Source organism: Urocitellus parryii, chromosome Y (assembly GCF_045843805.1).
Source record: "Urocitellus parryii isolate mUroPar1 chromosome Y, mUroPar1.hap1, whole genome shotgun sequence".
NCBI classification, from domain to species: Eukaryota; Metazoa; Chordata; class Mammalia; order Rodentia; family Sciuridae; genus Urocitellus; species Urocitellus parryii.
The window spans coordinates 37,266,912-37,411,090 of record NC_135548.1 but is presented as its reverse complement, the minus strand read 5'-3'; the positions used below and the strand labels follow the sequence as shown (position 1 = coordinate 37,411,090).

Sequence of the window (144,179 nt, the reverse complement as noted above, 5' to 3'; positions counted from 1 at the left end):
TCATTATTTTATTATTTTGTAAGTAATAAAATATAACTTCATGTTGGATGATATATTCAAGCCATGAATATATCATCCAACATTGTTCTTCCCAAAATATTAGCCCAATTTCTGCGCGTGCTCACTTACTGTTCAGGAATTTTACTAATTGTTTGAAGGTTCTAGAGGACCTGTTAGACTCCTAATGGACAAACCATACAACATACTCCAGAGAACGGACGAGTGCCATAAGAAGAAAATAAGGTCAGCCTACAGCAATGGGCAGCTGCCTACCCTCGGCTGGGAGGAGCCCTGGCCATGGCACCAGGGCTGCTGGGCAGCAGAAGCCTCCACAGCCCTGCAGGGAGCCTGGAGCACAGCTCTGCCTAACCATGCTCAGCCCTGGACAGATGCACATGAGTTCCCATCACAGGCTCGAGTGTGACAGTCCCAGGTGCATGCCTGTCATGCCAGCCACCAGGGAGGCTGAGGCAAGAGGAACGTTTGAGGTCAGCCTTGGCAACTTAGACCCCGAGGCAAAGGGGAAATACTTTTACAGGGGTCTCTGAGGGTGTAGCTCAGGTAGGTCACTTGCCTCACAGGCTCAAGGCCCTGGGTTCAATCCCCAGAACCCACCTACACACAAAAAGTGAACTTGGAATATTGTTTAAAATGATGGGTCAGGTACACACAAGGACTTCAATATGACCTCTCAGAGGAGCTCAATTTGAGATCAGACTGAACAAAAGACCACCTGGACCATTGACTCAGTGTCTGAAACCCTCTGTGAGCATGGGAAGCACTGCTGGCAAGACACCAGAGGGCCAAAGCACTTGTGCCCCCTGCAGGGGTGTCTCTTGTCTACCGCCAAAGACTGTTCCCCTCCTGGGGCAGCTGAGAGCAAGCTGGGCCTTGGAGCAAGGACTAGTGCTTTAGATATAGACTATGCAAGCAAGGGACAATGTCTTTAATAAAACTAAAATTAAAAAGTCACATTGAAAAAATTTTAAAAAGAAGAAAATAAGGTCAAGTAGAGGAAGCCCATTTTCACAGGAAAAAATCCCCCAGTGAAAAGCATCAGAATAGATACCAAGAAAAATACCAACAAAAACAGTGTGCTCCCACTATGTATCTACTCAACCTGCAAAAGTTAGAAAGCTAGATAATACAATCCTGGCCACAGGTAGAGCTATGCAGAAGAGCCACCTGGCAGTGCTTAGTCAAAGAAGTAAACATGCACACTTTGACCTAGAAATTCCACCTGTGTGTAAACCAGGCGGTGCTTAAGCAGTTTCACAAGGGGACATGCACAGGGAAATTTATCCTCAGGTTCTTATAGAGTTGTCTGTGCTTACAGGGAGTTGATGGTTGTCAAGATGCCCACAGCTGCGAAAGTCAAAAGCTAAAAAAATAATAGATGCCAACCTGGATATATTAATAATCCCGTATCTATGATCACCTTCATAAGGTAGCTTCCCAACTTCTGTGTGGAAGTGTGTTTCTCCTTGGCCCTTACACTGTTGTGGAGACCACTAGGAGTTCAGCTTTGTGCAGGATCATCTGACCTGGACTTTTGGCAAGACCTGTACAGCCCTCACACATGCTCAGATGCTACAGGACTTTTCAGACCAGTCCAGACAACAGTAGGCATCCATTCATTGTCTGCACTCTACAGATTCCTAGATGCACGACATTCATTACCATCAAATGCAGAATTTTCATCAAAAACTAATATATATATATATATCATTCCAATCTGAATCAAGAAAATCGGAAATATCCCCAAATCCAAAGAGTGGATCCCCATTGTGATGCTACAAGTTGAAAATTCCACAGCTGACCTCATGGGATGGTTCACAGTCAAAAGACAGCTGCATGAAAAATATTACATGACCTTCCTGCTATGTGAAAAGTGGCATGTGAAGTACACATGCATGTCTTCCTCAGACATGGGTTCATTTGCAAGACACCTTGTGCAATTGAAAATACTCCAAAAGGGGAGAAATCAGAACCATGTCTCCAAAGTATTTCAGCAGAGACCAACTCCATCTGTCTATCTATCTCTCAGTGAGTGTGTGTGCTCTTGTGTGTGTTTGTGTGTCTTTGTTTGTGTTTGTACCATCATAGCTGATACTTCATTGCCCCCATTGGAAAACTGACTCAGATAATGCCATCTGCCAAACTCCTAAAAACCAAAGTTCTTGCTGATAGAATGAAACATTCCTTCCTGTTGGTTTGGATGTGTCCTTTAGGAATCACTGCTACATTTAGTATACTCAAATCATCACAGTAGATCAGGTAACAAAAACATATATATTTTAAAATAATAATAATATATTAATGGAAACAACAAATACAGGATAGAGTAACAACTGTGTTACTAAACAAGGTCAAGGACAATGGCAAACTATAGATTCAAACTTTGAAGAAAATAGTAATCAATGTAAATATTCCTGGGCTGCCTCAGCCCCGCCCAGGCACACAGCAACAGAATGGTTTTGCAAGCATCCTCAGGAGGGCAGGAGCCTTCTTTGCAGGACGAGAGGGAGGTTGAGGCTCGATCCACCCATCATTCTTTTGGGAGAGGCTCCTTTTCCTCAGCACAAAGTTGGATTTTTTGTGAGGATTCTTGGCATCAAATACGTTGGCCTCTGCTGGAATCCTCAGCTCTGGGGAGAGAGGGGTGTACAAAAAGAAGGTGGCACTCAGGAGGTGCTCCCTAGGACACGCCAACATCTGAGAGCCTGTGCCAGAAAAGGCCAGAGCCACACACCTGAGAGCTCTCCAATTCAGCAAAAATACCAACAAAGACAGCCTCCACAGTCCTCCCTGAGGAAGAACTAGGCAGAGCACTTCAACAGACCTAATGTCTGTTCCTACCGAAGGCTTTGGACTCCAGAATATCTCAGGTCCTCTTGCATCTGCCAAAGCACACCACTAGGGTTTGCATCTGAAATCTCCCACAAAAGGCTCCTGTGCCGAAGATTCAGTCCCCACATGAGCCATCTTCATAGGTGGGTTTGGAGGGAAGCATTGGATGGTGAGTGCTCTGATGTCAACATGAAATTCTCATTCAAGATGAATACACTACTGGGGGGTGGGAGGGACTGGAAGAAAGGTTGAGCATGGTTGGAGTAAGACCTAAACAGGGTTGTGCCCTGGGCAACAGTACCTTGTTCCTGTTGGCTCCACTGAATCCTCATTCTCCAAGGAGAGGTCCTCCCTCTCCATCTTTCTCTCTCTCCCTCTCTGCCAGCCTCGTTCTCTCTCTCCCAGTCTATGCCTTTGTGGCAAGGGCTGAGGAGCTCTCCACTGCCACACACTAGAGCTTTATGGACAGCCTCAGTGCACAACCAAAGAGAAAGCTATGAAACCCAGAGAAAAAAGGCCTAGGATTCCTCCTCTGAGTTATTTTCCTCAAGTATGGCCACAGTGAGGACAGGCTGACCAGCACGGATACCACGTTAGAGCCATGCTTCTGCGTTGGTGGAGCCCGCCTCCATGTGAACCAGGCTTCTGAGAATGGAGGCCACATTCCAAATACTGCCCTACTGGGAACAATGGTTCCAAAGACCAGCAAAGGGACTGCTTCCCTCCAACATGGTGTATGGCCCAGTGGTGCCATGACCCCGAGTGGGGGAATACAACAGCCGCTTCTCCTTCCTCTGAACATGTGTTTCCTGTCGCCCTCCTCTAACCTAGAGCCTGTTCTCCATCCCTTCTGGGTTGGATGTCGAGATATCTGCTATGAATTTCTTAGGCTACCAAGGCCCCAGACAGACTTCCTCTTCCATAGACTCTACTAACCTAACAGTAGGTTAAGATAGGAGACAAGTGATCCTAGAACTCATAGGGATGGTGGTCTTCAGGGTACATAGGCTGGGATAATGGCTGCTGTGGTGTTTGGCTCACAAAAACCAACCAACCAACCAACGAAAAAGCGCTGGCATTATTATCAGATGAGCTCTGTGGCTACGTGCTCAGGAAGCCCTCATCTGACTTTAGTTAGGGATCACAACCTGGCTATTGTGATCACTCCTTGCCTAGTGGACTCAGGTGCGTAAGACCATGGAATTTATGCAAAAACAGATGATTCAGGCTGTCTCCCAGGCTGTGTTTTCTTCCCAATTTCATCCTGTTACTGCTTGCTAGAATCCTGGCAATGCTCTGCCCAGGCAGTGGTTTTTTGGTCACACAGAAGGCTTTCAATAGTACTGCTTCAGTCCACAAAATGCCAGTTCCCTCTTTAGCCCATGCATTCCCATGTTCCTTTGAAACCACTCCTATCCCAGACCATGAAAACATACTGCTCCTGGAGAGAGGCTTTCCTCCTCACTCCTCAAAGATGTCAGCTTTGGATGCCTGTTCATGTCCAGGGGAGGGCACCTGGTGGGGAGCCGCAATATCCACCGGGGTATACCATTGGACCTCAAGACCTTCCACCAGCAGAAGTGCAGTTGGCTTTGTGCACGAACCCAACACACCTGTTGGAGTGTTCTTGGGGGTCAGAGACTACTCTTTGTTGCTAAGAGTTGACCTGAGTCCACATCCTGACCCTTGCTCTCTGCTATCTGATTGTCTCACTTACTCTGACGGCGAGAGATGATTTGGCCCAGCTCATAATCCTCTGGATTCTCCTCAGTAAGGAAGTGTAGGTCGAGGGCGCTGCGGATGACGACAGGAGCCCTATCGTGGCAGGTCACCTGGAGCAGCATGGGAGACAGGCCTTCAGGAAATGGGCCTTGAAGTGACTACTCAAGGACAGTGGGCAGGGGCATTCTGGAGGCACCTCCACTCTAAATACAAGGGCAACATCCATGACCCTACTACCCGAGGCTGACCTCCTGCTCATCGTGTGGGCTCTTCCCACAGGCTACTAGCCCAATCCTTGTACATAGGACTTCCTGGGCCTGCCATTGCTCTTTGTGGAGCTGCACTCCTCTCGGAGTGAAAGGACCCCACTACCTGCATACAGATGCAATCTCATCCCACAAGTTGGGAGGAATGGGACAATAGCCTCCAAGATCCCAGGTCTGCCCGAGGATGCAGGCGGCATTGGGAATGGCCTAGGCACAAAACCTAGAGGCTTTGGTCTGGATTGCCAGGGCCAAAAACAGACCCAGGAACATGACCACACACAGGAGAGCTGAAAGATAGCCACGAGAGCTCCTGGCCTCCAGAGGCTCAGTGCTGGCTGGGATGTAGGAGGGCACCTCATCCGGCAAGGGTGGTCATTGGGTTACCTGGACATTTAGTGTGCTTGCTCCACATCCATATCGACTCTGCAGAGAGACTCTCTCAGCTCCTTGTTCAAGGAACATGGAGAACCTCACACTGCTGTCCTCCTCCATAGACGTCAGCATCCCATACAAGGGAACCTGCAACCTACTTCCTGTCCTATTCTCATCTGTCACCCATACCTGTCCCTGCCCTTCTGGACTGCATGCTGCCACCTGACACACAGACTCCCTCAGACATGGCAGTGGACAAGCTGCTGCACTCGCTCATCTCAGCTCCAGCCCTTCACACTGACCTCTCCCTTCTTGATTCCCATCTATCCTCCTGATCATCCAGAAGCTCCAAATTCAAGAGGGCATGAGTAGTCCATGGTTTTTGGACCAGTGTCTGCTCCCCACCCAGGTGTAAGCACCACGGGACACCCCTGCTCCCAGGCTTACCAGAACACTCTTGGCCATCTCTGGACTTTGTGTTTCTAAGTGGACACGAATTAAGCAGGTGTCTCCCACCTGCTTGTGGGAAAGCGGCCTGGAGGACTTGCAGGTTGATTCTGAGAACTGTGGGGGATGGAACATCAGCAAACCCAGAAACAGAAAGCCACCCCAGACTGTCAGTTGGCTCTATGGGCTTCCAGCAAATATGTCCAGGTGCTGAGGCTTCTTATTTCCTCAGGTCGGAGTGGAATGGCAGCACATGCACAGCTTGAATAAGGTAGGTGTTTACCTCCTTTCCCTTGACCTGGGGGCGTTTCCTCACGATGAAAGATTGTATTCCCAGATTCATGGACAGACACACGAGTGAGTGGTCAGAGACCTTGATTTCTGCAATGCGAAGTGGAGAGAATTGTTAGGTGGCACTCAAGGATTATACCACAAAACACCCACAACCCCTGAGAGTCTCCGCCAGGCCCATCACACTTTGGTATTTTGGGGCCAAGGCCCACTTTCTCTTGGCTGTCAGTTATCCTGAGCCCACTGTGGATCATGTCTCCCCACTGTCTGATTGTCCTACTTACTCTCATCCTCAGACATCATATACAGCAGCTCAAAGTTGTCCACATCCTCATGCTGCAACGAATTTTGGTCCAAGGCCCTGCGGATGAGGCTTGTCACCGTCTCCTGAAAGGTCACCTGGATCAGGGTGGGACAAATGTCATCAGAGAATGGCTTTTAGAAGAGCTACCCAGAAGACTGTGGTCAAACATTCAGGAGAAATCTCAGCTACATATACAAGGGCACAATCTTGTTATCCTGCTACCTGAGTGTGTCCTCCATATACCACCTGGGTTCTTGCAATGTGCTACTAGAACAATCCTGGTACAAATATCTGCCTGTACCTGCCATCTCCCCTCCCCCTGGGGAGCCACATTCCACTCATGTCAAAGGACCAAACTGCCTATGCACAGACACACTCTCATCTCACTGAGATGAGAGCAATGGGCCAGGGATCTGCGCACCAAGTGTGATCTGGGATGCAGGCTGCCTTTGTGGGTGGAAGAGGCAGATGCACTGAAAATTTGGGTCCTGACTGCCACGACACAAAACAGACTCAGATACAAGAGTGTGCACTTGAGTGCTTCATGATAGCTTTGAGAGGCCCTGGCCTCTGGAAGCTCGGTGCGGGTCTGGTTGTAATGATGTACTTGACTCAGCACTGGCAGTCACTGAACATGTCTCCTCTGCAGCTGGACACCTGCAGCATTAGCGTGTCTACTGCACATCCATAGAAATTCTGCCAAGAACCCCTTTAGCTCCGTATTTACATACATGCAAAGCCTAACATTCCGAAGCTTTGGCATGACCCCCCAGGTGATCCCGACCCCAAATTCCTACACCTAGTCATGCTAAGGAGGTTCTCTTCCCTGCCACCAGGAACACATCCCCTCCTACACATGTGACAAGTCACTGCCACCTCCTCTGCTCCAACTTCACTCATTGAGAATACCAAGTTCTAGGCACTGCAGCCTGCACCCTGGACATATCTCTGCCTTCATCTGTCCACAGCACTTCCGTCTGCACTTCTGGCCTGCAAAACCCACAATACACAGGCCCACTCACCACTGAAGCTGGGCATGCTGATGCTCTCCCTCCTCAGGTCAAGCCCTTAAGACGGACCTCTCTCTTCTTTATTTCCCACCATAGCCCTGGGGTTGGCTGTGTCTCCTGCCTTCCACTGTGTGGACACCCAGGAGGCAGCCCTGCTGTCGGGCTTACCGGGATGCTCTTTGTCTCCCTCAGGCTCTGTCCCTCTAGGAGGACGTGAACAACGCGGCTGTCTTCCACCTGCTCGCTGGAGTGAAGCAGTGAGGAGCTGCTACTCACAGCTGCTGGGGTCCTGGATGCCACTGCCACAGAAGGTTCCAAGAACTGTGGGGGATGACAACATCAGCAAAGCCCAGCAACTGCACCCCAGCCAGCCTGGCAGTTGGCTCTGTGGGCATTCTACAACATCCATCCAGAACCTGAGGTTCTTGTCCCCTTGGAGGATGTGGAGTGGCACCAGGAGTAAAGACTGAAGAAGGTGGCTGTTTTGGGAACAAGAGATCCAGCACCTGCTGGGTGGGGATGAAATCCCAGGAGATTAACCCCATGTTGCTGCTGAAATGTAGGTTCCTCCCACAAATGACAGGCAGGAGCTCATTCCTAAGCTGGTCCTGCCTGTAAGGTTCAAGGCTCTGAACCCTGAAGGGCTCCTCCGTGTTCTGATCATTTTCACCCTGGGTTGGGACCAAGAATGGTGGGTTCAAAATGGAAATGGTGACAAACAGAAAAATGACTTGTGCCAATACACTAGAGTCAAAGCACAATGGGACAGTTCCCATCAGTACAAACACACACACACATACACACACACACACACACACACACACACACACACACAGAGTCAGAATAGGAGTCCTGGGCCATTCATCAGGGATCAGACTAGAGGGCCTGCTGGGCTCACCTGCCCTGTGCTACTCACTGTTACTCTTGAGCTCCTCTGCGACAATCGCCAGAGGCTCTGGCGTCTAAGATGAAGCCTCACCCAGTGTATCCACAAAAGGGCTAGTTGGCCCCCCTGAGATTCCTGGGAGCCTGAGGCTCGGCATTGTCTGCAACCACAGGAGAACATCCTTCTCCCTCCAGTGGCTCCAACCAAGTGAGCTCGGATGGCTTGGTCAGTGAAGTGGGTGCCTGGATACCAGGGTTCCATGTTCTGTTTGATCCATTGTCAAGGCAATGATGTCATTTCCTGTGCCCATACCTGAGCCTCTTTTCACATAAGACCACTTTCAACAGCCCTATGGGCTGCCGATTTCTCCTCCATGCCTACCCATCTCAGGTGCGCAGGTGTTCACCAACAACTACCCAAACATCCCCACCAGCATCTGCCCTGCTTGGTGCCACTAGAGTTCCAGCTTGGAGCCTTCAAAAATGCATTCACAACCAGTCCTTCCCTCTCAGCAGCTTTTGGACCCTGGTCCCATCATTGTGCAACTCATGGTGTGCCCAGTCTTTTCTGGAAAGTAGGGTAGCATCTAATCTCTAGGGTTTATTGTGTCTATTGGCCCATAACACCCTCTGTTCTCTCTGAAACCAGAGATGGGACTCACAGGTGGCTAAAGCACAAATGTAGAGATGGGATAATCACAAGAAAGGGAGAGACAAAGAATGCACCCTAACTCAATCAGGCCTGTGTCCCACACAGGGACATGGCCAATGTCCGTCCCATCGTGGCTGCAGTTCCCTCTCTACACCATGGCAAGTTGGAGGGGACTGAGATGCAGAGGCTGCTCCCCTCTGCCATACAACTTCCCAAGGCTTCTCCTAAGATTTCAAAAGGGCCAAGTGTGTCTAGTGTTGGGGTCTCACAGAGACTCCGAGGTACCACAGCATCCTGCTGCCCAGAACCGGTTCACCCCTCACCTCAAGGGGGCTCAGCCTCTGGATTCATGGGAATTGAAGTGGGTACAGGTGATGGGATATCACCTCCAAGACTGAGTTATGCCAAGTCCATGACCCCTGTCTGCATCCCTGTCTCCAGCACCACTCCCCCCTCTCTCTTTCCTCCTCAGAGCAAACAAATCCATTTAGCAAGTGTGTCCTGTGATAAAGACATGACGGTCACCCATCCTCTCATTACAAAAACACTGAGGCTCAGCCAACATGGATCCTACAGGGAACACAGGCATAAACTCAGACTCCGATCCTCCCAGCCGAGCCTCAGTGGAGCCTGGACTCCCAGCCTCCTGAGTCAAGGAAACAGAGGTTCCTAGCCGAGCCACCTTGGATGCAGCCGCACACAAACTGAACTCATCAATGCCCCTTGCTCTCAGTTGTGAGTAAGAGGGGAAGTGGTGTTTCACAACCCTGGACATCAAGTGCAGTCTCCAGGCTTTGGGGTGTGCCCTGGCCTCTGTCTATCTGCCCAGGCTCTCCAACCCACACTGGCCTCTTACCCAACCTCCTCCTAGGGCCAAACTCAATCCTGCCTCTCAATTTCTGCTGCCTTCCCCAACACACTGCTCCCCAAAATGAGCAGGGCTGGCTCTCGGTTATCATGCTGGTGCCAGCAGCAATGCCACCCCACTGACATAATTCTGAGTCCCAACCTAGGCACTCCAGCTGTCTTTGCCACACCTGGCCTGTTTGGGCTCTGGCTCTTGCTCTTTTCTTTCATGTGCATGTGTTTTGAGGTTTTGAGTTTCTCCCACTGCAGAACTGCAGCTGTGGCAGGGTAGAGCTCATGAGGGTGACATTCTGAGCCACATCCAATCCCATCAGGACTGTTCACTGGGGTGACTGCTGGAACACAGTGATGAGTGAACACATGGGAGGTGGTTGGACCCACCTTGCCTCTGAGTGGCTTCCTTTCAGGACAGGAATGTAGGCATGGGAGCCCCTGGCGTGGGATGCTTTGCACAAGGCGTGACCATGGGCTCTCTTTCCTGGCAAAAATGGCTCCACTCAGCATGGAGAGCACTGTCATTCCTGGTGGCTAACAACAGCCCTGGACCCCAGAAAGGAACCCACACTCAAGATTAACGTCTGAGTGTGCGTGTCCTCGAGGAAATGAGGTCTCCTGATCCCAGGTGCAAAGGGGTAAGTCCTCTAACTCCAGGGGCCATGAAGGGACATCTGAGTTTCCCTTGTCCTTCTTTCCCTCTCTAACTAACCACAGTTAGGACCCTGGCCTCATTCCCCAGTGAGGATCATTAGGCTCCATAAAGGACAGTCTCTAAGATGCTCAGTGGACCAACACCCTCTGCACAACCCATAACCCTATTCACCCAAGAGGCAAGAGGATTTCTATTCAGGAAAACCAGGAAAGGGAGAGCCTTTCTCAAGGACACAAGGACATTAGTGAGTGAGGGAGTGATTAATGGATGGAGAACTATTTCCAACACCAACTTCCAGGAGCATATATGGCCCCCTGGAGAATTCTGCAGTGTGTTGGTGATTAAGGAGAACGTGTGAATTCAGGGGTCACTAGGTCCTCTCAGCCATAAGGAGGGAAACTGCCATAAAGGAACTAGGACAAGGGTGCAAGGAATGCTCACTGGTGGGAGATCGGAAGGAAGGAAAGTGTACTCATTAGAAAAGTGTCGCCTGAAAATTCTTAGCCAGCCAAAAGCCGTGCGAACTTGTGTGGGAAAAGAGTCTTTGCACAGTGATGAAGCTAAGAGCTCACATGATGGAACACAGCATCAACTGGGACCAAATCCAATATCTGATATTCTTGTAGGAAGAGGAGAGTCTGGACCCAGATACCAGGGAGACTGGGGGATACCGGATATGTGAGGTTGGAGCCAGGGCGGGATGCCCATATGGGAACCACAGATCGTGGGCAGCAATAGGAGAGTGGGCAAGGGCTGGGAGAGTTGGGGAGACAGTCCCCTTGAAACCTGGGAGGGGTTATGGCACTGGGACAGCCCAACACCTACTGTGTTGAGCCTCTGGAGCTCAACGGAAGACACTTCCTCTGTTGTCGGCCACCCAGTTAACAGAGTTTGGTTGCAGCAGCCTAGCACCCAGCTGAAGGTCTGAGCATGTTGGCCATGCAGGTTGGATCTGGACCACAGACACCCTCATCAGAGATTGTAGGGTCTCAGCCCTGAGGCAAGACAGGCACTAAGTCAGGCCAGGTGGGGAAACGGATAGGCACACACTCTGGGGGCTGGTGCCTGTGTTACTGGGAGCACTTCTGATCGCAATTCCCTGATCTGCTGCCAACACAGGCTACAGAGGAGCGTACAGAAACACAGACCACGGATCTGCCCCACTCAGTGGGCCCAGGCCAACACCACACCCAGCAGCCTCGTGCCATACCCAATGAGTCTCGAAGCGGCCCCCTCTTCCCATCCTGAGAGCTCTTCCCTTCCTCATGTGCCAATAGCTCCCTACTGTCACTGGCAATATCTACTCTGTGAGATGTCAACATCCGTGGGTACTGTTCTCTCATCCCAGGACAGTGTGGTCCCACACACCCTGGTGAAATGGGCCACCTGGAGGCTGGACCTGGAGGTTGTTGAGGCTGAATGGCAGCGGTGGTCCTCTGGCACTTAATATTATTTAAGTTAAAAAAAAAAAAACAAAAACAAAAACAAAAAACGGGTCTTGGTGCTCAAAAATGTTTGATTTGCATATTCTCATCCCCTAACCCCAATATTTTCATTATTTCCTCACATATGAAGTCTTACTAGCATAAAGGTAATTTCGTATTAAACAAAGTGGATTGAAATAACATTGGTAAAAATAATCAATCACCATACTTTCAATTTTTGTTCTGCTTTCCTATTAGAAACCACTTGGATACAAGAGAACAGAGGACAGACTCATGGAAATACTTGAAATGACAAGAAGCTCCCACTCAAGCTCAGCATTCAGTCCTGGACAGGGTAAGACCAGGCCACTTTGACATCTGTGCCAAAGAGTCTACCAGACAGAATCTTCTGACTGATCCCTGACTGAGCCATAGGAACTGGCTAGAAAAGCCTTCACATCCTCAATACATTCTTCACGTCTGAATACTTGACAACCATTGATATCCATCTCTCGTTAACTTGCTCCCCAGCCAACCATTCTTCAACAAATTCAAAGGAGTAACTCATGCAAGCACACAGAAAGGGGTGTTCACTACACACATCCATGTGCAAAAAAGACAACTGGTATTTCTTGTTTGGGCTATTTCAAATGAAATCCCTTCTGCATGACCTCCACAAACCAAAGGAAAATATTTGTGAAATTCCCACGTAGAAGACAAGATACACTTGCCAAGGAGGCAGTGGCAAGAATTTTGACACTCCAAATGTAGAGTGTGTGTTTAGGAAGCAGTCACAGTTTCCATGAGAGAGTCCCATGAAATCAATTAGGAAGATCCATGCTCTAGCCCTACCATGCAAGTGATGTGACTTGAAAGAGTCACTTAGTCTTAGTAACCATCATCACTAACAACTAAGTCAATGAATAAAGGTCCTCAGGTGCCAAGCTACAAAATGTGGGATGAGCATGGATGAGGATGGGTGGGAGAAGTCTCCAACTCTAACACAATTAGGGAAGGATGTGCTGACCTCAAGTGGCTGGGGGGCTGGGATCCTGCCACAGAGGGGGATTCCAAACCTCACATCCCCTGACCCAGGCCAGAAGACCAGGTAGAGTCCAAGGACCCTGGGGTGGCCCAATGGCAATAAAGGTCAAAAGGAACTAGGGATCTGCCTGGTCCCTCAATCCCCTACTCTGAGCAGGGCTGCATGACGAGGCCAGAGGCCATCCACAGCAATCTGCCTTTACAGGAAAACAGGGACTGCAGGCTGCCTCTGGCTCACTGAATCAGGGTGGTGTTTTCATAAAGCAAGACCACTTCCTCACATTTGACCAGCAGCTCATGTGTTGACAGCACAATGACTGACTTGACTCAGGCCCTGATGAATGAAATAGAAAATTCATAGCAAACCTATCTTTAGCTCTTCCACATCATCAGGGGCTCTGATTCAGTTCCGTCCAGAAAGGTGTCTGAAATGATTTCTAAACATGCTGGGGACTCACCTCTGTGTGGAACTTTTCAGGAAAAAGGGGATCAAATCTCATGAAGCATCTCTTCTCTCTTCTAGCCCATGGGCAATGCAAGGAACCTGCATGATACCAGAGGCTCACTTCTCTCTTCTCATGTCTTCTGGAAAGGATTCGTTAATGCTTCCTGCAAGGTGAAGCAGAAGCCTGCATCCCCAGCTGCACAGAAGTGTTTTAGGGCAGTGTCTCCCTTAAAACCCAAAAATAAAAAAACAGGTCATTCAACAGGCACATGGATTCGAGTACATGTTCAATGATCCCTCCTCCCTGGAGCCTTCCACATGCCCATCTTCCACATTCACAGAGCAATGCTTGGCCATTCTCAAGACCAGGAGACCATGATGCTCCTCACCAGGAAGTCAATAAGGAACATGAAGAGAGCAGCATGGATTGCAGAAGGTGGCACATCAAGGATCTTCAGCTCTGCTGCTAGAACACAAGAGCTTAACTTCAGTATTGACTTTTTGCCAACTACCAAGTACGATAGCAGTGTCAAGCCCAATATGCAGATATGCAAGTAGTAGGTGACACCCCGCATCCATTCACAAAAGTGGGCAACATCTGCATCAGAACAAGGAAGTATCTTACCCTTACTCATAAAAATCATCAGAAACAAAATAAAATGGATGCAAGACTTCTCATTTCACTATTAGGTAGCTGTTGGAATTCCCTATTAAATAATACCTCCTCCAAAATAAAAAGTATCTCAGACATGTGTCAACTATTCAATGGATGACATTTTAAAAACTATGGACTTTACTTAATATTTATGTATGCTATATCCCTGCCTAAGGCTCTATGAGAAAGGAGCACATAGAATTGGATCTTTGAAAATCTCACATTTGCTGATAAATATTACTGCTGATCTCAGGCATGGCGAAGTGAAAAGTGGGACTTTGGATATTCCAAGAATGCTATGTTGTGGGATTGGTGTCCCTGATTCATACATAGCATATGGTTTCTATGAAATCCAGTGAGGGAGCAGGAGTAACGAAGCTGATTGCACAGATGACCTCAGGGAATACTGACAGATAGGCCAAATGAAAAATATGCTCCAGCTAACCATTGGTATTTGGGCTTCTGATCCCAGTCCTGTTTTTAAAAAAGGTGCAGACAGGCAGTGTTCATTAAAAACTGTCTACCATGTAAAAGTGGGTAATTTAAATGGCATCTAGTTACACATCTGATAGAATGGTCTGGCAACATATGAATTTCATTCTAACAACAACAACAACAACAAAACATAGAAAATGAGACATAAAGATAAAACCTTGTCTTCACCAGGATGCCTAAAAATAGGTTTTATTTGGCTCATGCAAATAAATATCTTTCAATAGAATTTCTGATTTCTTAATGAATCCATTCAACTTCATACTGCACAGATCACAAGGTTTTCTTTACAGAATATTCTCTTCTTCTTCTTAAAGCCTCACATAGAAAATGTCTCACAGGACATAGGAGGGGAATGACCCAAAGGATGAGAGAATGGCTGGAACCGTTCTCAAATGTGCCCATGTAGCCTAAAGTTTGAAGGCATCTAATTGTACTCTAAAACAATTATGAACCTATTCGATCCATTATTAATAAATATCACCACTTTACCACTTGAACCAAATCACAGAAAATTGGAAACAGATGATCATTGGCTTTGATACCTTTACTTCTGTTTCATTACTCAGAGTCGATCAACTCTATACTTCAAGTGACACAGATTTATTACAGAATGCCTAAGATCCTAAGGATCTACTTTAGCTCAGCCCATGGTATTGCTTCATTATTTTATTATTTTGTAAGTAATAAAATATAACTTCATGTTGGATGATATATTCAAGCCATGAATGTATCATCCAACATTGTTCTTCCCAAAATATTAGCCCAATTTCTGTGCGCGCTCACTTACTGTTCAGGAATTTTACTAATTGTTTGAAGGTTCTAGAGGACCTGTTAGACTCCTAATGGACAAACCATACAACATACTCCAGAGAACGGACGAGTGCCATAAGAAGAAAATAAGGTCAGCCTACAGCAATGGGCAGCTGCCTGCCCTCGGCTGGGAGGAGCCCTGGCCATGGCACCAGGGCTGCTGGGCAGCAGAAGCCTCCACAGCCCTGCAGGGAGCCTGGAGCACAGCTCTGCCTAACCATGCTCAGCCCTGGACAGATGCACATGAGTTCCCATCACAGGCTCGAGTGTGACAGTCCCAGGTGCATGCCTGTCATGCCAGCCACCAGGGAGGCTGAGGCAAGAGGAACGTTTGAGGTCAGCCTTGGCAACTTAGACCCCGAGGCAAAGGGGAAATACTTTTACAGGGGTCTCTGAGGGTGTAGCTCAGGTAGGTCACTTGCCTCACAGGCTCAAGGCCCTGGGTTCAATCCCCAGAACCCACGTACACACAAAAAGTGAACTTGGAATATTGTTTAAAATGATGGGTCAGGTACACACAAGGACTTCAATATGACCTCTCAGAGGAGCTCAATTTGAGATCAGACTGAACAAAAGACCACCTGGACCATTGACTCAGTGTCTGAAACCCTCTGTGAGCATGGGAAGCACTGCTGGCAAGACACCAGAGGGCCAAAGCACTTGTGCCCCCTGCAGGGGTGTCTCTTGTCTACCGCCAAAGACTGTTCCCCTCCTGGGGCAGCTGAGAGCAAGCTGGGCCTTGGAGCAAGGACTAGTGCTTTAGATATAGACTATGCAAGCAAGGGGCAATGTCTTTAATAAAACTAAAATTAAAAAGTCACATTGAAAAAATTTTAAAAAGAAGAAAATAAGGTCAAGTAGAGGAAGCCCATTTTCACAGGAAAAAATCCCCCAGTGAAAAGCATCAGAATAGATACCAAGAAAAATACCAACAAAAACAGTGTGCTCCCACTATGTATCTACTCAACATGCAAAAGTTAGAAAGCTAGATAATACAATCCTGGCCACAGGTAGAGCTATGCAGAAGAGCCACCTGGCAGTGCTTAGTCAAAGAAGTAAACATGCACACTTTGACCTAGAAATTCCACCTGTGTGTAAACCAGGCGGTGCTTAAGCAGTTTCACAAGGGGACATGCACAGGGAAATTTATCCTCAGGTTCTTATAGAGTTGTCTGTGCTTACAGGGAGTTGATGGTTGTCAAGATGCCCACAGCTGCGAAAGTCAAAAGCTAAAAAAATAATAGATGCCAACCTGGATATATTAATAATCCCGTATCTATGATCACCTTCATAAGGTAGCTTCCCAACTTCTGTGTGGAAGTGAGTTTCTCCTTGGCCCTTACACTGTTGTGGAGACCACTAGGAGTTCAGCTTTGTGCAGGATCATCTGACCTGGACTTTTGGCAAGACCTGTACAGCCCTCACACATGCTCAGATGCTACAGGACTTTTCAGACCAGTCCAGACAACAGTAGGCATCCATTCATTGTCTGCACTCTACAGATTCCTAGATGCACGACATTCATTACCATCAAATGCAGAATTTTCATCAAAAACTAATATATATATCATTCCAATCTGAATCAAGAAAATCGGAAATATCCCCAAATCCAAAGAGTGGATCCCCATTGTGATGCTACAAGTTGAAAATTCCACAGCTGACCTCATGGGATGGTTCACAGTCAAAAGACAGCTGCATGAAAAATATTGCATGACCTTGCTGCTATTTGAAAAGTGGCATGTGAAGTACACATGCATGTCTTCTTCAGACATGGGTTCATTTGCAAGACACCTTGTGCAATTGAAAATACTCCAAAAGGGGAGAAATCAGAACCATGTCTCCAAAGTATTTCAGCAGAGACCAACTCCATCTGTCTATCTATCTCTCAGTGAGTGTGTGTGCTCTTGTGTGTGTTTGTGTGTCTTTGTTTGTGTTTGTACCATCACAGCTGATACTTCATTGCCCCCATTGGAAAACTGACTCAGATAATGCCATCTGCCAAACTCCTAAAAACCAAAGTTCTTTCTGATAGAATGAAACATTCCTTCCTGTTGGTTTGGATGTGTCCTTTAGGAATCACTGCTACATTTAGTATACTCAAATCATCACAGTAGATCAGGTAACAAAAACATATATATTTTAAAATAATAATAATATATTAATGGAAACAACAAATACAGGATAGAGTAACAACTGTGTTACTAAACAAGGTCAAGGACAATGGCAAACTATAGATTCAAACTTTGAAGAAAATAGTAATCAATGTAAATATTCCTGGGCTGCCTCAGCCCCGCCCAGGCACACAGCAACAGAATGGTTTTGCAAGCATCCTCAGGAGGGCAGGAGCCTTCTTTGCAGGACGAGAGAGAGGTTGAGGCTCGATCCACCCATCATTCTTTTGGGAGAGGCTCCTTTTCCTCAGCACAAAGTTGGATTTTTTGTGAGGATTCTTGGCATAAAATACGTTGGCCTCTGCTGGAATCCTCAGCTCTGGGGAGAGAGGGGTGTACAAAAAGAAGGTGGCACTCAGGAGGTGCTCCCTAGGACACGCCAACATCTGAGAGCCTGTGCCAGAAAAGGCCAGAGCCACACACCTGAGAGCTCTCCAATTCAGCACCAATACCAACAAAGACAGCCTCCACAGTCCTCCCTGAGGAAGAACTAGGCAGAGCACTTCAACAGACCTAATGTCTGTTCCTACCGAAGGCTTTGGACTCCAGAATATCTCAGGTCCTCTTGCATCTGCCAAAGCACACCACTAGGGTTTGCATCTGAAATCTCCCACAAAAGGCTCCTGTGCCGAAGATTCAGTCCCCACATGAGCCATCTTCATAGGTGGGTTTGGAGGGAAGCATTGGATGGTGAGTGCTCTGATGTCAACATGAAATTCTCATTCAAGATGAATACACTACTGGGGGGTGGGAGGGACTGGAAGAAAGGTTGAGCATGGTTGGAGTAAGACCTAAACAGGGTTGTGCCCTGGGCAACAGTACCTTGTTCCTGTTGGCTCCACTGAATCCTCATTCTCCAAGGAGAGGTCCTCCCTCTCCATCTTTCTCTCTCTCCCTCTCTGCCAGCCTCGTTCTCTCTCTCCCAGTCTATGCCTTTGTGGCAAGGGCTGAGGAGCTCTCCACTGCCACACACTAGAGCTTTATGGACAGCCTCAGTGCACAACCAAAGAGAAAGCTATGAAACCCAGAGAAAAAAGGCCTAGGATTCCTCCTCTGAGTTATTTTCCTCAAGTATGGCCACAGTGAGGACAGGCTGACCAGCACGGATACCACGTTAGAGCCATGCTTCTGCGTTGGTGGAGCCCGCCTCCATGTGAACCAGGCTTCTGAGAATGGAGGCCACATTCCAAATACTGCCCTACTGGGAACAATGGTTCCAAAGACCAGCAAAGGGACTGCTTCCCTCCAACATGGTGTATGGCCCAGTGGTGCCATGACCCCGAGTGGGGGAATACAACAGCCGCTTCTCCTTCCTCTGAACATGTGTTTCCTGTCGCCCTCCTCTAACCTAGAGCCTGTTCTCCATCCCTTCTGGGTTGGATGTGGAGATCTCTGCTATGAATTTCTTAGGCTACCAAGGCCCCAGACAGACTTCCTCTTCCATAGACTCTACTAACCTAACAGTAGGTTAAGATAGGAGACAAGTGATCCTAGAACTCATAGGGATGGTGGTCTTCAGGGTACATAGGCTGGGATAATGGCTGCTGTGGTGTTTGGCTCACAAAAACCAACCAACCAACCAACGAAAAAGCGCTGGCATTATTATCAGATGAGCTCTGTGGCTACGTGCTCAGGAAGCCCTCATCTGACTTTAGTTAGGGATCACAACCTGGCTATTGTGATCACTCCTTGCCTAGTGGACTCAGGTGCGTAAGACCATGGAATTTATGCAAAAACAGATGATTCAGGCTGTCTCCCAGGCTGTGTTTTCTTCCCAATTTCATCCTGTTACTGCTTGCTAGAATCCTGGCAATGCTCTGCCCAGGCAGTGGTTTTTTGGTCACACAGAAGGCTTTCAATAGTACTGCTTCAGTCCACAAAATGCCAGTTCCCTCTTTAGCCCATGCATTCCCATGTTCCTTTGAAACCACTCCTATCCCAGACCATGAAAACATACTGCTCCTGGAGAGAGGCTTTCCTCCTCACTCCTCAAAGATGTCAGCTTTGGATGCCTGTTCATGTCCAGGGGAGGGCACCTGGTGGGGAGCCGCAATATCCACCGGGGTATACCATTGGACCTCAAGACCTTCCACCAGCAGAAGTGCAGTTGGCTTTGTGCACGAACCCAACACACCTGTTGGAGTGTTCTTGGGGGTCAGAGACTACTCTTTGTTGCTAAGAGTTGACCTGAGTCCACATCCTGACCCTTGCTCTCTGCTATCTGATTGTCTCACTTACTCTGACGGCGAGAGATGATTTGGCCCAGCTCATAATCCTCTGGATTCTCCTCAGTAAGGAAGTGTAGGTCGAGGGCGCTGCGGATGACGACAGGAGCCCTATCGTGGCAGGTCACCTGGAGCAGCATGGGAGACAGGCCTTCAGGAAATGGGCCTTGAAGTGACTACTCAAGGACAGTGGGCAGGGGCATTCTGGAGGCACCTCCACTCTAAATACAAGGGCAACATCCATGACCCTACTACCCGAGGCTGACCTCCTGCTCATCGTGTGGGCTCTTCCCACAGGCTACTAGCCCAATCCTTGTACATAGGACTTCCTGGGCCTGCCATTGCTCTTTGTGGAGCTGCACTCCTCTCGGAGTGAAAGGACCCCACTACCTGCATACAGATGCAATCTCATCCCACAAGTTGGGAGGAATGGGACAATAGCCTCCAAGATCCCAGGTCTGCCCGAGGATGCAGGTGGCATTGGGAATGGCCTAGGCACAAAACCTAGAGGCTTTGGTCTGGATTGCCAGGGCCAAAAACAGACCCAGGAACATGACCACACACAGGAGAGCTGAAAGATAGCCACGAGAGCTCCTGGCCTCCAGAGGCTCAGTGCTGGCTGGGATGTAGGAGGGCACCTCATCCGGCAAGGGTGGTCATTGGGTTACCTGGACATTTAGTGTGCTTGCTCCACATCCATATCGACTCTGCAGAGAGACTCTCTCAGCTCCTTGTTCAAGGAACATGGAGAACCTCACACTGCTGTCCTCCTCCATAGACGTCAGCATCCCATACAAGGGAACCTGCAACCTACTTCCTGTCCTATTCTCATCTGTCACCCATACCTGTCCCTGCCCTTCTGGACTGCATGCTGCCACCTGACACACAGACTCCCTCAGACATGGCAGTGGACAAGCTGCTGCACTCGCTCATCTCAGCTCCAGCCCTTCACACTGACCTCTCCCTTCTTGATTCCCATCTATCCTCCTGATCATCCAGAAGCTCCAAATTCAAGAGGGCATGAGTAGTCCATGGTATTGGACCAGTGTCTGCTCCCCACCCAGGTGTAAGCACCACGGGACACCCCTGCTCCCAGGCTTACCAGAACACTCTTGGCCATCTCTGGACTTTGTGTTTCTAAGTGGACACGAATTAAGCAGGTGTCTCCCACCTGCTTGTGGGAAAGCGGCCTGGAGGACTTGCAGGTTGATTCTGAGAACTGTGGGGGATGGAACATCAGCAAACCCAGAAACAGAAAGCCACCCCAGACTGTCAGTTGGCTCTATGGGCTTCCAGCAAATATGTCCAGGTGCTGAGGCTTCTTATTTCCTCAGGTCGGAGTGGAATGGCAGCACATGCACAGCTTGAATAAGGTAGGTGTTTACCTCCTTTCCCTTGACCTGGGGGCGTTTCCTCACGATGAAAGATTGTATTTCCAGATTCATGGACAGACACACGAGTGAGTGGTCAGAGACCTTGATTTCTGCAGAGCGAAGTGGAGAGAATTGTTAGGTGGCACTCAAGGATTATACCACAAAACACCCACAACTACTGAGAGTCTCCGCCAGGCCCATCACACTTTGGTATTTTGGGGCCCAGGCCCTCTTTCTCTTGGCTGTCAGTTATCCTGAGCCCACTGTGGATCATGTCTCCCCACTGTCTGATTGTCCTACTTACTCTCATCCTCAGACATCATATACAGCAGCTCAAAGTTGTCCACATCCTCATGCTGCAACGAATTTTGGTCCAAGGCCCTGCGGATGAGGCTTGTCACCGTCTCCTGAAAGGTCACCTGGATCAGGGTGGGACAAATGTCATCAGAGAATGGCTTTTAGAAGAGCTACCCAGAAGACTGTGGTCAAACATTCAGGAGAAATCTCAGCTACATATACAAGGGCACAATCTTGTTATCCTGCTACCTGAGTGTGTCCTCCATATACCACCTGGGTTCTTGCAATGTGCTACTAGAACAATCCTGGTACAAATATCTGCCTGTACCTGCCATCTCCCCTCCCCCTGGGGAGCCACATTCCACGTATGTCAAAGGACCAAACTGCCTATGCACAGACACACTCTCATCTCACTGAGATGAGAGCAATGGGCCAGGGATCTGCGCACCAAGTGTGATCTGGGATGCAGGCTGCCTTTGTGGGTGGAAGAGGCAGATGCACTGAAAACTTGGGTCCTGACTGCCACGACACAAAACAGACTCAGATACAAGAGTGTGCACTTGAGTGCTTCATGATAGCTTTGAGAGGCCCTGGCCTCTGGAAGCTCGGTGCGGGTCTGGTTGTAATGATGTACTTGACTCAGCACTGGCAGTCACTGAACATGTCTCCTCTGCAGCTGGACACCTGCAGCATTAGCGTGTCTACTGCACATCCATAGAAATTCTGCCAAGAACCCCTTTAGCTCCGTATTTACATACATGCAAAGCCTAACATTCCGAAGCTTTGGCATGACCCCCCAGGTGATCCCGACCCCAAATTCCTACACCTAGTCATGCTAAGGAGGTTCTCTTCCCTGCCACCAGGAACACATCCCCTCCTACACATGTGACAAGTCACTGCCACCTCCTCTGCTCCAACTTCACTCATTGAGAATACCAAGTTCTAGGCACTGCAGCCTGCACCCTGGACATATCTCTGCCTTCATCTGTCCACAGCACTTCCGTCTGCACTTCTGGCCTGCAAAACCCACAATACACAGGCCCACTCACCACTGAAGCTGGGCATGCTGATGCTCTCCCTCCTCAGGTCAAGCCCTTAAGACGGACCTCTCTCTTCTTTATTTCCCACCATAGCCTGGGGTTGGCTGTGTCTCCTGCCTTCCACTGTGTGGACACCCAGGAGGCAGCCCTGCTGTCGGGCTTACCGGGATGAGCTTTGTCTCCCTCAGGCTCTGTCCCTCTAGGAGGACGTGAACAACGCGGCTGTCTTCCACCTGCTCGCTGGAGTGAAGCAGTGAGGAGCTGCTACTCACAGCTGCTGGGGTCCTGGATGCCACTGCCACAGAAGGTTCCAAGAACTGTGGGGGATGACAACATCAGCAAAGCCCAGCAACTGCACCCCACCCAGCCTGGCAGTTGGCTCTGTGGGCATTCTACAACATCCATCCAGAACCTGAGGTTCTTGTCCCCTTGGAGGATGTGGAGTGGCACCAGGAGTAAAGACTGAAGAAGGTGGCTGTTTTGGGAACAAGAGATCCAGCACCTGCTGGGTGGGGATGAAATCCCAGGAGATTAACCGCATGTTGCCGCTGAAATGTAGGTTCCTCCCACAAATGACAGGCAGGAGCTCATTCCTAAGCTGGTCCTGCCTGTAAGGTTCAAGGCTCTGAACCCTGAAGGGCTCCTCCGTGTTCTGATCATTTTCACCCTGGGTTGGGACCAAGAATGGTGGGTTCAAAATGGAAATGGTGACAAACAGAAAAATGACTTGTGCCAATACACTAGAGTCAAAGCACAATGGGACAGTTCCCATCAGTACAAACACACACACACACACACACACACACACACACACACAGAGTCAGAATAGGAGTCCTGGGCCATTCATCAGGGATCAGACTAGAGGGCCTGCTGGGCTCACCTGCCCTGTGCTACTCACTGTTACTCTTGAGCTCCTCTGCGACAATCGCCAGAGGCTCTGGCGTCTAAGATGAAGCCTCACCCAGTGTATCCACAAAAGGGCTAGTTGGCCCCCCTGAGATTCCTGGGAGCCTGAGGCTCGGCATTGTCTGCAACCACAGGAGAACATCCTTCTCCCTCCAGTGGCTCCAACCAAGTGAGCTCGGATGGCTTGGTCAGTGAAGTGGGTGCCTGGATACCAGGGTTCCATGTTCTGTTTGATCCATTGTCAAGGCAATGATGTCATTTCCTGTGCCCATACCTGAGCCTCTTTTCACATAAGACCACTTTCAACAGCCCTATGGGCTGCCGATTTCTCCTCCATGCCTACCCATCTCAGGTGCGCAGGTGTTCACCAACAACTACCCAAACATCCCCACCAGCATCTGCCCTGCTTGGTGCCACTAGAGTTCCAGCTTGGAGCCTTCAAAAATGCATTCACAACCAGTCCTTCCCTCTCAGCAGCTTTTGGACCCTGGTCCCATCATTGTGCAACTCATGGTGTGCCCAGTCTTTTCTGGAAAGTAGGGTAGCATCTAATCTCTAGGGTTTATTGTGTCTATTGGCCCATAACACCCTCTGTTCTCTCTGAAACCAGAGATGGGACTCACAGGTGGCTAAAGCACAAATGTAGAGATGGGATAATCACAAGAAAGGGAGAGACAAAGAATGCACCCTAACTCAATCAGGCCTGTGTCCCACACAGGGACATGGCCAATGTCCGTCCCATCGTGGCTGCAGTTCCCTCTCTACACCATGGCAAGTTGGAGGGGACTGAGATGCAGAGGCTGCTCCCCTCTGCCATACAACTTCCCAAGGCTTCTCCTAAGATTTCAAAAGGGCCAAGTGTGTCTAGTGTTGGGGTCTCACAGAGACTCCGAGGTACCACAGCATCCTGCTGCCCAGAACCGGTTCACCCCTCACCTCAAGGGGGCTCAGCCTCTGGATTCATGGGAATTGAAGTGGGTACAGGTGATGGGATATCACCTCCAAGACTGAGTTATGCCAAGTCCATGACCCCTGTCTGCATCCCTGTCTCCAGCACCACTCCCCCCTCTCTCTTTCCTCCTCAGAGCAAACAAATCCATTTAGCAAGTGTGTCCTGTGATAAAGACATGACGGTCACCCATCCTCTCATTACAAAAACACTGAGGCTCAGCCAACATGGATCCTACAGGGAACACAGGCATAAACTCAGACTCCGATCCTCCCAGCCGAGCCTCAGTGGAGCCTGGACTCCCAGCCTCCTGAGTCAAGGAAACAGAGGTTCCTAGCCGAGCCACCTTGGATGCAGCCGCACACAAACTGAACTCATCAATGCCCCTTGCTCTCAGTTGTGAGTAAGAGGGGAAGTGGTGTTTCACAACCCTGGACATCAAGTGCAGTCTCCAGGCTTTGGGGTGTGCCCTGGCCTCTGTCTATCTGCCCAGGCTCTCCAACCCACACTGGCCTCTTACCCAACCTCCTCCTAGGGCCAAACTCAATCCTGCCTCTCAATTTCTGCTGCCTTCCCCAACACACTGCTCCCCAAAATGAGCAGGGCTGGCTCTCGGTTATCATGCTGGTGCCAGCAGCAATGCCACCCCACTGACATAATTCTGAGTCCCAACCTAGGCACTCCAGCTGTCTTTGCCACACCTGGCCTGTTTGGGCTCTGGCTCTTGCTCTTTTCTTTCATGTGCATGTGTTTTGAGGTTTTGAGTTTCTCCCACTGCAGAACTGCAGCTGTGGCAGGGTAGAGCTCATGAGGGTGACATTCTGAGCCACATCCAATCCCATCAGGACTGTTCACTGGGGTGACTGCTGGAACACAGTGATGAGTGAACACATGGGAGGTGGTTGGACCCACCTTGCCTCTGAGTGGCTTCTTTTCAGGACAGGAATGTAGGCATGGGAGCCCCTGGCGTGGGATGCTTTGCACAAGGCGTGACCATGGGCTCTCTTTCCTGGCAAAAATGGCTCCACTCAGCATGGAGAGCACTGTCATTCCTGGTGGCTAACAACAGCCCTGGACCCCAGAAAGGAACCCACACTCAAGATTAACGTCTGAGTGTGCGTGTCCTCGAGGAAATGAGGTCTCCTGATCCCAGGTGCAAAGGGGTAAGTCCTCTAACTCCAGGGGCCATGAAGGGACATCTGAGTTTCCCTTGTCCTTCTTTCCCTCTCTAACTAACCACAGTTAGGACCCTGGCCTCATTCCCCAGTGAGGATCATTAGGCTCCATAAAGGACAGTCTCTAAGATGCTCAGTGGACCAACACCCTCTGCACAACCCATAACCCTATTCACCCAAGAGGCAAGAGGATTTCTATTCAGGAAAACCAGGAAAGGGAGAGCCTTTCTCAAGGACACAAGGACATTAGTGAGTGAGGGAGTGATTAATGGATGGAGAACTATTTCCAACACCAACTTCCAGGAGCATATATGGCCCCCTGGAGAATTCTGCAGTGTGTTGGTGATTAAGGAGAACGTGTGAATTCAGGGGTCACTAGGTCCTCTCAGCCATAAGGAGGGAAACTGCCATAAAGGAACTAGGACAAGGGTGCGAGGAATGCTCACTGGTGGGAGATCGGAAGGAAGGAAAGTGTACTCATTAGAAAAGTGTCGCCTGAAAATTCTTAGCCAGCCAAAAGTCGTGCGAACTTGTGTGGGAAAAGAGTCTTTGCACAGTGATGAAGCTAAGAGCTCACATGATGGAACACAGCATCAACTGGGACCAAATCCAATATCTGATATTCTTGTAGGAAGAGGAGAGTCTGGACCCAGATACCAGGGAGACTGGGGGATACCGGATATGTGAGGTTGGAGCCAGGGCGGGATGCCCATATGGGAACCACAGATCGTGGGCAGCAATAGGAGAGTGGGCAAGGGCTGGGAGAGTTGGGGAGACAGTCCCCTTGAAACCTGGGAGGGGTTATGGCACTGGGACAGCCCAACACCTACTGTGTTGAGCCTCTGGAGCTCAACGGAAGACACTTCCTCTGTTGTCGGCCACCCAGTTAACAGAGTTTGGTTGCAGCAGCCTAGGACCCAGCTGAAGGTCTGAGCATGTTGGTCATGCAGGTTGGATCTGGACCACAGACTCCCTCATCAGAGATTGTAGGGTCTCAGCCCTGAGGCAAGACAGGCACTAAGTCAGGCCAGGTGGGGAAACGGATAGGCACACACTCTGGGGGCTGGTGCCTGTGTTACTGGGAGCACTTCTGATCGCAATTCCCTGATCTGCTGCCAACACAGACTACAGAGGAGGGCACAGAAACACAGACCACGGATCTGCCCCACTCAGTGGGCCCAGGCCAACACCACACCCAGCAGCCTCGTGCCATACCCAATGAGTCTCGAAGCGGCCCCCTCTTCCCATCCTGAGAGCTCTTCCCTTCCTCATGTGCCAATAGCTCCCTACTGTCACTGGCAATATCTACTCTGTGAGATGTCAACATCCGTGGGTACTGTTCTCTCATCCCAGGACAGTGTGGTCCCACACACCCTGGTGAAATGGGCCACCTGGAGGCTGGACCTGGAGGTTGTTGAGGCTGAATGGCAGCGGTGGTCCTCTGGCACTTAAAATTATTTAAGTTAAAAAAAAACAAAAACAAAAACAAAAAACGGGTCTTGGTGCTCAAAAATGTTTGATTTGCATATTCTCATCCCCTAACCCCAATATTTTCATTATTTCCTCACATATGAAATCTTACTAGCATAAAGGTAATTTCGTATTAAACAAAGTGGATTGAAATAACATTGGTAAAAATAATCAATCACCATACTTTCAATTTTTGTTCTGCTTTCCTATTAGAAACCACTTGGATACAAGAGAACAGAGGACAGACTCATGGAAATGCTTGAAATGACAAGAAGCTCCCACTCCAGCTCAGCATTCAGTCCTGGACAGGGTAAGACCAGGCCACTTTGACATCTGTGCCAAAGAGTCTACCAGACAGAATCCTCTGACTGATCCCTGACTGAGCCATAGGAACTGGCTAGAAAAGCCTTCACATCCTCAATACATTCTTCACGTCAGAATACTTGACAACCATTGATATCCATCTCTCGTTAACTTGCTCCCCAGCCAACCATTCTTCAACAAATTCAAAGGAGTAACTCATGCAAGCACACAGAAAGGGGTGTTCACTACACACATCCATGTGCAAAAAAGACAACTGGTATTTCTTGTTTGGGCTATTTCAAATGAAATCCCTTCTGCATGACCTCCACAAACCAAAGGAAAATATTTGTGAAATTCCCACGTAGAAGACAAGATACACTTGCCAAGGAGGCAGTGGCAAGAATTTTGACACTCCAAATGTAGAGTGTGTGTTTAGGAAGCAGTCACAGTTTCCATGAGAGAGTCCCATGAAATCAATTAGGAAGATCCATGCTCTAGCCCTACCATGCAAGTGATGTGACTTGAAAGAGTCACTTAGTCTTAGTAACCATCATCACTAACAACTAAGTCAATGAATAAAGGTCCTCAGGTGCCAAGCTACAAAATGTGGGATGAGCATGGATGAGGATGGGTGGGAGAAGTCTCCAACTCTAACACAATTAGGGAAGGATGTGCTGACCTCAAGTGGCTGGGGGGCTGGGATCCTGCCACAGAGGGGGATTCCAAACCTCACATCCCCTGACCCAGGCCAGAAGACCAGGTAGAGTCCAAGGACCCTGGGGTGGCCCAATGGCAATAAAGGTCAAAAGGAACTAGGGATCTGCCTGGTCCCTCAATCCCCTACTCTGAGCAGGGCTGCATGACGAGGCCAGAGGCCATCCACAGCAATCTGCCTTTACAGGAAAACAGGGACTGCAGGCTGCCTCTGGCTCACTGAATCAGGGTGGTGTTTTCATAAAGCAAGACCACTTCCTCACATTTGACCAGCAGCTCATGTGTTGACAGCACAATGACTGACTTGACTCAGGCCCTGATGAATGAAATAGAAAATTCATAGCAAACCCATCTTTAGCTCTTCCACATCATCAGGGGCTCTGATTCAATTCCGTCCAGAAAGGTGTCTGAAATGATTTCTAAACATGCTGGGGACTCAACTCTGTGTGGAACTTTTCAGGAAAAAGGGGATCAAATCTCATGAAGCAACTCTTCTCTCTTCTAGCCCATGGGCAATGCAAGGAACCTGCATGATACCAGAGGCTCACTTCTCTCTTCTCATGTCTTCTGGAAAGGATTCGTTAATGCTTCCTGCAAGGTGAAGCAGAAGCCTGCATCCCCAGCTGCACAGAAGTGTTTTAGGGCAGTGTCTCCCTTAAAACCCAAAAATAAAAAAACAGGTCATTCAACAGGCACATGGATTCGAGTACATGTTCAATGATCCCTCCTCCCTGGAGCCTTCCACATGCCCATCTTCCACATTCACAGAGCAATGCTTGGCCATTCTCAAGACCAGGAGACCATGATGCTCCTCACCAGGAAGTCAATAAGGAACATGAAGAGAGCAGCATGGATTGCAGAAGGTGGCACATCAAGGATCTTCAGCTCTGCTGCTAGAACACAAGAGCTTAACTTCAGTATTGACTTTTTGCCAACTACCAAGTACGATAGCAGTGTCAAGCCCAATATGCAGATATGCAAGTAGTAGGTGACACCCCGCATCCATTCACAAAAGTGGGCAACATCTGCATCAGAACAAGGAAGTATCTTACCCTTACTCATAAAAATCATCAGAAACAAAATAAAATGGATGCAAGACTTCTCATTTCACTATTAGGTAGCTGTTGGAATTCCCTATTAAATAATACCTCCTCCAAAATAAAAAGTATCTCAGACATGTGTCAACTATTCAATGGATGACATTTTAAAAACTATGGACTTTACTTAATATTTATGTATGCTATATCCCTGCCTAAGGCTCTATGAGAAAGGAGCACATAGTATTGGATCTTTGAAAATCTCACATTTGCTGATAAATATTACTGCTGATCTCAGGCATGGCGAAGTGAAAAGTGGGACTTTGGATATTCCAAGAATGCTATGTTGTGGGATTGGTGTCCCTGATTCATACATAGCATATGGTTTCTATGAAATCCAGTGAGGGAGCAGGAGTAACGAAGCTGATTGCACAGATGACCTCAGGGAATACTGACAGATAGGCCAAATGAAAAATATGCTCCAGCTAACCATTGGTATTTGGGCTTCTGATCCCAGTCCTGTTTTTAAAAAAGGTGCAGACAGGCAGTGTTCATTAAAAACTGTCTACCATGTAAAAGTGGGTAATTTAAATGGCATCTAGTTACACATCTGATAGAATGGTCTGGCAACATATGAATTTCATTCTAACAACAACAACAACAACAAAACATAGACAATGAGACATAAAGATAAAACCTTGTCTTCACCAGGATGCCTAAAAATAGGTTTTATTTGGCTCATGCAAATAAATATCTTTCAATAGAATTTCTGATTTCTGAATGAATCCATTCAACTTCATACTGCACAGATCACAAGGTTTTCTTTACAGAATATTCTCTTCTTCTTCTTAAAGCCTCACATAGAAAATGTCTCACAGGACATAGGAGGGGAATGACCCAAAGGATGAGAGAATGGCTGGAACCGTTCTCAAATGTGCCCATGTAGCCTAAAGTTTGAAGGCATCTAATTGTACTCTAAAACAATTATGAACCTATTCGATCCATTATTAATAAATATCACCACTTTACCACTTGAACCAAATCACAGAAAATTGGAAACAGATGATCATTGGCTTTGATACCTTTACTTCTGTTTCATTACTCAGAGTCGATCAACTCTATACTTCAAGTGACACAGATTTATTACAGAATGCCTAAGATCCTAAGGATCTATTTTAGCTCAGCCCATGGTATTGCTTCATTATTTTATTATTTTGTAAGTAATAAAATATAACTTCATGTTGGATGATATATTCAAGCCATGAATATATCATCCAACATTGTTCTTCCCAAAATATTAGCCCAATTTCTGCGCGCGCTCACTTACTGTTCAGGAATTTTACTAATTGTTTGAAGGTTCTAGAGGACCTGTTAGACTCCTAATGGACAAACCATACAACATACTCCAGAGAACGGACGAGTGCCATAAGAAGAAAATAAGGTCAGCCTACAGCAATGGGCAGCTGCCTGCCCTCGGCTGGGAGGAGCCCTGGCCATGGCACCAGGGCTGCTGGGCAGCAGAAGCCTCCACAGCCCTGCAGGGAGCCTGGAGCACAGCTCTGCCTAACCATGCTCAGCCCTGGACAGATGCACATGAGTTCCCATCACAGGCTCGAGTGTGACAGTCCCAGGTGCATGCCTGTCATGCCAGCCACCAGGGAGGCTGAGGCAAGAGGAACGTTTGAGGTCAGCCTTGGCAACTTAGACCCCGAGGCAAAGGGGAAATACTTTTACAGGGGTCTCTGAGGGTGTAGCTCAGGTAGGTCACTTGCCTCACAGGCTCAAGGCCCTGGGTTCAATCCCCAGAACCCACCTACACACAAAAAGTGAACTTGGAATATTGTTTAAAATGATGGGTCAGGTACACACAAGGACTTCAATATGACCTCTCAGAGGAGCTCAATTTGAGATCAGACTGAACAAAAGACCACCTGGACCATTGACTCAGTGTCTGAAACCCTCTGTGAGCATGGGAAGCACTGCTGGCAAGACACCAGAGGGCCAAAGCACTTGTGCCCCCTGCAGGGGCGTCTCTTGTCTACCGCCAAAGACTGTTCCCCTCCTGGGGCAGCTGAGAGCAAGCTGGGCCTTGGAGCAAGGACTAGTGCTTTAGATATAGACTATGCAAGCAAGGGGCAATGTCTTTAATAAAACTAAAATTAAAGTCACATTGAAAAAATTTTAAAAAGAAGAAAATAAGGTCAAGTAGAGGAAGCCCATTTTCACAGGAAAAAATCCCCCAGTGAAAAGCATCAGAATAGATACCAAGAAAAATACCAACAAAAACAGTGTGCTCCCACTATGTATCTACTCAACATGCAAAAGTTAGAAAGCTAGATAATACAATCCTGGCCACAGGTAGAGCTATGCAGAAGAGCCACCTGGCAGTGCTTAGTCAAAGAAGTAAACATGCACACTTTGACCTAGAAATTCCACCTGTGTGTAAGCCAGGCGGTGCTAAAGCAGTTTCACAAGGGGACATGCACAGGGAAATTTATCCTCAGGTTCTTATAGAGTTGTCTGTGCTTACAGGGAGTTGATGGTTGTCAAGATGCCCACAGCTGCGAAAGTCAAAAGCTAAAAAAATAATAGATGCCAACCTGGATATATTAATAATCCCGTATCTATGATCACCTTCATAAGGTAGCTTCCCAACTTCTGTGTGGAAGTGTGTTTCTCCTTGGCCCTTACACTGTTGTGGAGACCACTAGGAGTTCAGCTTTGTGCAGGATCATCTGACCTGGACTTTTGGCAAGACCTGTACAGCCCTCACACATGCTCAGATGCTACAGGACTTTTCAGACCAGTCCAGACAACAGTAGGCATCCATTCATTGTCTGCACTCTACAGATTCCTAGATGCACGACATTCATTACCATCAAATGCAGAATTTTCATCAAAAACTAATATATATGTATCATTCCAATCTGAATCAAGAAAATCGGAAATATCCCCAAATCCAAAGAGTGGATCCCCATTGTGATGCTACAAGTTGAAAATTCCACAGCTGACCTCATGGGATGGTTCACAGTCAAAAGAAAGCTGCATGAAAAATATTACATGACCTTCCTGCTATGTGAAAAGTGGCATGTGAAGTACACACGCATGTCTTCCTCAGACATGGGTTCATTTGCAAGACACCTTGTGCAATTGAAAATACTCCAAAAGGGGAGAAATCAGAACCATGTCTCCAAAGTATTTCAGCAGAGACCAACTCCATCTGTCTATCTATCTCTCAGTGAGTGTGTGTGCTCTTGTGTGTGTTTGTGTGTCTTTGTTTGTGTTTGTACCATCACAGCTGATACTTCATTGCCCCCATTGGAAAACTGACTCAGATAATGCCATCTGCCAAACTCCTAAAAACCAAAGTTCTTGCTGATAGAATGAAACATTCCTTCCTGTTGGTTTGGATGTGTCCTTTAGGAATCACTGCTACATTTAGTATACTCAAATCATCACAGTAGATCAGGTAACAAAAACATATATATTTTAAAATAATAATAATATATTAATGGAAACAACAAATACAGGATAGAGTAACAACTGTGTTACTAAACAAGGTCAAGGACAATGGCAAACTATAGATTCAAACTTTGAAGAAAATAGTAATCAATGTAAATATTCCTGGGCTGCCTCAGCCCCGCCCAGGCACACAGCAACAGAATGGTTTTGCAAGCATCCTCAGGAGGGCAGGAGCCTTCTTTGCAGGACGAGAGGGAGGTTGAGGCTGGATTCACCCATCATTCTTTTGGGAGAGGCTCCTTTTCCTCAGCACAAAGTTGGATTTTTTGTGAGGATTCTTGGCATAAAATACGTTGGCCTCTGCTGGAATCCTCAGCTCTGGGGAGAGAGGGGTGTACAAAAAGAAGGTGGCACTCAGGAGGTGCTCCCTAGGACACGCCAACATCTGAGAGCCTGTGCCAGAAAAGGCCAGAGCCACACACCTGAGAGCTCTCCAATTCAGCACCAATACCAACAAAGACAGCCTCCACAGTCCTCCCTGAGGAAGAACTAGGCAGAGCACTTCAACAGACCTAATGTCTGTTCCTACCGAAGGCTTTGGACTCCAGAATATCTCAGGTCCTCTTGCATCTGCCAAAGCACACCACTAGGGTTTGCATCTGAAATCTCCCACAAAAGGCTCCTGTGCCGAAGATTCAGTCCCCACATGAGCCATCTTCATAGGTGGGTTTGGAGGGAAGCATTGGATGGTGAGTGCTCTGATGTCAACATGAAATTCTCATTCAAGATGAATACACTACTGGGGGGTGGGAGGGACTGGAAGAAAGGTTGAGCATGGTTGGAGTAAGACCTAAACAGGGTTGTGCCCTGGGCAACAGTACCTTGTTCCTGTTGGCTCCACTGAATCCTCATTCTCCAAGGAGAGGTCCTCCCTCTCCATCTTTCTCTCTCTCCCTCTCTGCCAGCCTCGTTCTCTCTCTCCCAGTCTATGCCTTTGTGGCAAGGGCTGAGGAGCTCTCCACTGCCACACACTAGAGCTTTATGGACAGCCTCAGTGCACAACCAAAGAGAAAGCTATGAAACCCAGAGAAAAAAGGCCTAGGATTCCTCCTCTGAGTTATTTTCCTCAAGTATGGCCACAGTGAGGACAGGCTGACCAGCGCGGATACCACGTTAGAGCCATGCTTCTGCGTTGGTGGAGCCCGCCTCCATGTGAACCAGGCTTCTGAGAATGGAGGCCACATTCCAAATACTGCCCTACTGAGAAGAATGGTTCCAAAGACCAGCAAAGGGACTGCTTCCCTCCAACATGGTGTATGGCCCAGTGGTGCCATGACCCCGAGTGGGGGAATACAACAGCCGCTTCTCCTTCCTCTGAACATGTGTTTCCTGTCGCCCTCCTCTAACCTAGAGCCTGTTCTCCATCCCTTCTGGGTTGGATGTGGAGATCTCTGCTATGAATTTCTTAGGCTACCAAGGCCCCAGACAGACTTCCTCTTCCATAGACTCTACTAACCTAACAGTAGGTTAAGATAGGAGACAAGTGATCCTAGAACTCATAGGGATGGTGGTCTTCAGGGTACATAGGCTGGGATAATGGCTGCTGTGGTGTTTGGCTCACAAAAACCAACCAACCAACCAACCAACGAAAAAGCGCTGGCATTATTATCAGATGAGCTCTGTGGCTACGTGCTCAGGAAGCCCTCATCTGACTTTAGTTAGGGATCACAACCTGGCTATTGTGATCACTCCTTGCCTAGTGGACTCAGGTGCGTAAGACCATGGAATTTATGCAAAAACAGATGATTCAGGCTGTCTCCCAGGCTGTGTTTTCTTCCCAATTTCATCCTGTTACTGCTTGCTAGAATCCTGGCAATGCTCTGCCCAGGCAGTGGTTTTTTGGTCACACAGAAGGCTTTCAATAGTACTGCTTCAGTCCACAAAATGCCAGTTCCCTCTTTAGCCCATGCATTCCCATGTTCCTTTGAAACCACTCCTATCCCAGACCATGAAAACATACTGCTCCTGGAGAGAGGCTTTCCTCCTCACTCCTCAAAGATGTCAGCTTTGGATGCCTGTTCATGTCCAGGGGAGGACACCTGGTGGGGAGCCGCAATATCCACCGGGGTATACCATTGGACCTCAAGACCTTCCACCAGCAGAAGTGCAGTTGGCTTTGTGCACGAACCCAACACACCTGTTGGAGTGTTCTTGGGGGTCAGAGACTACTCTTTGTTGCTAAGAGTTGACCTGAGTCCACATCCTGACCCTTGCTCTCTGCTATCTGATTGTCTCACTTACTCTGACGGCGAGAGATGATTTGGCCCAGCTCATAATCCTCTGGATTCTCCTCAGTAAGGAAGTGTAGGTCGAGGGCGCTGCGGATGACGACAGGAGCCCTATCGTGGCAGGTCACCTGGAGCAGCATGGGAGACAGGCCTTCAGGAAATGGGCCTTGAAGTGACTACTCAAGGACAGTGGGCAGGGGCATTCTGGAGGCACCTCCACTCTAAATACAAGGGCAACATCCATGACCCTACTACCCGAGGCTGACCTCCTGCTCATCGTGTGGGCTCTTCCCACAGGCTACTAGCCCAATCCTTGTACATAGGACTTCCTGGGCCTGCCATTGCTCTTTGTGGAGCTGCACTCCTCTTGGAGTGAAAGGACCCCACTACCTGCATACAGATGCAATCTCATCCCACAAGTTGGGAGGAATGGGACAATAGCCTCCAAGATCCCAGGTCTGCCCGAGGATGCAGGCGGCATTGGGAATGGCCTAGGCACAAAACCTAGAGGCTTTGGTCTGGATTGCCAGGGCCAAAAACAGACCCAGGAACATGACCACACACAGGAGAGCTGAAAGATAGCCACGAGAGCTCCTGGCCTCCAGAGGCTCAGTGCTGGCTGGGATGTAGGAGGCCACCTCATCCGGCAAGGGTGGTCATTGGGTTACCTGGACATTTAGTGTGCTTGCTCCACATCCATATCGACTCTGCAGAGAGACTCTCTCAGCTCCTTGTTCAAGGAACATGGAGAACCTCACACTGCTGTCCTCCTCCATAGACGTCAGCATCCCATACAAGGGAACCTGCAACCTACTTCCTGTCCTATTCTCATCTGTCACCCATACCTGTCCCTGCCCTTCTGGACTGCATGCTGCCACCTGACACACAGACTCCCTCAGACATGGCAGTGGACAAGCTGCTGCACTCGCTCATCTCAGCTCCAGCCCTTCACACTGACCTCTCCCTTCTTGATTCCCATCTATCCTCCTGATCATCCAGAAGCTCCAAATTCAAGAGGGCATGAGTAGTCCATGGTATTGGACCAGTGTCTGCTCCCCACCCAGGTGTAAGCACCACGGGACACCCCTGCTCCCAGGCTTACCAGAACACTCTTGGCCATCTCTGGGCTTTGTGTTTCTAAGTGGACACGAATTAAGCAGGTGTCTCCCACCTGCTTGTGGGAAAGCGGCCTGGAGGACTTGCAGGTTGATTCTGAGAACTGTGGGGGATGGAACATCAGCAAACCCAGAAACAGAAAGCCACCCCAGACTGTCAGTTGGCTCTATGGGCTTCCAGCAAATATGTCCAGGTGCTGAGGCTTCTTATTTCCTCAGGTCGGAGTGGAATGGCAGCACATGCACAGCTTGAATAAGGTAGGTGTTTACCTCCTTTCCCTTGACCTGGGGGCGTTTCCTCACGATGAAAGATTGTATTCCCAGATTCATGGACAGACACACGAGTGAGTGGTCAGAGACCTTGATTTCTGCAGAGCGAAGTGGAGAGAATTGTTAGGTGGCACTCAAGGATTATACCACAAAACACCCACAACTACTGAGAGTCTCCGCCAGGCCCATCACACTTTGGTATTTTGGGGCCAAGGCCCACTTTCTCTTGGCTGTCAGTTATCCTGAGCCCACTGTGGATCATGTCTCCCCACTGTCTGATTGTCCTACTACTCTCATCCTCAGACATCATATACAGCAGCTCAAAGTTGTCCACATCCTCATGCTGCAACAAATTTTGGTCCAAGGCCCTGCGGATGAGGCTTGTCACCGTCTCCTGAAAGGTCACCTGGATCAGGGTGGGACAAATGTCATCAGAGAATGGCTTTTAGAAGAGCAACCCAGAAGACTGTGGTCAAACATTCAGGAGAAATCTCAGCTACATATACAAGGGCACAATCTTGTTATCCTGCTACCTGAGTGTGTCCTCCATATACCACCTGGGTTCTTGCAATGTGCTACTAGAACAATCCTGGTACAAATATCTGCCTGTACCTGCCATCTCCCCTCCCCCTGGGGAGCCACATTCCACTCATGTCAAAGGACCAAACTGCCTATGCACAGACACACTCTCATCTCACTGAGATGAGAGCAATGGGCCAGGGATCTGCGCACCAAGTGTGATCTGGGATGCAGGCTGCCTTTGTGGGTGGAAGTGGCAGATGCACTGAAAATTTGGGTCCTGACTGCCACGACACAAAACAGACTCAGATACAAGAGTGTGCACTTGAGTGCTTCATGATAGCTTTGAGAGGCCCTGGCCTCTGGAAGCTCGGTGCGGGTCTGGTTGTAATGATGTACTTGACTCAGCACTGGCAGTCACTGAACATGTCTCCTCTGCAGCTGGACACCTGCAGCATTAGCGTGTCTACTGCACATCCATAGAAATTCTGCCAAGAACCCCTTTAGCTCCGTATTTACGTACATGCAAAGCCTAACATTCCGAAGCTTTGGCATGACCCCCCAGGTGATCCCGACCCCAAATTCCTACACCTAGTCATGCTAAGGAGGTTCTCTTCCCTGCCACCAGGAACACATCCCCTCCTACACATGTGACAAGTCACTGCCACCTCCTCTGCTCCAACTTCACTCATTGAGAATACCAAGTTCTAGGCACTGCAGCCTGCACCCTGGACATATCTCTGCCTTCATCTGTCCACAGCACTTCCGTCTGCACTTCTGGCCTGCAAAACCCACAATACACAGGCCCACTCACCACTGAAGCTGGGCATGCTGATGCTCTCCCTCCTCAGGTCAAGCCCTTAAGACGGACCTCTCTCTTCTTTATTTCCCACCATAGCCCTGGGGTTGGCTGTGTCTCCTGCCTTCCACTGTGTGGACACCCAGGAGGCAGCCCTGCTGTCGGGCTTACCGGGATGCGCTTTGTCTCCCTCAGGCTCTGTCCCTCTAGGAGGACGTGAACAACGTGGCTGTCTTCCACCTGCTCGCTGGAGTGAAGCAGTGAGGAGCTGCTACTCACAGCTGCTGGGGTCCTGGATGCCACTGCCACAGAAGGTTCCAAGAACTGTGGGGGATGACAACATCAGCAAAGCCCAGCAACTGCACCCCACCCAGCCTGGCAGTTGGCTCTGTGGGCATTCTACAACATCCATCCAGAACCTGAGGTTCTTGTCCCCTTGGAGGATGTGGAGTGGCACCAGGAGTAAAGACTGAAGAAGGTGGCTGTTTTGGGAACAAGAGATCCAGCACCTGCTGGGTGGGGATGAAATCCCAGGAGATTAACCCCATGTTGCTGCTGAAATGTAGGTTCCTCCCACAAATGACAGGCAGGAGCTCATTCCTAAGCTGGTCCTGCCTGTAAGGTTCAAGGCTCTGAACCCTGAAGGGCTCCTCCGTGTTCTGATCATTTTCACCCTGGGTTGGGACCAAGAATGGTGGGTTCAAAATGGAAATGGTGACAAACAGAAAAATGACTTGTGCCAATACACTAGAGTCAAAGCACAATGGGACAGTTCCCATCAGTACAAACACACACACACACACACACACACACACACACACACACACACACACACACACAGAGTCAGAATAGGAGTCCTGGGCCATTCATCAGGGATCAGACTAGAGGGCCTGCTGGGCTCACCTGCCCTGTGCTACTCACTGTTACTCTTGAGCTCCTCTGCGACAATCGCCAGAGGCTCTGGCGTCTAAGATGAAGCCTCACCCAGTGTATCCACAAAAGGGCTAGTTGGCCCCCCTGAGATTCCTGGGAGCCTGAGGCTCGGCATTGTCTGCAACCACAGGAGAACATCCTTCTCCCTCCAGTGGCTCCAACCAAGTGAGCTCGGATGGCTTGGTCAGTGAAGTGGGTGCCTGGATACCAGGGTTCCATGTTCTGTTTGATCCATTGTCAAGGCAATGATGTCATTTCCTGTGCCCATACCTGAGCCTCTTTTCACATAAGACCACTTTCAACAGCCCTATGGGCTGCCGATTTCTCCTCCATGCCTACCCATCTCAGGTGCGCAGGTGTTCACCAACAACTACCCAAACATCCCCACCAGCATCTGCCCTGCTTGGTGCCACTAGAGTTCCAGCTTGGAGCCTTCAAAAATGCATTCACAACCAGTCCTTCCCTCTCAGCAGCTTTTGGACCCTGGTCCCATCATTGTGCAACTCATGGTGTGCCCAGTCTTTTCTGGAAAGTAGGGTAGCATCTAATCTCTAGGGTTTATTGTGTCTATTGGCCCATAACACCCTCTGTTCTCTCTGAAACCAGAGATGGGACTCACAGGTGGCTAAAGCACAAATGTAGAGATGGGATAATCACAAGAAAGGGAGAGACAAAGAATGCACCCTAACTCAATCAGGCCTGTGTCCCACACAGGGACATGGCCAATGTCCGTCCCATCGTGGCTGCAGTTCCCTCTCTACACCATGGCAAGTTGGAGGGGACTGAGATGCAGCGGCTGCTCCCCTCTGCCATACAACTTCCCAAGGCTTCTCCTAAGATTTCAAAAGGGCCAAGTGTGTCTAGTGTTGGGGTCTCACAGAGACTCCGAGGTACCACAGCATCCTGCTGCCCAGAACCGGTTCACCCCTCACCTCAAGGGGGCTCAGCCTCTGGATTCATGGGAATTGAAGTGGGTACAGGTGATGGGATATCACCTCCAAGACTGAGTTATGCCAAGTCCATGACCCCTGTCTGCATCCCTGTCTCCAGCACCACTCCCCCCTCTCTCTTTCCTCCTCAGAGCAAACAAATCCATTTAGCAAGTGTGTCCTGTGATAAAGACATGACGGTCACCCATCCTCTCATTACAAAAACACTGAGGCTCAGCCAACATGGATCCTACAGGGAACACAGGCATAAACTCAGACTCCGATCCTCCCAGCCGAGCCTCAGTGGAGCCTGGACTCCCAGCCTCCTGAGTCAAGGAAACAGAGGTTCCTAGCCGAGCCACCTTGGATGCAGCCGCACACAAACTGAACTCATCAATGCCCCTTGCTCTCAGTTGTGAGTAAGAGGGGAAGTGGTGTTTCACAACCCTGGACATCAAGTGCAGTCTCCAGGCTTTGGGGTGTGCCCTGGCCTCTATCTGCCCAGGCTCTCCAACCCACACTGGCCTCTTACCCAACCTCCTCCTAGGGCCAAACTCAATCCTGCCTCTCAATTTCTGCTGCCTTCCCCAACACACTGCTCCCCAAAATGAGCAGGGCTGGCTCTCGGTTATCATGCTGGTGCCAGCAGAAATGCCACCCCACTGACATAATTCTGAGTCCCAACCTAGGCACTCCAGCTGTCTTTGCCACACCTGGCCTGTTTGGGCTCTGGCTCTTGCTCTTTTCTTTCATGTGCATGTGTTTTGAGGTTTTGAGTTTCTCCCACTGCAGAACTGCAGCTGTGGCAGGGTAGAGCTCATGAGGGTGACATTCTGAGCCACATCCAATCCCATCAGGACTGTTCACTGGGGTGACTGCTGGAACACAGTGATGAGTGAACACATGGGAGGTGGTTGGACCCACCTTGCCTCTGAGTGGCTTCCTTTCAGGACAGGAATGTAGGCATGGGAGCCCCTGGCGTGGGATGCTTTGCACAAGGCGTGACCATGGGCTCTCTTTCCTGGCAAAAATGGCTCCACTCAGCATGGAGAGCACTGTCATTCCTGGTGGCTAACAACAGCCCTGGACCCCAGAAAGGAACCCACACTCAAGATTAACGTCTGAGTGTGCGTGTCCTCGAGGAAATGAGGTCTCCTGATCCCAGGTGCAAAGGGGTAAGTCCTCTAACTCCAGGGGCCATGAAGGGACATCTGAGTTTCCCTTGTCCTTCTTTCCCTCTCTAACTAACCACAGTTAGGACCCTGGCCTCATTCCCCAGTGAGGATCATTAGGCTCCATAAAGGACAGTCTCTAAGATGCTCAGTGGACCAACACCCTCTGCACAACCCATAACCCTATTCACCCAAGAGGCAAGAGGATTTCTATTCAGGAAAACCAGGAAAGGGAGAGCCTTTCTCAAGGACACAAGGACATTAGTGAGTGAGGGAGTGATTAATGGATGGAGAACTATTTCCAACACCAACTTCCAGGAGCATATATGGCCCCCTGGAGAATTCTGCAGTGTGTTGGTGATTAAGGAGAACGTGTGAATTCAGGGGTCACTAGGTCCTCTCAGCCATAAGGAGGGAAACTGCCATAAAGGAACTAGGACAAGGGTGCGAGGAATGCTCACTGGTGGGAGATCGGAAGGAAGGAAAGTGTACTCATTAGAAAAGTGTCGCCTGAAAATTCTTAGCCAGCCAAAAGTCGTGCGAACTTGTGTGGGAAAAGAGTCTTTGCACAGTGATGAAGCTAAGAGCTCACATGATGGAACACAGCATCAACTGGGACCAAATCCAATATCTGATATTCTTGTAGGAAGAGGAGAGTCTGGACCCAGATACCAGGGAGACTGGGGGATACCGGATATGTGAGGTTGGAGCCAGGGCGGGATGCCCATATGGGAACCACAGATCGTGGGCAGCAATAGGAGAGTGGGCAAGGGCTGGGAGAGTTGGGGAGACAGTCCCCTTGAAACCTGGGAGGGGTTATGGCACTGGGACAGCCCAACACCTACTGTGTTGAGCCTCTGGAGCTCAACGGAAGACACTTCCTCTGTTGTCGGCCACCCAGTTAACAGAGTTTGGTTGCAGCAGCCTAGGACCCAGCTGAAGGTCTGAGCATGTTGGTCATGCAGGTTGGATCTGGACCACAGACTCCCTCATCAGAGATTGTAGGGTCTCAGCCCTGAGGCAAGATAGGCACTAAGTCAGGCCAGGTGGGGAAACGGATAGGCACACACTCTGGGGGCTGGTGCCTGTGTTACTGGGAGCACTTCTGATCGCAATTCCCTGATCTGCTGCCAACACAGACTACAGAGGAGGGTACAGAAACACAGACCACGGATCTGCCCCACTCAGTGGGCCCAGGCCAACACCACACCCAGCAGCCTCGTGCCATACCCAATGAGTCTCGAAGCGGCCCCCTCTTCCCATCCTGAGAGCTCTTCCCTTCCTCATGTGCCAATAGCTCCCTACTGTCACTGGCAATATCTACTCTGTGAGATGTCAACATCCGTGGGTACTGTTCTCTCATCCCAGGACAGTGTGGTCCCACACACCCTGGTGAAATGGGCCACCTGGAGGCTGGACCTGGAGGTTGTTGAGGCTGAATGGCAGCGGTGGTCCTCTGGCACTTAATATTATTTAAGTTAAAAAAAAAAAAAAAAAAAACAAAAAACGGGTCTTGGTGCTCAAAAATGTTTGATTTGCATATTCTCATCCCCTAACCCCAATATTTTCATTATTTCCTCACATATGAATCTTACTAGCATAAAGGTAATTTCGTATTAAACAAAGTGGATTGAAATAACATTGGTAAAAATAATCAATCACCATACTTTCAATTTTTGTTCTGCTTTCCTATTAGAAACCACTTGGATACAAGAGAACAGAGGACAGACTCATGGAAATGCTTGAAATGACAAGAAGCTCCCACTCCAGCTCAGCATTCAGTCCTGGACAGGGTAAGACCAGGCCACTTTGACATCTGTGCCAAAGAGTCTACCAGACAGAATCCTCTGACTGATCCCTGACTGAGCCATAGGAACTGGCTAGAAAAGCCTTCACATCCTCAATACATTCTTCACGTCAGAATACTTGACAACCATTGATATCCATCTCTCGTTAACTTGCTCCCCAGCCAACCATTCTTCAACAAATTCAAAGGAGTAACTCATGCAAGCACACAGAAAGGGGTGTTCACTACACACATCCATGTGCGAAAAAGACAACTGGTATTTCTTGTTTGGGCTATTTCAAATGAAATCCCTTCTGCATGACCTCCACAAACCAAAGGAAAATATTTGTGAAATTCCCACGTAGAAGACAAGATACACTTGCCAAGGAGGCAGTGGCAAGAATTTTGACACTCCAAATGTAGAGTGTGTGTTTAGGAAGCAGTCACAGTTTCCATGAGAGAGTCCCATGAAATCAATTAGGAAGATCCATGCTCTAGCCCTACCATGCAAGTGATGTGACTTGAAAGAGTCACTTAGTAACCATCATCACTAACAACTAAGTCAATGAATAAAGGTCCTCAGGTGCCAAGCTACAAAATGTGGGATGAGCATGGATGAGGATGGGTGGGAGAAGTCTCCAACTCTAACACAATTAGGGAAGGATGTGCTGACCTCAAGTGGCTGGGGGGCTGGGATCCTGCCACAGAGGGGGATTCCAAACTTCACATCCCCTGACCCAGGCCAGAAGACCAGGTAGAGTCCAAGGACCCTGGGGTGGCCCAATGGCAATAAAGGTCAAAAGGAACTAGGGATCTGCCTGGTCCCTCAATCCCCTACTCTGAGCAGGGCTGCATGACGAGGCCAGAGGCCATCCACAGCAATCTGCCTTTACAGGAAAACAGGGACTGCAGGCTGCCTCTGGCTCACTGAATCAGGGTGGTGTTTTCATAAAGCAAGACCACTTCCTCACATTTGACCAGCAGCTCATGTGTTGACAGCACAATGACTGACTTGACTCAGGCCCTGATGAATGAAATAGAAAATTCATAGCAAACCCATCTTTAGCTCTTCCACATCATCAGGGGCTCTGATTCAATTCCGTCCAGAAAGGTGTCTGAAATGATTTCTAAACATGCTGGGGACTCAACTCTGTGTGGAACTTTTCAGGAAAAAGGGGATCAAATCTCATGAAGCAACTCTTCTCTCTTCTAGCCCATGGGCAATGCAAGGAACCTGCATGATACCAGAGGCTCACTTCTCTCTTCTCATGTCTTCTGGAAAGGATTCGTTAATGCTTCCTGCAAGGTGAAGCAGAAGCCTGCATCCCCAGCTGCACAGAAGTGTTTTAGGGCAGTGTCTCCCTTAAAACCCAAAAATAAAAAAAACAGGTCATTCAACAGGCACATGGATTCGAGTACATGTTCAATGATCCCTCCTCCCTGGAGCCTTCCACATGCCCATCTTCCACATTCACAGAGCAATGCTTGGCCATTCTCAAGACCAGGAGACCATGATGCTCATCACCAGGAAGTCAATAAGGAACATGAAGAGAGCAGCATGGATTGCAGAAGGTGGCACATCAAGGATCTTCAGCTCTGCTGCTAGAACACAAGAGCTTAACTTCAGTATTGACTTTTTGCCAACTACCAAGTACGATAGCAGTGTCAAGCCCAATATGCAGATATGCAAGTAGTAGGTGACACCCCGCATCCATTCACAAAAGTGGGCAACATCTGCATCAGAACAAGGAAGTATCTTACCCTTACTCATAAAAATCATCAGAAACAAAATAAAATGGATGCAAGACTTCTCATTTCACTATTAGGTAGCTGTTGGAATTCCCTATTAAATAATACCTCCTCCAAAATAAAAAGTATCTCAGACATGTGTCAACTATTCAATGGATGACATTTTAAAAACTATGGACTTTACTTAATATTTATGTATGCTATATCCCTGCCTAAGGCTCTATGAGAAAGGAGCACATAGAATTGGATCTTTGAAAATCTCACATTTGCTGATAAATATTACTGCTGATCTCAGGCATGGCGAAGTGAAAAGTGGGACTTTGGATATTCCAAGAATGCTATGTTGTGGGATTGGTGTCCCTGATTCATACATAGCATATGGTTTCTATGAAATCCAGTGAGGGAGCAGGAGTAACGAAGCTGATTGCACAGATGACCTCAGGGAATACTGACAGATAGGCCAAATGAAAAATATGCTCCAGCTAACCATTGGTATTTGGGCTTCTGATCCCAGTCCTGTTTTTAAAAAAGGTGCAGACAGGCAGTGTTCATTAAAAACTGTCTACCATGTAAAAGTGGGTAATTTAAATGGCATCTAGTTACACATCTGATAGAATGGTCTGGCAACATATGAATTTCATTCTAACAACAACAACAACAACAAAACATAGAAAATGAGACATAAAGATAAAACCTTGTCTTCACCAGGATGCCTAAAAATAGGTTTTATTAGGCTCATGCAAATAAATATCTTTCAATAGAATTTCTGATTTCTGAATGAATCCATTCAACTTCATACTGCACAGATCACAAGGTTTTCTTTACAGAATATTCTCTTCTTCTTCTTAAAGCCTCACATAGAAAATGTCTCACAGGACATAGGAGGGGAATGACACAAAGGATGAGAGAATGGCTGGAACCGTTCTCAAATGTGCCCATGTAGCCTAAAGTTTGAAGGCATCTAATTGTACTCTAAAACAATTATGAACCTATTCGATCCATTATTAATAAATATCACCACTTTACCACTTGAACCAAATCACAGAAAATTGGAAACAGATGATCATTGGCTTTGATACCTTTACTTCTGTTTCATTACTCAGAGTCGATCAACTCTATACTTCAAGTGACACAGATTTATTACAGAATGCCTAAGATCCTAAGGATCTATTTTAGCTCAGCCCATGGTATTGCTTCATTATTTTATTATTTTGTAAGTAATAAAATATAACTTCATGTTGGATGACATATTCAAGCCATGAATATATCATCCAACATTGTTCTTCCCAAAATATTAGCCCAATTTCTGCTCGCGCTCACTTACTGTTCAGGAATTTTACTAATTGTTTGAAGGTTCTAGAGGACCTGTTAGACTCCTAATGGACAAACCATACAACATACTCCAGAGAACGGACGAGTGCCATAAGAAGAAAATAAGGTCAGCCTACAGCAATGGGCAGCTGCCTGCCCTCGGCTGGGAGGAGCCCTGGCCATGGCACCAGGGCTGCTGGGCAGCAGAAGCCTCCACAGCCCTGCAGGGAGCCTGGAGCACAGCTCTGCCTAACCATGCTCAGCCCTGGACAGATGCACATGAGTTCCCATCACAGGCTCGAGTGTGACAGTCCCAGGTGCATGCCTGTCATGCCAGCCACCAGGGAGGCTGAGGCAAGAGGAACGTTTGAGGTCAGCCTTGGCAACTTAGACCCCGAGGCAAAGGGGAAATACTTTTACAGGGGTCTCTGAGGGTGTAGCTCAGGTAGGTCACTTGCCTCACAGGCTCAAGGCCCTGGGTTCAATCCCCAGAACCCACCTACACACAAAAAGTGAACTTGGAATATTGTTTAAAATGATGGGTCAGGTACACACAAGGACTTCAATATGACCTCTCAGAGGAGCTCAATTTGAGATCAGACTGAACAAAAGACCACCTAAACCATTGACTCAGTGTCTGAAACCCTCTGTGAGCATGGGAAGCACTGCTGGCAAGACACCAGAGGGCCAAAGCACTTGTGCCCCCTGCAGGGGCGTCTCTTGTCTACCGCCAAAGACTGTTCCCCTCCTGGGGCAGCTGAGAGCAAGCTGGGCCTTGGAGCAAGGACTAGTGCTTTAGATATAGACTATGCAAGCAAGGGGCAATGTCTTTAATAAAACTAAAATTAAAAAGTCACATTGAAAAAATTTTAAAAAGAAGAAAATAAGGTCAAGTAGAGGAAGCCCATTTTCACAGGAAAAAATCCCCCAGTGAAAAGCATCAGAATAGATACCAAGAAAAATACCAACAAAAACAGTGTGCTCCCACTATGTATCTACTCAACATGCAAAAGTTAGAAAGCTAGATAATACAATCCTGGCCACAGGTAGAGCTATGCAGAAGAGCCACCTGGCAGTGCTTAGTCAAAGAAGTAAACATGCACACTTTGACCTAGAAATTCCACCTGTGTGTAAACCAGGCGGTGCTTAAGCAGTTTCACAAGGGGACATGCACAGGGAAATTTATCCTCAGGTTCTTATAGAGTTGTCTGTGCTTACAGGGAGTTGATGGTTGTCAAGATGCCCACAGCTGCGAAAGTCAAAAGCTAAAAAAATAATAGATGCCAACCTGGATATATTAATAATCCCGTATCTATGATCACCTTCATAAGGTAGCTTCCCAACTTCTGTGTGGAAGTGAGTTCCTCCTTGGCCCTTACACTGTTGTGGAGACCACTAGGAGTTCAGCTTTGTGCAGGATCATCTGACCTGGACTTTTGGCAAGGCCTGTACAGCCCTCACACATGCTCAGATGCTACAGGACTTTTCAGACCAGTCCAGACAACAGTAGGCATCCATTCATTGTCTGCACTCTACAGATTCCTAGATGCACGACATTCATTACCATCAAATGCAGAATTTTCATCAAAAACTAATATATATATCATTCCAATCTGAATCAAGAAAATCGGAAATATCCCCAAATCCAAAGAGTGGATCCCCATTGTGATGCTACAAGTTGAAAATTCCACAGCTGACCTCATGGGATGGTTCACAGTCAAAAGACAGCTGCATGAAAAATATTACATGACCTTCCTGCTATGTGAAAAGTGGCATGTGAAGTACACATGCATGTCTTCCTCAGACATGGGTTCATTTGCAAGACACCTTGTGCAATTGAAAATACTCCAAAAGGGGAGAAATCAGAACCATGTCTCCAAAGTATTTCAGCAGAGACCAACTCCATCTGTCTATCTATCTCTCAGTGAGTGTGTGTGCTCTTGTGTGTGTTTGTGTGTCTTTGTTTGTGTTTGTACCATCATAGCTGATACTTCATTGCCCCCATTGGAAAACTGACTCAGATAATGCCATCTGCCAAACTCCTAAAAACCAAAGTTCTTGCTGATAGAATGAAGCATTCCTTCCTGTTGGTTTGGATGTGTCCTTTAGGAATCACTGCTACATTTAGTATACTCAAATCATCACAGTAGATCAGGTAACAAAAACATATATATTTTAAAATAATAATAATATATTAATGGAAACAACAAATACAGGATAGAGTAACAACTGTGTTACTAAACAAGGTCAAGGACAATGGCAAACTATAGATTCAAACTTTGAAGAAAATAGTAATCAATGTAAATATTCCTGGGCTGCCTCAGCCCCGCCCAGGCACACAGCAACAGAATGGTTTTGCAAGCATCCTCAGGAGGGCAGGAGCCTTCTTTGCAGGACGAGAGGGAGGTTGAGGCTCGATCCACCCATCATTCTTTTGGGAGAGGCTCCTTTTCCTCAGCACAAAGTTGGATTTTTTGTGAGGATTCTTGGCACCAAATACGTTGGCCTCTGCTGGAATCCTCAGCTCTGGGGAGAGAGGGGTGTACAAAAAGAAGGTGGCACTCAGGAGGTGCTCCCTAGGACACGCCAACATCTGAGAGCCTGTGCCAGAAAAGGCCAGAGCCACACACCTGAGAGCTCTCCAATTCAGCACCAATACCAACAAAGACAGCCTCCACAGTCCTCCCTGAGGAAGAACTAGGCAGAGCACTTCAACAGACCTAATGTCTGTTCCTACCGAAGGCTTTGGACTCCAGAATATCTCAGGTCCTCTTGCATCTGCCAAAGCACACCACTAGGGTTTGCATCTGAAATCTCCCACAAAAGGCTCCTGTGCCGAAGATTCAGTCCCCACATGAGCCATCTTCATAGGTGGGTTTGGAGGGAAGCATTGGATGGTGAGTGCTCTGATGTCAACATGAAATTCTCATTCAAGATGAATACACTACTGGGGGGTGGGAGGGACTGGAAGAAAGGTTGAGCATGGTTGGAGTAAGACCTAAACAGGGTTGTGCCCTGGGCAACAGTACCTTGTTCCTGTTGGCTCCACTGAATCCTCATTCTCCAAGGAGAGGTCCTCCCTCTCCATCTTTCTCTCTCTCCCTCTCTGCCAGCCTCGTTCTCTCTCTCCCAGTCTATGCCTTTGTGGCAAGGGCTGAGGAGCTCTCCACTGCCACACACTAGAGCTTTATGGACAGCCTCAGTGCACAACCAAAGAGAAAGCTATGAAACCCAGAGAAAAAAGGCCTAGGATTCCTCCTCTGAGTTATTTTCCTCAAGTATGGCCACAGTGAGGACAGGCTGACCAGCACGGATACCACGTTAGAGCCATGCTTCTGCATTGGTGGAGCCCGCCTCCATGTGAACCAGGCTTCTGAGAATGGAGGCCACATTCCAAATACTGCCCTACTGAGAACAATGGTTCCAAAGACCAGCAAAGGGACTGCTTCCCTCCAAAATGGTGTATGGCCCAGTGGTGCCATGACCCCGAGTGGGGGAATACAACAGCCGCTTCTCCTTCCTCTGAACATGTGTTTCCTGTCGCCCTCCTCTAACCTAGAGCCTGTTCTCCATCCCTTCTGGGTTGGATGTGGAGATCTCTGCTATGAATTTCTTAGGCTACCAAGGCCCCAGACAGACTTCCTCTTCCATAGACTCTACTAACCTAACAGTAGGTTAAGATAGGAGACAAGTGATCCTAGAACTCATAGGGATGGTGGTCTTCAGGGTACATAGGCTGGGATAATGGCTGCTGTGGTGTTTGGCTCACAAAAACCAACCAACCAACCAACGAAAAAGCGCTGGCATTATTATCAGATGAGCTCTGTGGCTACGTGCTCAGGAAGCCCTCATCTGACTTTAGTTAGGGATCACAACCTGGCTATTGTGATCACTCCTTGCCTAGTGGACTCAGGTGCGTAAGACCATGGAATTTAGGCAAAAACAGATGATTCAGGCTGTCTCCCAGGCTGTGTTTTCTTCCCAATTTCATCCTGTTACTGCTTGCTAGAATCCTGGCAATGCTCTGCCCAGGCAGTGGTTTTTTGGTCACACAGAAGGCTTTCAATAGTACTGCTTCAGTCCACAAAATGCCAGTTCCCTCTTTAGCCCATGCATTCCCATGTTCCTTTGAAACCACTCCTATCCCAGACCATGAAAACATACTGCTCCTGGAGAGAGGCTTTCCTCCTCACTCCTCAAAGATGTCAGCTTTGGATGCCTGTTCATGTCCAGGGGAGGGCACCTGGTGGGGAGCCGCAATATCCACCGGGGTATACCATTGGACCTCAAGACCTTCCACCAGCAGAAGTGCAGTTGGCTTTGTGCACGAACCCAACACACCTGTTGGAGTGTTCTTGGGGGTCAGAGACTACTCTTTGTTGCTAAGAGTTGACCTGAGTCCACATCCTGACCCTTGCTCTCTGCTATCTGATTGTCTCACTTACTCTGACGGCGAGAGATGATTTGGCCCAGCTCATAATCCTCTGGATTCTCCTCAGTAAGGAAGTGTAGGTCGAGGGCGCTGCGGATGACGACAGGAGCCCTATCGTGGCAGGTCACCTGGAGCAGCATGGGAGACAGGCCTTCAGGAAATGGGCCTTGAAGTGACTACTCAAGGACAGTGGGCAGGGGCATTCTGGAGGCACCTCCACTCTAAATACAAGGGCAACATCCATGACCCTACTACCCGAGGCTGACCTCCTGCTCATCGTGTGGGCTCTTCCCACAGGCTACTAGCCCAATCCTTGTACATAGGACTTCCTGGGCCTGCCATTGCTCTTTGTGGAGCTGCACTCCTCTCGGAGTGAAAGGACCCCACTACCTGCATACAGATGCAATCTCATCCCACAAGTTGGGAGGAATGGGACAATAGCCTCCAAGATCCCAGGTCTGCCCGAGGATGCAGGCGGCATTGGGAATGGCCTAGGCACAAAACCTAGAGGCTTTGGTCTGGATTGCCAGGGCCAAAAACAGACCCAGGAACATGACCACACACAGGAGAGCTGAAAGATAGCCACGAGAGCTCCTGGCCTCCAGAGGCTCAGTGCTGGCTGGGATGTAGGAGGGCACCTCATCCGGCAAGGGTGGTCATTGGGTTACCTGGACATTTAGTGTGCTTGCTCCACATCCATATCGACTCTGCAGAGAGACTCTCTCAGCTCCTTGTTCAAGGAACATGGAGAACCTCACACTGCTGTCCTCCTCCATAGACGTCAGCATCCCATACAAGGGAACCTGCAACCTAGTTCCTGTCCTATTCTCATCTGTCACCCATACCTGTCCCTGCCCTTCTGGACTGCATGCTGCCACCTGACACACAGACTCCCTCAGACATGGCAGTGGACAAGCTGCTGCACTCGCTCATCTCAGCTCCAGCCCTTCACACTGACCTCTCCCTTCTTGATTCCCATCTATCCTCCTGATCATCCAGAAGCTCCAAATTCAAGAGGGCATGAGTAGTCCATGGTATTGGACCAGTGTCTGCTCCCCACCCAGGTGTAAGCACCACGGGACACCCCTGCTCCCAGGCTTACCAGAACACTCTTGGCCATCTCTGGACTTTGTGTTTCTAAGTGGACACGAATTAAGCAGGTGTCTCCCACCTGCTTGTGGGAAAGCGGCCTGGAGGACTTGCAGGTTGATTCTGAGAACTGTGGGGGATGGAACATCAGCAAACCCAGAAACAGAAAGCCACCCCAGACTGTCAGTTGGCTCTATGGGCTTCCAGCAAATATGTCCAGGTGCTGAGGCTTCTTATTTCCTCAGGTCGGAGTGGAATGGCAGCACATGCACAGCTTGAATAAGGTAGGTGTTTACCTCCTTTCCCTTGACCTGGGGGCGTTTCCTCACGATGAAAGATTGTATTCCCAGATTCATGGACAGACACACGAGTGAGTGGTCAGAGACCTTGATTTCTGCAGAGCGAAGTGGAGAGAATTGTTAGGTGGCACTCAAGGATTATACCACAAAACACCCACAACCCCTGAGAGTCTCCGCCAGGCCCATCACACTTTGGTATTTTGGGGCCAAGGCCCACTTTCTCTTGGCTGTCAGTTATCCTGAGCCCACTGTGGATCATGTCTCCCCACTGTCTGATTGTCCTACTTACTCTCATCCTCAGACATCATATACAGCAGCTCAAAGTTGTCCACATCCTCATGCTGCAACGAATTTTGGTCCAAGGCCCTGCGAATGAGGCTTGTCACCGTCTCCTGAAAGGTCACCTGGATCAGGGTGGGACAAATGTCATCAGAGAATGGCTTTTAGAAGAGCTACCCAGAAGACTGTGGTCAAACATTCAGGAGAAATCTCAGCTACATATACAAGGGCACAATCTTGTTATCCTGCTACCTGAGTGTGTCCTCCATATACCACCTGGGTTCTTGCAATGTGCTACTAGAACAATCCTGGTACAAATATCTGCCTGTACCTGCCATCTCCCCTCCCCCTGGGGAGCCACATTCCACTCATGTCAAAGGACCAAACTGCCTATGCACAGACACACTCTCATCTCACTGAGATGAGAGCAATGGGCCAGGGATCTGCGCACCAAGTGTGATCTGGGATGCAGGCTGCCTTTGTGGGTGGAAGAGGCAGATGCACTGAAAATTTGGGTCCTGACTGCCACGACACAAAACAGACTCAGATACAAGAGTGTGCACTTGAGTGCTTCATGATAGCTTTGAGAGGCCCTGGCCTCTGGAAGCTCGGTGCGGGTCTGGTTGTAATGATGTACTTGACTCAGCACTGGCAGTCACTGAACATGTCTCCTCTGCAGCTGGACACCTGCAGCATTAGCGTGTCTACTGCACATCCATAGAAATTCTGCCAAGAACCCCTTTAGCTCCGTATTTACATACATGCAAAGCCTAACATTCCGAAGCTTTGGCATGACCCCCCAGGTGATCCCGACCCCAAATTCCTACACCTAGTCATGCTAAGGAGGGTCTCTTCCCTGCCACCAGGAACACATCCCCTCCTACACATGTGACAAGTCACTGCCACCTCCTCTGCTCCAACTTCACTCATTGAGAATACCAAGTTCTAGGCACTGCAGCCTGCACCCTGGACATATCTCTGCCTTCATCTGTCCACAGCACTTCCGTCTGCACTTCTGGCCTGCAAAACCACAATACACAGGCCCACTCACCACTGAAGCTGGGCATGCTGATGCTCTCCCTCCTCAGGTCAAGCCCTTAAGACGGACCTCTCTCTTCTTTATTTCCCACCATAGCCCTGGGGTTGGCTGTGTCTCCTGCCTTCCACTGTGTGGACACCCAGGAGGCAGCCCTGCTGTCGGGCTTACCGGGATGCGCTTTGTCTCCCTCAGGCTCTGTCCCTCTAGGAGGACGTGAACAACGCGGCTGTCTTCCACCTGCTCGCTGGAGTGAAGCAGTGAGGAGCTGCTACTCACAGCTGCTGGGGTCCTGGATGCCACTGCCACAGAAGGTTCCAAGAACTGTGGGGGATGACAACATCAGCAAAGCCCAGCAACTGCACCCCACCCAGCCTGGCAGTTGGCTCTGTGGGCATTCTACAACATCCATCCAGAACCTGAGGTTCTTGTCCCCTTGGAGGATGTGGAGTGGCACCAGGAGTAAAGACTGAAGAAGGTGGCTGTTTTGGGAACAAGAGATCCAGCACCTGCTGGGTGGGGATGAAATCCCAGGAGATTAACCCCATGTTGCTGCTGAAATGTAGGTTCCTCCCACAAATGACAGGCAGGAGCTCATTCCTAAGCTGGTCCTGCCTGTAAGGTTCAAGGCTCTGAACCCTGAAGGGCTCCTCCGTGTTCTGATCATTTTCACCCTGGGTTGGGACCAAGAATGGTGGGTTCAAAATGGAAATGGTGACAAACAGAAAAATGACTTGTGCCAATACACTAGAGTCAAAGCACAATGGGACAGTTCCCATCTGTACAAACACACACACACACACACACACACACACACACACACAGAGTCAGAATAGGAGTCCTGGGCCATTCATCAGGGATCAGACTAGAGGGCCTGCTGGGCTCACCTGCCCTGTGCTACTCACTGTTACTCTTGAGCTCCTCTGCGACAATCGCCAGAGGCTGTGGCGTCTAAGATGAAGCCTCACCCAGTGTATCCACAAAAGGGCTAGTTGGCCCCCCTGAGATTCCTGGGAGCCTGAGGCTCGGCATTGTCTGCAACCACAGGAGAACATCCTTCTCCCTCCAGTGGCTCCAACCAAGTGAGCTCGGATGGCTTGGTCAGTGAAGTGGGTGCCTGGATACCAGGGTTCCATGTTCTGTTTGATCCATTGTCAAGGCAATGATGTCATTTCCTGTGCCCATACCTGAGCCTCTTTTCACATAAGACCACTTTCAACAGCCCTATGGGCTGCCGATTTCTCCTCCATGCCTACCCATCTCAGGTGCGCAGGTGTTCACCAACAACTACCCAAACATCCCCACCAGCATCTCCCCTGCTTGGTGCCACTAGAGTTCCAGCTTGGAGCCTTCAAAAATGCATTCACAACCAGTCCTTCCCTCTCAGCAGCTTTTGGACCCTGGTCCCATCATTGTGCAACTCATGGTGTGCCCAGTCTTTTCTGGAAAGTAGGGTAGCATCTAATCTCTAGGGTTTATTGTGTCTATTGGCCCATAACACCCTCTGTTCTCTCTGAAACCAGAGATGGGACTCACAGGTGGCTAAAGCACAAATGTAGAGATGGGATAATCACAAGAAAGGGAGAGACAAAGAATGCACCCTAACTCCATCAGGCCTGTGTCCCACACAGGGACATGGCCAATGTCCGTCCCATCGTGGCTGCAGTTCCCTCTCTACACCATGGCAAGTTGGAGGGGACTGAGATGCAGAGGCTGCTCCCCTCTGCCATACAACTTCCCAAGGCTTCTCCTAAGATTTCAAAAGGGCCAAGTGTGTCTAGTGTTGGGGTCTCACAGAGACTCCGAGGTACCACAGCATCCTGCTGCCCAGAACCGGTTCACCCCTCACCTCAAGGGGGCTCAGCCTCTGGATTCATGGGAATTGAAGTGGGTACAGGTGATGGGATATCACCTCCAAGACTGAGTTATGCCAAGTCCATGACCCCTGTCTGCATCCCTGTCTCCAGCACCACTCCCCCCTCTCTCTTTCCTCCTCAGAGCAAACAAATCCATTTAGCAAGTGTGTCCTGTGATAAAGACATGACGGTCACCCATCCTCTCATTACAAAAACACTGAGGCTCAGCCAACATGGATCCTACAGGGAACACAGGCATAAACTCAGACTCCGATCCTCCCAGCCGAGCCTCAGTGGAGCCTGGACTCCCAGCCTCCTGAGTCAAGGAAACAGAGGTTCCTAGCCGAGCCACCTTGGATGCAGCCGCACACAAACTGAACTCATCAATGCCCCTTGCTCTCAGTTGTGAGTAAGAGGGGAAGTGGTGTTTCACAACCCTGGACATCAAGTGCAGTCTCCAGGCTTTGGGGTGTGCCCTGGCCTCTGTCTATCTGCCCAGGCTCTCCTACCCACACTGGCCTCTTACCCAACCTCCTCCTAGGGTCAAACTCAATCCTGCCTCTCAATTTCTGCTGCCTTCCCCAACACACTGCTCCCCAAAATGAGCAGGGCTGGCTCTCGGTTATCATGCTGGTGCCAGCAGCAATGCCACCCCACTGACATAATTCTGAGTCCCAACCTAGGCACTCCAGCTGTCTTTGCCACACCTGGCCTGTTTGGGCTCTGGCTCTTGCTCTTTTCTTTCATGTGCATGTGTTTTGAGGTTTTGAGTTTCTCCCACTGCAGAACTGCAGCTGTGGCAGGGTAGAGCTCATGAGGGTGACATTCTGAGCCACATCCAATCCCATCAGGACTGTTCACTGGGGTGACTGCTGGAACACAGTGATGAGTGAACACATGGGAGGTGGTTGGACCCACCTTGCCTCTGAGTGGCTTCCTTTCAGGACAGGAATGTAGGCATGGGAGCCCCTGGCGTGGGATGCTTTGCACAAGGCGTGACCATGGGCTCTCTTTCCTGGCAAAAATGGCTCCACTCAGCATGGAGAGCACTGTCATTCCTGGTGGCTAACAACAGCCCTGGACCCCAGAAAGGAACCCACACTCAAGATTAACGTCTGAGTGTGCGTGTCCTCGAGGAAATGAGGTCTCCTGATCCCAGGTGCAAAGGGGTAAGTCCTCTAACTCCAGGGGCCATGAAGGGACATCTGAGTTTCCCTCGTCCTTCTTTCCCTCTCTAACTAACCACAGTTAGGACCCTGGCCTCATTCCCCAGTGAGGATCATTAGGCTCCATAAAGGACAGTCTCTAAGATGCTCAGTGGACCAACACCCTCTGCACAACCCATAACCCTATTCACCCAAGAGGCAAGAGGATTTCTATTCAGGAAAACCAGGAAAGGGAGAGCCTTTCTCAAGGACACAAGGACATTAGTGAGTGAGGGAGTGATTAATGGATGGAGAACTATTTCCAACACCAACTTCCAGGAGCATATATGGCCCCCTGGAGAATTCTGCAGTGTGTTGGTGATTAAGGAGAACGTGTGAATTCAGGGGTCACTAGGTCCTCTCAGCCATAAGGAGGGAAACTGCCATAAAGGAACTAGGACAAGGGTGCGAGGAATGCTCACTGGTGGGAGATCGGAAGGAAGGAAAGTGTACTCATTAGAAAAGTGTCGCCTGAAAATTCTTAGCCAGCCAAAAGTCGTGCGAACTTGTGTGGGAAAAGAGTCTTTGCACAGTGATGAAGCTAAGAGCTCACATGATGGAACACAGCATCAACTGGGACCAAATCCAATATCTGATATTCTTGTAGGAAGAGGAGAGTCTGGACCCAGATACCAGGGAGACTGGGGGATACCGGATATGTGAGGTTGGAGCGAGGGCGGGATGCCCATATGGGAACCACAGATCGTGGGCAGCAATAGGAGAGTGGGCAAGGGCTGGGAGAGTTGGGGAGACAGTCCCCTTGAAACCTGGGAGGGGTTATGGCACTGGGACAGCCCAACACCTACTGTGTTGAGCCTCTGGAGCTCAACGGAAGACACTTCCTCTGTTGTCGGCCACCCAGTTAACAGAGTTGGGTTGCAGCAGCCTAGGACCCAGCTGAAGGTCTGAGCATGTTGGCCATGCAGGTTGGATCTGGACCACAGACACCCTCATCAGAGATTGTAGGGTCTCAGCCCTGAGGCAAGACAGGCACTAAGTCAGGCCAGGTGGGGAAACGGATAGGCACACACTCTGGGGGCTGGTGCCTGTGTTACTGGGAGCACTTCTGATCGCAATTCCCTGATCTGCTGCCAACACAGGCTACAGAGGAGGGTACAGAAACACAGACCACGGATCTGCCCCACTCAGTGGGCCCAGGCCAACACCACACCCAGCAGCCTCGTGCCATACCCAATGAGTCTCGAAGCGGCCCCCTCTTCCCATCCTGAGAGCTCTTCCCTTCCTCATGTGCCAATAGCTCCCTACTGTCACTGGCAATATCTACTCTGTGAGATGTCAACATCCGTGGGTACTGTTCTCTCATCCCAGGACAGTGTGGTCCCACACACCCTGGTGAAATGGGCCACCTGGAGGCTGGACCTGGAGGTTGTTGAGGCTGAATGGCAGCGGTGGTCCTCTGGCACTTAATATTATTTAAGTTAAAAAAAAAAAAACAAAAACAAAAACAAAAAAACGGGTCTTGGTGCTCAAAAATGTTTGATTTGCATATTCTCATCCCCTAACCCCAATATTTTCATTATTTCCTCACATATGAAATCTTACTAGCATAAAGGTAATTTCGTATTAAACAAAGTGGATTGAAATAACATTGGTAAAAATAATCAATCACCATACTTTCAATTTTTGTTCTGCTTTCCTATTAGAAACCACTTGGATACAAGAGAACAGAGGACAGACTCATGGAAATGCTTGAAATGACAAGAAGCTCCCACTCCAGCTCAGCATTCAGTCCTGGACAGGGTAAGACCAGGCCACTTTGACATCTGTGCCAAAGAGTCTACCAGACAGAATCCTCTGACTGATCCCTGACTGAGCCATAGGAACTGGCTAGAAAAGCCTTCACATCCTCAATACATTCTTCACGTCAGAATACTTGACAACCATTGATATCCATCTCTCGTTAACTTGCTCCCCAGCCAACCATTCTTCAACAAATTCAACGGAGTAACTCATGCAAGCACACAGAAAGGGGTGTTCACTACACACATCCATGTGCGAAAAAGACAACTGGTATTTCTTGTTTGGGCTATTTCAAATGAAATCCCTTCTGCATGACCTCCACAAACCAAAGGAAAATATTTGTGAAATTCCCACGTAGAAGACAAGATACACTTGCCAAGGAGGCAGTGGCAAGAATTTTGACACTCCAAATGTAGAGTGTGTGTTTAGGAAGCAGTCACAGTTTCCATGAGAGAGTCCCATGAAATCAATTAGGAAGATCCATGCTCTAGCCCTACCATGCAAGTGATGTGACTTGAAAGAGTCACTTAGTCTTAGTAACCATCATCACTAACAACTAAGTCAATGAATAAAGGTCCTCAGGTGCCAAGCTACAAAATGTGGGATGAGCATGGATGAGGATGGGTGGGAGAAGTCTCCAACTCTAACACAATTAGGGAAGGATGTGCTGACCTCAAGTGGCTGGGGGGCTGGGATCCTGCCACAGAGGGGGATTCCAAACCTCACATCCCCTGACCCAGGCCAGAAGACCAGGTAGAGTCCAAGGACCCTGGGGTGGCCCAATGGCAATAAAGGTCAAAAGGAACTAGGGATCTGCCTGGTCCCTCAATCCCCTACTCTGAGCAGGGCTGCATGACGAGGCCAGAGGCCATCCACAGCAATCTGCCTTTACAGGAAAACTGAGGGACTGCAGGCTGCCTCTGGCTCACTGAATCAGGGTGGTGTTTTCATAAAGCAAGACCACTTCCTCACATTTGACCAGCAGCTCATGCGTTAACAGCACAATGGCTGGCTTGACCCAGGCCCTGAGAAGTGAAATAGAAAATCCATAGCAAACACATGTTTAGCTCTTCCACATCATCAGGGGGTGTGATTCATTTCCGTCAACAAACAGTCTGAAATGGTGTCTAAACATGCTGGGGACTCACCTCTGTGTGGAACTCTTCAGGAAAAAGGGGATCAAATCTCATGAAGCAACTCTTCTCTCTTATAGCCCATGGGCAATGCAAGGAACCTGCATGATACCAGAGGCTCACTTCTCTCTTCTCATGTCTTCTGGAAAGGATTCATTAATGCTTCCTGCAAGGTGAAGCAGAAGCCTGCATTCCCAGCTGCACAGAAGTGTTTTAGGGCACTGTCTCCCTTAAAACCCAAGAAGAAAAAACAGGTCATTGAACAGGCATATGGATTAGAGTATGTGATCAATGATCCTCCCTGTAGCCTTCCACATGACTCTCTTCCACATTCACAGAGCAATGCTTGGCCATTCTCAAAGACCAGGCGACCATGATGCTCATCACCAGGAAGTCATTAAAGGACTCCAACAGAGTAGCATGGATTGCAGAAGGTGGCACACCAAGGATCTTCAGCTCTGCTGCTACAACACAAGAGCCTAACTTCAGTATTGACTTTCTGCCACCTACCAAGTATGATATTAGTGTCAAGCACAACATGCAGACATGCCAGTAGCAGGTGACACCCCACATCTTGTCAAGTGCAAAATGTCTCGGTTCAGACTGCAAAGTTCCATGTGGAGTTCTCCCCATTCTAGTGATGGTCTCCTTTGACTTCTGTCCATGTCATTCCTGGAAGATCCCCCATCCTTCCTGCAACACTTCCACATCCACTCTTACTCCTGACTCAAGCCCTAGCTCAGGAGTCCTTTTGCCTTGAACTCTAACAGCATCTTGTTGGGCCATTCTCCTGGAACATTCCCCTTCCTCATCTGCATCACCAATGCCTGTGCCTACAGAGCATCCTCTCATGAAATGCCAAGTTCCTCGGCAGAAGAGCCTGGGTAAATGTATCCAAATCCCCTCACAGTGCAAGGTACAGTGCCCTAGGTATAGTAGCTGAATTCCCTAAATAGAAGATCAGATATCATATGCACAGGGGGTTTTTCCTCCATGGTGTCTGGTTATGGTATGATGGAGGCGGATGGGGGGCCAAAAGAGTGACTGGGAGATTGTGGTGGCAAGACCTGGGTACAGCACATCATGTTTCTAAGTAGGAAGATAGACATCCTTTCCTGCCTGGTGTTCAGGGCAGGGGACAATAACAGAGGGCAAATGTTCTTTCTAGGTTAGAAGAATAGATCGTCTTACTTCACTCAGAACATGACCCCTATGAAGGTTAATTTCATGTATCAACTAGATAGGTTAAAGGATATACCCCAACAAATATCTAGTTGAAGATTTTTTGGGGGGTGTGTCTGTGAAGGTATTTCTGGAAGAAATTAGCATTTAACCTATAGATTAAGTAAATGAGATGGGCATCATCTCATTTAGGGTCTAATAGAATAAAAAAGCAGAACACTGATCTGTCCTGAGCTCTCCAGTTCTCAGGCCTCTGAACTATCCTATTCACTTCCCTGGGTCTCCGGCCTGCAGAGGGAAGGTGGGAATTCTCAGCTTCTATAATCACAGGAGCCAATCCATCATAGGAGCCAATCCATCACAGGAGCCAATCCATCATAAGTCCTGTTCTTCCTTTTCTATTTTTTTTTTTTTAATTGCCGCGCTAGGGATTGAACCCAGGGCCCTGTGCATGTTGGGCAAGTGCTTATCACTGAGCTGTGTCCTCAGACCCGAATAACACCCTTTCTACATATCTAATTATATTCCTACTCTGTTCCTCTTGAGTACCTAACACAATCCTCCAAAATGTTCAGCCTTAGAGACTTAAAATCCAGTCTCTGGCTGCCCTTGTAGACCCTTGTTTCCATGCTCCACTCAAATTCATATTTAGGACTGTCTTTCCTAAATCCATTTTTAGAACCTGCTTTAAATGTTCTTATAATTAAATCCGTTTTTCACTTGACATTTTAAAAAGTGGTTCCTTTCTTCCACTTTGCAAATAATCAAAACACCTACTTAAAAAAAAGTACCAAACTTAAGTATGCCTCTAATTTTAAATGTTAACAAGTACATATTACCCACAGCCATAATCTAAGGCACGCTGTTTGTGAATACACGTGACCATTTTTAATGTCACCAACGCTTTCATCTTCCACTTCTAACATGAATCCTAAGGTTAGCCTAGAGCAGGAGTTCAATTTCCACAACACCCACCTAGGGCAGCCTCTTGGCCCCAATCTACCAGGAGTGCTGCTGAACCACCTCTTTGGGCAAGGCCACTCCACAAAATCTTGGGACCAGAGCCTTCCAGGACAAGATGTGCCATTAATCCTAGGCACTGGCCAACTGAAAGAGGAACGCTGGTCACCTGTGGTCACTCCCAGGGGATTTAGCCTGAGGCATCAAATACCAGTGATTACAGCACAAAAAAGTTATGCTGAAATTTGTCCCCCATGACAAATTCTGATGACATACATGCTACATACTGTGAAACTGTCAAGTAACAGGGCCAAGGTGATGAAGAAGGTATATAAATACCAAGGTCAAACTAATTAACTTCCAATGATGAGGATCCCCATAGCCTGCTTTGTTTTTCATGGTTTTAGCTACCTGTGGTCAACCTCAATCTGAAAATATTAAATAGGAAATTTCATAAATAAGCAATTCATTAGTTTTCAACTATGCACTGCTCTAAATAGAGAACAAACTCTTGTGCTGTGCCACTCTATTCTGCTCAGTATGTGAAACATCCTATTTTCTGGTGTATCCACACTGTATTTGCCACCCACCTGCCAGCCATTTGGTGGCCATCTCAATGACCAACTGTTCTGATAAGGCAGTGTTTATGTTTAAGAAACTCTTACCTTATTTAATAATATTCCCAGGGCCTAAGAGTAGAGATGAATGAAATTTAGATATGCCAAAGAGAAGCAATAAAGCATTTCCTTTAAGAGAAAGGTGATAGTCCTTGAATAAGAAAAAACTAATCATAAGCTAAAATTGCAAAAAAGGAAAAAAAAATCTTTGAGCTATTTTTGTAGTTGCATCTCTAACTGCATAATTACAGCCATAAGTGTTTTGTTAAGAGAAAAGGTGTTTCTGGTGGTCTTGGAATGTACCCACTGCAGACAAGGAAGGACAACTGTATCTATGCTTGGAATTGCCCAAAATACTCCAAGCAAAGGCAGCAAAATGAGAAAATGACCACTTACCCAACATGTTCAATGTCCCAATTGTATTGGTCTTCAGCATCTTGATAGGGTTATACATATAATTTGGAGGGGAGGCTGGGGACGCCAGATGGTATATTTGGTCAACTGAAGGAGAAAAAGGGAAGCATGTTATTTCCAAGTAAAACACTTTAGAAAGTTTCAAACTTCTATTGATTACACTGTGAAATAAAGGTGTTAGTGTATCTTTCACTGAAATTTTAGTTGTTAGCACATTATTCTTTATAGAAACTAATTTACATTTGTAATTAGAAGAACTTTGAACAAAAATAGAAAGTCTAGTTATCTGGAAAAAACCTCTGTGCAAGGCCAGTAAGTGGAGTCTGTCCTCCTCTGACTGAAGTCTGATGACGGAGTTGAAAACTTTCTGAGGTTTGTGTCCCAGATACAGTAATGATATCAGAAGGAAGACTGATTTTTAGACACAGAATTAAGCATGTATATCTAAAATGAATGTTTTTAGCTGGTAGAGCAAATTTAATACAAAACTAGGGAAGAAAATTGCATCCTATACATGTAAAACTAGACCCTGAGATGACAGGTGAGGAGGGTGGTTCTTAAGCTCTGTAAGGAAACGCCCATCGCTCACAGAGAAGTTGAGGATGGGATCAGAAAGCCCAGCTGCTGCAACCAATCATCCTTTGCACATGGGTTCATCCTGGAGAAGAGGCTTGCAGGGAATACCTCTACCCTGACACACCAGGTGCTGGAGGCTTGGTTCCCAGTATGGCAGTGTCGAGAAGGGGTGGATCCCTTAAGAGGTGGGGCCTCATAGGGGGTTCCACAGATTGTTCGCAGAAGAGATTAATGTGAACTAATGCTATCTCTCGAGTTCCAGCTCTTGTGGGCTATATTAATACTCAAGAGAGAGAACTGTTATAAAAGAGTGGGCCTGGCCACTCCCTACTCTCTTGCTTCCTGTCTGGCATGTGATTTCTTCTTCCTCTTCTCTCTCTAATCCTTGTATGTGCTACTGTTAATGCCATACTTTTGGACCTTCAGAACTGTTAGCTAAATAAACCTCTTTTTAGTATGCATTATCCTGCCTAAGGTATTGTTACAGTAACACAAAACACACTCGCAGAGCTACCAACGGGGCCATGCTTTGATAACACTCTGATATAGGAATTGCAAGTGGGTACACTCTGGAACTTTTTTTGTGTGTTTGTATTGTGTGTTTGTGTGTGTGTGTGTGTGTATTCACACACACGCGTATTTAAAGCAAAGTTCAAAAAATATCAACCTAATTTAAAAACAGAACTAACGCTTGATAAAACAATAATCTTCTTTTCAAGAGAACTAAGAAAACACAAAACATTTAAAAATGGTTGAGCGCCTGCCAATATGCAAATTCATTGAAAGGATGTGTCCAAATGACAAGAAAATCTTATCATTCTCACTCCCACAAATCATTCTAACCTGGTAAGTTGCTAAAAATAAAAAGCGCAAAAAAAAAAAAAAAAACCACTCTATTACATGAACTGGAAATAAACCAGTATTTTAGAATCGAGTCTCATAAAATTCCTTAACCCTGGGGCTCTTGTCTTTTCCAGCTTACAGAGAGGACCAGCATGTCCTGTGTGGTGCAGTTTGGATCTGGAATGTCCTCGAAAGGCCCTGTGGCAAAGGCTTGGTCCTCGGCTTAGCATTAGTGGAAGGAAATGCAACCGTAAGAGGTGGGAACTTGTGGAAGGTTTTAAGGTCACTGGAGGTGTGCCCTTGAAGGGGATAATGGGACTCTAGTCCCTCCCCTCCCACCTTTCGCTTTCCCTGTATGGGGTGAGAAGTTCTGTTCCACCAGGTACGCTCACCATGTGCTGCCTCACCACAAACCCCAAAGCCATAAGGCAAACTGAATAAGGATAGAAATCTTTAAAATTATAAACCACAAAAAACCTTTCTTCTTTATAAGTTGATTATCTCAGGAATTTGTCACAGTAACAGAAAGGTGACTAACATACTGCATAGTTCCTGTGTATGTGCTTAAAGATTCTGAGGCTATAGGTGTAAGTGGCAGATGGTTAACCCTAGATATGGGCACTGAGACTTTCCCTAAAACATGTCCTCAATACTCACTGTCACGCTAGGGCAAGACCAGGTCATCAAAAACTGAATGTGTCAAACAGACGTTCAGAGCCAGAGCTGAGAGTGACCCCAGAGCACGTGGAGGTGGGCCAAGAACTGGATCTTGCTACACACCTCACAAGCCACTGGCATTTCTGCTCTCACACAGGGGCCACCCCATGCTCCTCAAAGAGAGTGTACGCCAGTGTGCGCGGGTTGTGATCTTTTTTAGAGAGAGTGAGAGAGGAGAGAGAGAGAGAGAGAGAGAGAAAGAGAATTTTTAATATTTATTTTTTAGTTCTCGGCGGACACAACATCTTTGTTGGTATGTGGTGCTGAGGATCGAACCCGGGCCGCACGCATGCCAGGCGAGTGCGCTACCGCTTGAGCCACATCTCCAGCCCCAACGGGTTGTGATCTTACAGAGCAAGCTGTTCAGCACCATCTTTACTCCTGTGGGACAACATCTGTAGGGAAAGACAGAAAACTGCACTAAAAATGAAGGGGGAAAGAAAGCCTTGATAGGGCTGGGGATATGGCAGTTCAGCAGCAAAGCACTTGACGACCACGTGCAAGGCTCTGGGTTTGATCCCAACACCAGCACACAACACGCACTCACAAAATTAAATAAATACATTTCATCTTAAAAAACAAAATGCCTGAAGAGCCCAGGATGCTTCCTTGACATCAAACAGAAACCATCAACTGTACTTTCTCTCTCCCTCATGGCTCCAGGCCAGGCTTTCTTCTTCAAGGCTAACTCAGACACCAGTTTCTGGGAAGCCTCCCACAGCCCCATTAGAAAGCCCCCTCTTGCTGCCGGGGGCTATAAGGCTGGCTCACAACGGCTTCAGGCTACTTCAAGTGACTACACTTGTCTGCAGCAGTCTCAGTGAGCACCTAGATGCCTTTTCCCCTTCCTCTCTCCACACAGCTGTGGTCTCGGGAAGGCAGGCCTCCTTGGTGGCCTACTGGTATGTGCAAACACAGATTCTGAGCCACTGCAGGGCTGACGAACATCAACTGTATGTAGATGGACCTGGAGACCTTCAGTGGAAGACAAAGAGCCCTTTGGGCCCAGGTGCCATGGGAACAATGCTCTGAGTTAGCTGAGTGAAGCCATAATTTGGAATTTTTTCATTCAAAAAGGGTATTCCATCCGTTCTCCCCCCACCCCATCATTGGACAGTTTTGCCATCTACTGTTCCTGAAAAGTTAAGGATGCCCCATAAAACTGTGTCATGACCTTGTTTCAGTGGAATACGGCGCAGCATTCCACTTAGAAACCTAAGAGCCCTGTGAAAAGCCAAGTCCTCTGCAGCTCCTCTTCCCTGTGAGGAGGTACTTGGCCTGTAACACTGATGACAGCAACTCCAGTTCCTGTCCTAAAAAGGACACTGCACCAGTCTGTTGATTTAATTAATCTGGTAAGGAATCATGAAGGGGAGAGAAGAGGGAAACTTCAGAGTAGAGATAAACACACAGGGATGAGAAGCCGCAGAATACAACCAGCTCTGGAATGTCAAGGGAAAGAGTCCCCCAAACATGTGAACCATGCAGCTCAAAGCAGATAAAAAATGAGTGTGGCATCAAAAGCCCCTTCTGGGGGCTGGGGTGTGCGCCTGTGATTTCAATAGCTCGGGAGGTGGAGGCATGAGGATCTCGAGTTCAAAACCAGCTTCAGCAATTTAGCAAGGCGCTCAGCAGCTCAGTGAGACCCTGTGTCTAATAAAATAGTGCTAGGGATGTGGCTCAGTGGTGGAGTGCCCGAGTTCAATCCCCAGTACCACAAAACAAAACCAAAACAAAAAACACCCCTGCTGCGAGTGGAAAGGCGCTAAAGTGGGGAAAGAAAGGGATGTCCACCTATCTGTTGGCCATGTGGTGACTGCCATGTGACCCTGCCATGACCCTTCTCATTACCAGGTCACATGTGCCATGATTTCAGGTAGAAAAAAAAGGAGCCTCAAGAAATAAATAGCTCTAATTAATTATCAGTAGCAGTCCCGCCAGAAGGGGAGAGGCAGGTGAGAGGAAGCCACAGCCTGCTCGGCCTCCCATGAATCCTGATGATGCAAAACCCCGTCTTTTGCCACAAATGAACTTTCTATATTCTTCAAATGGACTTTTCTAATGGTCATTCCGGGGAAGAAAAGAACACAGCAGAAACAGAACAACTCCTGGGAGAACCCAAAACCACTTTTCAGAGAAATCAAGCGTTAACTTCTACCAGAGGGAAATCCACATAAAGACAGACTGCACATACACACGCCTCTGTTGATCACTTCTGCAGAACTTCCATGGTACCTGGTGTCAACTTCTCCCACCATGCTCAACAGCACTGTGGAGTGCCAGTTAGGAATTTGTACCTCGAAACTGAAGACTATGGACAATGAAACAGCTAAAAAGGGTTAGCTCTTTCTGTGAATGCCTGTGATTATTCAGCATATAATGAAATCCCATCACAAAGATACACTTGCTACAGGATTTTCTTTCTACACTTCAAGTCAGAGGCCTGGCAGAAAAACAGTCAGGCCTCCATATCCATGGCACTACACCCACAGAGTCCATCAATCATGGGTCAAAAATATCCCCAAAAGTCTGTGTCTGTACTGAACATGTGTGGACTTTTTGTCTCATCACTGTTCACTAAGCAACACAGTATTAATAAGTGTTTACATAACATTTACTTTCTATTAGGCATTCCAGGTCATTTAGAAAGAAATTTAAGCACATAGAAGGATATGCGTATATTCTGTGCAAAAACCACACCACTGTATATAAAAGACCTGAGCATCTGTGGATTTTGGTATCCTCAGGGGTCCTGGAACCAGTCCCCATTGGGTATGGAGGGATGACTGTACTGCTCAAGGAGAGGTCATTCTGCAACATGGCATCCCACAGCATGGCCCTAACCCTTGTCCCCAGCATTTATAAGGGAAAAAAGGATTTCAGAAGATGCAGAACTTCTAAAATTTCTTTCAGCATTTATGCTGAAATGAACAGTGGGATTTTGCCTCGATTCTTGTCAAACAGTATTTACATAGCGAAAAGGCTGCACATGCCAGACATCTGGCTCAGCCCCAGTCCTGGGGTTGCCCATTAGTGCTACTGGCAAGATATGGAGGGTTCGCTAGCCTCAAGATGCCACCACAGTAAGGGAGACCTCCAGTGTCCTGAGCTGCTCAGGAGGAAGCCCCGTGTTCCAGCACATAACCATGGACTCAATCCCCTTGGCAAACCCTATTTCCTCAGTGGACACCAGGGTTGACAGCCCAATTTCTGCTATTTCCCCTCTGATTACACCTCTCCTATGGCCTTTCACAGGAGTTCAGTGTCTGGGTAACAGAACTCTGCGCCTTGCTTTCCTCACCAGCACAGTGAGTACAACTACTGCCTACTTCATGTAGTACTGAGGGCACTGAATTTACTAGGCAGACTATGATCAGAACGCTGCTTCAAATACAGGATGTGTGCAGTGAGTGTTACCTGAGGTCAGATTCTTTTATTTTCCTGAACTTTCTTACTGCAATTTCCAGGTATCAGTCTCCCCAGGACATGATGGGCATTATTGCTTTTTCAGTTCTCTACAGGAATGCTGGTCCAGATTCCTGTTCATGCAGTTAGTTGAAAAGCAAATCAGAACAGCTTTTCAGGAAAACACAGGCTCCATGAATCTAGTGGAAGCCTGAACAAGGCTCCGACCAGGTATGTTTAGATCATGATGAAAGGGACATACAAGTGTATACTGGTGGCTCTCTGAAGAATGGTTTACGATGGCCCCAAGTTGCAAAGAACCTAAAGACTCAATAACAAGAAATAATAAAATTGTTGTATATTTACACAATGGAGGCTTTTCAATAATAACACTGAGGGGAAAAAATGTATCTTTGTCAAGAGATCCAGAATAGCCACACAACAGAATGCTAAGCAGCTGACTATGAAAAGATCACCAGGATACAGTATGAGAAGAGAACGAGGTGCAGGGCAATATGTAACAGGCTGCTGTCTCTGTAAGGGAGATTATGAATACCTATTTGTATTAGCTAGGTCACACATACACACTTAAGATTCTCTCCCATCTCATTCTTTAGCAAATGCTAAATGAAAAACCTAATTCTCTTATTTAGGTCAAAGTATTTTTAATCTCTACTGAGACTTCTTCTTTGACCCAAGTGTCACATACAAGTATGTCGTTCAAGTATTTTGTGGTTTTCCAGCTGTCCTTCTGCTGTTGATTTCTAGTTTAATTTTACTGTGGCTTGACAGTATACTCTATCTGGCTTCTGTTCTTTCAGGTTTGTTGAGGTGTGTTCTGTGACCCAGAAAGGGGTCACTTTTGTAGAGTGTTCCTTGTGAGCTTGAGAAGCCGTGCTCAGCTGCTGCTGAATGAAGCAGGCATGGTGGGGAGAGCAGAATCGATGGTGTGGGGGCTGCTGCAGGACAGGGAGGGAACCATCAAGCATGTGGGAGAACCCTGGGCCAAGGCTGGGAACCTTGGGAGGAGGAAGCGAAAAGCGGGCTTCAACTACAAGGGAGAGACGTCTTGTGCCTCAAGATACATGTCAACTGAGGGGTTTAATACTCTGAGCACAGGACAAAACATTCCTCATTGATCATGATCCCACCAGTGCAGGAGCATGCCTGTGTGTATGATGTGTTCTAGGCTCGATTTACGGCAGCAGTGGTGGAAATGGCCTAGAGAGGCTTTGGGTCACATCTTACAGTTAAAGCACATACCTTCTAACAAAATTTTTACCATTTCTCAGTAGTACTAAAATTATCTAATCAACTGCTTCATGCTATTATAAATGTTATTGCCAAGTGTAGAACACAAAGAGTAATAATAAGAAAAATAGTTATCCTTTGGGGAGCAGTAGCTGTGGGCCAGGTGCAGTGCTGAGACCCTGGGGCTGTGTTTTACTACTGTTTCAACAAATTTAGAGGCTTAAAAACTACCCAGCTATGAGGTCAGAGGTCAGCACAGTGTGCCTCAGTCAGTTCTCAGCTCTGCTCTCTGGGGGCTGTGTTCTTTTCTTCAGAGGGTGATTCAGGGTATGCCTCGAGGCTGTGGATGGAGGTCCCGCCTGCTGGCCCAGAGTTGCTCTCAGTGCTGTGCCTCTCCCACACAAATCTCATGGTTTCCACTCTGCTGGGACTCCCCAGGGCCTCTCTTCCACAGAATATATCTGCCTCTTCTCCTTATTCTGTTGCCCTCCCAGATAATCCAGCATAGTCTCCATTTTATAACAAGTGGTTCTTAAATGTTGGCCAGAGTCCCTTTACAGCAGTCTCCAGCTGGATCTCTGAGTGACTCCTGGAAGGAGCCTGGCAGAGCCCTGTCACATGTGACACCCAGCTGACCCTGAGCACTTCACGAGTAAGTTTGGGGGCAGAAGGTGGAATGTCTGACTCATGTTATCCCAAATTTGGTTCACTCTACAAAAACCAAAGCCCAGTCCCAAAGTCAAACCAAAGCAGATTCAATAATTAAATGTTTAAAACAAGGTAAAAACCAATCAACCAAAAAACCCCACCAAGGCTATTTTTAAAAGATTAAACGTTCATCTAATCTTGAAATGGTTACAACATAAAATAAACAGAAAAAATAGCAAAGGGGAAATGAACAGATGAGAGTATATTAAAATCACAAAGTTTTGATGAAACAAAAAGGCCAAAAAGCCAGACTGGGGGGAGATGATAAATACAGCCAAATGGTTAACATATAATACTTAGTGCTACTAATGTCAAAGTAAGATGGACACCCCCTCAAAATGAAGACGACATGGAAATATTTGGTACAACTCGTTTTTTTATGTGTTGAGGATTGAACCCAATGCCTCACATGTGCAAGGCAAGCGCTCTGCCACTGAGCTACAACCCCAGCCCAACAACTCGCTTTTTGATATTTACTGAGGAGCAACAAATGTATTTATAACAAAACCCTGCAGAATGTTAAATAAGATGAAATAAACTTTGGGGCAGTACTCCTCAGTGGTTACACTGGCTGCTCAAGACAGTTTGCTGGACATGGGAAATCTCACAGCGCCGCAACACTGGGGAAGGCAGAATGCTGCACCTACATGCAGTGGGGGTGAGGTGTGGGTAACTGTAGAAGCCCTGGAGTCACAGAACCAGGATGAATTCTGGGTCTGCCACTAATAACCCCATGGCTTTGGGCAGGTTCCAGCCCAACTCCAGTCCATTCAGTTCACCGGGTTGCCATCAGATGCGAACGAGAATACCTTAAGTCTGTGAGCTCACAGCTCCTACCAGCAAGACCTCGTGATGGCTCACCTCAGCATACCTTAGAGGATTTTAGAGGAAGGAGACCTTTCAAAGTGCACCTAAGGCCCCTGAATTAGCTTCTTAAGGTTGCTTTAACTAAAGAACCACAAAAATCAAAACGTCTTTTTTGTGCAGCTCTAGACATTGGAAGTCTGGCAACACAGCATGGTCAGGCTGCACTTCCTCCAAAGGCTCCAGGTGAAGCCTTCCCTGCCTCTTCCACGTACTCTTTGGCCTGGGGCTGCATAACGATACTCTCTCATTCTTCACATCACCTTCTCCTTTTCTCCCTGTGAGTCTGAGTTTTCTCCAATTCTTTCATAAGGACACTTGCCATTTGAAGTATGGTCTATTCAGGTAATCTACATTAGATTCATAGGAAATCCTTAATGTATCAGTTTTCCACAGAGGGTATATTCACAGGTTCTGGAGGTTAATATGTGGATGAATCATTTTGAAGTCACTATATTACCTATTATTGGCCCAAACCATAATCCCTTTAAAATGGCAAAGTTACTAAAGGGCTCTAAACACTAATAACTGAGATTTTATTATTAATTCAATATTTATATTAGTCAGCTCTCTGTTATTATAATGAAAGGCCTGAGGCAATTAACTTATAAAGAGGAAAGGTTTATTTTGGCTCATAGTTCTGGAGGTTTCAGCTCAAAATCAAGTGACCCCATGATTTTGGGCCTCATCATGGCAGGAATTTGTGGTGAAGCAGAATCAATTATACCACAAGCCAGGAAGGAAAGGAAAAGAGAAAAGTTGGGGTCTCACCACACCCTTAAAAGGCATGTCCCCCAATATCCTAAGGATCCCCATAAGGCCCTAACAACTCCCAATAACACAACCCCAGGGACAAAGCTTTCAATACACAGACTCTTGGGGGACATTCAAGATTCAAACTTATAGCAGTATTCCACATCACCAACTTTCTACAGGAAGCTAGAAGTGATTAGATGCAAGTAGCTCAGGAATTTGACTTGTTAGGCAATAGGGATGCTACCTTAGTTTACTCAGTCCGCTATAATGAAATATCATAAACTGGTGGCTTACACACAGCAGAAATTTCTCTCTCTCAGTCCAAGATCAAGGTGCTGGCAAATTATCTGGTGAACACTCACTTCCTGGTTCACAGATGGCAGCTTCTCACTGTGTCCACCCTTGGTACAAGGGGTGAGGGAGCTCTCTGGGCTTTTTCTACAAGGACACTAATCCCAGTCACACGGGGCTCCATGCTCATGACCTGATCATCTCCCAAAGATGCCAACTCCTAATGCCATCACCTGGGGGTTTAGATTTCAACATATGAACCTGGGGTATATGCACTCAGACCACAACAGAGGTGCATTACACAAACATTACTCACCAAATCCAAGAAAGGCCATGTGATAGAGGAGACAGACATTCACACTGTGAAAACCCTTCTTTACCACAGGAACAAGGATGGTGCCTTGTGCACATTGAGACCATTTCAAAAACAAAACATCACACCACATTCAATGTGGCCAAACCAGGCAAACCCACGGGGATTTGGCTGCTCTGGGGAGGATGGCTGTCCAACTGTCAATGATGCTCATGTGCAGTTTCCTCTCACCTTCTATGTAGAGGGGCTCCACCACATCATGGTTAATCAGCTCGAAGTTCTCATGGCCAATCCAGTGTTCCACATTTCTCTTTCTGCCTGTGAAGAAGTTGTCCACCACGGTCACCTCATGGCCATCCATCATGAGTTTGTCAGTTAGGTGGGAGCCCACGAACCCTGCACCTCCGGTGATCTGCATTGGGACACAGCGTGTGAGATACCCCGAGAAAGGCACATGAGAACACTGTGATGGCCGACATCATGGAGGCACATCTTTGGTGCACCCCAACTTAAAATTTTTTAAGATGAGAGAAGAGGGGCTGGGGTTGTAGTTCAGTGGCAGAGCACTGGCCTCGCACATATGAGGCACTAGGTTCGATCCTCAGCACCACATAAAAAATAAACAAAATGAAGTTATTGTGTTCAACTACAACTTAAAAAAGCAAAAAAAAAAAAAAAAAGAGGGAAGAGGAGGAAAAAGTTTTTAAGGCAGGATCTCTACACTCACTCCAAAACAAAGAAGTGACACTGTCTGTGAATTGCCAAGAAGCATAAAATGTTGATTTACCACTCAGTGAATGATACAGAAAAATCACAGTTACATGTTTCAAAATGTCTTCTTAGGAATCTTTTTACATTAAATGTTTCTTGTTTTACCACAGATGAGATGATTAACATCCCTTACAGTTGGCCCTCCATATCTGGGGTGCACATCCACCCCTCTAACTGGCCATGGACTGAAAATCTAGGTAGGCCTGTGATGGTTATGTCCATACTAGACATTTACAGACTTTTTGTTGTTGTCATTAATTCCTAAACAATACAGTACAACTATTTATATAGCATTTACAGTGGGCTTGGATAAGTAATGTAGAGTTGAGTTAAAGTATACAGAAGGATGTAAATAGGTTCTATTGAAATACTAAGCTGTTTATATAAGTGACTTAAGTATTCTCAAGATTCCTTTATCCTCAGGGAGTCTAGAACCAATACCCCAGGGACAATAGGGACAAGTACATTTGGTTCCAATACTACAACTAAAAAGAGTAATCAGCAAAATGTAAAACAAAAACAAAAAAAAAAAGAATTATATTTAAATTGGACTAAGCATGTCAAGAAAAATGTTATCTTTCAAACTGTTTGTGAGAACAGGTAATTGATGCCACTTGAGAACCAAAGATAAAAGTGAAGTTTCCCTGTTGGGTTAATGTCTGAGGGAAAACATGATCACTGCACAGTGTCAACTAACAGCCCAAAGCAAAATGTCAGCCATGAGGGATCAGGACAGGAGCTAAGCAACAATGTGTCCTAAACCCGAAACCATCTCAAATGTCAATTTTGTTTGAAAAAGGTTCTTAAAAATGAATGGGAAGATTTTATTCAAACTGAACTGTGTAACTGGAGGTGACCAGAGAGAGATGGCTTCCTCTCCCAGAGGGACAGGAGAAGTACGAGTGCAAAGCACCATCTGGGGAAACAGACTTGCGATTGAGCCACGTTCCTGTCCTGTTCTGTCTAGATGCCATTTCATCATGATTCTGGTTCTCTTCTTGCTTCAAGCTGCAAGAAACATGTCTCCTGACTTACAAACCTAAGTTCCTAGGTCTATAGTGTAAAACTTCTATTTTCCAAGAATCACCTGCTCAACCGAAATCTCACAATGTGATGTTAGCCACAGGCGAGAGAAGGTAAAGCCAAGCAAAGAAAGAAGATGGGGCAGGAAGGGAGAATATTATGGTTTATATCTGGAAGGTCCCCTGCATGATCCCCAATGCAGCATGGTTAAGAAGAGGGCTTCCAGGCCATGACTGGATCATGACAGCTCTGACCGTGCTAGTAGATGAATCCATTAGCCAGTCTAATCCACTGACGGATGAATGGTAGGGACGACCTAGTTGAAGAAGTCAGTCACGGGGTGTGTGCCCTAGAAGGGTTTTACCTTCATCCCGGCTCCTTTCTCTCTCTGCTTCCTGGTTTCCAGGAGCTGAGCAACTTTCTTCTACCATGACTTTCTGTCACAATGTGTGGTCTCACCTCAGGCCCAGAGAAATGGACTTGACCAATCCTGTACTGAGAGCTCTGAAACTGTGAGCCAAAATAAGCTTTTCCTCTTTAAGTTGTTGCTGTCAGGTGTTTTGGTCACAGTGATATAAAACTGACTAACACAAGGAGGCAGTATCGGGCAGATTCCAAGGAGAACCAATTCATAACCACTAACTAGATATTTCCATTTGTTCTGATGAAGATACTGACAAAATGCTTTAAGACAGAATGGTTGATAAAGAAGCTCGGATTTTCAATAGTTTTCAACTAGCTTGAGAGCATCATTTTCTGAACCCCCTTTGCTTTAGAGATAAGAAACTAATGATGCAGAGAAGTTTGATTTTTTTATTAAGATCCTCAGATGATCAAGTCATGGCAAAATAGACCTACACTCTTCCTAATCATAGGCTTTCTACACTACCTATCAATTTGTCGAGTTTGGGCTTTTTTTTTTAACCTATAGCACCCCTGCTGCTATCGCTTGGATATGTTATGTCCCCCAAGGGTCCCTGTGGTAGAAACCTGTCCCCTGTGCGGTGATGCTGGGAAGATGGGACTTTTAGAGATCAAGTCCAGGCCACTAGGGATGCCCCTGGAGTGTATTAATGTGGTTCTCATGGGGTTCCAGTCAGCCCTCACAAGAGCGTCACCATGAAAGATCAGACCTGGCTCTGCCAACGCTCCTATGATACCTTCTTCCTCACCGACAGCTGCCACGATGCCATCTGCCAGGAGGTCCTCCCCAGGGCCAAGGATGGGGCAGTCCCACCTTGGACCTGCAGTGTACAACACTGAACGCTCAGTAGGCCTTTTTCTTTAGGAAGTACTGATCTTCAGGTATGTTACAGAAACACACTTACATTTTACTTATGTACCTGCATAATGATCATGAGGAAGAATTTTCTTGGAAAATATCCTATATTCAAATTTGATATACCATTACTGTTTAACTCATGGGATGAGATTTCATTTCATTTTAACTTTATTCTGTACCTCTTTACAATATCTCTCTAGTTTTTAAATCAGAAAAAAAAAATTTTAACAAAAAACTTAACCCTTTTAAAAAAATTACACAATTACACACATACACACACATTTATATATTTAGTAGTTGATGAATTTTTGCTTTATTCACTTATTCATATGCAGTGCTGAGAATCAAACCCACTGCCTCACACATGCTGGGGAAGTGCTCTACCAGTGAGCCACAACCCCAGCCCCTTAACCCCTTTTAATGCAACTCTGTAGAGTCATACGCAAGTGTTTCTGAAAGGAAGATATTCTGTGGCACCCTAACATTATCTCTGCATCCAAAATACCTGGCTGAAAGCCTGAGCTTGCAAAAACACAAATATAGTATATTACATTACATGACTCCTCTGATATTTCATAAGTAATATACAAAATCCTTGGAAGCACCCTAGTCTTGATTAAAATGCACTAGAATTCTGTATTGTTTTAAAGTAACTTCTAACATAAAGACTTAAGAATTTATGTAACAGATGAATAGTTATAGTTGTAATTTTTTAATCCCTTAGGGAAGTGTTTCAAATGAAAGCAAAATGCAAGACTTCTTACGTGGAAATAGGTTAGAACTTCGACAGCTTTGCATGACTCTGAATATATGAGCTCAACTTAATGTGCTTATACTTTTTGTCCTAGTGAGTGCTAATAGGAAATTAAAATTGTCCAGTTCAAGGTCAGCATTCTATCTCAGGCTGCTCAGCAAATTAGCAAAGAAAATTATATTTCCAAATAAATCTCTTCTTTGTTATAAGGCTTAAACAATTATTGAAAAGGTATGTAAGTTTTTAACAACAATGCCAGACCTGGGCACCAATCAAAAGAGATGATATCTCATTAGACAGGACAGATCACTGCTACTTTCCAAACAGAAAAGGCCAGGAATAATGGATTCTGGTCACCTTTGGTAATTTCATGGTGAGAGAGGCAGGAAAGATCCAAGTCTATTGCTCCTACCCAGAACCCAGATTATAGAGTAAAGGTGTTATTTTACTCCCAGTTCTGGCTCAGGGATTGCTCCCTGAGGACAAAGTTAGTCAATAAAAATAGAGTATGCCAAAGTTATCCCCAGAGGAATTGACTTTATTTGAAAGAGAAAATGGTGAAGTTTAAGCATAAGGGTGTTTAAAAAAAAACCCAAACAAATAATGGAGATACGGGTAGTAGGATGAAGGTAGAAGTGGTTGCTCTGAGAATAAAAAGTCAAAGTCTTGGACAACTAGTTTAACATAGAGAACCAGAAAAAGGAATACTTAAGAGCCCTCTGTAATCAGAACAAACCCCAAAGAATGGTCTAAAAATCTACCACTTTAAAGGGGTCAGAATTTCATTAAATCAAATAGTAGCATAATTTATAACAGAGCACTTTTTTTTGGTTTTATTTATTTATTATTTTTTTAATTTATTTTTATTTGTTGTTCAAAACATTACATAGCTCTTGACATATAATATTTCATACATTTAATTAAAGTGGGTTATGAACTCCCATTTTCCCCGTATACAGATTGCAGAATCACATCGGTTACACATCCACATTTTTACATACTGCCATACTAGTGTCTGTTGTATTCTGCTGTCTTTCCTATCCTCTACTATCCCTCCTCCCCTCCTCTAACAGAGCACTTTTGAAAGAATAGTGCAATCTAGTCAGCAATCACTGGAACCTAACAGCTGAGTGTGATACCAAACAAGACAGTTTAATCAAGAAATCAGGGAAAGAGACTGTCAATGACAACCTGCTAGGGCCACCACCATCCCAGGAGGTGTGGACAAGGATACAGTCTCACGAGGAGCAAAAGGCAGAAATATCATGATGTTGCATAGCGAAACAGACTTCACTAAAATAGAACAGCAAAGACACTGAACAAAAAGAGCAAAGAAAAATAAAAACAAGTTGTGGAGAAGCAGGGGAATAGCACCCAGAAATGTAACCACATACTGCTTAAAATATCCAATTTTTTACAAGAAATTACCAAACAGGTAAAGAAGCAGGAATGTGTGACTCACACACAGAGAAACCACCAGGCAAAAAGCTTGCCTGTGAGAGGGCCCAGATGTCAGATGTGACAGACTTCAAAGTGGCCATTGCAAATATGTGTAAAGAACTAACAGAAACCATGCTTAAAGAAGTGAGGATATAAAATGAAACAAGCGGAAACTCTGGAGTTGAAAAGCAACAAGACTGAAAAGAAAAACTCAACAGAGGGATTCAATAGCTGATCAAAATTGCCAAAAGAATCAGCAAATTTAAGACAGATTAAGAGGACTTCTGTAACCCACGGAATAAATTTAAAAAAAAAAAAAAGAAAGAAAAAGAAAGGAAATTAAGTAGAGCTTCAGACAAAAAGGGGATACTGTTAAGTGCACCAACATACATGCAAATGGAACATAAAAAAGGAGGAAGACAGGAACAGATAAAAATATTCACAGAAATAACTGATGAAATTTCCTGAGCTTTGATTGAACATTATCAGTCTAAATATTCAAGAAGCTCAACTTTAAGTAGGATAAAGCCAAACAAAAACAATTACACATACATAAATCATACCAAAAGTGTTGAAAACCAAATAGAAAGACAAAAATTTGAAAGCAGTTATACCAAATTTACTACAAAATTCATTTGTTTCAGAGGGCTTCAGAACATGACATTGATTGAAAATTTGGCAACTGCAGATGTGATCCAGATAAGATAAGGTCATATGAGATTAGGGTGGAATCTTAATCCCACAAGAGAGGCACATAAGGATCTATGTGATGATGGAGGCAGAGATTGCAGTGATGCCTCTCCACAAGCCCAGGAGTGTTACGGATTGCTACAATACCAGAAGCTGGAGAAAGTCATGGAACAGAATGATTCTTCCTTTACAGCCTTCAGAGAGGGTATGGCTTTGCTACCACCTTGTTTTAAGACTTTGAACTTCCAGAAATGTGAGAGATTAAATTTTCATTTTTTTCAAAGCCACAGAGTTGGTAATAATTGTTACAGCAGCCCTAGAAGTGAGTACGGCAAAAGAAAGACAGTGACTTATCAAATACAAGGAAGTCCCAATGTAGTTAATAGCTAACTTACTGCAAAAAACAATGGAGAATGCAGTAAATGACATATTTAAAGTAGGAAGGAGAAAAAAACTGATAGTAAAGAATTTTATATATAATCAAAAACAATTCTAAAAACAAAACGACATTGCCAGAGCAAACAAAAAGTGATAGAAATCATTGCTAGCAAACACAAGAAATACTAACAAATGATCTTCAGGTAAGACCATCTGGTAATGATCCCAGAAAGTAAGGGGAATCCACAGGAAAAAGGAGAGGGGAGAAATGGACCAATAAGAGAATAAAATAATTATCCAAAACCATAAAATTGCATATCTTTCATCTTTGTTCTTAATTGATTTAAAAGCAATCATATTAATACAACAATGTGAATATATTTTTGCAACAAAAAAGAAACTACAACATATATGAATAAATGTGACAATAGCAGCACAAACAGCCAAGTTGTGCATATTGCAGCAAGAAATGAAACCAAAAGTTGATTCATTCTCAGGAAGAAATGGGGGAATTTAGTAACAAAAAAGGTTCACCTAACCAATTCTATAAAGCTACCCTGGTTCTCCTTTTCTCTCAGCTTCTTTAAATTACATTAAGTGATAATTACATCAACACAGTATTGGTTTTATAATACTGACAGACACAAGTAATATACGTAACAATAATACAAGAGTGGGAGGGTGTTACAGAACTATATAAGAGCAAATTTTCTATATGTCAGTGAAATTCAATTAGTAAAAATGAATTAGATATAAGATACATAAGTACTACAGAATCAGTAATAAAATTAATTTTAAAAGTTAAAAAAATCATTAAGATAATGCAGGTGTTATATAAGAATATATTTAAAGCAAAAGAAAACAGTAATAGGGGAATATGAACAGAAGCATGAGGCATATAGAAAAGTTAAATGGCAGTTATAAATTCAACTATCTCAATAACATTAAATGTCAAAGGATTAAACAATCCACCAAAAGGCAGAGATGATAAGAATGCAAAAAAAAAAAAAATCCAATAATATAAATATTTAAATGAGGCACACTTCACATTTAAAGACAATGAGCTGAACACAAAAAGTTCTAAAACATAGTATACAATCAGGAAACAGAAAAAGTGGCTACAACAATGTCAGATAAATATGCTTTAAAAATATTAAAATAGATAGAGGCCTTTTATAATGACAAAAGGGTAATCAGGCAAATATAACACTTATAATCATTTATGTACCTACCAAGAATAACCCAAAATAATTGAAGAAAAAATGGAAAGAACTGAAGGAAGAAATAGAGAATTCAACAAGAATAATTGGAGACTTCAATCTTCCATGCTTATAACAGAACTATGCAGAAGATTAGCAAGGAAACTGAAGACTTAGAAAACACTATAAACCAGTTAGACCTAAAATAGCTACATAATACTCCAATCAACACTGTCATAACACAGATTCTTTTTAAGAGAAATGAAATATTCTTCAGGTTAGACCACATCCCATTCTATAAAACAAGCATCAATATGTTTGAAAGGATTTGAAGCATACAAAGCTGTTCTCTGACTACAACAGAATGAAATCAAATTATCAGTATGCTATGGTTTAGATATGAGGCGTCCCCCAAAAGTTCAGGTGTGAGACAATGCAAAAATTTTCAGAGGGAAAGTGATTAGATTATGAGAGGTGCAACTTAATCAGTGGGTTAGTTCGCTGATGGATTAACTGGGTGGTAATGGTGGGGCAGATAGAGTGTGGCTGGAGGAAGTAAGTCACTGGGGTTGTGCATTAGGGGTTTATATTTTGTCCCTGGTGAGCAGAGATCTCTACCTCCTGGTTGCTATGTTCTGTACTGCTTTCTTCCATCACACCCTTCCGCCATGATGTCCTACATCACAGATGTCCTACATCGCATGTCCTCCACAGCTCTGGAGTTGGCCAACCATTAACTGAATCTCTGAAACAGTGGGTCAAAATAAACTTTTCCTCCTCTATTTCGTTCTGGTCATATTTTTTTGGTCACAGCAACATAAAGTTGACTAAAACACAGAAAGCTGAGATAGTCACAAGTTTGTAGAAATTAAATAACACACTCCTGAATAGAAGGGATCAAAGAAGAAATCACAAGAAAAATTGAAAAATACTTTTGAGATGAATGACAATGAAGAAGAATATACCCAAACTTATGGCATGCAGCTACAGCGGTGTTTAAAGTCAGATTTATAGCTGCATGTGCCTATACTGAATAAAGAAGATCTTAAATCAATAATCTAAACGTCTATCTTAAGATACTGGAAACAGAAAAGCAAACTAACCCTTCAACAGAAGAAAGAAAAATTTGAACATAAATTCATAAAAACAGACTAGGAAAACCCAAGAAAACCAATAGATAGTTCCTTAAAAAAAAAGCAACAACAACAATATTGGCAAATTTTTAACTAGACTAAGGAATAAAGAGAAAATATTCAAACTATTTAAATCAGAAGTGAAAAGGGAAAATATTAACAAACTCAGAAATAAATTATAGCGAAGCAATAGTGTGACCAACTATTTGCCAACAAATTAGACAACTTAAGTAAAATGGAGAAACTCCTAGAAACATACAAGGTTATAAGGGCTGATTTAAGATACAGAAAATCTAAGACTGAATTAATAACTGAAAGAAAAAAAAACCCACAAAAAATTACTAAGAAAGTCCAAGCCCAGAGGGCTTCTTTGGTTAATTTCAGTACACAAATAAAGAACAATCAAAACCAAGCCTTCACACACGCATCAATCAATCAATCAATCAATAAAAGCATGAAGGGAATACTTCCCAATCTATCTTATGAGACCAGTATTACTTTATTAAAAAAAAGAAGTCACAGACCAATATTCCTTTTGAATATAAATTCACCATAACCAAATGAGATTTATTTCACATATGTAATATTGGTTGTAAACTGAGCAAATTAGGAGGTAACTTCCTCAACCTGACAAAGGGCATCCACAAAAAAGCCACACCTAACATGATATTTAACTGTGAAAGACTGAAAGGTTTCCCACCCTTCAGGATCAGAAACAAGGCAAGAACATCTGTTGTTTCCACATACAGTCAACACTGTACTGGAAGTTCTGGGCAAAGCAATTAGGCAAAGAAATGAAATAAAAGATATTCATATTGAAAAGGCAGAAGTTAAACTGAGGCAGGAATGTGGGGATTAAAACCAAGTCTCAAAGAGACCCATAAATCCCACTGGAATAAAGAAGCACCCGTCAGCATATAAGAAACACTGATGAAAACATGCCAAGCACGAGCAAAGCAGCCCTCTCCCTTCCACAGAACAGCACAACTGAGGCAACTGAGGAGAAGCTATGTAACCAATTTCACCTCTAGTTTAGCCTCTGGCCACCATCCCTCTATGAATATTAAAACCTCAGACCAACGCAATGCCAGACAGTCTGCACCCTCTCTCTTGCCCTCCCAGGGTGTGATCCTTGTTTTCCTAAATAATTCTCTGCTTGTGCTTCCACCTGGTGTATCCTCAAGTCTTTTCTGTGACATTTGTCAAGAACCCTACTAATTCTGAGGTCCTTCTCTTTGGAACATTCTCCAGTGGTAAATCTACTTATAATTGCAGGTAACATTATCTTGCATTTAGAAAACATGAAGAAATCCAATTAAAATTACTAAAGCCAACCAATGAATCCAACAAGATTGCAGGATCCAGCAAAATAATCAACTGGTCTCAATATACTTTCCACATACAATAAAGCTAATAAAACAATTCCATCTAAAATAGCAACAAAAACAATTAAACACCTTAAATTTAACAAAAGGCGTATAGAACTTGTACTCGAAAATTTAAAAAATAATAAAATGTTGAAAGAAAGGAGACCTGAAACAATGGAAAGATTTACAAAGTTTATGGGGTTGGGGTTGTGGCTCAGTGGTAGAGCACTCACCTCGCACGTGCGGGACCCTGGGTTTGATCCTCAGCACCACATACAAATAAATAAGTGAAATAAAGGTATGGTGTCTAACTACAAAAATAAATATTAAAAAAAAAAAGAATTACAAAGCTTACTATTAAGATGGCAATATCATCCATAATGATCTGTAGGTTCAGTAGTTTTTAAAAAAATTCTTGGATGACTTGTCTAGAGGAATTGACAAGCCAATCCTAAAATCATAAGGAATTGCAAGGAATCCCATTATGGTTTGGATATAGGATATTCCCCAAAAGCTCCTGTGTGAATGCAAAAATGTTGAGGTAAAATGACTGGATCGTGGGAGCTGTAACCTAATTAGTGCCTCCGAGTTTGAATGGATTAACTGGGTGGAAATTGTAGGCAGGTGGTCTGTAGCTGGGGCAGGTAGGTTCCTGGGGGCACACCATGGAAGAGTTCATCTTCTACAGACCCTTCCTTTTTCTTTTTCTCCTTCCTGGCCTCATGAATGGAACAGTGCTCCTCCACCTCACCCTTCTGCCATGATGTTCTGCCTCACCAGAGCAATGGAACTGGCTGATAATGGACTGAATCTCTGAAACCGTGAGCCAAAATATAGTCTTCCTCCTCTAAGTTGTTCTTGTCAGGCATTTTGGTCATAGCTATGAAAATATGACTAATACAGATCCAAAATAGCCAAAACTATCTTGGAAAAAGAATGAAGTTAAAGGAATCACACTTTCTGACTTCAAAACTTACTGTAAACATATGGTAATCAAGATGATGTGATACTGGCAAAGGACAGCCAAGTAAATCTATGGAGATGAGCCTCTAGAAAGAAATACTTACATTTATGATCAACTATTTTCAACAAGGGTGCCAGGATAATCTGATGGGCAGTTATGAATCTTTTCAACATACTATGTTAGGCAACTGGGCAGCCAGATGCAAAAGAATGAAGGAACCTCATGTAACTCCATATTCAGAAATTAACTCAAAACAGGATATAAACCTAAATTTAAGAACTAAATCTATAAAACTTTTAGTAGAAGACATAGTAAAGTTTTATGACTTTAGGGTAAGCAATGACTTAAATATAACACCAAAGTACAAGCAACAAAAGAAAAATGGACTTGGTTGACATTAAAAACTTTGGTGCTTTAAACAACACTATCAAGAAAGTGAAGACAGTTCATGGAGTGGGAGAAAATTTGTGTATTAAATACCTGATAAAAAATCTATATCTGGATTATCTAATGCACTCTTATAAGTCAATAATAGAAAGGAAAATAATCCAATATAAAAGTACTGAAAGGGACTGGGATTGTGGCTCAGCGATAGAGAGCTCGCCTAGCACGGGTGGGACCCGGGTTCGATCCTCAGCACCACATAAAAATAAAGGCATTGTGTTGTGTCCATCTACACCTAAAAAATAAATAAATAAATAAATAAAAGTATCTGAAAATAAATTTCTCCAAAGATAAGAAATGGCCAATGAGCACATGATAAGAAGCCAGCATCAGCCGGGCGCAGTGTCGCACATCTGTAATCCCAGTGGCTCAGGAGGCTGAGGCAGGAGGATCAAGAATTCAAAGCCAGGCTCAGCATTGGCCAGAAGCTAAACAACTCAGTGAGACCCTGGCTCTAAAAAATATATATATAAAATAGGGCTGGGGATCTGGCTCAGTGGTTAAATGTCCCTGAGTTCAATCTCCAGTACATGCCCCCCCCCAAAAAAAATGCAAATCCAAACCACAAACAGAAATCACTTCACACCTACAATCAAAAAAACCAGACAACAATGTGGAAAAACCAGAATATCACACATTGTTGGTGGAAATGTGAAATGGTGCAGCTGTTTTGACAGTCTGGCAGTTTCTCAAAAGGTTAAACATAGAATCATCATTTGACTTATAATATGTACGTATAAATAACATGTTTTATTCACATAAAATACTGAGACAAGCTACAATATGAATAAAGCATGACAACATTATGCTAAGTGAGAGACACCAGTCACAAAAGGATAAATATGACATTATTTCATCTATAATGAATCCAGAATTGGTAAATCTATAGGACAGAAAGTAAACTGATAGCTGCCTAGGGCTTGAGGCGTGGTGGGACTTGAGCGGAGAACAAGTGCCCATACAGCTGGCTTCAGGGTTTCTGAGGGTTCTAAGTTGGATACATGAAGGTTGCACAACTCTGGGATTATATGAAAAATCATGGAATTGTACACTTTAAAAAGCAAGTTATATGTTAATAAAGCGTTAGTTAAAAAAGTGTAAAGGCATAATGTCTTCAGTTTTCTATAGGATAGTAAAATAGGGCTTCTTTACTGGTGAAATTTGTATTGATGTCTGTTTGTTTGTTTATTTATTTATTTTTATGTGGCGCTGAGGATTAAGCCCATGCCTCACACATGCGAGGCAGGTGTTCTACCACTGAGCTATAGCCCCAGCCCTGTTTGGATGTTTAACAAGAAGACTATTAGCCAAGGAAGCCATCACCGTATTTACCAAAGTGGTCTTTGAGCCAGAAAAAGTTGAAAATGTCCGGAAGTTTCACACTTCCTCAAAAAGCTAAACATAGGATTACGTGATTCAGTAGTTCTACTCTTAAGTATACCCTAAAACTAAAAACCTACACACACACAGATGTTTTGTTGTAGCATTGTTCATAACACCCTCCAAGCAGAAACAACTCTCAATGTCCAACAATTGAGAAATGGATAAACAAATGAGGCCATCCACAAAATGGAATATTCTTCAGCCATAAAAAGGAACTAAGTACTGCTTCATAAAACAGTATGGATGAGCCTGAGAACCATTATTATCAGTGAAAGAAACTAGTCACAAAAGACCACATATGTTATCACTTCATTTGTATGAAATGTTTATAAAAGGAAAATCCACAGAGACTAAGTACTTTTAGTCGCCAGGAGCTGGGAGAGAGGTGAGAAAAAGTAAGTGCTCACGGGTACAGAGTTTCTTTTTGGAGTGATGAACATACTGTGGAATTTTATGTGGTGCTGTTGCAGCTATCCAATCCACAAACCACTGAACTGGTACTTGAGAAGGTTGGATTTTGTGGCATATGAATTATCTCTCCATTAAAAAAAGTGTCTTAATATTACAAATATTAATCAGATGTGCAAACTTACCAAAATTCTTTTTCGATCCTTTTCTGATAAGAACTTTACTGGTGGGTATTTCTGGGTAAAGCTGTATAATATGAAGAGATTAAAAAAGAAAAGTCAAATATCTCCTGCATTTTCTCCATTGACAATCAGAACAAACACCAGATTCTCAAGTTCTTGCAATTTGCTCCTACTCTCTTCACCACCTGAGGCCCTAGCTAGCTTCAGTTAAAGAAACATCTCACCTGATCCAGTTTAGAATCGAGCTAAAGACACAACATAAGTTTCCATCCCTGGGAGGTGAAAACTAAGAAGCTGCAAGCAGCCATGAAAGAAGAGGCAGCCCTACCTCTACCAGACCTGTAAAAACACAAAATGTGGGAGCAAGAGGCATCTGGGGGAAGTCCGTCGGAGTCTAGATGGAGGGTGGCTGCTGCATGAGGTCAGGCCCCAGGCAGGAGGTTGCCAAACAAGCTGAAAACAGGAGATATTAACAAAACTGGCTTCCGTTACAAGCAGTCTTAACTTCTCGCAGCCCCTTTCTGTCATCAACACTTCTTGGGGACAGGGTCCTTCTGCCTTAGGTCTGGGACCACACTGCAGGACTTGAAGGAGCTAGACAGATGACTGTTCCTCTGTTTCTCATGTGGGGCTAGCAACGTAAAGCTCTGGTGGTCCAGGGTACCCTCATACCAGCTGCACTCTCCCTCATCTTCACTAAGCAACAGCACCCTGGCATCCCACACTTAGTGGCATGGCATCAAGGAAAAGCACTCTTTTCCGCAGCAGCATTGTGCCTGGCTGTAGCTCTCAGACTGCTGGAATCCATAATGTGCTCCGCCTCAGGCCTGGGTATTTACCTGCTGTGACAGTTTACCTCCCCCACCACCTGGTGATGGGGACAGAACCTGGGCCAGAACCTGCTAGGCAAGAAATCCACCAGGAGCTATCCTCCAGCTCAGAGGTTCATTCTCTACCTCCCCATGACTTTAGAGTAAGAGCCTGAGCAGAATGAGGTGGAGCTGCGCCCTGGCAAATGAAGCAGAAGGACAGAGAATCCACTCAGTGAGAGCCAGTGGCAGAAGACTGCAGAGAACCTCTCCTCGGGACTGAGGATGCTCAAGCCTCTAAAATAAAGTGGTAAAATCTTTGCATTTTACTTGTGTACATCCTCCCATATTCTTAATTCATCTCTAGGTTACTTACAATGCCTTATACAATGTGAATGCTATGCAGTCATTTCACTTCATTGTTTAGGAAATAACAAAAAGAAGAGTCCGTTCAGGTATACAGTATGGGCACATTTCTCTCTCTCGCTCTCTCCCCTCCCCCTCACTCACATACCCATCCACCCACCCACACCCATATATATTGGTTTCTTTTTTTTTGGTCCTGGAGATTGAACCTAAGGGTGTTTTTTGTTTTTTGTTTTTTGATTTTTTACCATCGAGCACAAGTTTCTAGGGCCTCTCTAAGTTGTTGATGTTGGCTTTTAATCTGTAATCCTCCTGCCTCAGGATCCCAAGTTGCTGTGATTACAGGCGTGTGCCATCACACCCGGTTCCCTTGAAATATTTGTTTCATGGTTGGTTGGTTGAATCTGATGCAGAACCTGAGGAATGGAAGGACAACTACAGCCCCTATTTGAAAGCTTAAAATGAAACAGTATAATACTTATACCAGGAAGAAAATGTGTTTTCTTATAGGAAATGTACTTAAATAAAAGTGAAGCAGATGTGAACACTGCACAATACACACATGTACCATCACATAATACCCCATAAATATATACAACTTTTACGTTCATTTTTCAAAAATCTGAGGGAGAAGCACAGTTATCCACCATGCAGTCAGTTAGTGTATGTAGGATGGACTAAAATATATTTCCAACACTGTGTGCTGAAACCTGTAATTTAATAAACAAAAAATAGTTTGGGTCTCCTGCTTTGGTTTTCTTCAGTATGCAGCAACTGTGTTCCAGAGCTTGAACACAGTACCAAGTCATTCAACTCTTAAAGACCATTTTATACCCTCGTTTCTTCCTTGGAGAAATCACACCACAAGAAGCAGTGACAGGATGGGAGAGCCGTCAGGGTCCTCCCCTGTATGTTTGCCTTCTTGTAGGCGAGATGATCAGGGTGCAGCTGCTGGGTGCCCATGGCTGGGCCACTCTCTCAGCCAGTAGCTCAGCACTCCCCAGCATCTGCTGCACTCAGTGCTGGACAATGGGCAGCAGAGGGGCAGAGCCTGAATCGGGGCAGCGGGTAGAATCTCACCCAGTGTATTGGCTCATCTTTTAATTTAGAACCTTAGTGGAACACTGGTTCCATGCTAGGCATGGGGATACGGCAGTAAATACGGGAACAGGTCGGTCCCTAACCATACAAGGTCTGCATCCTTGAGTGTGGGAGACCAGCCAGCAAGAAGAGGCAGAAGTATGAAGCAAATGATGGGTCTTCTCTTACACCTGCCCAAATTAATCCTTTCATAATGGTTTTAGGCCATTTCAGATCATAAGTGCTTTGTGTTATTTTCAGATCTTACTGCTTCCTGGACAGCCTGCAAGAAGTACTCCTGCTTGGAATTTCAGTTAACATTACTAGCTACCTATTCAAAGAACATTTAAAGAGACAGAGATGAAATTAAACAAACAGCATGTGCAGGCATATCTGGAGGTTTAGCATTCATGAATTCAATTATGGATCAAAAAATATTTTACAAGTGTATCTACTGAACATGTATAGGCTTATTTTTTTTGTCATTAGTCCTTAAACAATACAGTATAACAACTATTTACATGCCACTGACACTAAATAGGCATTATAAGTTATCTAGAGAGGGTTTAAAGTATAAACGAGGGCATTTTGTAAGTTCTATGCAAATACTGCACCATTTTATGTAAGGCATCTGTGATTTTTAATATCCACAGGGAGGCCCTGGAACTAATCCGCTATGGACACCAAGGGACAAATGTATAATCAAAGCTTTAAGCGGGAATGTGATAAGGAACATATATAATCCACTTACTCAGGCTTCTGCAATGGCACTGTCCTCCTATCTCTCTCTATAAATATAACCTTCAACCTTGAAAAATATCCTTACTTCTTAGAGGCCACTCTGCTCAAAGTGACAAGCGTTTCAAGAAAACATTTCTAGATATATTCTTTTTCTTTTTTTTTTTTTTAAATTAAGTCCCTATTCTTTTTTTTTTCATTTTTTTTATTAGTTGCACATGACAATACAATGATCTTGACATAGCATACATTTGAATCAAATGGGTATAATTTCTCATTTTTCTGAGTGTACATATTCTTTTTGGTACTAGGGATTGAACCCAGGAGTGCTCTTACCATATCACAGCTCTTTTTAATTTTTATTTTGAGATAGGGCCTTGCTAAGTTACTGAGGGTAATGTCAAACTGTGATCCTCCTGCCTCAGCCTCCTAAGTCGCTGGGATTACAGGAGTGCACGTCAGTGCCTGGCTCCAGAAACATTCATGTATTGCCAGTATCGAGGTGGCTGTTTGATTCTTATTACAGTCAGGAAAAATAAAACTAGACAGAAATCCATTAATAAGCACAAACCTTTTCAATCATATCTACACTTGGCTTTTCAACTGAAACAAAACCCGGGCCTTTTCTTTTTTATCATTTGACTTGCTCACGAACTTGAAAAACAAAATCGTTTTAGATGAGAAACCAAAAAGCAGATCCAAGAGGCAAATGTTTACTCTCCGTCCCTAATTAGAGACAGTTCTCCCAGTGTGACAAGAATAGGTTACTGGCAAATCCTTAAGATTGAGTTTGGACTTATACTTCTTTTTCCGGTTCAAAGGCACAAAAAGCATCACAAAAATATCAAAAGAAATCATGGATTCTCAGATTTTAAGAGATGTTACCTGTAAGCTATCAATAGCTTATTTTCCTCAAAAATAAATGAACGTTTTTGTCTCAAGAAAAAGACCAGTAGACAGACTTTTTCTTGAACCAAAAAAAAAAAAAGAAAAAAATAGTGCAATATTTCTTACATTTTATTTAAAAACAAAAATCTTCAATTAAAATCTCTCAAAGTAGCTAGGCATGGTGGTATGTACCTGTAATCCCAGCAGCTTAGAAGGCTGAGGAAGGAGGATCAAAAGTTTGAGGCTAGCCTCAGCAACTTAGCGAGGCCCTAAACAACTTAGTGTGAATTTGTCTCAAAATTAAAAATAAATAAATAAAAAGGGCTGGGGATGTAGCTCAGTGGTTCAGCATGCCTGGATTCAATCCCCAGTACTGAAAAAAGAAAATACTTTGAAATTATGCAGACTTATTGAGGGCAGAATTTCTGGCTCCCATCCAATGAAATTGATACATGCAACAGAATTTCAGCACAAAATTTTGGAAAGGAAAATTTAAAGCCCAAATAATAAATAATTAATTGGGGACTAAGAAATGATGAATTATTTGTTTCATACTTCATTCTGCTTCTGATTCATTCATTCTGCTTTACATTCCTAAGGGAATTTGTTAAAAAAACACCTCTACCTCAGTAAGAGTTGAAAATAGTTTGCCTGACTGCTCAGGATAAGAGGATAAGAAAATGAATGAACACATTTGATGAAAATTCTTGATCCCTACTTCTCTTTGATCACTTAATGGAAACCAAAGTAAAACTACTCTTCACTTCTTCCTTTTTGTTCTGAGCTTGGTATAGGATGCTGACATGAATCACCAACTCATCCCAAGGAAAGAAAAAAATTACATAACTTTAATTAATTTTCCATTTTCCTTTTAAAATTTCTCAACTATCACATAATGCCTTCACATATGTACACCCAAGGAAAAAGCACCAGTGCTTAAGACTACATCAACTGGAAATGCATGTGACGGACAGAGGACACAGGCACAACAGCTTCACACATTCAAGAGGGAAAGCCCGAAGATTAAGGGATGAGAAGGATATTTTGCCAAAATCTAATTCAAATGAAATCTTTGCCATACTATTCAAGCTTTCTCTCCCAGCCACTTCACCTGGACTAAATTCTGCAAATCTCCTGATGTACTCTGGTGGCAAAAGCAGATACATGACTAAACCTGACAAATAACTGACTCCGTGTCCAGTTTCTTAAGTGTGATCACCGGTGCTTTGATTTACACTCTCCAGGTAGCTCTCTTGGGTTGGAACTGTTGGACTAATGAACACATGTCAGAAGCCATCTGACCACCTTGCAGAAATGCAAAGGAGGTGAAAGCTTATTTGGCTTCAAAATGTCATAAATCTACAGAATCCAGGAATTCACAGGGTTAGAGCAAGGACTTCAGCACACCCAGATCCTTTCTTCTTCTCATGTGCTGACTGCTGGAATATCACACTCAAATGGAAGCAAAACCAAAAAAGCTTTATGTTGTAATTTAGTTAAGTTGCTGTAGTTTATGCAAAGCAAAGTGATTTTAGGATTTTTAGCTTAGCATTTGTGGTTGCACTTCAGCAAGACCTCTGGAAAAATAAATTTAAAATGAATTAAATAGATATAAATCTTCCTTAATGGAGAGTATCTAGTGCTTTCATTAGAAAAGGTCCTTAAAGACAAAAGGTAGAAAAAATAGTTTAAAAACTGCATTTAATTTTTTTGTGTGTATGTGGTGCTGGGGATCAAACCCAGGGCATTGTAATGCAAGGCAAGCACTCTACCAAATAAGCTGTATACCTAGGCCTGCATTTAGATTTTAAAGTAAAAACTTATGTTCTTATGGAAACGGATTTCTCTTGAGGATGCCTAACATCTTTCTTATTATAAAAGTTTCATATATAAGTTCAACTGAGAAAAACTTGTATTTGATATTGACCTTTCCTGTCATGTAACTAAGATACAAGCATTTTCCTCAAGTCAAAACAAAAAGTGCTCTTACCTTTTCTCCAAATCTCTGATTTTCTCTCTGAGTAGTTCAACAATCTAGAAAAATCAACCAAAATCAGATTTAAAACAAAAGCAGTCTTCCACTATTCTCACTCCATTCTGATGATTCATACAAGCATGAAATAGTGCAAAATAGATTTTAATACCATCTACAAATTCACTTCCAGTTTGAAATTAAAATAAACCACTCGAGTCACAATGCTAGAATCAAGCAGATAAACTCTATGTTGGCACTGACTCCATAGGTCTTCATCTGAGCAAATGGACCTCTTTACTCACCCACCTCACTAGGAAGAATGTGAAAGGTGTTTCAGGTTCATAAAAAGGAGCAGATCAACACTTTCCATCTTTTCAGGAACCAAAGAATCCCCCACGTGTGGTCCCCACAATCCTAACATTTTGTTTTTGTGATTATATTTGTGTTATCAGCTCTTGCAGATAAATCGCAGTCTGCGAGTCAAACCACATTCGTGTGTGTCACCATCCACCAGGAGCTCAGGCAAAAAGAGAGCATTCCAAGGGCTTCCCTGGGACATTGGCATCTGGCTTCAAATCCAAAGTGGATAACTCTCTAGCCCCTTCCACAGCCCATGCGGTAATAGTCTAGCTGTATCTCTATTTACTTATCTGTTATAGGCAATTGTCTTAAACTAGAAAGTGTATGATCGAGTAGAGGTGCTTGCCTTCAGCTAGGTGGGTGTGTGATCACCAATCTGTGCATATGGATGCTGTTTTTATTTCTCAAGTCCTTGCATTTGGTTTGGGGTAGCTTTCCTCTGAGCATCTGCTCAGGGACTGGGTGTTGGCATCTGCCTCCACCTCTCACAGGTTATCACTTCCCTTCCTCTAAGAAAGGGTCATCTGAAGCCACATAAAAGTCTTAAATGTATTTTTCCTTCAGGGCAAAATTTGTTTTAATACGCCAGACCTTTATAAAAATGGGCAAATGGTGACAGAGACATTGTATCTTAAAGAAGTGAATGATTGTTTGAGAGATAATTTCAAAATCACTGAATGACATAAAGCTGCCAAAATAAAGAGCTCAGAATAAGCAAAGGAAGTGAAACTGACAAATATATATAGTTAAGACAAAAGAAAATATGGAAAAGAAACCAACCTCTTCAATCTTGCTTTCAATTTTTAATTCGCCATTTTCCTGGATAGACCTGTTGAGCAGAAAGTTACAACACTGAAATCAGTTGAAAGAACTTGTGACTTCAAGATTTGTTTCTGCACAAATTGCCACAACAAACCCAAGGCTGCAGCCCTATCCTCCCTGACACAGTGATCTGTGCCGACTCCCTCCGACAGGGGGCGTGCCAGGGGAAAGTAGGACACCAGGAGGAGGAAATCTTAAGTACATATGCAAACATTCTCAGTTTTAACCAACTGGTTGTTTGTATCAAACCAAACTAATTTCATCTCTGCATTACAACATGGGATTTTAAATTAGAAACGGGAAGCCATGTCTATAAGAGTATATGCTTCTCTGCAGGGCTTTCTCAGGGATTTAACACAAAATGGAGTTTCTCCAAGTAAAAACAAAGCTCCTTTAAATGGGATCTGAGCACCCCACCTAGCCACACACAGCAGCCTTTGTCAGGAAACACACAACCCAGCGGTAGGAATCAGACCAACATGGCCCCACCCACCTTGCAAAGCCAACTCCACATGAAAAGCCTGCTGGGGGCCCAGTGACCTTCTACCCTTGTGTCCTTGTGCAGCAGGACTGAACTTCTCATGCCAGCTTCACCAACACAAACGTCTCATTCTTACATTTCTTAACACCATGGAATAGCAAAGTGAAGCAATTTTTCTTTAAATGGAAATCTGTATTAATGGTGCCAAATTTGCTTCACAGTGAATACTCATTACTTTTCTGCTGACTTTTTAAAAAGGGCTATTTTTTTTAATTTTGTAGAGATAATTAACATAAGGATTTTGCAAGTGTCCCTCCTGCCCTGTTAACTGGCACAAATAATGCATACTCAAGTCAGAGGGTTCCTCAAGCCTAACCCTGAGATTGACAGGTGGTCTCAGCATCCACATCTGGTGTGAGCTAAACATCCCTAATCTGAAGATTTAAAAGCATAAAATCCAAAATACTCCAAAATCTAAAATTATTTGAGAGCTGACAAGATAACATAACACAAGTGGGAAATTCTACACCTAACTTCATGTGATAGGTCACACACACACAAATAACAACTAAGATCAGGCTTAAAATTAAAGAATAGTTTTCCATTGCCTTCATCCTATTCTATAGTGTACATATATGTGTGTGAATCTCTCTCTCTCTCTCTCTCTCTCTCTCTCTCTCTGTGTGTCTGTGTGTGTGTGTGTATTCCAAAGAAAAAAATTCAAAATCCAAGTATTCTGGTCCCCAGTATTTTGGATAGGGGTTACACAAGTTGTAGTTTGCTCTGGGACCAAAAGACTATCATTTCCCTGGAACAAATCCTTTCTCAAAGGCTTTGCCCCTGTGTCCATGCTCTTGCCACCCAGAAATACAGTTTATACTTCAGTAGTGCAACAGTTAGGGTCACACCTATATTACCTACAGAAGAAGGGGTAGTGAAGAGGTGAAGAGAGGAGCTGACCATTGTTTACATGGAATTTTCCTGGGTAACATTCAAATCAGCTGTGTTCCTTGAAAATATCCACAGCAGAAAAGAAACAGCCCAAATGTGTAATTAGCAAAGTACTCAGTTTCACTAAAATTATTCCACTAACCCATGAAAACAATAGGATGTAGGTAACTACTAAAATGTGTCTATAAAACCCAACCACAATACCCAAGTAATTAAAAACAATTACCTCATATTAACAAAGTTGCCCCAAACAGCTGTGAGAGAGAGAGAAAAAAAGTCAATATTTAAGTTTGCAACATTCTGGTATTCCAACTAACAAAATTTTAATTTAATTTTTTTTTTTTACATGTGCTAGGCAAGCACTCTACCACTGAGCCACAACCCAAGCCCCAAAATTTTAATTTTTAACCACTGAGAATCTGGACTACAGCTCATGCAGACAATAAATGTACACTTTGTTTTCAGAAAAATTAAGTCCTGCAAAATAGAAAAAAAACAATCCTATTTATCCCTGCTCCCAGGTTCACAGTTTTGGCATTTAGAGTTCAAAGGTGCATGAATGACAGTATGTCCTCAACATAGCATTTCTGGAAGAGTCAGTCACAAAAATTAAAGAACTGTATGCCTCAACGAGAACCCAGCGTTCAATCCAAACTCTCCCTTTAAACATTAAGGAAAACAAACCACAGAAGCTAAATAATGTCCTGCAGTTGAGGCTGACCACCACTAGGTGGCCAACATTTCTCAGCACTTAATCCATCTCATTCAATGACTTCTCTGCAGGTCTCTGCCATTGGCTACAGACACCCCATGTCTTCAGACCCAACAGTGAAACCGGACCTTGGATGATTTTAAAACACAATAGGGGAGTTGGAGCTGTAGCTCAGAGGTAGAGTGCCTGCCTTGCCTGCCTGCCTGCCTCACATGTGAGAGGCCCTGGGTTTGATCCTCAGCACCACATACAAAAATAAGTGAAATAAAGGTGCTGTGCCAACTACAACTTAAAAAAAAAAAAAAAAAAAGATATTGTGTCCATCTAGAACTAACTAACTAAACAAACAAATAAATAAAATTTTAAAAATAAATAAAATATGAAGGAGCATTCTGAATCTGAAAATACAAAACCTGAAATGTCCCCAAATTATAACTTTTTGAGCCCTGATATGACACAAGTGGGAAATTCCATTACCATGAAATATTGTTTTATCCACAAAATCATTAGATACTATATAAAATTACCTTCAGGTTACATGTCTAGGGAACCATGAATTTCATGTTTGGAGTTGGGTCCCATTCCATTATGTATATGCAAATATCCAAAATAACATCCCTCAAAATCCCAAATATGAAACAGTGCTGGTCCTAACTATTTGAAATAAGGGATACTGAACCATACTAGACCATAAGAAATCACCTTAAATTAGTGAGCAGAACATTATTTCATAGACACTCTTTGCCATGAATACATACATGGTCTGTCTTAATACTCTTTAAAAAAAAAATATTTATTTTTTAGGTGTAGATGGACACAACACAATGCCTTTATTTTTATGTGGTGCTGAGGATCGAACCCGGGTCCCGCCCATGCAAGGCGAGCTCTCTACCGCTGAGCCACAATCCCAGCCCTGTCTTAATACTTTATATGTATTCCAATTTGGTCTCTGACCAGATACTGCATGCCTACAACGTACCTGGTACTCTTAGATGATTCCAGGTGCAGGAGCTGAATAGCGAGCAAATACAGATGCCATAGGGATGGGAAGTTTTTGCATTTGGGAAGGCCTTGAGACTAGTATCTAATGACCCTAGGCACTGTCACATTACCATCTCTGGCACTTAGTATGGGTTAGTAAATGTTTACTGAATAGAATTCAGTGTTCAAAGTCATCCCCAATAAGAAATTCCCATTGTCAAGAGGGGAATGTAATTGATTCCATAAAAGCACATCTTTCTTCAGAGGAGGAACTATTAATAGAAAAGATAGCAATAAATAACTAAACAAGCGGTAAAGAAGAACTGGGAGAAAATTAAAAAGCTATACTAGATTTATTATTCATTAAGAAAGTATTTTTTTGGATGATGTACTATTTTCAGGAAATAAGTATAGAAGCAGGAAAGTCATCTTCACAAAAATATAAACTTACCCACACAAAAAAAGGAATAAATCCCAAAGTCCCACAACTGGAACCTCCTATACATATTACAGTAGAGTCATTCAAGGCAACCTGAAAGGGTAAGCATATGCGACGATATGGTAACCTGTATAGGGGAAGGGGCTGATCCCTTTCCACCCCATCACAGGGTCTCAGTCAACACTCTTACAACAGGTTCACAGAGAACAGCAAAGCATGCATATTTAACCACAGTTTTATAAGACATGAAAGCCTTCAAAATAGAGACCCAAAGACATAAAGGAAAACGTCTATTTTTTGCTTCAGTTGAAGAAAGCAGAAACAACTCTGTGAAGATGTGACTGGACAAAGGGTGTGGCTAACAGTGATGATGCCAGCGAGTCCAGCAAGGCCTGTCTGGCCAGATTCTTCTTGGCCCCTCTGTGCGGGATTCCTTCTTCCTGGGAATGCAGCAGTACCCCTTCTGAAATGGAGGTCTGATGACCTACTATTAGACAAGGTAGATCAGAGAATCTCTTAATGGCCAGTTCTGAGACAGAAAAGTCTGGAAAGGTGAGAGGACTATTTTTAGACTCTATGGCTGACTTTGGGGAAAAAGGACTCTAGTTTCTATGGCTTGTCCTGGAGAAGAGGAATTCTGGTTTCTATGACTTGGTTCTGTGGAAGCAAGAGATAGGAGGGCAGAGAGACCTTGGTTTTAAGTCTGCTTCTAAGGCCTTCCAATGTCCAGTATTCAAAACACTTAGCATAGCATACCAAAGCACTATACTTTGGGGTATCATTTTCTGAGCCTCTACACATATTAATGCTCTTATGACAGCATGAATATATATGATGAAAATATATGTATACAGTATTGCCGCAGGCTGCCCGGACCGGGTCGGCTGAGTTCCGCTCCTGCCACCTCTATCGCGGAGCCCTGCCTGCCGCACCCCTGCTGAGCGACTCCCTGCTGAGCTGTCAGTGCGCTCGGGCTTGCAATCTTACAACCCAGTTGGGCACAAAAACACAAGCCAGTCAAACTGAGACAAAGTTTTATTTAGAGAGAGGCCGTGTGCGTCCCCTAACAAGTGGGTCCACCACGTGTGTCTCCTACCTGAGCCGGGGGGTTTCCCCTTCCCCCGGAACACCCTCCTACCATCCTTTCCCAACCAATGGGAACTCTCCGATTACAAGAGTGACATGAGTAACCTGAGTCCTGAAATGGGGCCAGCTAGACAGCATGAGTCCAATTACCATATGAATGTGAATTGCTGGCTGGCAGTTATTAAATCCAAAGGTGCCTGTATCAATATTTTTGCTGTGGCTCCTAACACAGTATGTTAGTAAGTTTCCCATTATTCTAATAAAATGCCTGAGATAAACAACTTAAGAGGAGCAAAGGTTTATTTTGGTTCATAGTTTCAGTCCGTGGTCTCTTGACTCTGCTTCTTTGGGCCTGTGGTAAGGAAGGACACCATGGCAGGAAGCACTTGGCAAAGCTGTTCACCTCATGGCCAACAGGAAGCCAAGGAGAGAGGAAAGGGGTGGGGTCCTAATATCCCCAATGACCAAACATCCCTCCCCCCAGGAATGAGGACTCACCTCCCAACAACATCACTGGCTGGTGACTGACCCTGTAACACAGCCTCACCTGCACTGTTAGAATACCCTGAAAAACAGAGATTCTAAAAACACTGAGTTTAAATGCTGACATGAGAAACTGTTTGTTTCTTCTTGGATTTAGGAATTTGCCTTGCTTTTAAAAAAGGAGGGGAGAGATTTTTTGCTAATCTCCATGCACCTGTTACCCTGTTCTGTCTCCTCCTAGACCCCTGTGAACACCTGGATCAGTGCTCACCTCAGGCACAAGGCACTGTCACCCCCTGACAGAGCCCACAGAGATCACAGGGGAGGCACCTGTTGTCAACTCACAAGGACTTTTTCTTAAATAAATGGGTACATTTCAAATAAATGGACTCATTCTGGCTTTAGGATTAAGCTCCTTATCCAAACAGACTAGGAGAGGCCTTTTCTGGCTATGCTATGGCACTGTGTATACAAGGAAAAATCATTCTTTAATGTGCCTTCTGGGTGGGTGGCACCTTTTGATGACTTTTCAAATCATTCTACGGCTCCTGGTTTATTTAGCTTTTTTTCTTTCAACCTTTGCTCAAAATCAGTTTAAAATGCAGGTTTCTCAGACATCCGCAGTCCTATCACCACTTAGTCCCATTCAGAGAATCAAAAGCTGCCTCCCCTCCCAGACACCTATTCCCTGAGCCCTCTTTCCTGTCCCACTGAGGCCCCAGCTTTACCAGCCTTTATAAATGGTGAATGAATAAGGCCTGGATCTGTTTCTGCAGCTCTCATCTGGAGGTACTCCCTCCCTCCTGGTTGTTCTTCCGCTCCTCCCCCATCAGACCTCACAGCAGCCCACTCTCTGCCCTCCCTAAGCCACTCACCACTCTCAACCCTCTTGACTCTTCTGCAGGTGATGTCTGGGCCAGAAGCGGCCACCACCAAGCACTGCCAAGCTCATCGGAGCACTCCATCCTCAGGAAAGCGTCCTTACTCTCATCTCCTGCGTAGTGACACTCATGGCCCCCGTCACCACACTGCCCACTTTCCATTTGCTCTAACTGGTGGTTTGCAGGAGGTCCCTCTTCAAGATGAGGTATTTTCTTACTCACATTTGCAACACCAGGCACATGCCATTCAAGCACTAAAATTAGTTGTATATGTCACGGAATTTTGTTCCTTTTCTTACAAATATTTATTTTCTGCTTATTATTGTGTACTTTCAAGAGTGTTATAACCAATTTGTTTTTACAATATTTTCATGTCAAGGGTTTTGGACCTCTTTTTAAATGATCAAAAGCTGTGCCTGCTTCTCACTGGAGAGCAGAAGGGAACTCGCACCCAGCACAGACAAAAGAAGAGAGGCACACACAGGCAGGACAAAGCCTCCTGACACAGTGCACTTGGTCTGAGGGAAGACACAGCAGTTTCCTGTAGTTCCAGAGCCTGGCTCTGGTGGTTTTAAGTAGCTCATCACAGACTTTAAAAGTTAAACATGGTAAAAAATTAATCTTGCTTGTAGAACTTTGCAATCTGAGTTATTTTGACCCACCTTATAGTGTCTCAGAGGGACAGCTGAGAATTGCTAAGAAATATACTCTATAAATATAAATATCTGAACTAAGCCGAAATGAACTGAATCCATTACACATAATACCAGGAGTCAACATCATGAAAAGTAAGTACAGTCAAGGGTTGCACTGCAACACCGTGGTCAACAGCAGATGGCACATACCAATGGTGGTCCTGTAAAATTATAATGGAGCTGAAAGGTTCTATCGCCCAGTGACATCAAGGCCATTGTAATGATGTACTCTAGGCATTCCTGACCTTTTTTTGGTAATGCTGGTGTTAACACACCTACTGCACTGACAGACACATCTAAGTACAGCACATACAATTATGTACAGAACATAATATTTCACAGTGACAAACAACTAAGTTTCTGGTTTATTTATTACTATGGTATGTTTCTTACAATGGCAACAGCCTCATCCATCTCATGTTTACCAAGTCTCTTGACTGCTTCAAAAGGTTACATGGAGTGACTGAGTAACCCCATCCAGATTTCTATAAGTACACGCTATGATGGTCAAACAAAGACAAAAACCATCTAATGATACACTTCTCAGAACATGTCCCCATCATTAAGCAACATGTGGCTTTAAAAAAGAGATAATTACTGACTGTTATTGATAAAGGGCTTAAATCCAAATTTCCTTGCACAGATTTCCAGATATTATAATTGATTTTAATTTTTAATATAAATTTAAAAAATACTACACATGCAAATTAAGGCACATCAATTTTCACAATTCTTGACACCAGGGCTGAAGGTTAGTGGTAAGGCCCTTGCCACAAAAATGCAAATAAAGAAACTGGTTTTCACAGTTCTTATTATGTTTGTATATAAACTTTGTGGTGTCCAGGAAAATTTGCTTCAAGAAAATCTTATCACATACAATTTCATTGGGGCAAACACCTGAGTTATCTTTACATGTATAATTAGAAACGAGCATCCTTTTCCAACACAGGACAAAATTAAAATGCTAACATAATACCTTTGTAGTCTCTCTTAGACTAACTTGGGTTTCTTAAATATCAATCAGCTATTGTGAGATAAATCCCTTTAGAACATGATTTCTCAATTTGAAGTCTGTGGTCTACATGGATTCCTGAAAATTTTTCAGGAATTTTGAGGAAGGGGAGAAAAACTTTTGAAAAAGTTGCAAAATCATGCGTTCACAGCTTTCAAAAGTCCTCTGATGAGTTCAAGACTCAAAACAAATGATAAACCACCAATTCAAAGTCACAAAGTTTCAAATTTTAAGAGGTACATTTGTTTTAGAATGGGGATGAATCAGAGTTCTGGAATAAGGCCACTGAAGGCTCAGACTCCTCTCTGGGAGTCCAGGTCTGGGGTAAGCCATCTCCCTTGCCCTGTTGAAGAACCTTCACAAGGCTGGACTGGACACAGGGACCATTTCCATTTAACACCTGTCCATTTTAAAAGGCTGCAAGATGGGGGATGGAGTTGTAGCTCAGTGGTAGAGCACTTGCCTGGCACATATGAGGCACTGGTTTGATTCTCACCACCACATATAAGTAAATAAATAAAATAAAGGTCCATCAACAACTTAAAAATAGAATATATCTATTTAAAAAAATGCTGCAAGATGTTTCAGGATGTTTTTGTTAGGCATTCTGGTCATTTTTTAAGCCAGAAAGTGTTATGTACTTTTACACGAAGTGTGGCTTAAGGAAACAGTGCTCTGGCTGAGGCCTGTTCTCACACAACAACCCATCCCATAAACCAGCATGCTGGGCGCTTAAGTCAACTGACTAATTTTTAGACAGCACAGACCACAGAGGGACTCCATCCGTGAAGGCTTTGCCTTCTTTTCATGATCTTTCCCAACTTCCTCGCTCATCCTGACAGGGGACAGACAGATGCAAATGGTGGAGCTTAAAAGAATAATTCTATAAAATGGGTGTGCAATGCTCCCCCTCCCTCCCACATGCACTCTTTTCCAAGGAGCCATTACTGTAGCCTTGTCTGGCATAAGTGGTTATGTCACATTCCTCAGCAAGCTACCTGTTATCTACAAGAGAAATGCAAGCCCAAAATAATGTCGATAAGGGGAACCCAAGTTACCCTGAAGGGGGAAACTTTTGTCTCCCTTTTCATACTACAAATTCTAAAACTCAGGGAGATAAGGACAATTCCTGCTAACCATAAAAATCTGTGAGAATTTATGGTCTAGAATCCAATGAGAACCAGTCATCATGGACAAAGTGACCAAAGTTGCTATGACAGTCTGATGTCATCCTCCTCGGTCAAAAGTCAAGAGGTGGACTTGGGCAGGACTCTCTGGAAACTTCTCTGGGATCCCCAATAAAACCAGAGTGCAGGACAGGCACACTGTCCCTTTCCTCTCTGAGGACCCACTCTCTCCCTGGAGAGTGTCCCCTTTCTCTTTTTCTATCCCTTCAATAAACTCATGCTTCTTACTCTGAGTGACATGAATGAAATCTTTCTGAACTGACGATAAGAATCAGGGTTTGAAGGGAAAGGGAGGTCTCTGCCCTGGGTTTCCCAGATGCCCCAGCCCTGTAACAACCCACCAGCCACCGATTCAACAAACTCAGTGCCTGAAACTCCAGGAGGAAAACCCTGCCTCCTTCGCATTTGGAAGGGGTGTGGAGGTGTGATGCTGTGAATGTCCCTCAGTGAAAGGGTGAGCAACCACCACCAGCTGGAAGCAGGGGAACTTGCCAGGTGACTGGATGAACGGAGAGAGATGGCATTCCCCTCAAATAGAAAGTAACAGAGAGGGTAGTCAAGAGGCATAAATGCAGGTGTCCTTAAAAACTCAGACATGTATTTAATGAGCCCCTGCTGGGAGCCAAGATATGTGTGAAGTGGGACAGCCAAGGTTCCTAATCCAGGCTGCCCCTCAGCATTTAAAGGCTCTCCAGACTGATGCTGGCTCAGAATGGGACTGGAATGGAATAGTGGGGATCTGATCTCCAACTCAATCAAAAAAACCAAAGCTTCGCATGGTCTACCAGGCCCTACCCAGTGTGTACTTACTTAGACCTACTGAATCAATCTCTGCAGAGGGCTCTGGCAGATACAGTTTTTAAGCGCCCTGGGTGACACTCATCCCTAGCAATCTGGGAACCAGCCACTCCAACACCTCACTTACTGCCCACTTCCAGGCTCAAGCTACTCAGCCCTTGTAATTACTCCCACTTGTTGAGCCTGCTCCCCTCACCCGGCCTCAGGGAATTTGTACTTCTCTCAACTGCCTCCTCTGCCTGTCTCTCGGTTCATCCAGGTCTCAACTCAGAAGTTATCTAGTCAAAAACGGTCTTCTAGGGTTCTATCAGTGAAAACACCCCCACGGCCACCCACTCCACACCCCATCCCCATTAAGCCTGCTCTTTCTCTATACATCTGTACAGGCTGCATAAATGTTTGAGACTGGAAATGTACAGATTTTGGAATATGTGCAAATACTTAGAGAATGTGCAAATAATTGGAAATCTTGGGGATGGGACTCAAATCTATACATGAGATTCATTTATGTTTCAGATCTACCTTATCAACACAACCTGAAGGTAATTTTACACAACATTTTAATAAGTTTGTGCATGAAGCAAAACTTCTGCACGCTGAATCCTCAGGAAGCTAAGGTGCCACAGAGGGAGGACAGGGTTGTGTGGCACCTCCATCATTTCTAAGTCTAAATACACAGGCTGCTGATGAGCAATCATTTTCTTACACTTACAGACTTGACAGTAAAAACACGACACAGCATTCATACAGTGAAAAATAGCGGATTCAGCATAACCAAGTGTCATGTTGGTACCAAGAAAGTTCAAGATTTTGGCACATTTCAGATTTCTCATTTTCAGATGGGATGCTCAACCTGTATATCCATTTATCTGTGATCTCAAGTTATTGCTAATTCCCTTTCCCCAATAAAATATTAAGCTCCAAAGTAGCAACGATCTTCTAATTTTCATATAGCACTATTTTCTAGAACATCAAGACAGATGAACATAATACATACTCATTAAACATTTGCTGAAAGAATAAATGAATGAATGAGTGAATAAACAGCTCCCTCAAATGATTAAGAATAGCTGCACCAAGGCAAGAGTCCAAACCCTTTTTTAAAATAAAGGGCTGGATAATAATATTTAAGGCTTTAAAAGCACACATGATCCCTATCTCAACTGCTTAACTCTGCCTCTGTAGGGTGACCACAGACACTGATAATTTTGGAAAATCATGGCAGTGTTCCCAGACCACATCTAGGACACAGAAATTTCAATTTCATGTAATTTCCAAGAGCCATAAGATATTATTCTTTTTAACATTTTTTCAACCACTTAAAAATTATTAAAACTTTCTCAGTTCCTAGGTCCCACAAAAACTAGCAGTGGTTGGACCTGGCCTGTGGTCCATAGGACTTTGTGTTCTTGAGGAGAAAACAGCTATCAGCCACCTACATAAAATACAGAGAAGTAATGGCTGCAGTCAGCAGACTCCTAGGAGCAGGGAGGAGGCAGGTCACTGAACTGTGAAGACCATGGGGGTTGGTGGTGGGGAGTATACACACAGGTGGGTGGGAGGACTTCTAGGCTCAGGACCTGCTCCTGGAGAAAGAGGGTACAAGGGGCAATGGTAGGAGAGGCTTCAACATCAAGATGAGCCAGAATTTTCTCATGCAGCTTCCCTGGAGACTCTGCTAATGAACCAAATATGGGCACCACCATGTTTTATTTTATTCCAAGAAAGCTGGGCTCCAGTTAGGAGGATCAGGCACAAATGTTCAGAGTGTGATGAAGGCCAGTAAGATGCTCCAGCCTGTATCTCAGCATAGCTGGGAGCAGCAGAAGCCAGGGAAGAGGTGGACTGAGGGGACAGAGGCTCAGGGGCGAGGGCTCTGAGGTCAGAAGATGGAACAGGAGTGCAGAGTTGGAAAGGGAAGGGATCATGGTCTGGAATAAGACAAGCTCAGCTGGAGGCTCCCTACAGTGATCCACAAAGTGTCAACAGGCACAGAGAAACCGAGGCCTGGAACCCAGAAGGCCAGCGTCAGCCAGTATTGTGGGCTGGGGTCCTCTGTGTGCTGAATGCAGTGAAGGTAATGTGACAATGACTGCTACCTGCCGCCTGGTGGTGGCCACAGCTCTGGGGGATCTGGTGACAACACCAAGGCGAGCATCTACAGTGCCAGCATCTCTGAGGCTCACCACACACCTACTCCACACAGGGCTGTCATGCTTGATGTCTAATTACAAGGCCATGTCACAGCTTTGTGCCATTTCACAGCCAGTGGCAGACAGATGTCCCGTGACTTGCTCAAGGCATGAGAGCCAATGACCTCCCACCCTCATGCCATCCTTCCATGAGTGAGGCCTCATCCCTAGTCCTGTGTGATCTGTTGAGGGCTCCAGAGCTGCCCCCACCTGCATGGAAGAAAAGTACCTTGTTCATTTCCAAACTTGTCCTCTAAGCTAACCCCCCACCTCTGATGCCACATGGCATGTGCTCAAACTAAAATGGAGTGATACTAACCTTCTTGAAATCCTTGGGTGGGCAACAAAGCTATTCCAGATGGTAGACACTCGCATTTCAGGAGAACGAATACTGACTCTAACCTTCCACTGCTCAGGGCAAGAACACTTTAATTTAGAGAAATAGAAACCCTGTACAAACAGATGGTACCTTGAGCACATTTAAAGTGAGTGAGATCAGTAGACAAAGTTCCAGAACAATGTCGCTGTGCACTGTGCTGCTGGACTGCTTACTGTTCCCTTGAGCTCTCCAGAGGGTGTTTAACAGCACCACAGTGCCTCACCTACCTGTAACCTGGTCTATCTGCAAGTGTTCCTACAAAGCTCTGCAGTGTCATCTTGTTTTTTACAGAGGAGCCTCAAACATGGTGCTTTGAAAACCTGTTCAAAAATTAGCTGACACACTTTCCACGGGATGAGGTCTCTATGTTGTCCCTTTGAATCCCATGGGCTGGAGCTGCCTGGACCACAGGGAAGATCAGAGATGACACAGTGACTCTCAAAGCTGTCATAGACAGCCAGGAGCTGTGGTTGCTGTCTCATTCGCTGGGACACTCTATCTTAGTGCCCTCGGTCAACATGGAAAAAGTCTGACCACACCAAATGTGGCCAGGTGCCAGATGGACATTCTAACAGCCAGGACTTAGCAAGTCTGTTCTTGGGACAGTGAAGAAATCATGTACAGGTGAATCCTCCATCCTGGCTGGCTGATTCATCCCAATGGAGGATCTAGACATCAGGAAACACAAAGAGCCACCCCACCTTCAAGCTTCTGACCCAATGAGCATAATACAACAGAGCAGATTTTAAACACGGAATTTAGAAGTGGTTGGTTCAGCAGTGAAACATAACCAGAACTGGAACAACAGAGCTGGGTCTTTAGTCCTCTTTTCAGATCCATCCTACATCAAGTCACCCAAAGCATTTCCTACCAAGTGCACTGGCACCCCTCAAGACAGAGGCTTCGCTTCGCATGGAGAGAGTCAAATCTGTAGTGCTGTGGAAATGCTGACATGCCCCATCCCGGGCATGGCTGCTGTCCCATCGAACCAAAAACAGAACTTATACCTAGGAAAGATGCACCCTTACTCACCTCCAGAGAACCTCAACGATGTGAGTACTCTGGGAAAAGAACATATTTGCCTTCATAAAGAGGCCACGGTCCCAGTTCTAACCATTCTGTCTGTTACTCTGCACATTAAACATTAGAGAGAGTGGAAACTGCAATAAGGAAGCAACTTCAACACAACTGACCTTACAACCTCAAGATAGGCTGGCGTTAAGGTAAAACTTGAAAGCTCTAAATACTGAGTTCTGTCCTCACTCAGGAAAACTGTAAGAATAAATTTGAAGGAAGAAAACTCTCTCAACTGAAAGCCTTATCTGTGTGGAGACCTCTTTTCATCTACAGGAGAATACCATATAACCTAAACCTACCTAAGCTCGGTGCAACCATTCAGATGAATGAGGTAGCTCTCTCACTGAAAGACTTCCTTCAAGCCTGGGGTTGTAGTTCTGTGGTAGAGCACTTGCCTAGCACGTAGGAGGCTTGGGTTCCAATGCCCAGCACACCCACGCACGCATACATGCACACACACACAATCTCAATAACTCTTGCACCTCACTGTCTAAACAAACTGTAAATGACTTAACCACTAAGTGTCCTGGTTCCCAAGTCACTCAACTCAACTTAGTACTTGGCAGCAACAACCCCATAGAAAGCAAGCTTCCTGTGTAACATGCATTAATAACAATTACATGACTAATTCTTGGAGCTGGAATGATTCATTCTGTCCATAAATCTTTACCTGAGAAAAATCATGTTTTTTTCTGCCATGGCACAGGACAACAATAAGTCTATAAACAAGTTTCATTCATACACACCACTCAAGGTTCTAGCTTATGGTATCACTATAGAAAAATATAAACAAATATTTTTTTAAAAATCTCCATCTGAATACCACAGGACAGCATCAAATCTGGGGAGGAAAAAAGAGTTTAAAAAAAATCCCAAAACAAACAAACAAACAAACAAACAAAAACCCAGCCAGTTCCACTTCTCAACTCAGAAAAGCAAAGCTGTACTCTAATTCTGCAAAGAGCTACAGGTTAAGCAACTAAGAAATCTCCTTTCTACCCTCCCCTAGACTTCTCAAATTACCAATAGGTGCCTGATGTGGTAAAAGAAATGTTGCCACATTGTTTCCTTTGCTTTTTTTTTTTTTCCTACTTAAACCCAGATGTAAGGTCAACCTAGGAAAATGTAGCAATATTTTCTCTAAACAATAGAAAGTGAAACAGACCTCCCTGAAGCTACCAAATGAATATATCTTCAGATTTTTGATGGAAATAGAATCATTAAAGAAAAAGCGAAGAAGGGAGAAGCTTCCCCCACCCAGCATCAGACAAGAAGGGCTGCAAGAAGAGTAATGACGGTTAAGCAGAGCTTCACCTTCCCCAGCAAAGCTCCAATGGCACCAGAAACCTCATTTTTCACAGGTACATACGGAAATGCACCCTGTTCTTGTCCCCCTGGCCATTCACTTCCCAATGAGAGGGCAGCATGTGGGTGCATGCCAAGCCTTTGTGCAGAGGGACCGATTCAAGCACCAGCTGCCAAGTCAGTGACAGCCCTGCAGAAGACTGCTGCCCACGCAGGTCCTACTGCAAATGCTGCCTTCTCCTCCTCCACTGGCTTCTCATGAACACAACTGCCAAGTCTAAGAATAACCATTGATGAATCTATTCTGAGGGGGCACAGGGCGTGCCAGTCAGGAGGAAAAAGTCAAGTCAGATCTCACATCACAACTTTGTATCACTAAGAGAGGAATGGGTTACCACCTACCCTGGAACCACAACCAGAATGCTCTGAAATGACCTGACATGTAAAATTGTATTCATTTCATTTAAAAATAGCACTATATTTATGAATAAGATAGAAAAAATGTAGATACATTAAAGATGAGAATAAAAGGTGAAGGAGAAATTTGCTTAAAAAACAGATTATGGCTTGGGACATAATTTTGTTGCTTACTACTGAAGTTTTCTTAGTAACTGATACTGAATCTTTAAGTAGAACACTCATGCAAAAGGTTGATGGAAATAAACATCACACAAAAAGGTACAAACTTACATGAAAGAAATTACAAAACCTTCCTGAGTATCAAAGAGAAAGATCTGCCTAAATAAAGAAATGCACTATTTTGGAGTTGAAAGACATTTTAATATACACAGATTATGACTACTGTGATTTTATTTCATTTTTTTTAGAGAGACAGAGACAGAGACAGAGACAGAGAGAGAGAGAGAGAGAGAGAGAGAGAGAGAGAGAGAAATTTTTAATATTTATTTATTTTTTTTTAGTTTTCGACGGACACAACATCTTTGTTGGTATGTGGTGCTGAGGATCGAACCCGGATCGCACGCATGCCAGGCGAGCGCGCTACCGCTTGAGCCACATCCCCAGCCCCCAACTACTGTGATTTTAAAAATCTTCTTTGCACTTCAATCTAGTCTTTCCACGCTGAGCAAGCACCTTACTTTCTTATTTGCATATTATTTTGTAATTTTTTTAAATGGAGCTTTAAAATGTTTAATGATGGTTGAGGTCAGCCTTTTCATTTTGTATTCAAAAGTGGCAGAGAGGGAAAGGAAAAGGGGAGGGTCTAGGAGGTCTGCCTTGTATCCACAGTGCTCAGGGGCATGGCCTGAGGCCATGGGCGAGACTGTTGGCAGGCATTCTGCACTCCAGCTGAGATGGTGCTCTGGGCTTATTCTCCATGGTGGTGTGGTCATCCACATGGTCAGACCTTGTGACATGCTGTTCCTGGAGGTCAGCCTAATGTGCCCTCCCTATCGCCAGGTTCTCAGAGGATGAAGGGAGAGTCTACAAGTGTATAGAAATAAGAGAGTTAGAAAAAAGGGACAGACTGAGACTAAGAGTGAGGGGGTAAGTGGAGAAGAGAAGAGGGTGTGAGTGGGGAGTGAGGAGACTGCAGAGGTGGGTGGGTTACAGGTAAGAGAGAGAATGGAGGGCACATAAGAGTAGAGAGATACAAAGGAGGTGGGAGGCAGGTGGGCAGGTGCTGTGTAAAACAGTATGACAGTTAATTCAGAAATTAAACACAGAATTACCATGTGCTCCAGTAATTCCACTTCTGGGTTTGTACCCAAAAGAACTGAAAGCAGGGTCTTGAAGAGGTATTTGTGCACCCATGCAGCATTATTCTCAATAGCCGAAAGGTGGAAGTAACTCAAATATCCATGGTCAGATGAGTGAGTAGAAACGTGGTATGTACATACAGTGGAACATTAGTTGGCCTTAAGAAGAAAATTCTGATACATACCACAACGTGGAGGAACTCTGAAGACATTATGCTAAGTGAAATTAGCCAGCCACAAAAGGAACAAATATGCATAATTCCACTAATATTAATATGAGGTCCCTACAGTGGTGAATTCATAGAAAGTAAAATGGTTGCCTGGGCTAGGGGAGAGAGGTACCAGCAGCCCACCAGCTGGGGAAGGTAAAATAGTTCTGGAGATTGGTTGTAAAACAGTGTGAATGTACTTAGCACTACGGAACCATACATTTAAAAAGTGGTTAAAATAAAGACTGGGGTATAGGGTTAGTAATAAAGTACATGCTTAGCATGAGCAAGGTCCTGAGTTTGATTCCCAGTTTTAAAAAAAAAGTTATTAAAATTGTAAATTTTATATTGTGTGCATTTTGCCACAATTAAAAGAAAAAGCCTAATCCATGCAACAAATGGGATAGGAACAGTCTTGGGGTTCCTTCAGGTCCCTCTTTGCCATCACAAAATCACTGCAGTCAGACTGAGACCTGGGGCAGGGATTTAAATGTGCTGTGCCTCAGTCTTCCCTTCTAAAAAATGCAGAAGGCACCCCCCTGCAACTCCTCACTGCAGGACATCAAGGTGACTGCAGCAGGTCATTCCTCTGCCCAAGGACAGAGCAGCATTCATCATCTACAAGGGTAGCGGGGGTTGGGGTTAGGGACGCAGGCAAGGGGAAGTCAATCCAAGGAGGACAGAAAAGGCCTGGAGCGGGTGGGGGAGTATCACTGCACTGAAAACTAGGGAGAGAAATTTTTGTCTTTTAGGTTATTAAGATGAATTCTAGTCAAATTCTAAACAACAGCAAAAGAAACTAAGAGGAAAAAAGATTCTGATTTGTCCCCTTAGGAGAACTGCTCAGAGTCCCTCCATGAGGATCCTTTATCCACATCCCACAACATTTCCACAAGAACTACCACTGGCTCCCTGGATGAGAATCAGATTATTCAGATTCTTTTATTTATTACAACTCTGCTGTCTGACACCTCTAATCTCCTGCTGCTGATATAACCCAGCTGCCTGTAGATAGATACCTTTAAACAAATAAGTGAAAGCCAGGCACTACCAACTGCAGTATGTACAGCCAACTTAGAACCAGCATGCTTTGTTTCCAATTTCTGAAACTGCTACAAAAACATTCAAAGACACCATGGATAACACTCTAAGATTTCACCACCCTGAAAATGATTTTCATTTTTTTAGCCCATTTAGACTCCCTCTGAAAAAAGACTACTTTGAAGAAGTTCAAATGTTTTTTTTTTTGTTGTTGTTGTTGCTTTACTTCAGTTATTTATCTTGATTAGAACAACTCTAAAAAGTTTAGTCAGGAAGTCAAAAGAAACTGACAGATGAATTTCACTCCTCACCCTTTTAAAGCAATGGGCCATGTCAGAACCACTCCCATTCAGTGGCTGTCAGTGTGCTTCCTGCCCGGGAGTTCCTTCCTCTCACAGGTTTCTTTATAAGACCCATGTGTCTTCTTTTCCCATGTGGCAGTCAGTCAGAGTGATCATGTCTTTACATAAATTCTTTCAGTTCTGCATAGTATTTTTTAAAAGTTTTTCTTGCTTGCAAGGCCCAAGAAAACCTAGAAGCCTCAGCAAGGCAGATGGCTCGCCCTAAGTCACTGGGCAGCTCAATCAGGACAAGTGAGACCACCCTTTCCAAAAAAGAGCTAAACCTGAGCATTTTTTTTCCTCAGGTGATACTACAAATCATCACATCTGTAGTATATAAAGCAAGAAAAGACACTTGAAGGAGGCATGCAATGTGGGTTCAATACGCAGGGAGAACCAGGGAACTGGCTTCACCTCTTCATGAAAGTGCTGCATCTTCACAACAGACATGCTCTCGACTTCTGGGTTTAGGCCACTGTAACAAAATATTATAGACTGCGTGGCTGATACACAACAGAAATTTACTTCTCCTAGCTCTGGAGGCAGGGAAGTCCAAAAACAAGGCAGCAGCAGATCAGGTGTCCTACAGATGACACCTTCTTGCTTGGTCCTCACAGGATAGAAAGAGCAAGCAGCTCTTGGGGTATTAGTCCCATTCCTAGGGGCTCCACACTTTGACCTGGTCACCTTGCAATGCCCCATCTTCCTAATCCATCACCTTGAGGATGAGGATTTGAACATATGAATTTGGATGGGAACAAAAACATTCAGACCACAGCACTGACCTCTACAGCAGCATCATATGCCAGAGCTAAAAGTCACCAGCATATCTCAAACAGACAAATGTACAGAGGAAAGCATAATATTCAAGTTAAATGGGACACCCCCCAAATGCACAATTCATTATATTTTGTCCTGCCCTAATTCTTAGGGTATGTATGTTCATCAGACTTTCCTTTCTCACACACAAATTCTCACTGAATATTTATTCACCTCACTCAATCAAGTATTGAGTCAGACTTCACATTGTACTTTATAGGCCCCAAGGATTCCTGTTCTTTGCATCCTGCTGCCTGCCCTTGACTCCCCTTCACTGTCAACTCCATTGTCCAATCCCTATTGAGCCACAAAATGCCCACTCAATGCCAGCTGCCTCAGGAGTATCCCCTTCCTTCAAAGTTCAGGATCTCCTTTCTGTCACAGTATTTGGCAATTTACTTTGACCAGTTCTTAAGAACTACATGGGGAAATAGGAAAATTGTTGAAAATGAAGGTTCCCAGGTCCTAAGTCCTGCTTCTACCACAGAACACTCCTTTTACCAAATGTGTGGGCTTTCCCCACACCCACAATCTGATTCAATTCTGATATCAACCACATGGAGTACAGGCTCAAGCTAAGGGCTCCATCCCATAGGACAGCCCCCACTATGGCCAACTACCAGTCCCAGGCTTCATGCACTTCAGACCAACCAGATACAAATCAGGAATTCTCATCATTCTTGGGTTCAAAAATTTGCTAGAATAATTCACAGGATTAAAGAAAACACTTTATTTATAATTATTAGGTTTTTAAAATAAAGACTACAACTCTGGAGAAAACTCAATGGATGCCATGCCTAGGATGACGGGAGAGAAGCCTAGGATGAGGCTGGAGGAAGGGTGCAGAGCTTTGAGGCCCTCTCTGGGCATGACATCTTCCAGCAGGTTCATCCAAACCGGAAGTTCCTCAAAACTTACTGTTCAGGTTTTAAGAGCTCAGTCTTCAGCACTACACACCCTTCCCTGGAGTTTAGTATTGAAGCTGATGTTCCAACCTTCTGATCATGTAATCACTGTAATGACCAACCCCATCCTGGGGCTGTCCAGAGCCTCAGGCTAAGGCACCTCATTTGCTTTAACTCAGGTGTGATCAAAATGGGCACCTTTTATGAATACAGAAGACAACAAGACCAAACTTTTTTTTTCTAATATTTGACCACACCAGGCTTAAGAAAATCATTGCAATTGACATCACAATGGACACTTCACATCCCCAGTGTAAAGAGTTCTTAAAAATTAAGACCAAAGACTCAAAAGAAAAATGGACAAAAATATGAGCAGTTCAGAAAAAAAGATCTACTAATAACCCTTAAATATTTAAAAAGATGATTAAGTTCATTCACAGTAAGAAAGACACAAATCAAAACACAAGGGATACTATTTTTCACACAGGTGAAAATGTAAATTTGTCACTACATTTTGCTGGGGAGGGAGGAAAAAAGAGGATCTTAAACCTGGTTGATGGGAGCCTGAGCAGAAGTCTCTACTGTAACAGTATTTATCATAGCAAAATGTTTGGAAATACTTGAATGTCCTTTCTTAGAAGACTTGTCCAGGAAAATCCAGTCCACACTCACAGGATTTTGATCCAGGTGAGAAAAGAAGGAAGGCGATGTCTACAACTTCATACTCAGTTCTTTCCAGGACATAATGAGCAGGAAAAAAAGAGATGCAAAATTGTCTATACAGCACATTATGTTCTTCTGGATAAAAGATGCACAGATACAGACTCATGCCTACATTTGCAAAGTAAAATATGGGTTGTTTAAAACAAAGAAAAAAAGCAGGGAGGCAAGAGACTGCACTGAGAGACATCTGAGTATTAACTTTTGAACCAACGGTTTACATATTTTAAACAATGAGAAACAACAAAGCAAACCCTAAAACTGAACGCAAACAAAAAACTAAAATGAACCTAACTTGTATCAGGCATAGAAAGAACATTTCAGTTAACTTTTGGACACAATATCTAACTGCATCTCCTTAAAGCAATGTAGCCTAAGGACAAAAAAGAATGACAAAGAAATCCTAAATTTTCTTAAGTTTGTTATTGACAGTGACATTGATGAAGTGATTCTGAAACTACAAGTGCTCCTCAACTTCTAGTGGTGTTACATCATGATAGATGATCATAAACTGAAAATGCATTTAATCCAACTTATTTCTGGCACATGCTAATCAGTCACACTGCATGCTGCAGGAGTCTATGGGGCTGACTGGAAGCTGAGCTCTCTGCCACTGCCCAACCTCACAAAAAAAGGATGGAACTGCATATCATTAGCCTAGGAGAGATCCAAATTCAAAATTCCAAGCCTGGTTTCTACTGGAATTTGTAAAGATCTCATAGAGGGAGGATGAGGAGGCCATGTGAACAACACAGGTACAGGGACTGAAGTGATGCAGGCACAACGGAAGGATCACCTGGAGCCATAGAGAGCCTTACAGGGAGTGCATGCAGTCCTGCCAGCTGTGACTGGACTCTGACTCTAGAACTGTGAGAACAAATTTCTCTTGTTCTAAAGCCCCCAGGTTTGGGATAAACCATGGCAGCCACAAGAAACTGATATAGAAAGTGAGAGAAAAGGGAGGGAAAGAAAGTTCTTTTCAGAAGAATGACAGTAAACGTCAAAGGATTTGAAAATCACCAGTTGCAATGTCCGATATAAAAAGTGGTCCAGGCAAGGACTGTCAATGGATGTAGAAGGCACTAACTGGAGAAGATACACACATAGTCTGAAGAATCACCATGCAGACTAAGTACTGGGAAAATATATCTTTAAAATGAAGCAATGTAGCTGGGCATGGTGGTGCACACCTGTAATCCCTGCTATTAGGGACAATGAAGCAGAAGGACTTAAGTTCGAGGCCAATCAGGGCAACCTAGCGAGAGTCTGTGTCAAACTAAAAGAGGGCTAGGCTGGGGATATAGCTCAGTAGTAGTGAGCCCCGGCTTCAATTCCCAGTAAAACACACACACACACACACACACACACACACACGGAAGCAACATGAAGGCCACCCCTTCCAGGGCCTCAAATTAAGCACTGTGAACAGTAGTTTTATAAAACAACACCACAACATTGCACATCCCACGATACAGTGTTCATCATTATTAAAAATATTTAGCCAAATTTAATCACAAGGAAACAATCAGAAAAATATAGAATGCAGGATATTTTTAGGACAACTGAATTGGGTTTGTTTTTGTTTTTTTAAGTAAATGTTCTGGAGGAAAAAAAAAACCAATATTATAGCTGAAGAAACTTAAGAGACATAGCAACCAAATGAAATGCAATATGTAAATCTTGACTGGACACTAGATTTGAAATGATAAAAATGAAACAAAAAACACAGAAAGGCTACAAAAGATTTTTATGCTATAAATGGAGGAAATATGGACTATATCTTAGATGATATTATTTATGTTGATTTTTAGGGTGCTATAATGATAATGAAGAATGCCTTTATTCTTCAGGTTCATATGTTAAAATCTTTAAAGTGTTATGACTCTAACTTTCAATCATTTCCACCAAAAAAGTACACATGAAATACATATATAAAAAGAGTGAGAGAAAAAGCAAATGTAGCAAATGTAAACAACTGGTGAATCTAGGTGGAGGGTGTCTGGGTTTTCACTAAATTCTTTTTCAAAAGAAAGGGCAGAGGGCTGGGGTTGTGGCTCAGTTGTTCGGCACTTGCCTACCAAGTATGAGGCACTGGGTTCGATCCTTAGCACCACAGAAAAATAAATAAATAAAATAAACGTATGTGTACATCTACAACTAAAAAAAATAAAGTAAAATAAAGAAAGGGCAGAAAATAGGTATGAAATTTTCCAAACTCAAATGTTGAAGGATCAAAACATTTCCAAGTTTCACATGCAACCACCAGGCTGCTATGGAAGAGGTGTGAGGAGGGTTCCAGGAACCTGCATCCAACAAACCCAGGCCGATTCTCACACTCAGGTGAGACTGGACACATCACTGATGTAGTTTGTTTTTAGCTATTTTCTCCCTAGAGTCTGCCGGCATCATGACAATGTCTCACTCACTGCTTATCTTCCACGGCAACCAGCCAGGAAATGTTTGTTGAGTGAATTTGTGAGGGTGGCGTCTGGTCACATGGGTGAAGGATATATATAAAGGACAAAATCATATAGTAACAAACATCCCAACCACAAAGAAGTCTGCAATCTGTGTTCATAAACACAAAGTTATATGATTTTGGGGTTTTATGTCTTTTCTTTTCAGCAGAATAACAGTGACAGGAAAGAAAGATACCCAACTAAGATGTCATTACAATAAAAACCCCATGATACACCAAAAAGTTCAAGAATTTTACTGGATGTCACAAGTCCAGCTTTCGAGAGCTGAAGGTGAAAAGATAATGGCTCCTTAACTCTACAGAATGTCAGAACTTTCTTTTTCCTTTAATTTCTTTGTTATTGTTTAAGGAATAAATCTGTGAACAGGAAGAAGGAAAGCTAGCCCCCAAATGTTGCTGGAGGGTGGAAAGAACGTGGATAAGGGCAAAGGAGAAGACAGGACCCAAGTGAGCAATGGGAACAGCTAATTCACACCCACAAAGAGGCAAGAACTGGTGTAGCCTGGCACATCTGCATGAGATGAGAAGGCAGCTAAGACAAGGAGTATGACTTTCAAATATCTAAGAAGTAGGACAAACTTCCAGGTCTAGGTCCTGCCCTGACAGAAGACCAACACTTTCTGGATTCAGGAGCCCCAGTCCAATTGGGATAAGGAGGGTGCTGCACAGGCCTGCAGTCCTCTCCCCACTGAGCTTCAGGATGTGGACAGCCAGCCTGCCCCATCCAGCAGAGGCTGGGGAGAGTCTGGTCATGACACCCCAGGAGGAACTACAGCACTGAGATCGGAAGGCTTCAACAAGAAATGGCGAAGCTCACAGTCATCATCTCTAGGGGCCTCCCACTTTAAAACATGAAAGACAATCTGAGGATACTCAGGAAGGGAGAAAGCAACCTGGAGGAAAGAAACTATTCAGAAAAAAAGTCAGCAAATAAAACTATCATTAGGAGAATACAACTATGAAGCAAGGACCACATTTTTTTTTTAAATTCAGAGAACAGAAGAGAATGATTCTAAGTGATAAACAATAGCAAAAAATAAAATAAAATAAAAAACCTGGAAGAATACAAATAAATACAAAGATGAGGATGATTTAAGAAAGTAGAGCTACACTTTAAGATAATAAAACTTAGAAATAAAAAACTGGTCTAAGCAATTCTATATCAGAATATGGTAGTGCTGTAGTTTGTAGATCTGGAGAGTCCCCCAAAAGCCCTTGTGCTAAAGGTGTGGTCACTAGCCTATGGCACTACTGGAGTGGTAGAACTCTTAGGAGGTAGAATCTAGTGGAAGTAAGTAACTTTACTGGGACATGCCCTTGTAGCAGATATGGGGACCTCAGTCCCTTCCTGTCTCTTTGCTTTCTGGTCACAATGAGGTGAGCCTTTCCCATCATGCACATGATACACTATACCACTACAGGTCCAAAGCCACAGGGACAAGCAAACCACAGAATGAAGCCAGTGAAACCATGAATCAAAACAAGCTTTTCCTCCTTGAAAGTTGATTTTCTCAGGTATTTTGTCACAGCAACAGAAAGCCAATCAATATAAGTAGTTCCAAAGAAGAAATGGGGGCAGGGAAGAAAATAACCAAATACTTTAAGAATAGTCTCAGTACTGAATATGTGTTTCTCAATTGCAAGGGCTCAAAAATGTCTAGTGTGCTAGATAAGATATACCCACACCTACCTTCACATTTCTCAACATTAGGAATATATCAGTCAGGGCAGGCTTTGTTATGCTGCAGCAATCAGCTGCCAGGGAACTCTCAGAGGCTGAAAACAAGATTTATTCTTCTTTAATTTTTTTTTTTTTTTTTTTAGTTGTAGATGGACACAGTATCTTTATTTATTTAATTTTTTATATGGTGCTGAGGATCAAACCCAGTGCTTCACTTGTGCTAGGCAAGCACTCTACCCCTGAGCCACAACCCTAGTCCACAAGATTTATTCTTTAGGTTATTTCAGTGGACTGAAGCAAAGGAGAGGCTGTTCTTTTAACTGGGTACCATCACCTGAATGCTGTTATTTACCAGACCAGAGGGAAAGAAAACCAAAATCAGCTACCTGCATCCACAGCACCATGAAGGGCCCAGAGGAGAGGTGAGGCAGGTGTGTTCAGCTTCTGGGCATAGCGACTACACGAGGCCCTGGAGCACGAAGGGTGAGGAAGGCAGTGCTATCAAAAGCAGGGGCCGTAGGCTGGAAATGGGTAGCGAGTCCCGACTACCTGGGGCACACAGAGCCGACAATCTCCAAAAAGGAGGACTGACTCAAAAATCCTCAACAGTATTAGAAGCCAGAAAGTAATGCAACAATACCTTAAAATCCTGAAGGGACTTTTTTTCTGGAATTCTACATTATCAATCCATCAAGTATGATCGCAGAAAAGACACTTATGGATAAAGCTTCAAAACTTACCTCCTTGGCTGGGGTTGTGGCTCAGTGGTAGAGCGCTTGCCTAGTATGTGTGAGGCACTGGGTTCGATCTCAGCACCACATAAAAATAAATAAATAAAATAAAGGTATTTTACAACTAAACATCTACAACTAAAAAAAAAAAAGAAAAGAAAGAAAGAAATGCCAAAATCTACCTCTTGATGCTAGTGATCAGCTCCTTCTAAAAGGTGTGCCAATGAAGGGATGTTCTGATGCTTAAAAATTATAAACCTCCTGGGCAAAGGCATGAACAACTGGCAAAATATGTGGAGTTGGATCAGTTATAGTATGCAGAAAGCGAAGCATATTGAAAACAAGGCCAAAACAGCCAATTAGCTCTAGAGAGAGTAAAAAGAAATATACACCATGACTCACTGTGAATAACACTTCCCTGTGAATAGTCATACATAAATACTAAAGTTTGATCTCAATCATCTCCCAAAGAACAAAGTCACAGGTATGTTTTATCTATGACTGAAAAATCAGAAAGCCTGATTCAGCAAAACAATGATAAATATGAAAATAATCAAATAATGAGCTAGGTAGACGCAAAGGGCTTATTTCTGGGTAGGCGGAAACAGGAGCAGGGAGGTTGTTAAACCTAAACAAAGCCTGCCAAGGATATATGACTGCAAACCTTGCTAGAGATTCATCTGACTTTTTAAACTACATATGTGTTTAAAATAAACAAACAAAAATCCCTAGAGATAACTTAAGCTGGATCTACACCTAGCAGCTTCCTAGTAGGTTGGCATAAATTTTGATTCAATCCATTCTGTAGTTACTGAAGTCTTCTGATGCATTAACAGCACTGCCTTAAATGCTATACAGGCTGAAATGAAGATGACTCAATCTCTGCCCTCAAGGATTAGGGATTTCATTGAGAAAAGAACATGTGCATGGAAAAGAATTCAAGTGAAATGTAAGTTGGCCTATGGTCTCTCTCACACACTCACCCACTAGCTGGTGCAGAAGTTATACGACAGCAAGAAGGGAGACTCTAGGTAACAGTGAGCAACAAAGGCTGGGAGAGAATTAAAAGTAGAAAGATTCACAGAACTTGAGCCTGAGGAACAGAGAGGAAGTTTCTAAAAGGCAGACTCGCAGTGAAGGTATGTATAATTAGGAGAATGTACACACTTTTCTTCTTTTTTTCTTTTTTTAAACAGAGTTGAGATTTTATTCATAATAGAACAGCAAGATTATTAACAAGGAGAAACACAGAAATCATAGGAGTCATTGCAACCAGTCTACATCTTTAGAATCCTCAAACACTATCAAGCAGAGAAGCCCTGTAACATTTTTCCTTGGCAAAGCTGCTCTCATTCACCATCATCATTCATTATTAACATTGCCTCTATCCCAGTCTTAAAATCCTGGCTAAAATGACCACCCAATTCGTGAGCTGGACTGAGGCCTCCAGGTCTATCTACTCTGACCCTGATCTGCCTCAAAAACTTCATCACTGGGCTATAATTCCACACTCCAATGACACTACTCTTCTTTGCATTAGTACAATATTCCCTGCTCTTGGCTGCCACAGGACTCTGCACATAAGTGTTTCTTCTGGAACATATACTTTCTATACTTTCTCATGAACACCTACAGATTTGTCATTGTCTGCTCACACCTCAATTCCCCAGGGAACCTTAAACTTCACATAGGAGGCAGCAATCTGTGTTTAAAAAACAAAACAAGAAAAACCAAACTCTAGGTGATTCTGATGCATAGTCAAAAACCCCTAATGCTATCATTCAGGAGTCCCTTCACAAGCTCTCATGCATTCCTTTCTTTCATTCACATCAGTTTGCAATTTTCCTTCATATAACTTTCCTTTCGATGATTGTCTGATTCATGCCCATTTCTTTCTTGGCAAATGGGGGTTCCCTATTCCATAGCAAGAGAATCACAAAGAAACTATTAAAAATGCAAAATTTTCAGGACACATCCTAGGCCTACTGAATCTGAATCTTTAGATATGAGACAGCAATCTGTGTTTAAAAAAACAAAACAAAACCCCAAACAATGGGCTGGGTTTGTAGTTCAGTGGAAAAGTGCTTTCCTAACACGTGTGAGGCACTGGGTTCAATTCTTAGCACCATATATAAATAAAATAAAGGTTCATTGACAACTAAAGTAAAAAATATTTATAAAAAAAAAAAAAAGAAGCAACACTTTCTAGATGATTCTTCTGTATACTCAGAAAGTATGAGACCACTGCTGTTAAGCTATTGGGTCTAGATTCAGTGTTATCTTGGCAAAGACTAGATGTTTTTGCACTCCCTAGTGTATCCTGGTACCTAGTTCAGCAAGAGACAAGAGTGAAGACTAGGTAAGATTTGCTGAACAAGTGAATGGTGAAAAATTTTCTATGGCTCCATAAATTCCCTGACTTATTAATTCTAAACTCCCAGGTCTAACTTTAAAAGTGAAGCACAAAATATTCCCCTCGGACCTCCAAATCAACATTGAAATCTGGTGTCCAATGGCCCCAGTGTCATTTGAGGGCTCAAACCTGTGCTCTCCATAGTCTGCAATTGTATGATCATGTATTTCCTAATCTCTCTTGAACTTAATTTTCTCACCCCTATAATGGGAACAATCATAGTACTTACTTCCTTGGGTTGTTAAGATAATTGAGACAATGGTCCTAAGAATCATACCCGTGCATATACAGTTAAGCACTAAACAAACTTAGGTATCATTATTGTCATGTTATTATATTACTAATAATAATTCAATCCTAAGTGGTCTCTTTCTCTTGGGTCTCAGATTTCTTTCTCAATACTGACCATGCACACTTCAGGCTAGTTCTTACTTCCTTGCAAAACTACTCACATCTCATACCCATCCCTGAAACTTCTCCTAGCAACCAGGAGCCCTGCTTGAGTTTCCGGACTCCACCTCCTGGAGCAGATGGGCTGTAGCAGACAGGATGGGTCTCACACTTGCCTTCCTATCAGCTGAAGCCATTTTCCGGAGTACCCAGTCACTTGGGAATCAGATCTAAGTAACTCCACCAGTTAGCGAGTATTTTCATTTATGTAACTGTCTGGATGCTACGATTCAAACGGACCTCACGTTGGGAGCTATTTTTAGTCAAATTTTAGTACTTGGTAAAGTATTAATAGCAGCAGATATTTTCCCACCAAACAGATCTTTAAATAAATAAATAAGTAACAGTTTCTGCTTCTCTTAAGAGAAGCAGAGGACCCACCACCTGTCTGCAAATCGGTCCTCCTGTCCTCTCTCCAGGCAGTAGAATGCGAGTGAAGGCAGAAAGCAGAACCTCACAAGCCAAAGCTGTGGGAACGCCCCGCCAGGTCTCTCGCGTGGGGCTCCCTGCTGGGCCAGGCTGAGGTCGCGCGGAGCCCGGGGGTGGGGGGGACACCTGGCAACCCGGTGCCTCTGCGCCTGGACACGTGGGCGCGGTCGCAGGGGCTGGCAGCACTTGGCTCCCCCGGAGTTAAATGCTGAGTAATTTTCCTGTGGAGCCAACAGTCGGAGCGGGGACTCTGCCCATGGCCACAGTATTTTTATCCTACTTGCACCCACACCGCAGCGCGGCCGCGGGCGTCCTGAAGGGTGTCCCCGCGCGGCACCCTCTGGAATCGCCGGCCGGGACCCTCACCGGCTCCCAGGGCGACGTGGACAGCAGTGCCGCCGCCGAGTCCCGCGCTACCCAGTGCGGGGCCGCGGGGTCGGCGGAGGACGGTGGCATCTCCGCCGCGCGGAGCCCGTAGTCACCGAGACCGGGGCCAAGGCCCTTCCACCCGGCCTCCGGGTCTCCTCGCCTGGGCCTAGGCGTCCAGGGGTCTGCGCCCAAGTTGGCCGGCTGCTCTGCCGCTAAAGTGCAAAAGGGTAGAGCCACAGCTCCCGGGGAAGGGAGGGACACTGATGCGGGGCCACCCGGGGCCCCACACCGCCCCCCGACGGGCCGCAGCACCTGGTCCCCGCCGCGGAGCCGGGGAATGAATGGGGTCCTCAGGGCCACCGCGCCGCGTACTCACAGGCCACGTAGGCGAGCAAGGCGATGCCCAGCAGCAGCTTCATCGTCCTGCGGTTGACGGCAGACACGAGGCGCACCAGCGCCTGGCTCCTCACCATCCCCAGGAGCCGCGCGGGTCCTGGACGCTGCCGCGCGGGGGCCGCCTGCTACACAATGCGCGGCGGCGGCCGCCCGGGAAGAACCCGCCCCCTTGGCCCGCGCGGCCCCGCCCCCACGCTCAGGCTTCCTGTCGGCAGGACCCCGGCGCACGCGTCGCTCCGCCCCCGCCTCCGGCTCCACCCCCGCTGCCCCGCCCCTATGGCTCCTCTTCCCGCAGGCGCAGTGGCCGAGGCTTGCGCAGGGGTTTTCGAAGAACGTGCCTGAGGGAGGGCGCGGCGCCTGCGCATCTTGGCGAGTTTGCTCCCGGCTCCGGGGCTGGCTGGAGCCGAGGTGGGGAAGGCGCGCAGTCAGAAAGGTGTGTCTCCCGCACTCAAGGCTCGACCGCGGGCTCCGAGTTTGCGAACCCAGCCCTGCGGGTGGCACGCCGTGGGCACTGGAGGGTTGACAGGAAAGGAAACACATATCCATGCCCAATTTGGCGTGTCTTTGAAGTTCTTTGAATGCTGCTCTCAGAAAGTGGACTGAAGGGCTCTCTGGGCTGTGCTGCCAGCTTCTCGACCTGGGATCAGGGCAGCGGAAAGGATGGGTGCCAGCGTCGAAACCACAGCACGTTTTCTGTTATGAGCAACCGGGATGTCGTTCTTTAAAAAACAAGTGATTATTAAAAAGTCATGCTGATCACATAAATTTAGGATGAATCAGGAAGAGGGGAAAATGAGATATTTCATCGTGTGAGTTTCATCCCCACCTTTTTGTTGAGTTTATCTGTTCCGTGTAGTTATGGGGTGAATAGCCGTGCTGCAGTGGTTTCATGAGGACCTGAAGTCATGTCTTTGATAAGCATTTATTGTGATGGGGACCATAAACATGGTGAGTCAAAGGGTCTACTGTAATCAGAGGTTCATGGTCAGATTCGCAGAGAGCTGGGTGGTAGAGAAGAAAAGACAGTTGCACAGGCCTGTGTGACACCAAGCTCCCAAGGTAATGGGGAGCTGCTAATCTTTGACCACAGGGAGAAGTTTCTGCCAGAAGACGGCTACCGCTCTGACCTCCTGCAACCTCCGGACCATTTTGCTCTACTCAGTCATTGAATAACCTCCTTTGACTTTATTAGAAAACTCCAACAAAAATAAATAGCCCAACTAGCAATAAATCAAAGCAGTAATGTGGCCCATCATTCAAACTACAGAGCACAAATCCTGTCCTTCTGGGATTCTGATGCAACATTCCCCCATTGGATCCCTCCCCATGAACTGTTGAGAATCATTGGATTGAGGAAAGAAGCTGAGCAAATCCCCATAAGGGCAGAACCACCCGGCTATTATCCATGCTGCCTCCTTGCAAGAAGCCCAGTTCCCTGTGTCTGAGGTGTCCAAAGAGGCTGCCAGGTGAAAAGACACTTGGCATGGGAGCCAGAGGCCTGGGTCCCAGGGTGATCAGGTCCCAGAGCAGACCTTTTTGGAACAAATTAGTTTTTGTCTGTGAATCTTCCTTTCCTCATCACTGGACATTTGGGGTTTGTTAGATCTGTGATTTTTGAAAAGAGGAGTATCTAGAATAGGTGGTGGTCCTGATCACCTCCCATTCTATGATCTGGTGGTTTTTATATTAAAACTAAGGAGCAGAGATGGGAGAAAAGACTTTGTTGACACCTGTCCTGCCAGAAAAATTAGACTGAAGATTCTAGCAAATTTTAAGCATATAGTTTGTAAGTGGGGTTTAATTTATAGGTATGTATTAGTTCAGGTAGACCAGAAACTGAAATACATTTTATTTCTGCATAAAACTCTTTAAATCCAACCTTCCTAGTTGAGTGTTTTTCATGCTCTCAGACACTGTTACCAACTTCTGCCTCCTTGGATGAATCCTGTGGAAATCCCATTACGGGCTGCTACTAAAGTAGCTGCTGTTGTCATTGCCAACTGAAAGACTGTTGGTATCCCCAGGAACTCAGCCAGAGTTCAGGCATAAGCAATAGTAAGTGTGGCCCCGGTAAGATCAGAAGGCCTGAGGAAAGAGCTGCCAAAGAGACCCTCCAAGCTCTCCTTGGCCTTAGACAGCACCCCATCGATACCCCTGAGCTTCCCTGTCTCATCCTAGCCCTCCACATTCTGGAACAGATTCTGGGCTCACATCCCTACCCCCACATTGCCCTTGCTGTCAACCCCCTCCATTCTTCCCATGGATCTGTTAACAACAATATTTTAAAGCAATTACTAGTTAAAAGGCAGTGCTCTTCACACTCATGCTAATTAAAAAATGAATCATAATATGGCTCTTCTTCTGAAGTGTTAAAAATCAAAGGAAAAGAGAAAAACTAACATTTATTAAACTTCAACAATGTTCCAGGGACTATTACACCCGGAACTTTTGCAATTTATCACATTTAATTCTTGTAACTCTCTATGGGATAGAGTTTCTTTGTTGCCACTATCCTTTTTTAGATAGTAGCTGTTGAACCCATGCAAAGAAAAGACCACCAACTCCAATTTTAAATCAAATTAAAGCAAGCCTATATTGTGTACACAAGAGAGCTGGCCAGTGACTGTCTCACTGAAGCCCGTCTAGAGAACAGGGACAGCTCACTGGGAAAAAAGTTTTTATAGCACAAAAAGTTACAAAGAGGGGTGTCTTGGGAACTTACAGCTAACAGGGTTCTGGCAAGCAAAATACAAAGGTAGATAGCAAGTTAATGATCTACATAGCTTAACATTTCAAGGTAGGGAGTAAATTGAGATTCCAATATCAGAATTTATAAGGGACTGCTAAGGTTTTTTGGAGAGTTGTTATCTGGTCAAGAATTTATGAGGGGCCACTAAGCTTTTAGGGAGGGTTGTTATCTGGTCAAGGAGAGCCAGGCATGGGTGAGTTCAGAGCATGGGCAGGAATTTCAAACAAATTTTTAAAACATCAAATTAAGGTCAGACCAAATAGAAATCTTAGTATTTTATAGTAAAACAGAAATGAACTTTTCATGACTTTGTGAAGAGATGAATCCCAATCTTAAGATGGAATTAGGCTGGGTTCATCAGTAGCATTCTTTGTTAAATTAAATTTTAAATTAATAAATAAAAATTGCATATACTTATGGAATACAGGATGAAATATAGAATGGCTAAAACAAGCAAATTAACATCTCTTGTACCCTATATACTTAATTTTGTAATGAGAACATGTAAAATCTACTCAACAATTTTCAAGTTTACAGTATATTGTTACTAACTATAGTCACTGTGTTGTATAATGGATCTCTTGAATTTACTCCTCCTGTCTTAGTGAAATTTTCTATCCTTTGAATTCCCAGCCCCAAAATCCTGTACCCCTCAGCACCTGGTAATCACAATTTTCCTCTCTACTGGTATGGGCTCAACTTTTTTAGATTACTGAGTATCATGCAGTGTTTGTCTGTTTGTGCCTGGCTTATTTCACTCTTAGTATCTTCCAGGTTTATCTACATTGTGCCAAATGGTATGCTTTCTTTTAAAGAAATAATAGTGTTGTATTTTATTGTATGTAAACACCACAATTTCCTTACCTATTCATGTGTCACTGGATACTTGTGTTGCTTCTATCTTTTGACTACTGCAAATAATACTGCCAAGAGTATGGGTCTTGAAGAGATATTTGTACAAATGATCTGCTTTTAATCCTTTGGGGCATATACCAAAATTGGAATTGCTGGATCATATGATAGTTCTGTTTAATTTTTTGAGGAATCTCCATACTACTTTTCTTTTTTCTTTCTTTCTTTCGAGAGAATTTTAATATTTATTTTTTAGTTTTCGGCGGACACAACATCTTTGTTGGTATGTGGTGCTGAGGATCGAACCCGGGCCGCACGCATGCCAGGCGAGCGCGCTACCGCTTGAGCCACATCCCCAGCCCCCATACTATTTTTCTTAATGGCTGTTTTAATGTACTTTGCTGCTGCCTTTATTAGATGGAGAAACTGAGCCTCTAAGCAACTGGTAAATGTCTACTTTGTTACCATTCACGTAGCTGGGATTTCAGGGCTGGGGTCTAAGCCACAGCTTTCCCTGTGTGAGGACCCTTTCTATGAGAGAGGCATATTGCCAAAGTGACAGTCACAGACTTCTTTAAAGAGAAGGGGCCTTTTTCTGATCGCTGGAATTTCCTTCTTTCCTTGTCTCCTCCCCTGATCTACCCTCTCCTGATTATTGTTCAATGGTGCTCCTGTTCCTGTCCACCTATCTATTTTAGTTTTTCTGTTGGATCCCCTGCTTAGGAATACAGTATGGAAGTGTCTGTCTGATTGGGTCTCCTGCTTGTATACACCAGCACTGTCATCACCCAAGAAGTTGACCTCATTGAAAGACTCTCTCCATGCTCCTTTGGTCTGGCCCTGCCCGCCGACTTCCTTACTGGCCATCTTGCCCTGGCTGCCTACACCCTTCTACATCTCCCTCAATGGTGGGATGTGTTGAGTGCTCACTCTGGGATAGAGATGAATAAATGGCTAAGAAACTTTGCAAGAAGGAACCATGCTTCCAGGCTGTAGAATGTCACTTGTCATGCAGAGACCAGGTGGTACAGGCTCACAAGCACTTGCTATTAGCAACATTCTTGTGAAAGTATTCATACTGTGAAAATGGGCAGTGTTTACTTTTAAAAAAATATATCACATGTTTGCTTCCAAGTGAGAACAGTGAGTGAGGGAAAGCTTTGCAGAGCAGGAGCTATTTGAGCTGAATTTGAAAGGATGTGTAGGATTCGGATGGATCATATTTGGGCATAGACATCCTCAGGAAATAGCCTGGGAAGGAAAGGCTCCATAAGGAATGATGGGCACCTTTGGGTAGAGGAACAGAGAACAAGAAGCAAAGGTATTAAAAAAAAAGTTAAAAAGGTAAGATCCTGAAAGACCTTGTGTGTTAATTACCAACTAGGAGTCATTCATGCCCTGTCAAGGGTTACTTTGTTTGCTAACTATTCACCAGTATCTCTTGGCATCCACCTGCTCTTCTGTACCATGTTCTGAGCTCTGCTGAGGCTCAGGAGGTGCACACTGTGTCTTCTGGCTTCCTGTTAGGTTCTGCCAACAGGATGCTTTGGTGGAAGATCAGTGGGTAGAAGAGAGATGCTTCTGCCTGATGCTAGTGGCTGCAGGCCTTTGCTGGCATTTGCAGAAAGGGTGGGGTGATTCTGGACTCCAGCAGCCCCATGGGAGGCAGCTTCCTCTCAGAGGTCCACTCCCCATAATCAAGGCCTCTTTTCTGGTTTGATTAGAGCTGCCAGCTCACAAAACTTTGCAGCTTTAGGTTTCTGGAGATTGCTTCTTTCTGTTTTGCTCCCCCTAATACCTCCTCTTTCTTTTGGTTTTGTTGACCCTGTGAACATCTTTGCAACCAAATCCTTATATTAATTTTTCTATGTGAAGTACTTAGAATAATTTTCCTGACTAGACCTAATATATCTTCCTCTAGGAAATTTGATAAAGAAGGCTTGGGCCAGGGCTTCTCCCGAGTTGCTGTCATTAAAATTGATTTGTAAGAACAATTTTATATTTACATAAAAATTGAAAAGATGGTACAGAGAGTTGCCACATACCCCGCTCTCTCTTTCCCCTATTATGAACATCTTGCATTTATGGGATTTTCATCACTTCCTATCCAGGGTTCACATTATCAACAGGATCTGTGATTTTGATGTTGCCCTTGAAGTGACCTTGACCCAGTTTAGGTTTCTCCACTGCAGTCACTCTCCCTTCTTCCATGCTGTAGTCTTTGGAAGGACACTCACTCTGCAGCCCCCATGTCTGTAGGGTAGGGAGGGATGCTCTTCTCATGGGGGAGAAATGTACATAAATTACTTGGAATTCTACCGCCCAGGGGTTTAGTTCTTCTCTCCCTTTATTAATTAGTCATTTCTGTCAATATGAACTCATGAATATTTATTTTATACTTTCAAGTTAAAATATAGTAATATATTTATTTTTCTGTTCAGATTGTTTCAGCTTTTCTTATTGGGAGTTTTTTCAGTTGGCTCCTTTTCTCTTTGAAAAACTGCTAATCATTGTGGGATTTTTTTTCTTTTTTCCTTTTCTTTGTTTTTAGGTATTCTTTTATTTTTTAGTACTATAAAATACTCCCAGCTTATCTTATATATTTTCTGCCCCAGGCCTAGAATCAGCCATTTCTCTAAGAATCCCTGGTTCCATTTTTCTGGAAAGTGCTATTAGCAACCATGATGTGAAGTGAGGTGTGCTGGCACTATGGGGTGTCATTGCTTCTTGGCCTTGTTGGCTAATAGAGCAGAGTAATATCTATGTGTGTACAAACATGCACTGATACACATCTCGAGAGATATTTCTATAGGTAACCATTTGTATCTATACACAGGAATTCTTGCTGTTGTTTCTAATACAATTCTATCGCCACAGGCATCATTCTGGCCTTCTCCTTGCATACCCACAACCTGGCTCCTACCATCTGCCATCCATTTACCAAATTGTCCAGTTCTAGTACACATGCATACCAGTGTCACCTGAGTGTTTGGCTACATCACCACTTGGAATGGCATCTGTGCAGGTTTCCATCCCTCTTCCTACATACACACACAGACCTTTCCTCTCCTTTCTTCTCTGCTCCTCCCCCGACCTCCTATCCCATCCCAATCCTGGAATTCCTGTTTATTTCTGTGGGTCAGTTTGTCTCTTTTGTCTCTCCTTGTTTAGTCCATTCCCAAATAACTTATTGTTCTCACCTATCTTTCCAACTAAAGCATCTTTCTAAGCATATCTAGCTTCCTCCCTAAAAAAGTCCTTGCTTGTCAACCTTAAAATAGGGTCATAAGATTTATCAGGATCAGAGTCTGGTCTTCTAAGATAGTGGGGTATGAGTATCAATCACAGGTCCCAAACTCCCACTGTGCAGGCAAGTTGTTGGACAGGGCAAGGCAGGATAGGACAGGACCCTGGCATAGAAGGCTGGTCCAACAGGGCAGGTGGACAGGAGCAGGAATAAGCGCCTAGCCATGGTGGAAAGGGCATGGAAATTAATTGGAGAGTTATTTCAGAAGCAGAACACTAGAAGTTCTGGTTGATTGTAGAGATCAAAAGGGGCAAAGATTAATCAAATAGGATTCTCATATTTCATGCTGGGGTGACAGTTGGAGGTATTATTCAACAAACAATAAAGGTACTTTTCCTTTCTAGTGTTTGCATTTTAATGAGACTTCTGGACTAGAATCCAAAGTAGACAAATAAATTTCAAATGCACGCCATTTTCTGTAGAAACATAGAGGCTACCTGAAGCTCAGAGGTAGGAAAATCTCCATCATATAAATGGTGGGAAAGTGTAGTGATTTGGTAATGCCTGCATGGTTGAGGCAAGGAGGGTCAGGACTGGAGGACTATGACTGTTTTTGGTATTTCTGATTTCATCTAAAGGTCTGTCTAATTCAGAAATTTTATGATGAATGTTTGAGTAAGCTTTTGCTTCACCGTGACAAAAATACCCAACAAGAACAACTTAGATGAGGAAACTTTATTGGAGGCTCATGGTTTTAGAGTCTCAGGCCACAGATAGTCAACTCCATTGCTCTAGTCCCAAGACGAGGCAGCACATCATGGAAAAAGGACCCAGTGGAGGAACGGTACTCAACTCACGGCGGGGTCAGAAAACAAAGAGCAAGAAGTGGGGGGCATGGGGCCACAGGAAGAACAACCTCTCCAGGTCATGTCCCCAGTGACACACCGCCTCCATCTACAGTTACCAGTCAGTCCATTCAAAAACTAGGATGGACTGATTAGGTGACAGCTCTCACAATCCAATCCCTCTATCTCTGAACATTCCTGTAGAGCTTAGGGGACACCTCATATCCAAACCATGACATTGAATTTTAAGTACTGACAACTACCAATGGAAGAAATAATTTTAATCAAAAGTCTTCACATCAGATTTTGGAGGCAAATTTTGGCCATAGCTAATCTAAGGCCAGTCTTGTATTATGGACTAAAATAGTCAAAGGAGGGTTAGAACCCGTTAACATGAGTCCCCCAAACCAACTTGGGATAGCCATGGTGGCACATACCTATAATGTTAATGACTCAGGAGGCAAAGGCAGGAAGATCACAAGCTCAAGGCTAGACTTAGCAATTTGGTGAGCCTCTCAGCAGCTTAGCAAGAACCTGATTCAAAGTTAAAAAGAGTTGAGGAAGTAGTTTATTGATAAAGCACCCTGGGCTTAACCCCAGTACAACACACACATAATAACAACAAAAAGCAAAAACAAAACAAAACAAAACAACAACAATAACAAAACCTGTCTGAGCTTTGCTCAGAGCACTATGTAATAGATAGTAGTGTATTAATTAATTAATTGTGGATTAGGTATCAGCCACTACCAAGTCATACTTCTCAGATCTTATGACGTCTTAAGGTATGGGAGCAAGTGTATACATACACAGGATCTTTAGAAGCAGGGTTTTTGAATGGCTTTATATGACATTTTGATAGGAAAGAAAAAATGGCTCTTCTATTCAATACACTCTACTTCCATCTGCAGGAAATTGTCATAGTAAATATCTATGTATGTTTCTATGATATTGTGCCTTTGGTCAATGCACAACCTGTACCGCTGTATGTATATACAGCCAGAAGTGGGAATGGTGTGGAGTGAGAAGGTAAAAGAGAAGATATAAAGAAAAAGACTTCTCTGTATGCATTGGGAACTATGAAACTATAACAGTTAGACTTATTCTGATTGGGGTTTCCCTACACAATCCTGACGGACTTAGGCACTTTCTGACAGGCAATGATGCATACAAAAACCTACACAAAGTAGAGTCCTTTCTCTTGTCCTCTACTTCCACTTCACTGTCAAAAAAAAAACAAAAAACAAAAAACAAAAAAAAACAGTCAAGGACAGTCAGCAGAAGGTAGGATGTGACTGAATTGAGTCAAAAAGGGACAGAGGTAATCACCTCAAAACTACCAAAACACATAAAATACCTGGAAAGACAAAGCCACAGGCATTTTGAGAAGGTGATAATTTTAAAGGACAACGTTCATTTGGACATATGTGCAGAAGTCAGTTCCTTGATTGGCCTACTTCATATGCAACGTGACCATTAGTTTTAAATTAAAAATAAAAACCAAAGTCAGGATTCCATGATGGTCGGGAATCTCCATCATAAATGGGAGATGGGACAAAGCAATCTACGGACATAAAACAGAGTAGGGAAGGAGACAGGGCAGAATGTTCACTGAAAATGGTTATCGTTTGGTTCATCGTAAAGACCCATGAGCTTGGTTTAATACACAGCTTTAAGGGGAAGCAAGATGCATCAATGAGATAGCAGGTCAAGAAAATTCAGGGCCTTCTTCCTTCCCATGTGAAAAGCAGCTATTCCTGAATGCTGAGCTTGCTTGGGGGGAAATGTACAATGGAAAAGAAGAACTTCAGAAGAGCTATTCCTAAGTGAATTTATAAACATAAATAAAGTGATATTACCCAAGTGTCCATCAACTGTTGAATGGGTAAAGAAAATGTGGTATAAACATACAATGAATATTAACCAGCCTAAAAATTTTGGCCCATGCTACAACATGGATACCTTAAAAACATTATATAGAAGTGAAATAAAGCCTGTTACCAAAGGACAAATACTGTATGATTCTACATGTATGAGCAATAAGCAGACATCAAGTTCATAGCAACAGAAAGCAGAATGGTGGTTGTAGGGAGCTGGGGGAAGGTGCATGGAGAATTAGTGTTTCATGAATACATAATTTCAATTTGGAATGATGAAAAAATTCTGATGGTGATGTGCACAACAATGTGAATGCATCTAATGCTACAGCTGAGAAACCTAACTGCACTGGGGATAGCCTGCCACATTCAAGTATTTTTAAAATCACCATATTTTGTGTCTTCTGTTGCCATGAAAAAGGATGTTTATAGTCACTTTGGCATGAGAAAACATTTTAGACTTCTTTACTAATTCAGACTAATGTTCATGTAACAAAGACCTATGCGTTCCCCTACCAAGGGTGGCTAGCAGCCACACTTTCCAGACAAGGATAAAATGGAACAATGTTTAATACTTGAGGTCAGATGACTGCAGATTCCATCTCTGAGCTTGCAACTGATATGGCTCTGGACAAGTTACTTAGCCTCCCAGAGCCTACATCTATCTGCAAGATGTGTTGAACAACACATGACTTTCAGAGAGCTAGGGATATTTTATGTAAAGTGGTGCAGGCCCTGTCGCCTAATGGACACTCAATAAACATTAACCATTATTACAGTCATTTGTGTTGGCTTTATTGGGGTTTTAATTCAGAATAACCTACTCTTAATAAATACATAGTGGCAAAGTGTGTCTTTTCAAACCTGTGAGATTAATGTTGGATTGAGAGCCATGACAACTCTAACAATTAGTGGGATTGGTTGATTTCAGTAACCTCCTTCACAGGTAGTTCAGTTAACTCTGAACTTTCCTAAAAATTTTCTCGTTGTTTTTTTTTTTCCTGTTTTCAGAAGCAAAAACATCATATAGTAAACGCAAAGTTAAGGCATGCTGACAACTGCTGTGGCTGGTGAAGAAGGAAATACCTGTTTTAAAATGTGTCACATCGCTTGATAAGGACTGTCACAAACAGCAGATACTGCAAAAATACCGGCTGTGATTTAGTAGTAGGTGCAAGAAGGATGTCATCACTAAGAGAAATGTCACAGACTCTCCTCAGCCTTTAATCAGTTTTTCATCCGATTCCATAATGGAACCCTCGGGTGTGATGCTGCTAAGTGCCTCTTAGCATATGAGAAACATGGTCTCAGGAAACTGGCAGTTGATAAATTCAGTTGTTTTTTTAGGAAATTTACAGTTGCAAATGACATAATCAACCTGATTTGCCACTGAGAAAGAAGGGTGCCAGGATAATTAATAAAATCAAGGAAGAACAATAGAAACTGGGTAGTCAGGACTCAGACCTAGACTGGGAGCACAATAACTCTCCCCACCTCCACACTCCCTCCCTCTTCTGCTCCCCATCCCTGCTCCCTCTCTCAGATACACATCTTTGCTTCTCTTTGGGCATTGGCATAATAGAGAGGTATTTATCCCTCAAAGGAGGGAAACATGTCTCAGGGAATCCCATGACTACCATTCAGGAGTCAACAAACTAGTTTGTGGAACTCCTATTCTTGTATGTCCTACAATCCAAGAATAGTTTTGCATTTTAAGTGATTAAAAAATCATAAGGAGAATAATATTTTTGACATGAGAATTTTATAGAGAGAGATTTCACACTTCTGTGCCCATCTGTCTTATGAGAACATAGCCACGTTTGTGTATTTGGTTGCTTTCGTACTACAAAGGTAGAGATGAATAGTTGTGACAGACTATATGTAACACTCTGGTCATTTTGCCTTGTTGCCATACACATTCAAATACCAGTGACACCATTGTAACTCAACAGTATTTCAGTTGCCACAGAGATCACAATGCCATGACATTTTACTTTCTATTACCAGTGTATATTCTTTATATCACAGTAAAAAGATCAGTGGACTTTGGATGTCACACTTTTGAGAAATAGAAGAAATTTTTATTATTTTATTGGATTAGAGAGCAAACCATTATTGTTCATTATTCAGTGACACTGTAGCTGTGCTAAATGAATACGACATAGGTTGACATTATTAGATTAAGCAATCAGCAATATTCCCGGTTCACCAGGAAGGTGAAAAAAATTAGAAAAATCATTTAAAACAAGACGTCAAGCAGAAGTTCTTCACAAAAATGAAAATGAGACAGCAAAGTAAGTTTCCAAATGGCTTATTTTTAAGTTATTTATCCACAGTAATTAATAAAATCATATCTTATTACAATATCCAAAGACATGTCCAGAGATGATAAACTTACGGAAAATTTTTAGTCTTTTGGTGATAATTGGCTTCCCTACACAGATGGGATGTTTGGAACAACAGTAAGTCACTTAAAAACAAGGCAAATGTGGTTTTCTTCAAGACCCAATCCTTTGAATTCTCTCAGTGTTTTATTTCTAGCTCTTCCAGTTGCATACACAGAGAAGCTTGATTGTCATTATTACATCCATATGTTATCTCTCCTAGTAGACAGTATTGGTGTGCAGGATGCCATCTTCCTTTTTTCTGATTTCTCCTGCTGCCTTGATCATTGTAGGTATTCAGTGAAAATTTTTTTGGGTGGTAAATAATGCAAGTAAGAAACAGTCCTTGATCCAATGGTACAAAATAGAAAACACAGAGACAAACCACATAAATACAGTTATCTCATACTAGACAAAGGCACCAAAAACACACATTGGAGAAAAGATAGCCTCTTCAAAAAATGCTTTCCCAAAAAAATGCTGGGAAAACTGGAAATCCACCTGCAGCAAAATGAAACTAAACCCCTCTCTCTCACCAGGCACAAAACTCAACTCAAAGTGGATCAAGGACCTAGGAATTAGACCAGAGACCCTGTGCCTAATAGAGGAAAAAAGTAGGTCCAAATCTTCATCATGTTGGATTAGGCCCCCATTTCCTTAACAAGACTCCTAAAGTGCAAGAAATAAAATCAAGAATCAATAAATGGGATGGATTCAAACTAAAAAGCTTCTTCTCAGCAAAAGAAACAATCAATGAAGTGAAGAGAGAGCCTACATTTTGGGAGCAAATTTTTGCCACATGCACATCTGAAAGAGGACTCTTTTCCAGGGTATATAAAAAGCTCAAAAAACTTAACACCCAAAACCCCAAACAACCCAATCAATAAATGGGCTAAGGAGCTGAACAGACACTTCTCAGAAGAAGAAATACAATTGATCAACAAATATATGAAAAAATGCTCAACATCTCTAGTAATTAGAGAAATGCAAATCAAAACTAAGATTTCATTTTACTCCAATCAGAAGGGCAATTGTCAAGAATACAAGCAACAATAAGTGTTGGCCAGGACGTGGGGGGAAAGGCACACTAATATATTGCTGGTGGGACTGCAAATTGATGCAACCAATCTGGAAAGCAGTAGGAGATTCTTTAGCAAACTCTTAATGGAACCACCATTTGACCCAGCTATCCCACTCCTTATTCTATACCCTAAAGACTTAAAAATAGCATACTATAGTAGTGCAGCCATTTCAATGTTTGTAGCAGCACAATTCACAATTGCTAAACTGTGAAGCAACATAGATGTCCTTCAATAGATGAATGGATAAAGAAACTGTGGTATATATACACAATGGAATATTACTCAGCATTAAAAGCATTTGCAGGTAAATGGATGGAGTTGGAGAATATCATGCTAAGTGAAATAAGCCAATGTCAAAAAAAAAAAAAAGAAAGAAAACCCAAAACAGGGGCTGAATGTTTTCTCTGATAAGTGGATGCTAATCCATATGGAGGGGCATGGGATAAGTGGAAGAACTTTGGATGGGACAAAGGGGAGTGGAGGAGGGGGCAAAGAGGTAGGAAAGATGGTGGAATGAGAACATCATTATTCTAGGTATATGTATGATTGCACAAATGGTGTGACTCTACTTCATGCACAACCAGAGAAGTAAAAAATTTTGCTCCATTTGTGTACAATGAATCAAAGAGCTTTCTACTGTCATGTATAACTGATGAGAACTAATACATAAATAAGCAGAAAGAAACAGTTATTGGTATGGTTAAAATGACTCCACAAGTCAAAAGAGCCAATTTGTGTAATAGAGAAAACTTAACCATGGAGACCCCCTGGTTATTTCATGAGAGAAGCTGTGACCTATTTTGTTCCTGTAGCCAATGGCTCCAGCTCCCTGGGATTGCCTCCTGGTGTCTCTTCCATTCGGATGGTTACCCCATTGCTTGATCTGGCCTTTTCCACTTGCTTCAGTTAAAGGAACTGATGATGGTGTTGTTGATAATGATGATGGTGATCATGGTTTATAAAGATTTTATTTAGAATTATTTATTGTAGATGCTCAATTTTGGAGCTATGCTGTGATCTACACATGACTTTATTTAATCCTTCCTTCAATTATGCCAAAATAATGAAAATATCCAAGTTTTGCAGATAAGCAGGGTGAGGTGAATTCTTTCACTTTTGTGAAAGTCAGGCAGCTGATAAAAAGCAATGCTACCATCCAGCACATCCAATTTCAAAGCCATTGGCTCTCAACCTCTTCCAAATACCATGACTGGGTTCTAAAGCCAGAGATTTAGGACAAATTTTATATTGGCAGAATAACTTAAATCCCTCAAATTGTCCATTAAGGGGAACTTACTTGATTTGGGTGTGCAACCTGCTGAGTAACTCCTTTGTGCATTAACTTGAGAATTATCATTCTAGAGGGAGGATTTTCAGATTGGCAGCCCATCAAAATCCCATGGGGCAGGCATTAAAAAATAAAACAACAGCAACAAAAAAACTACACTCTAGAGATCTGATTGAGTTGGTCTTGGTTAGAGCCCAGAGATCACTTGATGATTATAATGTGCAATCAGGGCTAAGAACCACTGAAATTTTAGACATTATTAGAAAAAAACAAATTTATCTTCTCACGAGTTGTCTAGCCTTTATGAATAAGAAATATGGAGTCTGATGTCTATTTGGCTTCAGATCAGAACAAATTACCTAGTTCCTCAGCTTCCTCTATCTGAATCATAGTTTATGGATTAAATGAGTTAATGCATGTAAAATACTTAGAAAAGTTCTGGGTCCATTATAAATGCTCAATAATATTAGATATTATGCTAGTTCTTTGGACAAAAAATAGCTCTTAAGTGCCTAGCAATCACTAGGATTTATTCTATTAAGTTATAAAATTTAACTTCTATAATGTAGTTTGATTGCTATTACAATGATTAAACAAGATACTATGCCATATTTCCCTTAATTGAAGGGAAGTGATTTTCTTCCCTGAAGTGTACTTTTTAAAAAGAGCCACCTTATGATAAGTCATTACAAAATTCATACTGTGGAATGTTATCATAATTACATTATTTTGAACAACAATTTAATCTGAAAGAACCTCAAGAAAGTCAGCTTTGGTTGTTTGTAGAGGTTACCTAAGAAGTCACTCATTTTAAAAAAAAAAAGGAGGAGAGACATTTGGCAAAGTTTAATAATTAATATGACATTGTGTCCTCAAGTTGTAAATATTGAAAACCATTTTACAGGAACTTTTAAAAGATCAATTTAGAAAGGAGTAATTATTCAAATTATGAAGATCATATGTAAGTTGAATGAAAAACTCAACATCCCAGTTAATTATGGGAATGAATACTTTAGATTTGGCCTCATCTTTCCATTGGAAGTATAATATAGTAATTCAAAATTAGCTATAATCTCACATTAGTACAGAATTGAAAATGATGTGCTCTAGAAAAATGTGTTAGAGGCTCATATTTGGGTCGAGGAATAATGAAGATACTTATGTCAAATGTTCACATGAAGAGTTAATATAAAACTAAGGAAACAAAATAATGTAAAAATTAAGATTTCTACATATATTGGTGCATATGTTTTAGAAGTCATATTGTAGCTAAATCAATAAATTGAATATTACAAGTGGACATTTGATCAAATCTACATTTACATCCCTGAGAGTTTCTATACCCAAACTGTCTACAAAACAAACAAAAGATTCCAAATATCTTAGAATATTTTCTGTTGCTATAACAAAATACCTTAGACTGGCTGATTTCTAAATAAAAGAGGTTTATTTGTCTTATGGCTCTAGTCACTAGGAAGTCCAAGAGCATGGAAAAAGCATCTTGTGAGGGCCTTTTTGCTGCGTCATAACATGGCAGAGGGCAGCACATGGTGAAATAGCAGAAATGCTAGTACAGGTGTTTTTCTCCTTATAAAATCACTAATACCATAATTTCAGCTTCCATGCTCATGACCTTGTCTCATACTAATTATCTCCCCAAGTCCACACCTCCAAATGCCATTAAAATACGGATTTGGGGATAAGTCTCCAGCATGTGAATTTGGAGGGACACATTCCAACCATAGCACTGAGCAGATATCGAAAGCACGGAGCTTAAGGATCTGATTACTAGCAGGTGGCAATAAATGTTTTTTGCTTGGAGAAGAAATCTTGATTCATCAGACCACATATACCCTGGCCTTTGAAAAGAGAGAATTGGACACTTGCTTCCTGCCTGTGGCTGCCCTTTGAGCAGTATTCTCATACCTGGGAATAATGGTTAGTTATAACATATAAGTTAGATATCTGTGTGACCTAACTCTACCATATGGCACCCCTGCAGATGTCTGCAGGAAGAGTTGGAGGAAAAAACAGAAAGCAGAGAGGCCTGTCTTGGATCTAAGATCAGGGACTGACATGGGAGGAGGATTGGGGATCACTAATTGCCTCTCTGTGCTCCTTCCTGTCCGACCACACATGAACCAGATTAATGGGTTATGCATCTTCCTCTAGCATCTTCTCATTGTGGCCTTGACAGCTGGTATGGGGATGAATTAACAACCAGCATATGGTCCACCTTTGGTATCCTTGGGGAATGAGTTCCAGGACCTCTGTAGTTACCCGAATTCAAGGACGTTCCTTATAAAAACTAGTGTAGGCTGGGCACAGTTGTGCATACCTGTAATCCCTGTGACTCAAGAGATGAGGGCAGGAAGATTGTAAGTTTGAGTAAGTTTGAGGCCAATTCAGCAACTTAGCGAGATTCTGTCTCAAAAAAAAAAAAAAAAAAAAAAAAAAAGAGCTGGGGATGTAGTTCAGTGGTAATGTGTCCTTAGATTCAATTCCCAGTTAAAAAAACAAAAGGTGTAGTATTTTCATAGAATCTACATCCTCCCCTATATAGTATCTGTATATAGTAAATGAATAGTAAATGAATTCTAGATTACTTACAATATCTAATATAATGTAAATATATGCAAATAGCTGCTCTACTCTATTATTTAGGAAATTGTGACAAAATATTGTCTGTGTATGTTCAGTACCATTACAATTTTTCCCCTGAATATCTTTTACCTGTGGTTTGTTGAATCCATGGATGCAGAGCCTGGGGATACAGACCACTATATTATCTTTGGAAAACTGTTGAAGAGGTGACTGTGTTGAGGAGTATATTCAGGGGTGCGACCCCTGACCTCTCCTCCCCCCTACTGCTCATGAATCCATTGTTGTGGCGAGGTGGGGCTGGGGCTGGGCGTTGATGGTGAAAGCAACAGCGGAGAGGGAGCAAATGTCCAGAGGACTGCCTGGAGCCCAGAGCCTGTGGTGTAGCTGAGACCCACACAAGCCCGACACGAACTCCAGGGGGTGGTTTCTCTCACAGGAATAAAGGAGATGCTGGTGACAGAGCCTGTGATCCTGGGCCAGAGAAGGCCAATTCCGTGAATGACACTAGGTGGTATGAGAGAGCGTGCTGGGGTCTTGCCTCCATTTCCTGGTGGTGTTTGTCTTCATGGATAAGCCAAAGGGACTGGAAGGGGTGCACTCAGGGACCTGGAGAGTGACTGCAGACGTCACAGAGCAGCTTTTCTCATCGACACCTCCCCAGCCCAGCTCGCAGGGCTTCACCATAGCATCAGAACAGAGGGTTTCACTGGCAAAAGATCAAAACCAAGTTCAGAAGGAGATCACTGTGGCGTGACTTGTAATTTTTGAAGGGTTAGATTCTGAGCTTCTTCAGAACTGCAAGAGGAACATACAAAGAAAGACCCGTGTGCTGAGCGACTATTTGTTAGTGAAGAGCACAAAACAAATAGAAATGTACTGCGGTTTTTCCTGAAAGTGTTCTTTTGTGTCATGGGAGGCATGAACTATGATTTGTCTATCTAACTGGTAACAGTGCCTCCCCAGTAAAGTGAGATTTCTGATGAGTGGGTAATAAATTCTGGTTTTTAATGTGCACACCGATTATAGTGGCGGCTGCTCAATAAATACTTATTGACCATCTGACTCCAGGGAAGTGCATTATACAGGCAGATCGCCATTTCAATTTGTTATTTTTGTGAAGCTTGCATTAGCCATTAAAGACCCTGATTTCTCTGGGGTGTGTTGAGTAATTAACTTCCCATCAGTGAAGACAAAAGCAGCCGTCAGATGTGCAACAGCACCGTGCACAGTCTGCCTCTGAAGATCATTGTTATCACCAAATTGAGAGGCAGACTCCTTTTCTTTTAAATAGTCACCTTGATCTACTATCAATCTGCTCATTATTAGACGTCCAATTAATTTTTAAGCACTCTAATTACATGGCTACATAGTGACACCAGACAATTTTAAGAGTGAATACTCAAAAGACTTGCAAAAAAGTATTAATGGCACATCTTTGGTACTCTCCTCTTCCTTTCCTGGGAAGGGAGGTGAAACCTATTTGAGATAGAAAGAAGGCTTTGTAGCCTTTTGGAAAAGATGGCTCATTAGCTAGGGGCTTTAATTAGTACCTAAATTGCAAATCAGTATTATATATTTCCCTTCACGTGGGTGGACAGCCTTGTAAAATGTGCTTGGTCAAGCAGGTTTGCATAATATCCTGCTCCCCTTTCTCCTTTAGCCAAGGTACCAATTACATTCAGAATGGGCTGCTGGAAATGTGCTCAGAATGCTGGCTCACCTAGAAATAATTTTGTTTTTGAGATTAAAAAGCGCTGAAAGCTCTATTTCAAAAAAGAAAAGCTGTTGGAAAATTTACTGTGCACAGTGCAATACTCTCCTCAGGATTAATTAGCCAGACTTTGGTTTTCTTTAGTGATGGTCTCCTCGTTTTAAATCACGATGTGGCACTTTGATGGGCAGTCAGAAATCACACAGAGACGGCATCTGCATTGTCTTTCAGCTGTGTCACGCATCACCTGGATTCAGGTGTCACAGACACAGCGGGTGACCCTGGAGGGGGAAAAACCTTCTCTCTGGGAATGTCTCAGCCTATTGAGCAGGCTCAACTGGGAAAAGCACAAAATCTTGGCAAGAAGAGATTGATTCAGTGGGAATGAGGCATATGAGAACTGGAGGCAGGTCATCCTGAGCCATCCTGGGGAAGTGACTAATGTGAAGGATCAAATATAAAAAGCTTTCCTTGGGAGGTGAGTTTTGAGTTTAAAAAATTGTAGGGCACGATCTGGCTGTAAGCATAAGGGAAGAAGGTGCTTTGCTTTAATTTCCTAGGATTCCTATAAGATAACAACAACAGCAGCCCTGCATTCTAAAGGGCCAGGACAAAAGCAAATAATTCCAGACATTTTAATCAAAAACTGTTTACTCAAAAAACACTTCTAGTCTGGAAGTCACCGGGGAAGTCCCTGAATACCCTGGAGGAGTTCACTTGGCCTCCGTCTGTTTTCCCCTACATGGCCACCGACAATCCTGAGTGTGTCTTGTGGCTCTGGATGATACTATGTCCCTATTCATTTGTATTTTGAGGCTCAGAGGGGTGCTTGACCCTAGATTTAATGTAAATGTCTTCTATGAGATTTTTGTTTTGATATTTAATAGCCACGTGTCTATGTGAATGCTATGATTTGAATGTTTGTCTCCAATAAAATGCGCATTGAAGGTTGTCCCCAAAGCAGAAGTGTTGGGAGGTGGGTCCTAGTGGGGAGTGTTGGGTTCACTTCTGAAGATTTACTTAGAGTTAACCAAATAACCAACCAACCAAACAACCAACCAACCAATCAACCAAACTATCTACCTATCTATAAAGAGTGAAAAAAAACACAGGATTATTTTTAATTAAGTTTATGTGCTATATTGTGTCTTATTCTGTGAGTCCAAGGGATTTGGAATAAAATATTCACAAAGAAGAGTGTAGGTCTATCTCTAATGAAGACATAGCCATGTTCTTCTCTGTAAACTGTAACCCTCTTAAGAAATTAAGTTGAAACATATATTTCAACTTAATCCATTTTTGTATAAGGAATTTTATCAGACTAACTCTTCCAAATAAATAATAAATCTATCAGGATGTTTAGAGAGGAGTATTGAAGTATGTGATTTTGAATTAAAAAAAATATATATATATATACTTTACATATATATATATTATATTCCAGTTGTCATAAGATAATTTAGCCAGTTAAAAATATAGTTACATCTTGGTTCAGTTCCGTAGATATTGATCAGACTCTTATTACTTACTAAGATTTTTCTAAGGTCCAGCACTTTCATTAGTGAACTCTGTGTGTGTGTGTGTGTGTGTGTGTGTGTGTGTGTGTGTGTGTGTATGGGGGGTATACTGAGGATTAAACCCAGTGGCACTTTACCACTAAGCTACAGATCCAATCCTTTTAAAATTCTATTTTGAGAAAGTTTCTCTCTAAGTTGCCCAGGATGGCCTCAAACTTGTGATCCTCCTGTCTTAGCCTCCTGAGTTGCTGGGATTATAGGCATGTGCCACCACACCTAGCTTGTCTTCCCATGTTTTATCAATGAATCAGAATTCAGTGTTAAAAGCTCTTATGAAAGTTTCTGTTTCTTCCACTTTGTGTCTGGTTCCTGCAGCAGACACAACCACATTATGTCTTGATGCAATATCAGCATCTCCCACATACTCACATAAACACACAGGCTCTAAGGTATGTGGGCATTGTTGTGAAAAAATTCCACCAATAAGCACATAAACTTCTAGTTAGATGTGTAGACAACCCTGTCTTAAGCATATTTCATGAGAGCATAGAAACTGCAGAAATGCTTTTCTGGTGGTCTAAGGACCACATTCATAAACCAAACCAGTAAGAAGTTAACAAACACTTCAATTTTACCTAATGCTGTGAACATTTCTTGAAACCAAAGATATAGTTCTAAGTATGAGATGATACAATGAGTTTAGTATTCCTGACAGTAGTTGAAATTTGGGCGAATCTTATCTTCCTGTTGCAGAGAAAAATCACAAAGGCAATTTCAGTCTGAGGCGAGGGTTAGGTCTGAGGCAAGAGGGTTACCCTTTACAGAGAAGAACATGGCTATGTCTTCCTTAGAGATAGACCTATACTCTTCTTTGTGAATATTTTATTCCGAATCCCTTGGACTCACAGAATAAGACACAATATAGCAATTCTGTGATCCATTCTAGTTTCTAAGTATTTTTATTTGTTTATTGTATCTTTCCAACCTTTGTGATTGCTCTTATGCTGGCCTTATTGATTGAACTGTGACAGTCTATGTAACAAAAGCTCAAATTATCTCTGTGTGTTAGTCTTCATTGCTGTAACCAAAACATGAGAACAACTTAGAGGAGGAAAAGTTTATTTTGGTTCATGGTTTCAGAGGTTAAGTCTGTGTTAGATCAACTCCACGGCTCTGGGCTCAAGGTAAGGCAGAACATCAGGGTGGAAGGCAGCTCAGGACAGGAGGGCCAGGGAGCAAAGAGAGCTCCACTCACCAGGGACCAAAGATAAACACCAAATCACACCTCTAGTGACCTGCTTCTTCTAACTACACCCTACCTGCCTACAGTTGCTAGTTAATCCATTTAAGTCCACTGATTAGGTTATAACACAATCATTTACCTCTCAACATTCTTTCATTGTATCATGAATGAGCTTTTGAGAAACGCCACGTATCCAAACCACAACATCCCTGAAACCTTGAGCAGTTTCTAAGAGAAGCCTCTCCCATTGATATGTGTGTACCTGATTCTTAGTTCTGTAACTTTAGTTCTTTCTATTCCTGAGCACCCCTAAGTGGTATATTGTGCCCCTAAGAGGCATATGTCTCTGAAGGCACCCAGCACCCCATGCACGGTGTGTAGCATGTGCTTAGGATGAGGATGAGCCACAGGAGGACTTTGCTCCACATCCTGACTCAGTTCTGGAGAAGCCATAACTGAGTCAGAGTGCCTCGTTCAGTGCCTGGCACTCGGCAAATACACAAGAAATTACTGCTAAAAGGACACAGCTGGATGGCCAGCTGTCCAGTGTAAAATGACCATCTCAGTGCTTCCAGTTTGGGTGGGAAAATCACCCTGGCTTGTTCTCTGTGAGCCACTGCACATCCATTATTGTCACATTTGTCAAGGTCTCTCTGTGCCCCAGGTATACAGCAGCCATATCTCCCATGTATAAGGCATGTTCAAAGTATTTTCATGGGTGGTGTTGAGGGCCAAATGGTATTTCCCCAAAATTCATATGTTGAAGCTGTAATCTCCAATCCCTCAGAAAGTAACTATATTAGGAGATAGGTCCTATAAAGAGATAATTAAATTAAAATTAGTCCATTATGGGCAGGAATTGATTCCATCAGACTGATGTCTTTTTTTAATAAACGGGGAATTTGGACACACCAGGAGATATTCGCTCATGCAAAGAAAAGATAGTGCAAGCACATTGTAGCAGAAAGATGGCCTTCTGCATACTGACAGGCCACAGGAGAAACCAAACCTACTGATACGTTGACCTTGGACTTCCAGCCTCCAGAACTGTGAGAAAATAAATGTCATATTGAAGCAACACAGTATGTGGTGCTTTGTTATGGCAGACGCAGAAAACTAATATAGATATTCTTGTATTTAATCCTTACAACAATCCTGTGAGGCAAGTATTGTGGTCCCAGATGTACAAATAGAGAAACTGAAATACAGAGAGGTTATGTAATCATATAGTTAATCAGAACTTGGACCCTTTTGCTCCAAATCCTCTGCATCTGAGCTCCTCCTATTTTCCCATGAGTTTATCTTCTCATGGGGAAGGCCCAGGCCCATTGATAGAAGAAGAATGTACCCAAGTCTTATTTGATTGCAAACAGTCCTGGATCTATTATAAAGCAACACCATCACTATAGCATGACTCTAATAGAGCTCTGATTTTTTGTTGCTATTTTCTTTGCTTTGAAAATCTAATAATATTTTAAGTTTTTAATTACCAGGGAGTTGATCAATGTTCAGTTCCTTAGAATACTACCAGAAATATGCCAAATGGAACCCCAAGCCCCAAATCACTGGAAATCCCTGCTTTCACTTTGAATGTTACTGAACTCTTTAATAGACTTATTGATTTTAAAGCTGGAAGCTTCAAGATTTTCTGGACAAATAGGAAACTAAGGCTTAGAGAAATTGAATGCTTTTGCCAGAATATAGTACTAAGATCCACAGGGTGCAGAGTCTCAGCTCATAGACAATTAGTGGTAGGAAGCTGGGGGTGAAGTTGGGATGGCCAGGCAGGCACACTG

General features: G+C 44.2%; 1 protein-coding gene across 1 annotated transcript; it reads right to left on the bottom strand.

The window, feature by feature from the left end:
- Window positions 1–61,295: 61,295 nt before the first annotated feature.
- Window positions 61,296–121,157, bottom strand: LOC144251029 (UDP-glucuronic acid decarboxylase 1-like). The gene is made up of 7 exons (XM_077794153.1): window positions 120,965–121,157; window positions 93,283–93,310; window positions 91,583–91,631; window positions 90,458–90,501; window positions 84,590–84,650; window positions 71,400–71,580; window positions 61,296–61,531 (listed from the first exon to the last, which is right to left on the bottom strand). Exons 1-7 carry the CDS (start codon window positions 121,059–121,061, stop codon window positions 61,296–61,298), a joined length of 696 nt encoding a protein of 231 aa, XP_077650279.1. The 5' UTR covers window positions 121,062–121,157.
- Window positions 121,158–144,179: the final 23,022 nt, after the last annotated feature.

Bases quoted from the DNA above. Each gene is read 5' to 3' on its own strand.
- LOC144251029 (XM_077794153.1), bottom strand. From the start codon at position 121,061: ATGGTGAGGAGCCAGGCGCTGGTGCGCCTCGTGTCTGCCGTCAACCGC. The intron at 91,632-93,282 runs GTAATTGTTTTT...TCTGCTCAACAG, and splicing joins GGCAACTTTGTTAATATGAG to GTCTATCCAGGAAAATGGCG. The intron at 71,581-84,589 runs GTAAGTTTGCAC...GTCCCAATGCAG, and splicing joins AGGATCGAAAAAGAATTTTG to ATCACCGGAGGTGCAGGGTT.